Source organism: Monodon monoceros, unplaced genomic scaffold (genome assembly GCF_005190385.1).
Source record: "Monodon monoceros isolate NGI ecotype Baffin Bay Population unplaced genomic scaffold, NGI_Narwhal_1 Super_Scaffold_6, whole genome shotgun sequence".
In the NCBI taxonomy this organism is placed as follows: Eukaryota; Metazoa; Chordata; class Mammalia; order Artiodactyla; family Monodontidae; genus Monodon; species Monodon monoceros.
In genome coordinates, this window is record NW_021703783.1 from 73,896,845 (window position 1) to 74,041,023 (window position 144,179).

A 144,179-nucleotide genomic window follows, 5' to 3' on the forward strand; every position below is an offset into this window, starting at 1 on the left:
GAGTGGTCTGCGACCAGCAGGCCTCTTATTCGCGGCCGCGCCCGCGCCAATGGGCGACGTAACAGAGGCCCGGCCGCAGAGGTAGCCCATTCATTCATTCGTTCGTTCGTTCATTCAACGCTACTGCAGGGTGCGCGGTCGGGGCTGGCGCTGGCCGAACGACTGAGGTCAAGTTGATCCGCGAGCTCCTTCCTCACAAGTAGGGGAAGACCGAAAGTCAGTAGCAAAGCTCCCAACTGTGGGTCTCGAAAGTTATCTAGGAAAAGCCTAGCCAGAATTTTGATGTTTAAATTTCGCATAAATCGGGTGTTTTTGACACACCCCTTAGACCAGGAAAAGCTAAAAGGGTTTGGAGAGAGTTGGGGGGCGGGGAAGAAGAATGGCCTCTGAACGCCTGGCCCTAGTGGTTGACTCGCGGATTGGAGAGCTGGAGGAATGACCCAGGAGAGGATTAGAGATCCCAGCGTAATCCCTAAAAGAGGGATTACCTTTAGAGTGCGGGGCCCTAAAGGAGGATTAGAGTGAGGGTGCCCGGAAATGGGATTGTTGGGGAAGGCATTTCCTAACATCCTGATGATTGATTGCTTGCTCCGTAATGGGCTTTTTGCGAGAATTATTTTACTTTATCGTCATAGCAATCTTAAAGTGCTTCCTCCACTTTACAAATGAGGCTCGGAGACATTCACTCTTTCCAAGGTTATGAGGGAAATGGAGCTGTTTTGTTCCCACGCAGGTCTGCCAAAACGTGGACCCCTTAACTCCTTAGCCACGGTGTTTCCTAGCACAGTAGCACAGACAGTAGATGGTGAATAAAGATGTGCCAGATGCTATGTTAGTGGATGAGAATACAAAGAGGCTGACCCTAGGGAATTCCCTGGCGGTCAAGTGGTTAGGTCTCGGGGCTTTCATTGCTGCGGCCGGGTCCAATCGCTGGTCGGGGCATTAAGATCCCGCAATCCGCGCCAGGTGGCCAAAACTCAAAACAAAAAAGAGGCTGACCCTGCCTTCCAGGAACTTAGAGTCCATCGGAGAAGAGAGACTAGTGAACAATAATTACAATCCAACGTGTTAAGGGCCATAATAGAGATTCCTCCAAGGTGCTATTTGAGCACAAGAGAGGCATTAATTGCTTGAGAAGTCAGAGAAGGCTTCTCAAATGAGAAGTGGCATCCTAAAGGATGAGTAAGAATCTAACTGACCTGGTTGGGGGAGCATGCCAGGCCTAGAAAAAAGACTGTGAAATGGCATTGAGCTATAAGAAAAAAAAAAAAGTGCATTAAAGAAATGGAGAATATGAATGCAAGAAACCTAGTAAAAGTAATAAGAGAAAACATTATCATTAGCATGATGCTAAATAATTACATGGATTATCTCATTTAATGATAAAGTATATAAGGTAGGCTTTCTTATTACTGTTGCTTTTTAGATGAGAAATCAAGACTCAGAGGCAATAATGAGAACTTCAAATAACCAGAAGTCTGAAATGAGTGGTTCTTCTGTATTTAGAAGAATTTGGGAAAGTAAATGACATTGGAGAAAGATACTTCCAGAATATTTTAGAGAGGGTCTGGAACCCGCCCTGATAGGAAGAAAGGCAGAGGGAATATGGGGTTAGAAGGGTACTAGTCCAGTTAGCTCTTGCATAACAATTCAGCTCAAATTTAGTGCTTAAAACAACAATAATCATTTGTTTAGCTCTTGAATCTGCAATTTAGGCAGGGCTTGGCAGGAAAGACACATCTCTGCTCCATGCTGTGTCAGCCTGGGCAGCTTGACTGGGACCAGAACCACTTCTAGGATGGCTCACATAGCAGGCAAGTTGGTACAGACTGTTAGTTCCTCTCCGAGTGGGCCTCTCCCTGGAGCTACTTGGGCTTCCTCACTGCATGGTGGCTGGGTTCCAAGAACGAGTGTTCTAGCAGGCAAAAGTGGAAGCTGTCACCTTTTTCGACCCAACCTTGGAAGTCACGTAGCATCACTCCCACCATAATCTATTGGTTGACTCATCACAAAAGCCCACCCAGTTTGAAAAGTAGGGGACATGGACCCCCTCTCTTGAAAGAAGAGTCCAAGATTCTGGAAACTAGCTGGGTATGTGTGATACAAGATACAGTTGTGACCAACTTCGAAAAACACAAACTGCCGCAGGTATATTTATCACAGTATGCTTACAAGCCACCATGCTTAAAGTCACCTGCAATGCTGGTTAAAATAAGCATTCCTGGAGCCCTTCCCAGAGATTCTAATTTTCTAGTTCATTGCTGAGGCCTGGGACTCTGCATGTAAACATCACGGGTAATTTTGATAGATCCTAAAATTTGAGAACAAAAGATTTTGAATAAACAACAAAAATTGTTGCCATGTGCCTTCTTTTGGCTATTCTCTATTGGAATAGATAGTGAGTATCCTGCAGATTAAGAGTGAGGGCCCCGAAGCCCTGCCTAGATTTGAAAACTTAGAATTTGCTTAACTTGTCTGACCTTCGTTTTTTTCACCTATAAAATGTACTTCATTGTTCTTGTTGTGAAGTTTCAATATATATTAAGTACTTAGAGGGGGTATTATTTTTGTAATCTTGAAAAGAACCAGGTATAGTTTTCTTTAGGAAACCAGATTTTTAAAATTTGACAGTATAACCTTGTTTGGCAGAGATTCATTTGATGGCATGAAATTCTCTTAGATAAATACATAATTTTTAATGTCCTTTCCCATTCTTTTCCCCCTTGAGAACAACTCACACTATACGTATCTGGAAAATAAAATCCGAACTTCTGATTCATGTAAGTCCTGTAGAACAGGATATATTCTAGAAGGACGTGTTGCCACATGGCTGAGATGCTGGGTTTATTCTCAGGTTAGAAAGTTGGTTAAGAATCCTACTTACTATACCCATAAAATATGGTTAAAATAAAGATATCCACAAAACTAATTCCTTCAAGGCAGGGATGTTAGACAGCTGAAGAATAGAGGTAAAACAGACTTTTTACTTTATACTTTTGGATGTTGAGCTGTATTAATGTGTTACCTATTCAAAACATAAAATAATCCAATTCACTGATTTCAAAAGTCTAATCTAAAAGGTGTTCAATGCTCTTTACATGCTGATCAAGAATGATATCATACAACTAAAGGGGAAAAAAAGAAAAAATAATTTAAAAAAAGAAAAAGAAAATAAAGAATTATATCATACACTCAAAATTCAAAAGATTCTGGTCCGTGGTATGGAATAAATAAGAGTGACCAAATAGCTTCACTAAACTGAACAGTGCTAGGCAGAACTCTTAGCTAGTTAATCTTTTTTTTTTTTTTTTTTTTTTTTTTTGCGGTACGCGGGCCTCTCACTGTTGTGGCCTCTCCCGTTGCGGAGCACAGGCTCCGGAGGCACAGGCTCAGTGGCCATGGCTCACGGGCCCAGCCGCTCCGCGGCATGTGGGATCTTCCCAGAGCGAGGCACGAACCCGTGTCCCCTGCATCAGACTCTCAACCACTGCGCCACCAGGGAAGCCCCCTGGCTAATCTTTTTTTGGCTCTTCATCAGGCCTCATTCTTGGCCATGATTTTTTTTCCAGGCTCTGCTTCTTTCAGGACTCAAACTCCAAGTGCCTTTGCATTATAAGAAAGAGGGCCCAAGAACACTGTGTTGAAGAAATTAGAGGAATCCTGATCTATGCAAATCTTACTCCCCAGAATAATATTTAGTGCCTCCTGTTCCTTCCCCACCCCCTACCCACAAATATTTCAGTTTCACTACTTTGGTCCTATAATAGCAGATGTATAAGTACTGTTTACCCTGCAGGTAGTGTCTTAAGACATTTATACCTGAGCTCCTCAGAGCCATGGATCTCTTCCATCTTGGGCACCCCTGGATCCCTGGGGCCTAGCTCAAGGCCTACAACATGAGAGCTCTCAAAAAGTACTGGTCAAGGGAATGAGTGCATGAGTGCAGGATGAAGATAAACACCTGTTTGAGAATGGTTGCCTTAAATTCATGATCCATAAGTGAAACACAGGATGTTTATGTTCATCCCTAAACTTTTCAACTTGACTTCCTGGAAGACAACAGAGCTTTTTTCACAAACTCTCTCATACTTTGCAGAGACAAAATAGAATAGTTTGGAAAATGATAGATCAGTCACCTTTAATAGAGGTCCTGTTTCCATTATGAGCAATAGTCTTCATGGAGATGTATTTGTCTGCAATACCCATATTGTTTCTTGCAGCATAGGAAAACTTCCGTGGGCTATTAAGCAGAAGTATCTGTGAGAAGAGGGTTCCTGAACACTGACTCGAAGTGGGTGGGGAGGATGAAAATGCTGCACACTGATTTTTAAAAAGAAAAAAAAACTGAAAAACACCTGCTGCCTCATATTCATGACTTCAACATAAATAGCTGAGTACTTACAAACGGTTAACCAACACAATGCCAGCCCATGAGAAGGATCTGAGCGGGGTCATCCAGGGTCATAGGAGCACTGTCTCAAAGTGGAAGGACTCTGGAAAGAAGACACCCAAGAGAACTGGAGTAATAAGGCTGACCTTTGTTTAGCGCTTCATGCTGTACAAAGCATTTTTGAATGTTATCTCATCCACAGAGAGCTTTAAGTATATGCACCACTGGAGGCATTCTGCAAAGCCCATCACTGATTCTGCGATGTTTCTATAAAGGTAGAGGAAGGGGGGTATTCCTCTCTTTGTGCCAGTTCCCAGTGGAAACAGGATTCCAGAGGATGGTGACTCAAGGCTTGGCCAGAAGCCTGGATGGAACAGGAACTCTGAAAGCAACGCTCTTTCCCATGCCTCTGTGTGTCACCCATTCAGGTTCCCAAGAGAATTCTTTACATTCCATGTCCTTGGGCTCCAGTCGCTCTGTGACTCCACCTGTGAAGTGCTTACTCAGCCTATCCAGCCTAAACTGTTCCCCAACTTCTTCCCACCCGGTGTCCCCGCCCAAGCTTCTTGTCAGTACACTCCCATCACCTTTCTTCCTCCCCACCATCACCAGTCTCTCTCCAGTCCTACTGATTTCTCATATGCTTCTCACTTGTGTCTCTTGCTTTCTGCAGAAAACTGCCCACCTGCTTCCAATGTGATTAGAAATGTTTTGAAAACTTTGTTTTGCTTCTGAGTACAATGATTTGGGATCTGATATACTCTGAAGCAGAGGTTTTCAAACTTTGGAGTGCTAACCACCTCCTAGGCTGGTTAAACATACAGCTGCAGGAGCCCCACCCAAGATCTTCCATTTGCAAGTCCCCGGCCCTATGCATCTGTGATTTTAACAAGCTCCCCCCGCACCACTGAAGGGTTCAAAGCTTGAGAGTCACTGTCCCATATTATCTGATCTGATCAAGAAAACAAAACGGTTCCAAGAGCAACCTCGACTTATACATTTCTTTTATATTTTTTTGAATTTTTTTTATTTTTTTATTTTTTAAATTTTATTTTATTTTATTTTTTTGCGGTACGCAGGCCTCTCACTGTTGTGGCCTCTCCCGTTGCGGAGCACAGGCTCCGGACGCGCAGGCCCAGCGGCCATGGCTCACGGGCCCAGCTGCTCTGCGGCATGTGGGATCCTCCCGGACCGGGGCACGAACCCATGTCCCCTGCATCAGCAGGCGGACTCTCAACCACTGCGCCACCAGGGAAGCCCTATTTTATTTATTTTTTATACAGCAGGTTCTTATTAGTTATCTATTTTATACATATTTGTGGACTTATATTTCTTGTTCCTGTTTTTCTAATTCCTTTTGGCCCAATACCCATATCTTTCCTCCTGTCTGTTCTAATTCTCTTGATCCAAGTGTTAGATATTCCAGATAGTTGGAGTTTAAGTTGGCCCACGTGTTCAGTATTCCAGATTGCTGGGTTTTGAGGAGGCCAATAAATAACACCCAATTTCCACTCCTGAAATTATAACCAGTTGAAAGAGATGGAGACCAAAATGTTGCCTTCATTACCAATAAAGCTGACTGGAGAAAACAGTTCTAAGTGGGCAGTCATTTGGGCTTATTAATAGTCCTCCCACCAGCTCCCCAGTTGCAAGCACAGCCACCCAGTCACTTAGCACAGCCAGACAACTGCAGGCCCCTTAAGCCAAGACAGAGCAGATGCGCATGCATGAGAGCAGAAGACAGACTGCTTTAAAAAAAAAAAAAAAAAAAAAAAAGGGAAGGAAGGAAGAAGGAGAGAAAGAAATAGAAAGGAGAAAGGAAAAGAGAGGGAAAAGGGAGGGAGGGGAGAAAAAGAAAGGAGGGAAGGAGACAAGGCTGAGAAGACCCAGCTCATTATTTTAAATTCACCAGTTAGAAAACTTACTCCTCTCACCTTCTAATCACTAAACCACCTGACATTTTCTTAAACTACTGCTTCCTTTCTATCCCAGTTCCCCAAAGGCAACCTCAGCCTGCAGTATGGACAATCTCATCGTTGCTTTGAATATCCCGTGATCCATCATACATATGCTCTCTCTAACATCATCATTTTCACATCTTGTTGCCTTGTCACTGATGTCATGTTGCCTTTTTATCCACCCATATTCTTATTTGCTGTGTGTCCAGCGGTAACATAATGCTTAGCACATATCCCCTCCTTCCTGCCTTCCTTCATTCTCTACCTATTATGTACTAGACCTTCCCTAGGAGATGTTTTTTTTAAATGAGCAAGATAGGATCTTTGATCTTGAACTTATGTTCTTATAGGGGAGACAGACATTTAAACAAATTAATATATTTGATGTGATAAGTTCTGTAATTGAGATACTACATAAGATACAGTGAAGAGTATATGTAAGACACAGGGAAGGTTTTATTCACTCAGTTATTCAATAAACATTTAGTAAGAGCCTGCTAAGTGCTAGGCACAATATTAGTTTCTGCAGGGAAAATGATGAGCCAAACCAGACAAGGAATTACCCTGGGAGAGAATGGATGCAAATATATATTAATGACATTAATACAAGGTAAGTGTGAAATGTTATTTTAGTCAGGGTTCCTGGGTGCAGGCATAGAAGCTGATTCAGACTAACAGATACAGAATTTATTGGGAGGACATCAGGTGTTTCATATGGTCACAGGGAAGGCTGCAGACCAGAGGATGCTGGCATTCTGGAGGTGGGCAAGGAAGGGAGCCCAGGGACTTGCCTGGTCAGTTTCCTGTTGGACGCTTCTCCCTTGCCCTCCTCCAGGTATGTGTTCCTGAGTCTAGAGCTTCTCAGATTCAGATTCCCATTTCTGACCAGGATGGGCTGGCGTGTATGGGAGTCTTGGGTCTAACTGCACCTTATACTGACCTTCAAATATTCCATCAGTTTTCAGCCCCTTCCTCACTCCCTCTTCCTGAATATATGGTGCTACCAATTACTTGAGCCTTGGTACAACCTGCATGCTTAACTTTCCTCTGCTCTGCTAAGTCAGGAGCCATTCCTGCATCTCTTGACTTTCCCAATGTTGTTTGAGTATAATTTTTGAGAGAGGAGGGCAAAAACATCTTTATGCTGACAAGAGTATTTTTGGTGTCTTTGAGGCAGTTTTCCTGCACAAGGAGATATTTCACAGATTAGTTTTTAATTAACATTCAATTTACTGTAGTGACAGTAAAGTCTAGTTTTTCCTTAAGCTTTCAAATTCAGTTTACAAATCTTATTATTCTGTTTATAAGACTAGCAACTAAAATAAAACTCTTTTAAGGGAATTTTTCATAAAATACTTACATTTAAACATTTTAAATTGCACTTGTAAATTTAACATATTCAATTTTACTTTCCAGCCCTTCAATTTTGACAGATAAACATTCCCAAGCACCTAAATAATTCTTATAAATGAAAAAAAATTTTAATACAGTGAGTCTTCTATTAAGTATTGTAATACTGTTTCCAAACAATATAATTCTTTCACACCCTTCAACATAGAATCATAAGCCTAAATCAGTCACCTAATGACAAGTTCAAATTGGAATCACAATTTACAGAAAACACAAGGGACTTAGGAACATGTTAAAGTTTGCTCCAGAATGTACTCAGCAAAGCCCAGATTGTCGGAATCTCTACAGGAAAAACACCTGGTTTCTTTAACAAATAAGTACAAGGAAAAAAGAGAAAGACAAATGGAGAAGGAACTTATAAGTTAAAGAGACTTAAAAATGATATTAAGCAAACGAAAGGTGTGGATCTAATTTGGATCTGATTCAAACAAGCAAACTAAATAGAAAATATGACATTCATGAGCCATTTGGAAAGTTGCATGTTGACTGGATATTTAATGATGTTAAATAATCATCGTCTTTTTTTTTAGTTGTGTAATATTGTGGTTATGTTTGAAGAAAGGAGGCCTTATCTTTTAGCATTTCTTACTGGGATATTTATAGATGAAATAATAGGCTACTTGAAATTTGCTTCAAAATGATATAGGAGAAGGAACATGGTGGGAGTATAAATTCACTTATTTATTTATTTATTTTTGGCTGTGTTGGGTCTTTGTTGCTGCACGCGGGCTTTCTCTACTTGTGGCTAGCGGAGTCTACTCTTGGTTGCGGCGCGCGTGCCTCTCACTGCGGTGGCTTCTCTTGTTGTGGAGCACAGGCTATAGGTGCACGGGCTTCAGTAGTTGTGGCACACGGGCTCAGTAGTTGTGGCTCGCGGGCTCTAGAGCATAGCCTTCGTAGTTGTGGCACACGGGCTTAGTTGCTCTACGGCATGTGGGATCTTCCCGGACCAGGGCTCAACCCCATGTCCCCTGCATTGGCAGGCGGATTCTTAGCCACTGCACCACCAGGGAAGTCCCCAATGGTGGGAGTATAGATGAAACAAAATTGCCCATAAGCTGATAATTGTTGAAGCTGAATGAGGGGTACATGGTGGTTTATTATACTTTTCTTTCTAATTTGTATGTGTTTGAAATTTTCTGTAATAAAACGTTTTTAAAAATTACAATCAAAAAGCTATCTAACAGCAAATTTAACAGTCTAAATTCTCTTATATATTCTAAATACTTAAATATAAATATAGAATACACATGTTTGTGTGTTATATTCTCAATGCTAACTGGAAAATAATACTACTAGGTGGGTTTGATTTACATCATCATTTCTACATTTAATTCAAAATCTTTATGGAGCTAAAAGTCACTTACACCCAAGGAAACAAGTAACCCCCAAGTAACCTGGGGTGACCTACGCAAGCAGTTTGGGGTGCCTTCCAGGTTGGTTGTGAGGGTGAGGTCTGGAAGTGCAGTCTTCCAGGACCTTCTTCTATATAACCTGAAAGGAGAAGCAGAGCCCTCTTTTATGGTTGCTGTGCCAATAGGAATTCCAGTCCATACTCTCCAAATGGAGTGGTCTCACCACCCAAGTCACCTAAATTCACGTTATACATTTTACCAAATCTTCAGTATGATTTGAGTTTCTAACCTCCTACCCAAGCTGTTTCACTTATTTGATTTATCAACATATTCAATAGAGGTATTTACTGCCGGAAGCTATTCAGAATTCTTTTCACTTTCTATCAGTATGGGAGGGTCACCCTGTTTATATTTAAATAACATCTAATTGGATTACTAAACCAATCTCTGGCTTTACAGTCAGAATACCAAAGGCGTCCTAAGGACACTTATTCTGACATGGTGCCAGGAACCTCCCTTTTGTTCCTCCAAATCCACTCTTCATCTTGTCCACTCTGCTCTCTGCCCAGGAAGCAGACTCGAATAGACTACACTATATGGAGGGGGTTTCTGTTTGGTTTGGGCCAATGAGAAGCCCTTGCAGGAGATTAGAGAGGGAAAGGATAGGGAAGTCAGAGTAATTATTACCCTGGGTTGCTCCTGGCAAGGTCACCTCAGGCTGGCTACGCCCTTCAACAGATGACTGCTCTCCTCCAGGTAGCCAACTACAGGGTTCTCTCCTTCTGGGATCCAGTTACTGCTCCCTCTCTTTGTCCCTTCTGGCCTGGAAGGAACAGCCAGTGGTACTAAGCCCAGGTTATACCACTGCTGATCCTGGAATGATACCAGTTTGAGTATGTCATTTGCTTTCCTCTGAGACTAAGTGATATGCCAACTTAAAGCTAGAAATAATTATTGTCCATTTTAGACTAAGTCCATTTATTCATTTTTAATTACATTCAGTAGATTATTCCTGACAGTCAAAATATATATTTTAATGTCAAAGAAATAAGTAATCTCTTTGGGTCAGATGTTCATAAAAATTTATTATACAAATATTTATTAAGCACCTACAAGATACAATTATTGCTAGTATTGATTGAGTGCTTACTACCTGTCAGGTACTTTGCAAAGCATTTTACTTACCTTCTGTTATTTACCCAATAATTCTATAAAGTAGGGAATATAATTATTATTCCCCCTTTTATGAAGAATAAACTGAGACTAAAAAATATTAAGAAAATAAATTTCTCCAAATATCATAGCTAGGAAGTCATGGAATCAAGATTCAAATTTAGGCAGAGATTCTCAGAATCTACTTGTTAATCTCTGCGCTCTACTGCCTCCTTAACATTATGCTATACATGTGAGCTATATAGCTGGAAAATAAGGTCCACCTACATGCAGGAAGCCCAAGATCTTATGGGTAGAGAAGACATAAATGTAAAAACCACTTGGAGCATTCATAAGAGAGCTTTTGAAGGAAAAGCCGTTTATAACTTGTGCTCCGTATTATGTTCAGTGTTATGGAGGACCTTACATTTTATTTTATTTTATTTATTTTTTTAAGAAGAAATTTCCATCTTCAGGAAACAACTTTTTTTAAAATAAATTTATTTATTTATTCATTTATTTTTGGCTATGTTGTGTCTTTGCTGCTGCCCAGGGGCGACTCTTGGTTGCGGTGTGCAGGCTTCTCATTGCAGTGGCTTCTCTTGTTGCGGAGCACAGGCTATAGGCACTCGGGCTTCAGTAGTTGTGGCACACGAGTTCAGTAGTTGTGGCTCACGGGCTCTAGAGCACAGGCTCAGTAGTTGTGGTGCATGGGCTTAGTTACTCCGCAGCATGTGGGATCTTCCCAGACCAGGGCTGGAACCCGTGTCCCCTGCATTGGCAGGCAGATTCTTAACCACTGTGCAACTAGGGAAGTCCAAGGCCCTTACATTTTAATCAGTACTAATCCTTTAGATATATTTTTCTTGAATCATTCATTTGTGATTTGAACTATTTTCATTCTGTCATTTCAGTGAGGATTAGGTTCCACTAGGTTCCACTATTAGAAAAGAGGCTCAAAGTAACGCTGAGTTAAACAAGATAAAAGTTTACTTCTCTCTTGTAAAAATCCCTAAGTAGGAAGTGCAGGGACTAGGAGCTCTGGTCCACAAAGTTATCAAAAACCCAGACTCCTTCCAGCTGACTACTCCATCATTCCTAAGTCTAGGCCCTCTAAATGCTAGTGTTCTAAGATAGTGACCATAACATCCACTCTCCTGGAGTAAGGATGGAGTAAGGGGCAAAGAGTGCCCACCAGCTATCTTTAAGGAAGAGAGCAAAGCTGCTGCAAGACACATTTGCTTACATTTCATTGGCCAGCACTTAGTCACATGACTACATCTATGCTTGCAAGGGAGGCTGGGAAATGTAGATTTTTTAATTCAGAGTAGACATACACTCAGGAGAAGATTAGGTGTTCTATTAACATGGAAGAAAGGGAGAAATAGCTATAGGGGAATAACAGTTTCTGCTGTAAATTTCTCACAGTTCCTGGTGAGATTATTTATCAATGTGATTAAAGGTGTGCAATTTATCTTCACAAGGCAAAACAAACACTTCTTAAGGACAATACTCAATGCATACTAGAAAAACGGGGTCTTATTATTTTGGATAAGTTTCAAATATATGTGGTCTCCCAGAAAGCCCTTTATAAGCATTACTTGCCAAGTGTGAAATAGTTCTTAAAAATATAAAATAGATCTGCCTTTGTCACCAGCCTCATTGTTTTTGCTAGCACTCTGTATTCTAGTCACATTGACCTTATTTTTGTTTCTTGTAAGAATCATACTACTTCCTACCTTAGGGCCCTCACTCAGGCTGTTCTCTCTTGTACTCTTCATCTTTACAACTTCTACCCTTCCTTCAGATTTCTGCTTAAATTCATATCCTCAGGGGAGCCTTTCCTAACCCTAATAGACTAGTCAGACACCAACAGACTAGTTATATGCTCCGTGGCATTTTTTTCCCTCTGAGCACTCAGGACAATGATAATAAAATAATTAATTACACAATTATACATTAACTATCTGTCATCCCCACTTGATGTATAATCTCTGAAGACATAAACTGTTGCTCTGGTGTTTGGTACATCTAATAAGTGCTCAATAAATAGTTGTTGAATGAATGAACAAAGTAGAAGAAAGTTAAAATTTAGGAGTCGCAGGAAAGCATCTAATAATGAAATAACTTTAGACTATAGTGTGAGGATCTTTAATAATCTAAAGTAAGTCCTGATGATCTCTAGGAGCCTTGCAGTTTGAAACTGACAATATTTAAGCTATTCAGAGGAAAGATGTTCATGATACACGGTTAAGTGGGAAAAAAGATATATTAAGAAAGAAAATCTATTGTGCATGCATGTTTATCTGTACATGTATATTAACAGTAATAAAAGAAAACCTAAATATAATGTGTTTGTGTGAAAGAAAGGGAGGCTGAAGGAGAATCAGGCTGGCTGGTTCACATCTCAGCTCCATCACTGGCCAAGGGCTTTAAAATAGTACACAGCATGTGTCCAATAAATGTTATATTATCATAATATAGATATACGAAGAGACAAAAGTGAAAGGTTTTACATCAAAATATTAGCAGTGATTATCTCTTGGGTTTTGTTTTTAAAATCTGTGTTAGCACTTTTTTTTTTTGGCCACACTGTGCAGCTTGTTGGATCTTCGTCCCCCGCCCCACCCCACCCCCGCCAAGGACTGAACCCGGGGCCACAGCAGTGAAAGTGCAGAGTCCTAATCACTGGACCACCAGGGAATTCCCTGTGTTAGTGCTTTTTTTTTTTTTTTTTTTTGGTGGTACGCGGGCCTCTCACTGTTGTGGCCTCTCTCGTTGTGGAGCACAGGCTCCAGACGGGCAGGCCCAGTAGCCATGGCTCACGGGCCCAGCCGCTCCGCGGCATGTGGGACCTTCCCGGACAAGGGCATGAACCCGTGTCCCTGCATCGGCAGGCGGACTCTCAACCACTGCGCCACCAGGGAAGCCCTGCCCTACTGTATTAAAATAACATTTACACAAATGAATCTGTGTCCTAATTCCATGTTATTACCACCAAGGCCTATAAAGCCCAACATGACCTGCCTCTTACCCCATCTCCTGCTGCTCTCCTCCACACCATACTCCAGCATATGATAAGCTGTTTCCACCCCCTTTTAGACTTCTAAATTGTTCCCTCAGCCTAGAGCTGTCTCGGCTCTCTTTCACATGCACATGGCTGGTTTCTTTCCTGGTCTCAGCTTTGTGAACATTTCCTGGCTGCACTGAGTCTCCCTGTTGGTCAGTGGTCCCCACTCTACTCACAGCCATCAAGACATGTCCTGTGGAATCATCTTTGATCCGTCCCTCTTCTGCTTTGCTCAGTGAATGTTTGACAAGTCCAGTTGATAGTTCATTCAAATATGTTTCTTCTCTCTGTCTCTCCCTACAGCATAGTCCAGAAAGACTACGGGGTGTCTTTGAAGGATGGACAAGATTCGAAAGGACAGAGATGGGTCCTCAATGTGAGCTTCCATAGGAGCAAAGATAAGCAGCAGAACCAGCCTGATATGCTGTGGGAAGTGAAGAGAGACATCACAGCAGTCCACATTTATGTTGTGAATGTAAGTGAACTTACATTCACTTATTTTCGATATTAAGGGCTACTTCAGGACTATGGCCCTTAAATTTTTGAGAGGTTGATTAACCCCCTTGATTACATGTTAAAAGCTATGAATCCTTTTCAGAAAAATGTACATAAATCCGAAATTTTGCAGATCACGGAGGAAAGGAATTCCCAGGTGAAACTAGGCTTTATCAGTCAATCACCTACTATCTTGAATACATGCAGTGTTATTTGTTTTATTCATTCAACAAACATTGGAGGCCTACGATGAGGCCAAGCACAGTTCTAGATATTAGATTTGTATACCGTATAGAACATACCTGTCCCTCTTGGCCTTCATGGATCTTGAATTCTGGCATAAGAGACAGACATTAAACAAGGAAACAAATGAAAATATAATGTCATATAATGGTAAATGTTATGAAAAAAATAAAGGAGGGCAATGGGACAAGGGCGGGTGAAGCTGTTTTAATGATGTGGTCCTCTCTGAAATGATATTTGAGCAAGAGCTGCATAAACTAAGTCAGTGGTCATGAGAAGCAGTGAGAGAAGACCATTGCTGGCAACGAGAACAGAAAGTGCACAGGCCCAGGGGCCTTTTCTTCCCTCTAAGATACACGGCGAGGTCCAGGATCCTGCAGGTCCTCCTCCCATAATGAATAACTGTGCTGGTTAGCACAGTTTTCAGAACATAGGTTGAAGCCTGTCCCATGCTTCCCCATTTCAAACGTCAAATCCAACCCCACCCCGCTTTCAGTACTTCTCTGAAATGCCTCTTCCCCTGGGAAACCTAACTCATCCAAGGAGGGATCTCAAGTTGCTCTAATTATTAGTATAAACGTTAAAAAATAGTGTTCGTTACTTTCTAAAGATATATGTGGGGCCAGTGAATTTGTTTTTTTGGGTAGCGCCGGTAAAGTTGCAGGCAAACTGCTGGAACTAAACGCGGGCGCTGTTGGGTGGATCCCCGCCTTACCCACGGCACCCGGGGCTCTTTCCCGCGGAGACTACATTTCCCAGAGTGCCCCGCGAGCCAGGAAGGCGCGTGGAGCGGTGTCTCTTAGGACCCGGGTTGAGGTAAGATGGCGGGCTCGCGGTGAGTTGCGGTCAAGTAACCATTTCCCTCTCCTTCTCCCGTTTAGGAGTCCCTAAGAGCTGGGCAAGCCCAGAAAGTTTATAGGCAGCTGTCGAGGTCTCCTACCTGTCGTTTGCGGCAAGATAAAGCCTCTGGCATTACTAGACTCGGTCCGTCCTGCAGAAGGGCCGGCGTGTGGCCGCGCGCTTACCGTGGGGTCTGGTTCTGGTAGCCTGTTCCTCAAGCCTCAGTCCCTCCCAGACTCTCCGCAGTCCTCTATTGTTCCAGCGTTGAATTCCGGGCCAAGGGGTTTACCCTCTGAATTCTCTCTCTGGGGTGAATAATGTGACCTCTGGGTTTCGGACAGAGGGGACCTAACGTCCCCTCAAGTGTTTTGTTTCTCATTTCGTGGTCAGAAGCTGTGGGCTTGCGTTACACCCATAGTACCTATTAAGCAGCAGTAAAGTGGCAGGTAAACCGTTTGAGCTTTCGGAGCCTCGCTTCTTAGTGTTTTAAATGGAGACGCCTACTTCACAGACTTGTGAAGGAGCATATAATGTATAGGAAAATGGGTCGTAAAGTGTAGGAGGCACACTGTAGGTACTCAGGGATGGCACTGCTAATGTACCGACACTGCAAGGAATCAGTCTGCGTAGTTCAACGACTAAGACTGATGAAATAAGCTTTTATCACTGTGCGGGGGTGGTGGGAGGGGAATAGTCATCGAGGCCAGTTGAAAACAAGTGATGTATGTCATTTATTCACAACAGACCTGGAGCTTGTGGTTGTTTCCCCCCATTTTACCGTGGAAGGAACTGAGGGTTGCTTCGTTAATGACTTGCCCAAACTTTTCCAGTTTGTAAGGGATTGACTCTGAAGTTCTTGGAAGCAATTTATTTAAATTTTGTACCTTAGTTTCTTCATGAATCAAAATAAAGATGCCTCTTATGATTAGGATGAGAGTAAAATGAATGGTAGTGGAAGCACCTTGGAAAGTTAAAAAGCTTATATAAGAGGGTGAAATTTTATTTGGGATTTTGGGTGTTTATATGTGTTTTTCCAAGTCAGTATTTAATAAGCCAAGGCTAGGCCTTCTTGTTTAATATTTGATTTAATCAGAAACAGAATACCCCTTTAAGAGATGTAATAAAATCTTGTGTGTGGTACCTGGGAGGTTGTACACCGACACATTTGCTTTATGAAAGGAGAATGCTCTGTGTAGCATGTGTGAGTGACTGTTTCTAAGAGTAATTACACATTGGCTGAGCACTCATTGAATGGAAAGAACTACGCTAGGTGTTGAGAAGTTTGCATTTAAGATAAATAGTAGTGGACATAGTTCTTGGGTTTCTGATCTTACTATACATTTTGATGATGTTGCTTTTTGTACTGTATTGCCTGGAAATGGAAAGTTGTTTAAAAGTTTTGTGTTACGCAACTGTAGTTCTCGGCAGTGATCCTATTTTGTAGTGTTCAGTGTATTGTGTCACTTTAATTTATCATAGGTAGCACTGATTTTTCTTTATCTCTTATGCAGGGGTGAAAATAGTATACCTAGAAGCAATTTTTTTTTTTTTTTTAGAAGCAGATTTTAAAAGCAGTTTCTCTTCAAATCATCTTTCATACCACCTGATAAGCATCTTGATTCACCATGGCGTTGGCAGCAGTAAAATGGGCTATATCAAGCAGAACTATCTTGAAACATTTATTTCCAATTCAAAGTAAGTGAGTTTTTTAATGTTTAAAAAGTGTTTTTTTTTTAATATTTATTAATTTATTTTGGCTGTGCCAGATCTTCGTTTTGGCATGCATGCGGGATCAAGTTCCCTGACCAGGGATTGAACTCTGGCCTCCTGCATTGGGAGCGCGGAGTCTTATCCACTGGACCACCAGAGAAGTCCAATGTTTAAAAAGTTTTAAACTTTTTCAAATATTATAGTAATACATGTTCACTGAAGAACATTTAATGTAGTTATTGTATGTGCCTGCTATTGTATAGGAGTGTAACGTGGAAAGATCTCAGTATAGAAGGGGGAAAAAGTATGTCATAGAAGAGTATATATCGTATGATCTCATTGTGCATTTAAAAGATGATCGACCATATATGTGTGTGTGTATATATGTATAAATGCAGAGTAAAAGACATGAACCAAATAAGTTATCTCTGTAGACCACAAGTGGGATTTAACCGAGGGCAAGGGAGGGATTGATAAAGAGGAACTTTTTCTAGTTTGAATCACTTTTATTTATATTTTCACATACTGCTTTTTTTAGTAGTTCCTAAAATTAGCAAAGGGCAAATTTACAATTCCATCTTACAGGGTGATTATTGTTACTATTTTGGTGTGTTCTTTTGTGTTTTTTCTGTGTAATTTAAAAAAAATTTCTTCCTTTTCTGAAGAAACATAGTCACATATTTTCTTCAAAGCCTATTAATACATGTTTGATAGTCAAAAATTGATCTATATAAATAGTCTATTAAAATCTTATTTCCTGACCAACCTTCTTTTCACTTTACTTTTCCTCTGTCTGTGAACTGCATTCTCCCATTTGTAAAGAAGACACGGTTAGAGGCTACAATAGGTTTGCTTTTTCATGTTTAGTGAGCCAACTTTTTTACACATCTCTGCCTGACCTTAATTGCTTCCTTCATGTTTCCTATTGAATACCATTTGTAATTGAACATTTTTATTGAATTAAGAGGAAAAGAGTTGTTTGAAGACTAGGGTAAAAAGCTGTATAAATGAAAGTATAATTAAGTAAACAGAGGAGGAGATTGCCAAGAGACTGTAGGTATACACTAAAATCATAGTGAAAACAAAACTGTAGTCAGCTCTTGATTACCTAGGAGCATTTTGTTGTTGTTGTTGAGAATTGGGAGAGAGACCTCTGCTGCTTAGTTTCCCTTTTGCCCTGATAGGAACTCAGCCCCAAGGCTGATGGGAACTCAGACATAATCAGTTTTTACCTAGCTCATGTCCTGAAACAGCAATTTGTCCTCACTCAGGTTAATCTGCAAACCAGTTCATCTGCCCCTGGGTAAGTTAAAATTGTCTGTGTATACTTTACCAACTAGATTGTAAATTTGTACAGTGTCTATTTTAGTGTCCTCAGTGCCTCTCATACATGATAAGTGATAAATAAATGTTTGTTGAATGGATCTCAGTTGTCAAAATATCTGATTAGTGAAGAATGAATTTGGGTTACCCCAGAAAATTATTCCATTATCACTCAGTCATCCTAGTAATTAATGACTACCTAACTTCTTGCATCCTTAACCCTCTTGTTTTACACAATTTCTGTTATTACTATTGAAGGTAAAGTATTATTACCGTTACTGTTGATATTTTATATGAAAAGGAAGGACATTAAGATTAGAGGCAAAGCAAAACTGTGATTGGAAAGTTCAGTGAGCACAAATAAAAAGGCCTCCCTGTATTCCAGAAGGAACATTTAAAACCTTCCAAAATATACAGTCAATGTGGGAATTTTACAGCTTTTAAGCATATTAAGTCATTTGGTCTTTACAACTTTGAATTTTACAATAACTTACCTATCACGTGGCATTATTCTCTTTCTGAAGATGAAGGAACTTGAGTTCTCTTGCCCTCAGAAGCTCAACCAAAGTTGCATATCTGGTAAATTAGACCTATGATCAAAACCTATGTCTTCCCAATATACTTTCTGCTATACCTCCTTTGTTGTTGTAATTTAAAATATTCAACATTTGAAAATGAAGTGGGACTATCAGCTTTTATAGATCATGTCAAAATGCAATTAAATGTGTGTGTGTATAAATATATATATGTAAAACAAGAAAAGCCTGTGAGTTGTGGAGAGCTGACTCTCATTGAAATTCTTTTCGGCACATTGAGTTGATTTGGATTGATTGATGTTAACTTTGGCATCAGTTATAATTATGCATTTAGAACCTCTGATACTTAACCATATCTAGAATTTTTCTCTTGATAAAATGTCAAATGCATTTTTCAAGTATTAATTATGCAGAAATTAACATTTTAGAGGCAGTTTGACAATCTCTTCTTTATTAGTAGGAACTATAGGGGACACAGTAATGAAAAAGGTGGGATTCCTGGCCTTAAGGAACTTATTTAGACTTGTAGTTGAAACAGACACCTATGGAAACAATACCTGGAATATGATGTGGTAGAATGTGATGTATGTCATGAGGGTACAAACAAATGTCTAAGTTAGTGCAGAGTACAAATTTTGCAGTTTCCTGTTGAACTAAATACTGTTGTCTTGAGTTTTCCCTCCTGCCTAGTTAAGAGTGGTAGATTCTGTCTGTCCTGCCTCTGCCACCCAACCCTGTTTCTTTCAGCAAACATGTACATCACTTAGCTGGTGTATTCAGAGAATACAAACTGCTTTTAATATTAATCCATACATAATTAAGAAGATCCCCAACAGTGTCAGACAAGAAAATAAAATATGTGTAAATGATTTTTACATTACCCTCTGATTTATCTTAATAAATGCTCTTCTGTACTAGCACAGATATTTGAAAATTAATAAATCTTTTGAAAGATGAGGTTATATTTCTAATTCTTTGTATTTTGTTATCTTTATATCAATAGAATTTTGGGGTTGACATTTTGCTAAGTAATCTTTTATGATACTAATGAATTTTGTTAAGGTACTTTTAATGCATTGGAGTAAGAATTTATATTTAGACCTCTAAGTATATGCAATCCTTTGGGAAAGGAGAGTTTACAGATCTTTGTTTAGACATCTTTGATACATATAAATAACTGATGCATTAAAAAAAAGGACACAATGATGGTATAGCAATGTCATATGGAGTGTTGGTTGTGGGACATGTAAAATAGACAACTCTTTCTGTGATGGGGATGTAGGGCAGGAAGGGGGAAAAGGATTTCATGGAAGGGTAGCATTTGACTCTTGAAAGATGAGTGGTATTTGAACAAAGTGGGGATGGCATTCCATACTCAGGAGCAAGTGGCTCAGTTGAGAGAAGTTGATCCTTGGTTTTAGCCAAGATATATTCAGAATTTTTTTTTAACCATACTGAGCTACATTTACATTTTTTCTTTATATTTAAAAGAACATAATTTCTCTGAACATAGAGGGACCTTTCACAAACTTTAAAAAAAGTAGTTATGGCTCTTGAATTTGCAGGTATTCTAAAAACGGAAAATATGCTTTGAAGTGTTGCATTTTGATTAAGAAAAGTTGATTTTGAACAGTTCATTTTGTATTTCATTACTTAAACACTTGCCCTTTATGAGCTATGCACTCCAGTCACACTAAAGTTTTTATTTTATTATATTATTTATTTATTTATTTGGCTGAGCCGTGCAGCTTGCGGGATCTTAGTTCCCCAAGCAGGGATTGAACCCAGACCCCAGCAGTGAAAGTGCTGAGTCCTAACCACTGGACCACCAGGGAATTCCCAACACTAAAGTTTTTAGAATACTCAGAAACTTTATGTTCTTTCTTTCCTCTGGTCCTGGCACTTTTTTTTCCCTCTGCAAGGAACACTGTACTCATCCCCTAACAACTCCAGCTTACTCCATCATCCTTCAGAACACCTTAAACATCATCTCCACTGGAAAAGCATTCTTGAACCTGTACACTCCTGTTTTGTAATCTGTCCATGTGTCCCTTTCACTTCCAATGCTTACCCTTCCTAACAGGGCTTATCTTTATATTGGAATTTTGTTTACTTGTCTCTCTCTCACCAGACTTGCACCCTTTTTGAGGTCAGGGACTGGATGTTAACTTGTTGAATCCCTAGCTCCATGTACAGCCCTGTTTCATAGTGAATACAGTAAATAGTGGTTGAATGAGTAAAACTAGCTTTACATTGGTGTGAGGACATATGCTCAAATTAACTAAATCCATCTTACTGTTTGGGGTTTTTGCAGATGGAGCCTTATATTGTGTTTGTCATAAAACTACGTATTCTTCTCTTCCAGATGACTATAATTGGTATGTATTGAAATCCAATTGAAAGAAAAAAGTTCGTTAGCTCTATCTGAAATGATTTAATTTTATTTCTTGTTTTGGTATTTTCTGCTTTCTTTTCTGATTATTCTTTCTTTAATTTTGTTTTTAAAAATTATTTCAGTGATCTTATTTACCCAGTGTCTGGGCTTATAAATGGTTTAAATAAAAATCATTATCATTGTGTTTCACTGAATACTTCATTTGTTGTAAGACAGACTTGCTGATAGAAATGCTGTCTTTTCTTCCTGAAGTATTCTTTAGCTTTTTGGAAAAACAATACTTTTTATGGTTTTCTCTTAGGGTTCATATGTATTAGCTTAAGCAGTTACTTATCTTTTGTTAACATTGAATAATCCTAAATTACAAATATTTAATTCAACCACAATTTATTTGGTACTTATTCTAGTCAGTACGCTAAGAACTAGGAATAACATATGAATGAAATATTGTCCTTTATCTCTATAGCAGCGTTTTATGTGCAGAAACTACAACATGTTTTCTTAAGTTACATTGTTTTCATTGTGAATTTTAGTAAAAATGTATTTTCTTCCCTCTTGACACCAGTTTTAATTGTAAATTTAGTAAGTATTAGGATAGTGATGAAATAAGACTAGGAAATAGGTAGCACTTTTGAACCTGAAAAGATTGAGTCTTATGTGACGTGTTTTGCATTATGCCAAAGGCACTTGGAGAAATGCTGATCTAGAAAAAGTGCTCAGCTACAATCTTTATGACTGGAAATTCAGGTGATCCTTTACCTGGAAGATTATGTATTTTGCTGATCTTCGGCTTTAATAATTTAAGTAATCTCCTTACAGCTTTTTGAAGGTAGCTTTTAGATAAGGAAAAGAAGTTCTATTAATAGTGATGAATGAACATGAAGATCTCTTCCAAAGGTTAAGAAAACAAGTAACTTTAACAAAACAAATAATTTGAAGAATAATTTAGATAAAATAGCGTGTAATGCAGTAAAGGTTTGTTGTGGTAGTTAAGCTGACACATTTTGTGGGATGGTATGAGTTGTCCCCTGTAATATGGGTACCTGGTTTGCCAGTCCAGTGACATGATGGCATTTATTCTTCAGGGATTGGTGATTAACAAATTATGGCTCTAATAATCATTTTGCCTTGAATACAGTATAACTCTGTTTCTAAAACATTCTTTTTTTTAGCAAAGTAGAGCTTGCTTTGACATCTGATGGCAGGACAATAGTATGCTATCACCCTTCTGTGGACATTCCGTATGAACACACAAAAGTATGTATAAGAAAATCTCTTGTAATTTTTAATTTGTTGTTGGACTATTCACCCTTCTTTACAGTATCTGAAGAGAAGGGAATTGTTTGATTTTCTTTATTTGGTTTAGATCTTTTGGCTTTTTTATTTTACTGTTTTGATTTTTCTCTTATTTCTTTTCATCATTTTTCTCTAAAGGTTTTTTTCAGTACACAAAGTGAAACATTTAACACAATTACGACATTAGTTTTCTGGTCTAAAATTTGGTAGATTTCTGACTAGGGATCAAACACACCTAGTATAAATTTTAAAAACACATTGTCCCGGGCTTCCCTGGTGGCGCAGTGGTTGAGAGTCCGCCTGCCGACGCAGGGGACACGGGTTCGTGCCCCGGTCCGGGAAGATCCCGCATGCCCCGGAGCGGCTAGGCCCATGAGCCGTGGCCACTGAGCCTGCGTGTCTGGAGCCTGTGCTCCGCAATGGGAGAGGCCACAACAGTGAGAGGCCTGCGTACCGCCAAAAAAAAAAAAAAACACATTGTCCCATACTACTTACTATATATTGCAATCTAATAAATTATGAAAAGTTTGTATTTTAGTGTACTGTTTCATAACTTTTATATTGTGTTGGTTTTGATAATCCTTTTCATGTTTGGTGAATCTCTTCTTTTTTCGGTTAGTTTTTTCTTTTGCTTTTTTTTAAAAAAATAAATTTATTTATTTTTGGCTGCGTTGGGTCTTCGTTGCTGCGCACGGGCTTTTCTCTAGTTGTGGTGAGCGGAGGCCACTCTTCGTTGTGGTGTGCAGGCTTCTCATGGTGGTGGCTTCTCTTGTTGCGGAGCATGGGCTCTAGGCGTGTGGGCTTCAGTAGTTGTGGCTCGTGGGCTCAGTAGTTGTGGCTCATGGGCTCAGTAGTTGTGGCTCACGGGCTCTAGAGTACAGACTCAGTAGTTGTGGTGCACGGGCTTAGTTGCTCTGCGGCATGTGGGATCTTACCGGACCAGAGCTCGAACCCGCGTCTCCTGCATTGGCAGGTGGACTCTCAATCACTGCACCACCAGGGAAGCCCCTGGTTTTTTTTTTCTAATGGGCCAACATGGGCATATATTTTAACTGGCCTAGTTTAATTTTTTCCATATATCTTCAAAAGCCAGGCACTAAATAAAGGAGGTTTTGTTTTTATTTTTAATATAATTTAACTTGACCCAAGTCTTTTTATTATTTTATATATGAATAGCTTCCTCATTTCTTTAAGCCCTCTTCTACTATATTTCGTAATGTTTGATTTGCTTTTTGAGGAGAAAATAATTCGTCACATGATGCATCTAGTGATACCTATTTTTAAAAATCATCATTAGGGCCAGAGTACCGGTTGGACAAAACAAATTAATGTTATTTTTACTAGTTTGTATTCCATTTTTAAAACCTCACCATTTTGTCTGCCTGCTTTGTATTCTAGCTAGATACCGTAGGCAGTATTCCAGTATTCCTTTTTTGTTTCATTTCTTTGGACAGTATGTAGAAAATAGGAGTAAGTCACTGACTTTTGGCATGTAAACCTCTAGCTCATACTATATTGTGCCTTCTTACATTGTTATTTTTTGTTATATTTCTGGTCACGTGCTTTATCCTTGTTTTAGCAGTTTATACTAAGAAGCCCAGGACTGTGTGATCATTTCTCAGTATCCAAACTCTCATCCCCATATGGCTCTTTGCATCCCTGAATCATAATTTTCCTATCTTGCCCAACTCTCAAAACTTTTCCACTGTACTTTTAGAACTTACTATCATCATTAAAATCTCTCATAACCTTAACTTCTTCCAGAATGTTGCCTTCACCTTCTGACTCTAACAGAAACTTGGCTGTACCCTGGTGTCTTTGCTTCCCTAGCACTCTTAAGTAGTTGTGCTTTTCTCTCCTAAACCCTTTTACTACTGAGCATAGAGATGGAATAGGTGTCCCTGTGGCTCTTCACTGTCATATCCAGATCATCTTTCCTCCTCCATAACAATTTCTAGCTTTGTAGTTTGTATCATTAAACCATACCATCTACTTATCTTTTTTCTTTTGCTGTTATCTGTCATCATGCATTTCACTTCTCCTCACCCTCATGTGACCCCATCCCTCCACTCTTCTTTGAAGATTTTAGATGTACTCTCACACCCTCCAACACTGTGTCCTAATTCTTTGTTATTTCAGTGTCCATGTAGATGATCTGTCTACTACCCCAGCCTCTTAACTTTTTGATCTTTTTTCCGCATGGGAGTGGAGCCCCCCACTCCTGTGGTTGTACCCTAGAGATGTTTTAATCACAAATAACTCCTCTTCCTTCCTCCCAATCTAGATTTTTAAGAATTCCACTAGCTTACTACCAACTCCCCCTAGTTTCCCAGCTTCAGGAATTATTCATCCCCTCATTAAGATCTGCATTAGTTGATCGAACCACTTGTTCACAGTCCTTCATGTATCTTGTACATTCTCACTTCTTTCCTTACCCAGCATAGATTCCATGGTCATCATCATAATCACTCCCTTGCATACATACCCATCTCCCTGCCTCTTTTTTTGTTGAACTCCCTTTGTTGTATCCGTTGTCTTCTCTCCCATGTCCTCAGTATTCCTCTCTCTAGTCTAGGAGATCACTCCTGTCAGTTCACACTAATCACTCTACTGCTACCACACTGGCCTCCATGCTGTTCTTTAAGGTAAGTACTTAGGAAGCTCCTGCCTCAGGGCCTTTGTAGTTACTGCTTCCTCTGCCTGGAATGCTTTTCCCCCAGAAATCCTCATAGTTTATTCCCTTTCCTTTAGATCTTTCCATATTTGTTACCTAGAGACCCTCCTTGCCACTACATTTAAAATAGTACCCCTGCCCCTGGAATCCCTATTGTCCTTCACTTTGCTTTGCTTTTCTTAATAGCATTTATCATTTCTGGCGCACTGGATATTTTCTTGCTTTTCTGTCTGTCTCCCTCCATTAAAATGTAAGCTCCATGAGGACAGGGCCTTGTCTGTTTTGTTCCCTGCTATATCCTTAGCACCTGGAATAATACCTGTACCTGGTAGGTGCACAATAAATATTGTTGATTAAATAAATAAATTTGGCCCTCTCTCTTCATGCTTAAGGGTTTTCTGTTTTAAGGCTAAGAGATATTTACATGGAGAAGCATGGAAATTTTTTGCTTCTAAAGTAATAAATTATAGATTGGACTTTATTTACAATAAGAAACATTCTCGAAAACATGTTACTGTAAAAATATGTTCCTTTTGAATCCAGATTTACAAATTTCATGAAGTTAGTATATAACATTAAATAACTATATTTAAAGGTGACTTAAAATTTAGATTTGATTTTCTTCTTTTCTCAAGGAAGTAGCTGCAACTCTAGTGGACCATTTCATTCTCTAGGCCCTGGAAAGCATATTGCATACAGAGATCCTGGTCATAAGTAGAAATACCTACTGACACTGGCTTTAGGAAAGTTAAGATGATTTGTATCTTTGGTTTTCTGGTAATTTACATTTGAATCTAAAAGATGTTGATTATTTTCCATGGATCCAGCTAAAAAGATTCTTCTTTCTGTTTCAGCCAAGTATGTGTTTTATTAAAACTAAAAATATTTTTCTAGAATTTAGGATTTCGAGTTTAGGAAGATAAAGATTTTAAACCAGGGGCAAAAAATAATGATTTGGAAAAATAAAGTAAAAATGTAAGTGCTCGAAATTCTTTTTAGTGGTTGATTTAGTCGAAATTTTCAAAAGTCAAATTTGAAAATTCTTAAGAAAAACAAGGGAAATTCAGGATGACAGTTCTGAATGTTTTTTTTTAAAGTTGACATTCAGTTTTATTTTACTTTTTACTTTTTACTGAAATATTCATGTACCCTTTCTTTGAAGTTTGATCAAGGAGATCAAATACAACCTAAAAATCAGTTCTGAGTCTGCAGAGGCTTTTGGTTTAGACTTCTAAGAAGCCATTAATTCCAATGTCTTTTATCTGTGTGCCTGGAAAAGAAATACAAAGCAGAGAGAATTTGTGATATATTAGAATTGAGCCTGTTGGGAATAGGAAGAGAGACAGTGAACTTTTATTAACACTTGAAAATAACTGTTTGATAATAGTTAAAACATTTGATCTTTAGCAACGAGTGTAGTAACCTAAAAGAGAAAACTATAGGCTCTAATCTAGCATTTGCTAGTATACCTCAGGGTCTGATAGTAACTTGCAAAGACACAAATATTAATATTTCACTCTACATGTAAGAGATGATCATATAAAATTACTTAAAATGTCTAAGGAGCTCTTTTTCTTTAAATAAATTTATATCACTGTTTTCCTGTTTGAGGCCTTAAAATAAATGTTAACAGCTACCTACCATTATTGAACTCAGAGAGTACAAGGGACAGCTCAGCATGTTATTATTTCACTTAATCCTCATCAAACCCTTATTAGGTAGATAATTACTCCTTAGATTTTATGAAAGGGAGATTAAGAGCTTAAATAACTATTCCAAGGTCACAGAGATAGTAGTTATTGACCAAAGCCCAATTCTTAACCTCTTCATTATACTTTCTCCTTATTCCCTCCCACACTAAGGAAGTGGTTCCTTATTCCTGCTTAAAGCAAATTGTTACACTTAAATCTAACTTTGAAAGCTTTTCATAATCTGATTTCTCAAGATCCGTTTTTTAAGATCACCTGCTTATTGTATGTTTTTACCTACTTTGCTTTATTTATAATGTTTGTTATTCCTTCTAGAATTCATTCTGCACTCTGTGACAAGGTTCTGACTTGGCTCCTGTTCTATTTCTCACTAATATCTTTGTTAATTTGCATCTCTATAGTACTTAGTCAGTTGTGCCACCATGTACTTATATATTGCCTTTTAAAGAGGTTTCATTTTTTCATGTACATAAACTAAATAAATATGAGTCTATGCTGTAACATTCAGTACAGTGGTAGAATGTAGCAGTTGTCGTTAATAGTGTGTGAATGTAAAGAAGACATCTGTGTTTGAATTGTTTCCTTTTTGATGGTAAATTCAGGTTTTCATTGTGTTGTAATACATATCTATGGTATTTGTAAAGCAAGGCAATGTTACAGTCTTGTGTTACATATGTTATCACTTAATATTTAAAAAATAGATAGCTTGACTTTCCAAGATACTGATTTTTAAGGGCTTTAATCAGCCAGCGTTGCTGATGGGCATATGTTATATCACTCATGTGTTGGGAGGAGATGAGATTTTTTTTAGTAATTAATGTCTTTGGGGGAAAAAAACTACTCGAATTACCATAAAGCATCATTTGATGGCATTTCAGGTACCTAAAATGAAAACATTGAGAAATTTCCTGCTTCTTTTGGATATAAGAAATGTCATTTTCTATTAAAGGTTTTTCATTGTATCTCACTTTAATGGTATGCAAGGTAGAGACTAAACTTTTAAGTTAAAAAATAATAATGGGCACAATTTATAGTTTTGAGAAATAGAAACTAAAATATGTTTTATTATTGGGGGAAAATAACTTTAAGAACTTTATTATTGGAAAGGGAACCCAAAACTTGATATGAGAAGAAAAATATTTCTGGGGAATTCGCTGACAATACAGTGGTTAGGACTCTGTTCTTCCACTGCAGGGGGCACGGGTTTGATCCCTGGTCAGGGAACTAAGATCCTGCCTGGTGTGGCCAAAAAAAAATTCTGATTCTTTAATGAATAGTGCAGCTAAGTGAAACTGTTCTGCTGACTTATTTACCCACCTTTAGGTACGAAAATGAAGTACTCAGTGTGGTAATTATTTTACTGTAAACTCAATCAGATGCTGGCTAACATTCCTACGTTTTGATTTGTTCATTGCTGATTATTTTGCAGCCTATCCCTCGGCCAGATCCTGTGCAGAATAATGAAGAAACACATGATCTAGTGCTGAAAACCAGATTAGAAGAAAAAGGTGAATACTTAGAGCAAGGACCCATGATAGAACAACTTAGCAAAATGTTCTTTACTACTAAGCACCGTTGGTATCCTCGTGGACAGTAAGTTCTATTTTCTTTTCTTCTTCAACTCTCACTGAACCCTACAGAAATACATAACTTTACTTCTATTAACAAACTTCTGAGGTTGTACTTTGCATGAAGGAATTAACACCCAGTATGATCACCTATTAAATTGTATTTTTAAATCTACATATATATAGCTAAAATGAAATAGTACTTCTTTTCCTTTATTTTAGTGGGGGAGTTTAACCAAAGCTTTCAGGGAATTTTGCAAGAGTTCTTGAAAATTTTTCCATTCCGTGATGTAGTCATTTTATGTATTGTTTTGATTCATCTTCTTGATGAATACTTGATCTTGTCCTCAGCCCTCTATCCATTTATTTAACAGATTTTGAGTTATTGCAGAAAAAATTGGGGTACAGCAAATGATTGGGAAGTATATATATTTCTCAGTTCCTTTAGGAGCTACAGTTGCCCCTCTGTTTCCCAGTACTCACATTTTATTACATTGATTCTTACCTCGTATCTAATTCTGGCTTTAATTTGTTTACTTCTTTTGATTCTTATTTCTTTCATATCTATCTTATTCCCTACTAAACTAAGAAACTAAAACGTGGCTTTTTAAAATTGTTTGAGCAAACTTTGTTTTTATTCACTTGTTTTATTCACTTTGCTTTTACTCACCCAGTAACTAGCACTGGGCTGGCACATTTATGGCAGGACATGCTTATGGAATTAATGAATATTTAATCATTGAGCTGCTTGAAGTGATGGGTGATCAGAAACACAATCGTTGTTTGTAAGTTGTTAATAGTCAAGGAAGGAAGATAGTAGAGTAAATAAACAAATCAAGAGATTGACATTTGAAGGATGGTTAGGAGTTAGCCATGCAGAATGGGGAAAAGGCTTCACAGGCTGAGAACAGTATGTCATAGAGTAAGCTGGGGAAACTGCAAGTAGTTCAGCTTGGATGGGACCCAGAATATGAGGAGGGAATGTAAGAAGGGTCTCATGAAGGATTTTGTGTCGTGCTGAGGAGTTTAGGTTTTATTTTCATTGCCAAATTCTAAGAATCAAACTGACATCCCCAAAGTTTATGCATTAGGAAATCCTTAAGTAGGTTCTGTATTTGGGATAAGGTGATACGTGGAAAGATTGGAGTCAGAGGGACTTGCTATGAAACTGTTAAAATAGTCCAGGTGAAATTTGAAGATCTACATGAAAGGACCAGCAACGGGAACAGAAAGGGGGAAAGTTAAAGAGAGAGATAGGAGACCTCTCAAGTTTCTGACAGAGGTGTTCAGGGGGATGGTGGTGCCACTCATACAAGTGGGGAAACAGTAGAGAGTGAGGAAGATGAACCTATTGTTGGTTATGTTGAGTCTGAAGACTCTGGATCATCTGGTGGGGAGCAGTTCTGAAAGCAGGTGCATGTATGGACCTGGAGCTTGGTTTACTTTTTTAGTTTCTCTTTAGAAGGTACTTTCTCCCTTATCTGTAGTTACAGTAGAGATTCCTCAGGGCTCTGCCTTATACTCCATGTCTTGCTAAAATTTGTTCTGAGAGCTTCAATTACATTCATTATATAGATGACATGCAACCTGCTCCATTATACATTTTTTAATTTCCTCAGCCTTATTCCCAATGTCATTGTTCTTAGAATATTACTAACTAGATAACTGTCCGAAGTTTTAAATTCATTATAACAAAACACAACTCTTCTTTTCCTGTCTTAAAAAAGCCCCTCCCTTAATAATCTTCCTGTAATAGAAGTGATATTTCTGTATCAATTTCCCAAGGAAAAAATCTGTGATTTTTTTTTTTGACCACTGTAGTGCCTTTTTTTTTTAAAATAAATTTATTTATTTTATGTATTTATTTTTGTCTGTGTTGGGTCTTCGTTGCTGCATGTGGGCTTTCTCTAGTTGTGGCAAGCGGGAGCGGGCTTCTCATTGTGGTGGTTTCTCTTGTTGTGGAGCACGGGCTCTAGGCACACAGGCTCAGTAGTTGTGGCACATGGGTTCTAGAGCACAGACTCAGTAGTTGTGGCCCACGGGCTTAGTTGCTCCATGGCATGTGAGATCTTCCCAGACCAGGGCTCGAACCCGTGTCCCCTGCATTGGCAGGCAGATTCTTAACCAGTGTGCCACCAGGGAACTCTCCTGTAGAGCCTTTTTTTTTTTTAAGGTAAAACAATATTTGTTTTTATTTATTTGTCAAAGTACAGTCAACCTACAATGTTACATTATTAGTGTACAACATAGTGATTGAATATTTTTATAGATTATACTCCATTTAAAGTTAATAGAAAATAATGGCTATATTTTGCTGTGTTGTGCAATATATCCTTTTTGTTTATTTATTTTATACGTAGCAGTTTGTGTTTCTTAATCCCATACCTGTATCTTGCCCCTTCCCCTTTTCTCTCCCCACTGGAGTTTGTTTGCTATATATGTGAGTCTTCTGTTTCTGTTTTGTTATATACATTTGTTTGTTTTACTTTTTAGATTTCACATGTAAGTGATAACATAGAGTATTTGTCTTTCTCTGACTTGTTTCACTAAGCTTAATACTGGGAATCCCCTGGTGGTCCAGTGGTTAGGACTTCACGCTTTCACTGCCGAGGGCATAAGTTCAATCCCTGGTCAGGAACTAGGATCCCGCAAGCCACACTGCGTGGCCAAAAATAAATAGATAAATAAAACTAAAGTTTTAAAAAAATATATAATATTATCTAGGTCCATCTATGTCACTGCAAATGGCAGAATTTCGTTCTTTTTTATGGCTGAGTAATATTCCATTGTATGTATTTATCACATCTTCTTTATCCATTCATCTCTTGACCACCATAATGTCTTTCAATTTCTGCATCTGTTTTATGTCCCCTTCCTTGATTTTTCTTTCTTATTTTGTATCCACTTTGTTTATGCATTCCCTCTTTGTAGTTGTAAGTTAGGTTATGGGAAAACAAATTAGCAAGCCATTATATAGCCCCGTATCTAAATCACTGCTGTATTCTAGGATTTCTTTCCATGATTCATAACATTGTTCATTATTTCTGTCCCATTAGGTAGATACTTTAGTTCAAGCCCCACCTTGAAATTTTTCTATAATGGCTTTCAGTACCTGTTTTTTTCCTGCATGTTTCATGTTGCTGCAGTTTTTTTGCCATCTTTTGTTTATAACCAAATCGCTGAAGTTATGAAAATCCTCTGTAGATGTGTAACATAAAGGGGGCAAGACTGAAGGCAAGAAGACCATTGGGGAGTCTTAAAACCAAACATGTTATCTCCAGACATTTTTGTCTAGTACCCCACCTATGTTTAATCTTATTACTTATTTAATCTTATCACTGCTAATTAGCTTTGACTGCTAATTAATTTAATCTCTATGGTATGTCTTGTTGCATCAGGATTTCTAGGCACTTTCAGTTATAAGCAGACTTTAATTAGACACAATTGATTATCCCAATGTCTCTCCTAATAAAGAGTTCAACAGGAAAACTCTAGATGCTAGCTTATGTATATAAAGAAAATTTTAACCTGTAGGCATTATACTTGTGATGCATCATCTTTCAAAATTTTAAATAAGCTAATGTGTGATTACTGATACTCAACAAGTATTTATTTGGTATCTACATATATATTTTGGATTAATGTAAGCCATTTCAAATGGTTTCTAGATGTTAGCACCTCTTAAACATCAGGCAGTATATAGAAGGATGTTTTACTAAATATTTCACAATTTTAGATTTATAACAGAAGAATGGGACCCATTATGAATTTAATAATTAGAGATATATAACATCTTTTTAAACATTTTTTAAAATTTATTTTTGGTTGCATTGGGTCTTTGTTGCTGTACGCGGACCTTCTCTAGTTGCAGCAAGCAGGGGCTACTCTTTGTTCCGGTGCTCGGTCTTCTTATTGCGGCGGCTTCTCTTGTGGAGCACGGGCTGTAGGTGCATGGGCTTCAGTAGTTGTGGCACATGGGCTCAGTAGTTGTGGCTTGCGGGCTCCAGAGCGCAGGCTCAGTAGTTGTGGCTCACGGGCTTAGTTGCTCCGTGGCATGTGGGATCTTCCCAGACCAGGGACAGAACCCGTGTCCCCTGCATTGGCAGGCAGATTCTTAACCACTGTGCCACGAGGGAAGCCCCCTATAACATCTTTTTAAATATGTCACTGAAAGGTATAAAATGCTTGTTTAAGAAATATTTTTAAACAATTCAGAAGTATTTAAAGTATAAAATAAAAATCTTTTTTATACCTACTAATGCCCTATTTCCCATAGATGAACACTGTTAAACTCTACCTATGTGAATAGCCCAACCTCATATTGTACTCAATTTTGTGCTTTTTGAACTCCAATAAAGTAGAACACTTTTCTGAGAGTACAAGTTTTTGTTAAAGAGGCCAGACTGACTCAAATCATCTTGTCTCTGCTACTTACTAGCTAGTTATTCAATCTTATTATCTATTAAAGAAAGTAGAAATAATAATGCCTAATTCACTTGGTGGTTTTGAGATAAAATATAATCATTTAAGTTAAGCACCTGGCATACAGTATATGTACAGTAATAATGTGGTAATGATAATTATTAACATTGTCTCCTACTCATAGTTTTTCTCTTATTCTTTTAGAAGCATCTTTTTTTTTTTGACTGTGCCACTTGGCCTGTGGCATCTCAGTTCCCCGACCAGGGACTGAACCTGGGCCATGGCAGTGAAAGTGCCAAATCCTAACCACTAGACCACCAGGGAACTCCCTGAAGCATCTTTTCTTAACTAGGCTCTTTTGAGGTATAATTTACATACTTCAAATTTACCAGTTTTAAGTATACAACTTCATGAGTTTTGACAAATGTTTTAAGTAAAGCACTCACCAGTTTAAGTACACAGTTCTTTTTTAACGTGCGTTAAAATGTATACAGTTGTATAATTGTTACTGAAAATGGGGGTCGAGCTACTTGCCACTCAAAAGCCAATAAAGAGGCAAGGTTGGTGGAAAGGAAACTTTGCTTTATTTTGGAGGCTGGCACACAAGGTGGGGGTGGTTTACTGCTGCCTGTCCAAAGGCTGAGCCCCCCACTGACTATCAGTGGGCAAAAGCTTTTATAGACAGAGGGAGGGAGCTACATGCAGAAACAGCACAGTCAGCTCTGACAGTCATCTTGAAATTGGTTATCAGTGGTCTGGCCAGCATCATCTTGATTGTTTTAAGTACAGTTAATCTTCAGTTCCAGGGTTGGTTTGTTCCCATTTCTTTGAGCCCAGCTCTCGGAATTGTGGCAGCTTATGTCATGGCTGCAGTCTGGTCATCATGTAATTAACTTCTTCCTCCTGGTGGGGGTTTCAGTATCTATAAGACAGCTCACAGGATACGGCTCAGAATATTATCTACAGCCCTTGAAGAGGAACTAAAGGTCCTTGACTATGCTTAATGACTAAACTTGTCTTGTTGGGCTGTTAGTCTTGTTGGGCTGTTTTCCTTTGTTTATGCATTTTCTCACTTCTCTGAGTAAACTTATTCATTGGCTAAAGTTTTTCCACAGACATAAGGCAGGCTGAGGACATGGGGGGCAAGGACCATAGCATCCTGCTACATTTCATAATCACTACTACAATCATAATATAGACTATTCTCATAACACCAGAAAGTTCTTCCATGCCCTTTTGCAGTCAGTTCCCTTCCTATAACCCTCACCCTGGGCAATTACTTCTCTGCTTTCTATCACTTTCTAGAATTTCATGAATTTCTAGAATTTCATGTTTTACCCTTTCTAGAATTTCATGTTTTACCCTTTCTAGAATTTCATGTAAATGGAATTATACCGTACATAACCTTTTGTGTCTGACTTATTTCACTATGTACAATGCTTTCAAGATTCATCCATGTTGTTGTGTATACCAGTAGTTTGTCCCTTTTTACTCTGAGTAGTATTCCCTTGTATGGATAGACCACAGTTTGTTTATCTATTAACCAGTTGGACATTTTGGGTTCTTTCCAGTTTGTTGGCTGTAAATAAAGCTGCATAAACATTCAAGTACAAGTCATTGTATCAACATGTTTTTATTTCTCTTCAGTAAATATCTAGGGGTAGGATTACTTGGTCATGTGATAAGGACATGTTTAAATTCATGAGCCACAGTGAAAGTGGCTGAACCATTTTACATTCCCACTTAGCAGTGTGAGAGTTCTAGTTGCTCTACATCCTTCCCAGAACTTGATATTATCAGTTTTTAAAATGTCAATCATTCTGTTGGGTGAGTAGTAGTATTTCATTGTGGTTTTAATTTATGTTGCCCTAATGAATTACTAATCATTTTGAGCATCTTTTCATGTGCTTATTGGCAGTGCATACATTTGTTTTTTTGTTTTTCTTGTTACTTGGTTAAGTATCTGTACAAATCTTTTGCCTATTTTTTAAAAAGCAGATTGGTTTTCTTATTAAGGTGTAAAACTTGTGGATCAAAGTCCTTTATGGGACAAATGTTTTGCAAGTATTTTCTCCCTGTCTGTGGCTTGCTTTTTTATGTCCTTAATAGTGTATTTTGAAGATCAGAAGTTTTTAATTTTGGTGAAGTTCAGTTTACAAATTTTCAGGCTTTTTGCATCCTACTTAAAAAATCTTTGCCTAACCTAAGGTCACTAAGACTTTCTACTATGTTTTCTTCCCAGAGTTTTAATTTTTATGTATGGTGTGAGGCATAGGTTGGGGATCTTTTTTTTTTTTGCTTATGTATATCCAGTTGTCCCAACACCACTAGTTGAAAGTATTATCTTTCCCCATTAAATTGCCTTAACACCCTTATTGAAACCATATATGTGGGTCCTGGACTCTATTTTGTTCCATTAATATATGTTCGTCTTTGGAATACCACACAGTTTGGGCTATTGTAACTAAAGTCTTGAAACCAGGTAGAGTAAGTCTTCTAATTTTGTTCTTTTTTAAAAAGTTGTCTTAGCAGTCATAGGTCTTTTGCATTTTCTTACAACTTTTAGAATCAGCTTATCCGTTTCTACAAAAAGCTTGCAGGGATTTTGAAGGAGATTGCGTTCAGTCTCTAGATCAATTTCAGGAGAATTGATGTCTTAACAGTATTGAATCGTCCCATCGATTAAAACAGTATATTTCTCCATTATTTAGGTCTTTTAAAAAATATCACTTAGCAGTGTTTTATAGTTTGCAGTGTATGAATATTGTACATTTTTTGTTAAATTTATCCCAAACATTTTGTATTCTTTATGCTATTGTAAATAGTATTTTTAATTTAAATTTTCAGTGGATTATTATTCATATGTAGAAATACAGTGGATTCTTGTATATTGACATTGTATCCTGTGATCTTGAGATAATTCTAGTAGCTTTTTTTTTCAATTTTATTTTATTTTTTTTACACAGCAGGTTCTTATTAGTTACCTATTTTGTACATATTAGTGTATATATGTCAATCCCAATCTCCCAATTCATCCCACCCCCCCCACCCGCCCCCGCTTTCCCCCCTTGGTGTCCATACTTTTGTTCTCCACATCTGTGTCTCTATTTTTGCCTTGCAGACCGGCTCATCGGTACCATTTTTCTAGATTCCACATATATGCATTAATATACAATTTTTGTTTTTCTCTTTCTGACTCACTTCACTCTGTATGACAGTCTCTAGATCCATCCACGTCTCTACAAACGACCCAGTTTCGTTCCTTTTTATGGCTGATTAATATTCCATAGTATATATGTACCACATTTTCTTTATCCATTCGTCTGTTGATGGGCATTTACGTTGCTTCCATGCCCTGGCTATTGCAAATAGTGCTGCAGTGAACGCTGGGGTGCATGTGTCTTTTTGAATTATGGTTTTCCTCTGGGCATATGCCCAGTAGTGGGATTGCTGGGTCATATGATAATTCTATTTTTAGTTTCTGAAGGAACCTCCATACTATTCTCCATAGTGGCTGTATCAATTTACATTCCCACCAACAGTGCAAGAGGGTTCCCTTTTCTCCGCACCCTCTCCAGCATTTGTTGTTTGTAGATTTTCTGATGATGCCCATTGTAACTGGTGTGAGGTGATACCTCATTGTAGTTTTGATTTGCATTTCTCTAGCAATTAGTGATGTTGAGTAACTTTTCATGTGCCTCTTGGCCATCTGTATGTCTTCCCTGGAGAAATGTCTATTTAGGTCTTTTGCCCATTTTTTTTTTTTTTAAATTTATTTAGTTTGGCTGTGTTGGGTCTTTGTTGCTGCACGCAGGCTTTCTTTAGTTGCGGTGAGCGGGGACTACTCTTTGTTGCGGTGGGCGGGTTTCTCACTGTAGTGGCTTCTCTTGTTGCAGAGCATGGGCTCTAGCCGTGAGAGCTGCAGTAGTTTTGGCACTTGGTCTCAGTAGTTGTGGCTTGTGGACTTTAGAACACAGGCTCAGTAGTTGTGGCGCACAGGCTTAGTTGCTCCGCGGCATGTGGGATCTTCCTGGACCAGGGCTCGAACCTGTGTCCCCTGCATTGGCAGGCAGATTCTTAACCACTCGCCACCAGGGAAGCCCCTTCTGCCCATTGTTTGATTGGGTTTTTTGGTTTTTTAATATTGAGCTGCATGAGCTGTTTATGTATTTTGGAGATTAAGCCTTTGTCCGTTGATTTGTTTGTAAATATTTTCTCCCATTCTGAGGGTTGTCTTTTCATCTTGTTTATAGTTTCCTTTGCTGTGCAAAAGTTTTTAAGTTTCATTAGGTCCCATTTGTTTATTTTTCTTTTTATTTCCATTAATCTAGGAGGTGGGTCAGAAAAGATCTTGCTGTGATTTATGTCAAAGAGTGTTCTTCCTGTGTTTTCCTCTAAGAGTTTTATAGTGTCTGGCCTTACATTTAGGTCTTTAATCCATTTTGAGTTTATTTTTGTGTATGGTGTTAGGGAGTGTTCTAATTTCATTCTTTTACATGTAGCTGTCCAGTTTCCCCAGCACCACTTATTGAAGAGACTGTCTTTTCTCCATTGTATATCCTTACCTCCTTTGTCATAGATTAGTTGACCTAGGTGTGTGGGTTTATCTCTGGGCTTTCTATCCTGTTCCATTGATCTATATTTCTTTTTTTGTGCCAGTACCATATTGTCTTGATTACTGTAGCTTTGTAGTATAAAGTCCGGGAGCCTGATTCCTCCAGCTCCGTTTTTTTCCCTCAAGATTGCTTTGGCTTCTTGGACTAGGGCTCAAACCCATGTCCCCTGCATTGGCAGGTGGATTCTTAGCCACTGTGCCAGCAGGGAAGCCCATACTTAATGTTTAAAGACCCACTAAAACTGGGAAAAGGGCAATGATGTCCACACTCAACACTTATACTCAACAGTGTACTAAAGGTCCTAAGCAGTGCAATAGGACAAGAGAAAGAAATAAAAAGCATACAGATTGTAAAAGGAGAAGTAAAATTGTCTTTATTCAATGATGGCATGATCATCTATGCAGAAAACTCCTAGGAACATATTAAAAAGCAGCCAAAAGTAAATTAATTAATTTTAAAAAATCATCTAAACATTAACCATGATGTTCAGTATGGGTCTTTTTTTTTTTAAATAAATTTTATTTATTTATTTATTTTTGGCTGAGTTAGGTCTTCGTTGCTGCGTGTGGGCTTTCTCTAGTTGCGGTGAGCCGGGACTAGCTACTCTTTGTTGTGTGCGGGCTTCTCATTGCGGTAGCTTCTCTTGCAGGGCACAGGCTCTAGGCACGCGGGCTTCAGTAGTTGCGGCATGTAAGCTCAGTAGTTGTGGTGCATGGGCTTAGTTGCTCTGCAGCATGTGGCATCTTCCTGGACCAGGGATCAAACCCGTGTCCCAGGCATTGGCAGGCGGATTCTCAACCACTGCACCACCAGGGAAGCCAGTATGGGTCCTTTTGTAGATGCCCTTTATCAGGTTGAGAAGGTCCCTCCTATTCCTAGTATGGAGAGTTTTTATCATGAATGGGTGTTGAATTTTGTTTGATGCTTTTCCTGTATTTTTTAAGATGATCATGTAATTTTTGTTGTTTAGTCTTTAATATGATGGATTAAATTGAATGATTTTAAATGTGAACCAATCTTTCATTCCTTGGCTAAACCCCAGTTGATCATGATATATTATTTTTTTAATGTATTGTTGGTTGTGATTTGTTAAAATTTTGGGTAGAAGTTTTACATCTTTGTTTTTAGGGATATTGGTCCGTATTTTATAATATTTTTCCCTGGTTTTGGTATCAAGTAATGCTTGTATCTTAGAATGAGTTTAGAAGTATTCCCTCCCCTTCAGTTTTTTTGCAAGAGTATTTGTAGGATGGTTATTATTTCTTTCTTAATGTTAGAATTCACCAGTGAGGCTGTCTGGGTCTGGAGTTTTCTTTGTGGGAGGATTTTTAACTACAAATCCAATTACTGTAGTCAATAGCTAGGGCTATTCAGTTTATTTGTTTCGTCTTGAGGGAACTTTGGTAGTTTATATCAAGGTGTTTGCTCATTTCATCTAAATTGTGTATTTGTTCATATTTTGTCATTCTTTTAATATTTTTATGATCTGTAGTGAACTCACCTTCCTTATTCCGTTGTTTTGGTCTTTTTGAGAACCAGCTATTGGTTTAATTGATTCTATTGTTTTTCTGTTTTTTATTTCATAAAATTTTGCTCTCTGTTGTTTTATTCCTTCTGCTTATTCTGGGTTTAATTTGTTCTTTTTCTGGTTTCTTAAAGCTTATTGTTTGGAAGTCTGTCTTCCTTAAGCATTTAATGCTATAAATTTCCCTTTCAGCCCTCTTTTAGCTACATCCCAGAAATTTTGATACGTTTTGTTTTTTATTCAGTTCAAACTGTTTTCTGATTTCCCTGTGATTTCTTCTTTGACCCAAGAGTTATTTAGAAGTGAGTTAATTTCCAGATGTTTTGAATTTTTCCAATATCTTTTTTTAAAAAATTTGTTTATTTATTTATTTTGGCTACACTGGGTCTTAGTTGTGGCATGCGGGATCTTTAGCTGCGGTATCGCGGTGTGTGGACTCCTAGTTGTGACGTGCGGGCTACTTATTTGCGACACGTGTGTGGTATCTAGTTCCCCGAGCAGGAATCGTACCTGGGTCCCCTGCATTGGAAGTGCAGGGTCTTACCCACTGGACCACCAGGGAAGTCCCTCCAATATCTTTCTGTTCCTGGTTTCTACTTTAATTCTGTTGTGATCATGAAACATAGTTTGTATGGTTTCAGTCTTTAAGTTAATTGAGATTTGTTTAATGTCCGAGATTATTGTCTGCCTTAGTGAATGTGTATTTGAAAAGAAAGTGTATATTGTGCCATGGTTGTGGGTAGTTTTCTAAAAATATCAATTAGGTCTACTTGGCTGTTGGTAGTGTACAAGTTTTCTACAGCCTTACTAATTTTCTGTTTATTTAATCAGTTATTATGAGAGGAATGTTGAAATCTGCAACTGTAATCACAGATTTTTCTGTTTCTCCTCCCAGTTCTGTTTTGTCTTCATATGTTTTGAAGCTCTGTTATTAGGTGTATATTCATTTATTATTGTTATATTCTCTTGATAAGTCGACACCTTATCTTTATGAAGTGTTCTTTTTTATTTCCACTGATATTTCTTATTATGAAATCTAATTTGTCTAGTATTAATATAGCCTGTTCAGCCTTCTTTTGATTAGGGTTTGCATGATATATCTGTTTCTATTCTTTTACTTTTAACCTACATGTGTCTTTATATTTAGAGTGTTGTGTTTTTTTAACATGGTATAATATTTATTTATTTATTTATTTTTAAATTTTTAAAGTTTTTATTGGAATATAGTTGACTTACAATATTGTGTTCGTTTCAGGTGTACAGCAGAGTGAATCAGTTATATATATGTGTGTGTGTGTGCAGATTTTTCAGATTCTTTTCCCATATAGGTTATTACAGAATATTGAGTAGAGTTCCCTGTGCCATACAGTAGGTCCTTGTCAATCTATTTTATATGTAGTAGTGTGTATATATTAATCCCAGTCTCCTGATTTATCACTCTCCCCCATGTTTCCCCTTTGATAACCATAAGTTTGATTTCGAGATCTGTGAGTCTGTTTCTCTTTTGTAAATAAGTTCATTTGTATCATTTTAAAAATTAGATTCTACATATAGATGTGCTATTATATGATATTCTTTCTCTGTCTGACTTACTTCACTTAGCATGGTAATCTCTAGGTCCATCCATGTTGCTGCAAATGGCATTATTTCATTCTTTTTTATGGCTGAGTAAAATTCCATTGTATGTATGTACCACATCTTCTTTATCCATTCCTCTTGTTGATGGACACTTAGGTGGCTCCCATGTCTTGGCTATTGTAAATAGTGCTGCAGTGAACATTGGGGTGCATGTATCTTTTCGAATTATGTTTTTCCCCAGATATATGCCCAGGAGTGGGATTGCTAGAGGATATGGTAGTTCTATTTTTAGTTTTTTAAGGAACCTCTGTCTGTTCTCCATAATGGTTGTACCAGTTTACATTCCAAGAACAGTGGAGGAGGGTTCCCTTTTCTCCACACCCTCTCCAACATTTATTGTTTGTAGATTTTTTGATGATGGCCATTCTGACCAGTGTGAGATGATACCTTAGTGAAGTTTTGATTTACATTTCTCTCATAATTAGTAATGTTGAGCATCTTTTCATGTGCTTTTTGGCCAACTGTTTGTCTGTATTTGGAGAAATGTCTATTTAGATCTTCTGTCCAATTTTTGATTGGGTTTTTTGTTTTTTGATATTGAGCAGCATGAGCTGTTTGTATATTTTGGAGATTAGTCCCTTGTTGGTTGCATCGTTTGCAAATATTTTCTCCCATTCTGTGGGTTGTCTTTTCATTTTGTTTATGGTATTTTTTTTTTTTTTTTTGCGGTACGCGGGCCTCTCACTGTTGTGGCCTCTCCTGTTGCGGAGCACAGGCTCCGGACATGCAGGCTCAGCAGCCAGGGCTCACGGGCCTAGCCGCTTCGGGGCATGTGGGATCTTCCCGGACCGGGGCATGAACCCGTGTCCCCTGCATCGGCAGGCGGACTCTCAACCACTGCGCCACCAGGGAAGCCCTATGGTTTCCTTTGTTGTGTAAAAATTTTTAAGTTTAAAGTGGGTCTTTTTTAGTGAATAGAATATAGTTGGATTTTGCTTTTTTATCCAATGTGACTTCTCATTTCAGTGTCAAGTCATCTTCAGTGCATTCTGTTTTGATTTTCAGGACTTTCACTCTTCCTCTGCCATTTGCCCTTAGCTCACTTTTTTCATGAAATTTAATTTGATTATAGTCACTTTGAATAGCTACCACCCCATTAGCGTAACTATGCAACTATATTAGATATTAGATATCTGTTATTAGAGATCTGTTAATGTTATATTTGTGGGTAATTTTTTGTTTTCATCGTTTGCTCTCAATTATTCTGTCTTTATCAGGAATGCAACTTCTGTTTTGTAGTTTACCAGAAGACCTCTAATAAAATATCTTTAATACAATGTATGTGTGTTAAGTTACTGTCTGATGGAATATTATCTTACCTAATTATCTTCACAGCTTCTTGAAGGTGTTCAGTTTTTCTTTGAGACCATACTTTATGCTAGTCTTTGGGTTGGTCTGCTGGTAAATTTCCCAGTGATTCTTGGAAGTTTTATTCCCAGAGTTCAGCTTTCAAGTCATGTGGATTTATCTAATTTCCATTTTATCTAGGTAGGTCACCTGTGGATTAAGATGTTCTTCATTATCTAATTCTGAATCAAGGTCAGCAGAGGCTTTATGATCCCAGGGTGTTGCCCACCTCATCCAATCCCAAACCTACCTGCATTTAATTATTGGCCTCACCCAGGGTGGGGTGGACTGAGAGTATATGTAGTATGACTATACAGAATTGATGCTGAAATAGTCTAGTAGGCAATAAGCACTGGAGATTAGATTATCTCAAGTCTGGAGATCGAAGGTTAAAATTGTTACCACTAAATTTATGATTTGGATATTACTGTTTCCTAATCCTGGTGATCCTGTTTGCTTTAGGATGGCAATTCAAAGAGTCTTCTTAGATTTAGGCTTTATACTGAAACTGGATACTAGAACTGTTTGAATTTTTAGTGTGAGAGATTAGTGGTGAGGAAATCCAGGACATTGGGCTTGAGGTTAAATTGAACTTTTAGTTCCCTGCTCTCTGCCTTTGCCTGAATGACTATTTTTATATTCAGTTGTGCAAAGGTTGGTTTAAAAAAATAGCATATGTAACCATGAGGCTCCTGCTACTTCCTGTTTGATGATATTACAGGTGATGAAAACAAGTTAAACTAACTTAGCCACTACATTATAATTTACCTGAAGTAATGGGGCTTCGAACATATTCTTTGAAAGGTGCTCCTTATGCAAATCAATTTTTTTGTATTCCTGTAGCAATTTGCATTAGGTAGCTCCTCTGTAAATAGTTGCTGGGGACATGATTCTGAGTTGTTTTGCCCTTCTCTGCAACCCCTGGGGTATCTCCTGTTGGCCTCTAGTGTTGCCAGTACTCAGGAAGCAGGACATATCAGTGCCCTCACTTGCCAGCATCTGTGTACAAGCTCTTTTTCCTTTTTTCAGTCTTCCTCAATTGGCATGAAAAAAATAAGTCAGTGAAACATTCCTTCCATTATAATTCTTTGCAAAATACACCATTTTAGCAATATGGCAGAGTTCCTAATGGTTTTGTTTCAGTTTTCCATTGTTTTTCTCATTAATTCAACCATAATAAGTTTGTTGAAACTCTGTTTATGTACCCAAAGTTCATATACCATCTTGGTTTCTCTTGCTGATTCCATTTCATTTCCCTTATCTCTAAATTTTGGAGTTTCCCAAGGATCAGTCCTTGGTTCTCTTCTCTTTTCTGTCCCATTCCCTAAGACAGTGATCTCATCCAGTCTCATGGCTTTAAATACCATCTACATTGGCTCCCAAATCTATCTCTTCCTGTCCCTTCACCTCCAGACCTGTATATCCACGGGCCTACTTGTCTAATGGACATCCCTAACTTATTGTGTCTCTAACTGAGCTTTTCGTGGTCCCTCACAAACCAGCTTCTTTTGTAGCCTTCCCTGTCTCAGTTAATGCGAGTTCCATTGTTCTAGCTGCTTGGGCCAGAAATCTTGGTGCCATTTTTGACTTTTCTCTTTGTCTCATACCCAACATCTGGTCTATAAGCAAACCCTGTTGGCTCTATCTCCAAAATGTATCCGGATTTGACCATTTATCACCATTCCCTCTGCCATCATCCTGGTACACGCCACCATCTATTGCCTGGTTCATAGAAGTGGCTTTCTAACTGGTCTCCCTACTTCTGCCTTTGCTTCCCTGTGGTCTGTTCTTAGCACACAGCCAGAGTAATCCTGTTAAAAATTCCACTAGTTCTTATAATTTTTCTGTTGAAAACCTTCCAACAGCTTTCCATCTCACTTAGAGAAAAGCTATAGGCCTTAACTATTATCTACTAGAACCTATGTGATCTGACCCTCTTTTACCTTTCCACTCTCATTTCCTACTATTCTCTTCTTTCTTCACTCTGTTCCAGCCACATGACCTCTTTTCTGTTCCTTGAACATGCCCTTCCTTCTACCTCAGAGCCCTTATACCTGCTGTTTACTCTATATAGAATACTTTTTCCTGCTGATATCAGCAAAGATAGCTGTCTTACTTATTTTGTGTTTTTACTCACTGAAGCCTTCCCTGGTCAACTTGTTTATCTTGTTTTTCTGTCTAATACACTGAAATGTAATCTCCATGAGGGTGGGGATTTTGTCATGTTTTGTGTACCACAGAAACCTTAGCACCTAAAAATGGTGCCTGGCACGTGGTAGATGCTCCACACATTTAAAATGAATGAATAAATGAATGAGCGAATGATTCTGATTTTCATAATATCTCTTAAAAAAGAAAATAGCTAACATAACTCCACTAACTGTAAAGTTATGTTGAAAGAAAGAAGGATGGAAGGATTGAAAGAAGTCTGGATAGAAAGTAAGAAGGATCTGGAAAGTAATTCTAAATTTCTGAAATATAAAGCAATTCTATAAATGTATGAATAGCTGCACGACTTTATTTAAAGGACTACTTTAATATTTTTCCATGGAGGCAACAAAAATTAGCTACCACCATGAGTAGGAGACATTTGAACATCTAGCTGCATTGTGAACCAGGAGGTGAAGTTCTGTCTTGGACTAAGAACTGTAGACAAATCTTTCAGATATCACTGAGTCATTGTGTAATTTAAGAAGGGTAACAATATGTTTTGGTTTCCCAGGGACAGTCTCAGTTTAACTCATTTGTTAATTATTAATAGAGTGAGTTTTTATTCTTTAAAGGATCCCAGTTTGGATGATAAGTTATAAGGGCACCCTAAAATTCAGGTGCTTGCTTCTGAGTGATTATAGCATATATTGACATTCATGCATGATAAGAAATCTGTAAATGCTATTTAACATTTATTGAGCATATTTCAGAGCTCGACTTTGTTAGGTTTAGGGCTATCAGGGTCTCAAGCATTTTCAGTCAGTCTTGGGTAGTGAAAATGGTTGAGCATTGTAAGCTGAATCGCATTTTTATAGGATAATGCTTAGATTTTTAGGGCCACAGACTTCATTGAGAATCTGATGAAACCTATGAATCCACTTCCCAGAAAAACACATATACAAAATTTTTATAAATAATTTCAGTAAGTTTGTGACTTCCCAAACCCCCCTATTCTGGTATCTAACTGCTTTGAGAGAACACCTTTCAGGGATACTATTGCACTAGTAAAACCTTGATTATCTGGCACATAACTGGAACCCTTAAGAAAACCGTTATTTTCTCAATGCCAATATAAGTACATGTAGAAATGTTTATTTAGATAATTGATATTATGCTATATGTATTATTCTACAACTTAGGGTTCCATGTTAGTATATATAGATGTGCTTCATTTTTTTAAGTTAATTTCTGTATTTTGCAATTTGTCAAAAAATCAATATCAAAAAACAGTGTATAGGAAAGTTGCCTTATGAAACCTTAAGATAAGCAAAAAATACTGAAGATCATCTTTTTTTTTTAAATTCATTTATTTAATTGGTTGCACCAGGTCTTAGTTGCTGCAGGTGTGCTCCTTAGTTGCGGCACGTGGGCTCCTTAGTTGTGGCACGTGGGCTTCTTAGTTGTGGCATGTGAATCTTAGTTGCAGCATGCATGTGGGATCTAGTTCCCCGACCAGGGATCGAACCCAGGCCCCCTGCATTGGGGGCACAGAGTCTTCTCCACTGCAGCACCAGGGAAGTCCCCCCAGATCATCTTAATCACAACAACTAAAGAGCATAAGAACATGTCTTATCATTTATGGTGTAGAAATCTTTACAGTGAATGTCCACACTAGCAAAAAAAGTTAAAAATTAGCTCAGACCAACTTGCAAGATTCTGGCCTTAAGGGAATTTTTGAAGAGAATTCATCACCGAAATCAAATGTACTCTGTGCAGACATTTTCTTAACTCAATAAAGAAAATAAGGAAATGTTGCGAAGAAGAAAGAATTCTTCATGGCGAAATCACTTAGTCACTGCTAACAATGCATTTTATTTCTCTTTTTCTTTCTATACATAAATTTTATTAGTTTGCATAAATTTTTACATGGTTTTAATCTTTATTCACATAAATTTTTACATGGTTTTTATCACACTGTATATATAAATTTGCATCCTGTATCATCCCTTTCCCCATTAATATTTTAATATTAAAGTAGTTAATATTTTAACTGCTTACTTACTGCTTTAGGATAGATTTCCAGAAGAGGAATTACTAGGTCAAAAATTATGATTATTAAAAAAAATTTTTTTAAGTATTAACCACACTGTTTTTCAAAAGTGTTATACTGATTAATACTTTAAGCAGTTGGATCTGATATTGCTTGCTTCACCATACTCATACTTGGATTGTGCATTATAATTTTTAAAATATTTGTGATTGCAAAAAAAAGTAAAAACGTTTTTCACTGTTTTAATTTGCATTTCTTCCATTTTTGTGATATTACACATTTTTCCATATACATATTACTAATCGTATTTTATTATAAAAACATGATCTTGCAGCTTTAGAGGCCTCCATTTAGAGCTGATCATCCCCTTTTGAATAAAACTTTAATAGAGCACGTTCTGCATGTTCACAGTGTTTAAGGAACAGTCATCCAGATTGCCATATTGAAACTACCTCAAGATCTGAAAAAAGACTTTCCAAATGCTTAATTAATAGAAGACAATTTTCACAGCAGGAAAATGTGACTTATTATTAAGAAGTATCTTCTACCTGAGGTGTGTCTAACTGTGTGTGTGTGTGTATTAGGTTTCACTGATTTTTTTGAATACCAGTAAACAGCAGGGTAATAGAAATTTGATATTTCTATCAGGAACAGTTAACTTGTATTAAAATAATCTTATCTTAAATATTTTCTTCTTTTCAAGGTATCATAGACGTCGTAGAAAACTGAATCCTCCAAAAGACAGATGATATTGAGGTTTTCAGGAATCAAAGAGAAATGTTATCCTGCGTCTCATTTGCCATTTGAGAAAATACAAATTGCGTATATTCATTAATACGTTATATAGTAAAATAATAAAATGTCTTCTCATATATTAGAATGTGTATTTCTTTATATATATTAAGTAGTTCTGGATTTCACATTCTTATTTACGGAAGCCTATTTTTATTTTCCTTTTGAGTTATTAAAGTCTACTATTTATTTTTATGTGCCTGGTATGGTTAAGTACTTTTACATTATCAGCCAAATAGTAGTATAAATATGATTAATAAAAACGTGCATGATTCTCCTGAAGATTTTTAAACTGCCTTTGAAAAGAAACTCATGAGATCCACACAGAAAATAGATGTTACAATGTTTCCGTTTTTGTGGCTCTAGGAAATAGTTACATTTTAATCAGTTTCTACTACCTGCTAGGTCTTTAGTTTACATTATTATTAAATTCTCACAATAATCCTTTGAAGAAGGTGCATCATCCCCATTTTACAGATAAGGCTAAGTGACTTGAAGCCTACCTGCCTAGCAAATGGGAGAGCCAGGATCCAAACTGTCCAGAGCCTTTTTTACAAGGCATCACTATGACAAGAGGTGTTTTCTTTCACCCAAGAATGTGCTTTCCTAGAAAGAATATTATATTATTCATTTTGAGATTTTTTTTCTGGCTGTCTTAAAAGTTATGCTTGCTTCAGAGCACATACAACTCTGTGATTAAAATGTTAATATTACTAAACTAGTCTTACAAAAATGTTAATAGTCTATTCTGTTGATTATCCAATCCCTACCGGCTTATATATGATCCTTAATAGCATTGATGCCCCTGTGATTTCTATTTAGGAGGTGAGGAGTCTTTATTAAGAAGGTGAAAAGGTGCTTTATTCAAACTTGTGCAATATTTGTGATATTTTAAAATTTGGTGTGAAAAATGATTTCACATTCAAAGTCTATTGCTTAATCTAGTTCTTTGAATAGAGGAAGGTGAAGGGTCAAGTGTTGAGTAAAATGTAAGGAATAGTGAATAGGAAAGAGTAAAGAAAATAATAATGGCCACCCTCTATTACAGAAAGGAAGTGTTTTTAAGTGGTTTATGCTCTTTTCATTAATATTCATTTGGGGGAAAGATCAAAGGAAAAACAAGTCAATAGAGTTGGATAATCAGAAATATTAACTGTGTTTGGTGACATAGCTTCGAAAATAGTTTTTTTCTGGTTGATTTATATCCAGATTTTTACAAAGATTGAGATATGCCATGTTATAAAAGTAGGAAGCATAAAAACTAAATTAATTAACAAATTTTCTTCTAAGTACAAGGATCTACTAAATAGAGATTGTTCAATTGTAAGACGCCCAAACCACACATTCGCATGTCAGTGCTTTGGAGAATTAACTTAGTTCTTGTTGTACTGGAAATATAGTACATTGTAGTTGACATTGTAGTTCCTGGAATTTTGGTCTTCATGAGTTGCTGAATAAGTACGTATTTCATCACCACTATCACTTCCCCTCTGCTTCTCCACCTCAGAGGAGTAACCTATTATACACTATCACTAACACTTTGTGAGAGGTCAGTTTGTTTTTTTCAGAAATTTAAAAAGTACATAAAGTCTGATGCTTCTTTAAATGGAATAAATTTAGCTTCATGAAAATCTTACTACCCTGTTCTTACTCTCATATTTCTTTCCATTGGTGAGGTGGATTAACACACTTCAAATTGATAAAAAGCATTGTCAGTGAAACCACCAGAGGGCAATCTCACATAGGGTTTAATTTGAACATTCCTCAACCAAAGGATAGTGACTTAACGTTCAACAGACAATATGTGGACTTCTTTAGGTAAGAATGACTAGTAGAGTAAATGACCTAGTGAAATTAAGTGAGGCCATTATTATATTCATTCTATCGATCAGTCATTAAGCATTTATTGAACCCCTACTACATATGGAGAGGCATTATACTTTTTGGCAGGCCAATAACAAAAAATGGGCCCTTCTTAAGGAGCATAGTATCTACTTAACTAGTATCTATTGAGCTACTTAACTTTTCTAATGACGTTGCTTTTTCTTTTTTTTTTAATTAATTAATCTTTGGCTGCGTTGGGTCTTTGTTGCTGTGCACGGGCTTTCTCTAGTTGCAGCGATGGGGGCTACATTTTGTAGCGTTGCACGGTCTTCTCGCGGTGGCTTCTCTTGTTGCAGAGCACGGGCTCTAGGCACACGGGCTTCAGTAGCTCTGGCACACGGGCTCAGTAGTTGTGGCTCGTGGGCTCTAGAGCACAGGCTTAATAGTTGTGGCACACGGGCCCAGCCACTCCTCAGCATGTGGAATCTTCCCGGACCAGGGATCGAACCCGCGTCCCTGCACTGGCAGGTGGATTCCTAACCACTGCACCACCAGGGAAGTCCAACGTTGCTTTTTAAACATGAGTATAATGCATCATTATTTTTTTAAATTAGAGACTAAATAAATAGAAAAATTACCCATAATTGCCCCAGCTAAAGATAACACTAACATTTTTGCTACCTTTCTTGTTATTTTGCTGCATAAATATATTTCAAAAAAATTGTATTTATTATGCATGTTGTTTTATAACTTGCTTTTTCACTTAATATCATAATTTTTTTTGCCATATCAGTAAATACTCTCATTTAATGGATTCATATTATTTTATAATCTAGATTGTCATAATTTAATTAACTCCGTACTGTTAGACATAATCGTTTCTGTTTGTTCCCTGTTAGGAAGAATGCTGTTATTAACATCCTGGTAGATACTTTTTATTGAAAGCCGTTTTAATTTTTTAAAATTTTATTCTAATATAGTTGATTTACAATGTTGTGTTAGTTTCAGGTGTACAGCAAAGTGAATCAGTTATACATACATATATATATATATATCCATTCTTTTTCAGATTCTTTTCCTATATAGGTTATTACAGAATATTGAGAAGAGTTCCCTGTGCTATACAGTAGGTCCTTGTTAGTTATCTATTTCATATATAGTAGTGTGTATATGTTAATCCCAATCTCCTGATTTATCACCTCCCCCCATGTTTCCCCTTTGGTAACCCTAAGTTTGATTTCAAGATCTGTGAGTCTGTTTCTGTTTTGTAAATAAGTTCATTTGTATCATTTTTAAAATTAGATTCTACATATAGATGTGCTATTATATGATATTCTTCTTTCTCTGTCTGACTTCACTTAGCATGGTAATCTCTAGGTCCATCCATGTTGCTGCAAATGGCATTATTTCATTCTTTTTTATGGCTGAGTAAAATTCCATTGTATATATGTACCACATCTTCTTTATCTGTTCCTCTGTCAGTGGACATTTAGGTTGCTCCCATGTCTTGGCTATTGTAAATAGTGCTGCAGTGAACATTGGGGTGCATGTATCTTTTTGAATTATGTTTTTCCCCAGATACATGACCAGGAGTGGGATTGCTAGATGATATGGTAGTTCTATTTTTAGGGTTTTTTTGTTTGTTTTGTTTTGTTTGCAGTACGCGGGCCTCTCACTGTTGTGGCCTCTCCCATTGCAGAGCACAGGCTCTGGACGCGCAGGCTCAGTGGCTATGGCTCACGGGCCTAGCCACTGTGTGGCACGTGGGATCTTCCCGGACCGGGGCATGAACCTATGTCCCCTGCATCGGCAGGTGGACTCTCAACCACTGCGCCACCAGGGCAGCCCCTATTTTTAGTTTTTTAAGGAACCTCTGTACTGTTCTCCATAATGGTTGCACAAATTTACATTCCAAGAACAGTGGAGGAGGGTTCCCTTTTCTCCACACCCTCTCCAGCATTTATTGTTTGTAGAGTTTTTGATGATGGCCATTCTGACCAGTGTGAGGTGGTACTTCATTGTACTTTTGATTTGCGTTTCTCTAATAATTAGAGACGTTGAGCTCTTTTCATGTGCCTGTTGGCCATCTGTATTTCTTCTTTGGAGAAATGTCTGTTTAGGTCTTCTGCCCATTTTTCGATTGGGTTGTTTGTTTTTTTTGTTGTTGTCATGTCTATCCCTTTATTTTTAACCTATATGTGTCTGTATGTTTAAAATAGGTTTCTTGCAGACAGCATATAGTTGGTCTTGTTTTCTGATCCACTCTGACAATGTCTGTCTTTTAATCGGTGCATTTAGACCATTGACATTCAAAGTGATTATTGATACAGTTGGAATACTATCTGCCATATTTGTTACTGTTCTCTATTTGTTGCCCTTGTTCTTATTTTTGTCTTCTACTCTTTTTTGCCTTTGGTTTTTTTTTTGTTTTTTTTTGTTTGTTTGTTTTTTTGTGGTACGCGGGCCTCTCACTGTTGTGGCCTCTCTCGTTGCGGAGCACAGGCTCTGGACGTGCAGGCTCAGCGGCCATGGCTCACAGGCCCAGCTGCTCTGCGGCATGTGGGATCCTCCCGGACTGGGGCATGAACCCACGTCCCCTGCATCGGCAGGCAGACTCTCAACCACTGCGCCACCAGGGAAGCCCTTGCCTTTGGTTTTAAATAATAATTTTATATGATTCTGTTTTCTCTTTCTTAGCATATTTCTCATACTTCTTTTTTTTTAGATCTTTTATAGTGATTGCCATAGAGCTTGCAATACATATTTGCAACTAAGCCAAGTCCACCCCATACTGCTGGATTATTTTGTTATTATAAGGTTCTTGCACTACCCCATAACCCTATACTGCTTCATGGGTAGTGCAAGAACCTTATAATAACAAAATAACCCCAATTCCTCCCTTCTATCCCTTATATCATTGCTGTCATTCATTTCTCATACACAAGCATATATATGCATAATCAAATACATTGTTATTATTTTTATTTATTTATTTGGTTGCACCGGGGCTTAGTTGCTCCCTGGTGGGCTGCTTAGTTGCGGCTCTCCGGCTCCTTAGTTGTGGCATGCAAACTCTTAGTTGCAGCATGCATGTGGAATCTAGTTCCTTGACTGGGGTTTGAACCTGGGCCCCCTGTATTGGGAGCGTGGAGTCTTAACCACTGAACTGTCAGGGAAGTTCCAAAAAAAGTTTTTATTTCACCTTCACTCATTCCTTCTCCACTGCTCTTCCTTTCTTTATGTAGATCTGCATTTCTGACCTATATCATTTTACTTTTCTCTAAAGAACTTCTTTTAGCATTTTTCACAAGGCAGATCTACTGGCAGAAAATTCCCTCAACTTTTGTTTGAGAAAGTATTTATCCTTTACTTTTGAAGGATAATATTGCAGGGTACAGAATTCTAGGTTGGTGGATTTTTTAATCTCAGCATTTTAAATATTTCACTTCATTCTCTTCTTTCTTGCATGGTGTCTGAAGAGAGGTCAGATGTAATTCTTTTCTCCATTATACTTGATAAAAGTTTTTAATTAGGCATTTTTGCGTGTGTGTGATTATTTGATAAATGTCCATCTTCCCTAGTAGACTGTAAACTCCATGACTTGCAAAGACCCTCAGTGGCTATGTGTACCACCATGTCCCTAGAGCCTAATATGGCCTGGTACAGTCATTGTACCACAAGCATCTTAATATGATTTGTAAAAGAAATTGCTCTAGTGCAGAGATTTTAACCTAAGGATTCTGTAAATGGGATTTGGGGTTGGGATTATCTATGAAACTCCTGAAATTGTGTAGAATTTTGTATCTGTGGTTTTTCCTAGGAATAGTTTTTCAGCAGTTCCTTAAAGACTATGTCACATTATGCTCTAGTTCTTATTTGCCTGCAGCTAAGCACATAGTAACATTAGTACTGGAATGATACTGATATGCCTGAAAGAAAGTGTGGTTTCCACATATTCTCAGAAGCAACCTTAATTAGATTCCAGCATTTTTAAGAAAAGAGGGAAACAAGACATCATGTGCCTTCATTTTGGATGGGATAATTCCATCAAGGAATATTTTTCCAGTTTCAGATGTGTATTCGGAAATGAGTCAGCTTGGATATCAGTGCATAAACACAAGAAGTTAGCAAACCATTTCTTTTGCTGAAGGCATAAATAAATGTCTCCATTGCTTATAGTCAAAGGGAATGATTTCTTAGATTTTTTTTCCACGGAAGTTCAAAATTACTTGCTAATATTTTTACCAAAATAATTTGCAAATATTCCAATGCTAAAGACATTTTTCCCTATTACAGCTCAGCTATTAGCCCCTTACTATTTTCTCATGTGCTGTTTAACCTTTGAAAGTTAAACAGTTAAATGCACTGGGAAGAAATGCTCAGAAAGAGTATGTACTGTGTTTTCTAATTCTGCAGAAAGGCATCTACTTAGATTTAGTAACATCACCTCATATTTATATAACATTTTCCTGCAGGAAGCCTAAAATACTTCACAGTCATGATTGCTTGAATTTTTGCTTAAAAAATGAGTGCCTGTTTTTAGATGGAGAAACTGAGGCAAAATCTCACTGTTACACCTGGTAATCTCAAGTAGAACTTCATTTCAGCAGGATAGTATCTTCTTTTCTAAAGTTTTATTCAGGGGCTAATCGTTTCAGCAAATTTTATTAAGCACCTACAGAGTTCAAGCCACTGTGGATTCAAAGATGAGATCTCATTCCTGATTGATAAAATATCTTGCCCAGACCTTCTCTTCTTTCCCCTCTACTCAGAATTCACCTCTTCCTCCTCCATAACCCAAAACACATTTAATTACTACTATACCACCACTTTAGTTTGTATTGAATTAGAGCAAAGTTTGTGGTTAGTAGCATGGTCAGTGTGATCATTTGAATTGCTCCCATTGACCTTTTCCGTCATTGCCATCCAGGTATACTTACCATCATTAGGATCATAGAAGATAGAATAGTAGACCTGAAAGAAACCTTTAAAGATGATTTTTAGGCATAGACTGATTTTACAGATATGGGAACAGATTCAGTAAGACTAACTGACTTGCCCAAGATCGTATATCATGGCAGAACCAGTCAATGTCATCGTCTTTTTTTTTTTTTAGATTAATTAATTTATATATATTTTTTATTTTTGGCTGCGTTGGGTCTTCGTTGCTTCACGCAGACTTTCTCTAGTTGTGGCAAACAGGCTTCTCATTGTGGTGGCCTCTTTTGTTGCGGAGCATGGGCTTTAGGTGCGTGGGCTTCAGTAGTTGTGGGCTCGACAGCTCCAGAGCGCAGGCTCAGTAGTTGTGGTGCATGGGCTTAGTTGCTCCGCGACACGTGGGATCTTCCCGGAGCAGGGATCACACTCTTGTCCGCTGCGTTGGCAGGCGGATTCTTAACCACTACGCCACCAGGGAAACCCTAAGGATGTTTTAATGTATATATGTATGTATACACCTACTGATGAAATTTGCCTCCAATAGCAGATGTGCCCAGTGGTATACTAGTAAAGGTTTAACAACTGGCTCTGATTGGGAGTGCTTGCCAATTTCCATGGTGTAAGTACACTCATGGCTGATTTAATCTACCAGTGGTTTAGCAACTGGCTCACAAAATTTCTGAAAATTTAATAATTGGATCTCACAGGTTGGTGTGAACTAGCTCTAGCATTCCTCTGGCTGTACCCCTGAAATCATACACTTACTATTAAAGCATTAGATTATTTCCTCACTCATTCTAGTTATCTATTCAGAGACACTTTACCTTATTTTCTGATTAATATTTCCAGGGAGAAAAACTATTCCTTACGTGGCAGCTTCAACCTTCACTTTCAGTTTCTTTTAAGGATTTAATGACTTGTTGATAAGTGTCTAAAATTACTTGGTCTGTCTTTTAAGAGAACTTTGTATGAATCCTTGAGTATTTGTTATCTATTGCTAAGTTACAAATTACCCCAAAACTCATTGGCTTAAAACGACAACTTAGTTCACAGTTCTTTTGGGTACTCTTCTGGTGTAGGCTGGGCTTATACATCTGGTTATTAATTGGGTTGATGAGACTGGCTAGTCTTGGATGGAATCATCCATATGTCAACAGCAATTGAATGGCTGTCAGCTGGGGCAATAAGAGGACCTTTGTGTTTCTCATTATCCAGCAAGCCAGCCCTGGTTTGTTCACATGGCTTCAGGGTCTCAAGGGTACAAGACTGGAAGCTGTAAAGTCTCTTAAGGCCAATTCTTTGAACCGGCTCAGCATCATTTCCACAAGGCCATGCCAGGTTCAGGGAGTGGGGAAAGAGACTCTGCCTTTTGAAAAGAGAAGCAGCAAATGATGGCCGTTCCATCACAATAGGAATCACTAAACTGATTTACTTTTGCGTTTAGATCATGTGTCTGTAGGACAGAGCTGAATGCACATGGTATGGTTGGCTTTTAGTGAGAAATTGAAGTTTTCTTTCCCAATGTCCAAAAGAAATTCGGACAATTTCTTTTACTTATAACCCAGCTCTCCTTGAATGATCACTCACTGATATGCTCAATAACTGATAATTTCCTTCAATTAAGCCATATATTTTAATACTGTCTCTTTTACACACACACTGGTTCGCTAAGGGTGTGGTGGGGGTGGGAGAGAGCTAAACAATAAAGCAGCATGGTCTGCTTAACAATTGGAGGCCAGAATAAGATGTTAAGTAATCAACTGATGAATTGAGTACCATCATTCAAGTTCAGGAAAAGAAGCAGTCACTGAGGATTAGATTAGTTGGGGAAGATTGCTTCTTGGAGAACCATTTTTTAAATCCACCTTATTGAGGTATTATTTACATACAATAAAATGCACATATTTAAACATAGGGTTTAATGACCTTTGATAAATGTATACACTGAGGTAACTGCCACCACAATCAAGATAGAGAACTTTTTTTTTTTTTTTTTTTTTTGCGGTACGCGGGCCTCTCCCTATTGTGGCCTCTCCCGTTGCGGAGCACAGGCTCCGGACGCGCAGGCTCAGCGGGCATGGCTCATGGGCCTAGCCGCTCCATGGCATGTGGGATCCTCCCGGACCAGGGCACGAACCCGTGTCCCCTGCATCGGCAGGCGGACTCTCAACCACTGTGCCACCAGGGAAGCCCAAGATAGAGAACATTTTTTAAAACTGAAGTATAGTTGATTTGCAATATTAGTTTCAAGTATACAACACAGTGATTCAAATTTTTTATAGATTATAGTCCATTTAAAGTTATTATAAAATATTGGCTATATTCCCTGTCCTATACTATATATCCTTGTAGCATATTTATAGTAGTTTTTACCTCTTAATCTCCTACCCTTGTCTTGCCACTCCCCTCTCCCCACTGGTAACCACTAGTTTGTCCTCTGCATCTGTGCGTCTGTTTATGTTTTGTTATATTCATTCATTTCTTTTACTTTTTTAGATTCCACATATAAGTCATAATCTGCAGTATTTGTCTTTCTTTGTCTGACTTATTTCACTAAGCATATTACCCTCCAGGTCCATCCGTGTTGTTGCAAATGGCAAAATTTTATTCTTTTTATGGCTGAGTAATATTTCATTGTGTATATATATATATATATATATGTATATGCCACATCTTCTTTTTCCATTTACCTGTTGATGAACACTTAAGTTGCTTCCATATTTTGGCTATTGTAAATAATGCTGCTATGAACATTGGGTGCGTGTATCTTCTCCATGGAGTGTTTTTGTTTTCTTCGGATATATACCCAGGAGTGGAATTGCTGGATCATACGGTAGTTCTAATTTTTAGTTTTTTGAGGAATCTCCGTACTGTACCGTTTTCCATAGTGGCTGTACCAATTTACATTCCACCAACAGTGCACTAGAGTTTCCTTTTCTCCACAATCTCGCCAACATTTGTTATTGGTGGTCTTGATGATGGCCATTCTGACAGGTGTGAGGTGGTTTCTTATTGTGGTTTTGATTTGCATTTCTCTGATGATTAGCAGTGTTGAGCATCTTTACATGTGCCTGTCAAAGAGTGTTCTGCCTATGTTTTCTTCTAGGAGTTTTATGATTTCTGGTTTTACGTTTAAGTCTTTAATCTGTTTTGAGTTTATTTTTGTATATGGTGTGAGAAAACATTCTAACTTCATTCTTTTACATGTAGCTGTCCAGTTTTCCCAGCACCACTTGTTAAAGAGACTGTCTTTTCCCCATTGTATATTCTCACCTCCTTTGTTATAGATTAATTGTCCATAAACGTGTGGGTTTATTTCTGGGCTCTGTTCTGTTTCATGTGTCGGTTTTTATGCCAGTACCATACTCTTTTGATGACGGTAGCTTTGTAGTATAGTCTAAAGTCAGGGCGCATGATTTCTCTAGCTCTTTTCTTCTTAAGATTGCTTTGGCAAGATAGAGAACATTTCCATCATCCCTCAGATTGACCTCTTGCTCCTTTTGCTGCCTCTCCTCCCCAACTCCCAGCCTTAGACGATCAGAGGCAAGTCCAAAGAATTCTCTTTTTCAGCTTCATTGCTGACAAACATAACTAACTGTAAACAACAGAAAGCTGTGAAAGATTACATTGTTAATGAATGTGGTTTGAAATTTTGAGTAGGAATACAATTAGATGAATAGCTGCAATGATAAGAAAACATTCTGGAGTAGTTGCTTAAATTAAGGACCTTGACCCAGAATATAAGTTAACATACCACTTCTTTCTTTCAGAAAGTCTTTGTATAAAAAGCTCATCAGCTGAATTAAAGTGTGCTAGTGACTTAGTAAATATTATAAATTATGTAAAGGCTAATCCAATAAATTTGAAATCACTCTTTATTATGTGATAATTGGGAAACATCATAAAGAACTATGATTTCATGCTGAGATATGATGGTTATCTGGGAGAAAATTCTATTGAGTATATTTGAATATTTAGCATCATTGCAAGAAACCAGCTTGGTCCCAACTTTTTTTGCGCTACGCGGGCCTCTCACCACTGCGGCCTCTCCTGCCACGGAGCACAGACTTCGGACGCGCAGGCGCAGCGGCCACGGCTCACGGGCCCAGCCGCTCTGTGGCACGTGGGATCCTCCTGGACCAGGGCATGAACCTGCGTCCCCTGCAACGGCCCAACTTTTTAGATATAAATTGGCCAGCTAGAGTTATTAATTTGTTTGATATCTCCAGAATTTGAATCTTCAGAATTTGCCCACTCAAAGGAGGAATGCAAGGTGTTTTTCAGTGGAAGATAAAGTCAAAGGGCAAAAACAAAATGTAGAAGCCTGGAAGAACAGGGTTTCTACAGATCGTGATTACATGTTCCATAATTTAACAATTGTCAGTGAAAGAGGTGATTATCTTGATGTTGCACATCTGCAAAACGTTATCATCAAACTATTATTAATTTGATAGAATGCTTAGAATTTTATTTTCCATTAAAAGAATGTCCAGACAGTAAATTCATAGATGTGGTATCCATTTATTTCATCAAAAGATGATTTAAGTTTAATTATAGACTTACAGGATACATTGTTCTAACTGGCAACTAATGAAGAATTAAAAATAAAATTTGAAATTACAGGATCACTCCCTTCATTTTGGACAAAAGTTAAAAATGAATAGTGTGAGCATGCTGAAATTATTTTAAAACCTCTTTTTTCCATTCCCATCATCATGCCTTTATAAACTCAGTTCTCTTTTTTTTTTTATGGTATGAGCCATAGGTTTTGTTTTTTATTTTTAAACTCACTTCTTTCTTATGAATGATATTAAAACATCTCATAGAAGTAGTTTAGATGTACATCATTCCCTGAAAGTACCATTGTCGTCAATCCAACCTGGATTAAATTTTTTTTAAATAACTTTATTTAGGTCTGCATTGGGTCTTTGTTGCTGCGCGCGGACTTTTCACTAGTTGCGGCGAGCGGGGGCTACTCTTCATTGTGGTGCGTGGACTTCTCATTGCGGTGGCTTCTCTTGTTGTGGAGCACGGGCTCTAGGCATGTGGGCTTCAGTAGTTGTGGCTCACGGGCTCTAGAGCACAGGCTCAGTAGTTGTGGCTTCCGGGCTTAGTTGCTCTACGGCATGTGGGATCTCCCGGATCAGGGCTTGAACCCATGTCTCCTGCATTGGCAGGCAGATTCTTAACCACTGTGCCACCAGGGAAGCCCTGTTGTAGATATTTTAACAAGAAAGAAACAAGCTCATTTGTCACATGGTGTTTTAAAATATTAAAACTTTACAATATTAATATGCAAGGTATTTATTCAAAGTATGCCTATATTGGGCTAATCTAGAAAACTGCTAATTCACTCATAATTTTTTTCAGTTACAATTGAAGAACAACAAAATGTTAATAGTTATAGAAATTTTCTATATTAATCCTAAATGTACATGTTCAATGAACAAGTTTTATCATTCTTTTTTATTTCCTTTATGTTTGTTCTAATTCTATTTATTAAAATTTAAGTTTATATTCATTGAATTAGGTAATAAAACTTTTGAGCTTGTACTTTTAATTTTTTTCTTTTCATTCTACTAATTTAGTTTTATTATAATTTATAAAGGTATTGGACCACAATGGATTAAAAAAACTGTACCTTTATCACAGATGGTTTGACATCTCCTGTTTTATAGCATTCTTTCCAGACAGTTATTCAGCTTTGGCTTGAACCCTTCTAGTAACCAGGAGTTCATTACCTTTTTAGGCAGCTAACTCATTATTGGACAGTTCAAATTATTAGAAAGTGTTTCCTTATACTGAGTAGAAATCAATCTTCCTATGATTTGTAATTCTCAGAATTGATCCTGTCCTCAGAACTATACAAAATATATTTAGTCCCTCCTACATATGACAGCTCTTTGGATATTAGAAAATACTTGTCATATCCCTATTTTTCTTTGAGCTCCACTTTTTCTGATTATCCATATGACATGGTTTCCCTGTCCTGGTTGCCCTCTTCTGGACATATTTTAAAAATAATGTCTTAAAATGTATTACCTAGAACTGAACTGAACATCATTTTCTTGTTCTGGACAGTATACTTCTGCTAATGGTGTCAATAATGCATTGTTTTTTAGCAGTCATGTCACTCTGTTGATTTGTATTGAGTCATAAGGCGTATCAAAATAGTGTCCAAATTCAGCAATTCCTTGTGTAAAAGTAAATTCTTCCACCCTTCTTAATTCCTTTTAGGGAGAAAAGAATAGTTTTATTTCAGTGCTAACCTCAGTGATTTTTAATTTTACCATTTAAATGTTAGCAACATGACTGATAATGTAACCAAAGAAGATTTTAAGCAGGGGTGATATTTTTAGAAACTTCATTCTGGCTAACTGGGGGAGGGTAGAGGATGGACTAGAACAGGAGCAAGATGAAATGTGGGGTGACTGATGTAGTAATTCAGATGACAAATGATAATGGCCTGGATTAGAGAAGCAGAAAAGAAGATGGAGAGAAGGGGACAGATTCTAGAGATATGTAGGAAGTAAAATTAATAGGACTTGGTAAGAAATTTATATGTGAATGACAGAGAGTAATGAATGAGAAAGGGGAAAAAAGCAGCTGTTGACATGCAGAATCTGACCTGGCATTCAGAGTTAGGCCATGTTATTTTCTGTTGGCATAAGAATCTCACAGAATACCAGCATCAGATAAGATTATTCTGAGACCATCACAACATGAGACAAAACAAGTCCAGTTGATAATTTTGTTGAAGCACAGACAAAAACAGGGTCACTGTGCCATCCACAAAACACAAAACACCCCGCCCCTCTCTCGGCTGAAATGAGTGACCGCTACTTCTTTACCAATATATAGTGCTATCCTTGCTCTGGGGCGTCCTTCCTGTAGATAAGATGTATTGAGATGCCAATCGTAAAATTTAGCCTCTTCTTTCCAACAGTGGCCGATCTAGAGCAGACTCCTGCTTCCTCAGCCCTCTCTCAGATCACTCAACCAAATCTCAAATTCTCTAATAGGTTCCTTCAAACACTCTCTTTCTGAGTCCTGGGGTTCCCTAGGCTGTGTATCCTCCTTCACTACAATGAGTAATAAATTCAGTTTGTTCAACTAGAGATGTGTTTCTGGTGATCTCTGGCTGAAGTGCACTGACATTAAGAATAAACCCAGAGTTTCTTGCTTAGACAGTCAGATGTTGGTAGTATCGGTAATAGAAATAAAGAATACTAGACGAGATGACAAAAATGTCTTCAGTTTTTAACAGGTTATCTTAGAGATATCAGTGAGTTAACTAAGTGGAGATATCCAGGAGGCAATTGGATGGACTTATGGTTCTGGAGCTTTAAGAGAGTTGTCTGTGCTAAATCTATCTCTCCTCTGCTACCTACATATAAATATACTTGCAAGTATATATTTGAGAGCCATTGTTTATATAATAATTGAAGCTGTGGGATTAGCTAAGATCACTCAGAGAGGGAATAGAATGAGAAAAGTGCTGAGGACAGAACCCCAAGGAACACCTGTATTTATGAGGTGGGCAGAAAATGAGATACCCAGAAAAGACTCTTAGAAGGAGCTGTTTTTGAGAAAATGACCAGAAGTTAGAGGACATGAGAGTTTCAAGGAGGATGAGATTAATAGTTTTATATACTGCTAAGAATTCAGTTAAGATAAGGAGCCCTACAAGCTCTTTGACATTCCCCATCAGTTTTGAGTGCCTCTTTATTTGCTGGTACAATAAGGTGTTTCAGGCTCCTCTTGTACGTATCCTTCCTCTAGCTTTGGAATCAGCCATTTCTAAGGACTCCTGTTTCCTTTGAGTGGAAAATGGTACTTAGAAACCAAGATCTTGCGTACTACTCCTTTTAAGAAGCATGTCTGTGAAGGGCTGTGGCTCTGCAGTGTCACATAAGAGAATGGAAGGACGGAGAGAGGGGGAAACTTGGCTTAGGTAAAGATGAGCAAAGCAGAGGTCTGATTATTAGAATTGAAACTTAAGGTCAAAAGCAGGTGAAAGATGATTTGATCTTGAGTCCCAGAGTGGCACATAGAACTCCAAGGTTAAGGTTAGGATTCATTTTAGGAAATCTGGGCAGAGCTCTGACTTTCAACAGACACTACATGATCTCAGCAGGGTAGGGAGGCCATCTGACAAGGGTGGACAGTGAGCAAAGCCTGACACCACCTGTGAAATGTTTGGTTATCTACCTGTGCCAAGCATTTCATCTTGGTTTGTGGTCTTTAGCATTGAAATTGTAACTCTCTACTTGTTAAAGTGATAATTATGTTTATTGGCATTAATATTCCTTATTATTAAGGAAAAAATTGGATGTTTGATGTGAACATCTCTGGTTTTGTTGACCTAGCATTTCAACCCTCTTTCTTCTGGAAAATGTTTATTTTTCTAACACAAACATCTTGTAGGGAGTCCCAACTCCTGGCCTTAGCAAATTGGACTAGAGATGAGTAACCATATCAAGTAGGGCTGATCAAAATACGGTGTTTTGGTCCTGAGTTTGCAGATAACCTAAACCAGGCCAATGAGAGTCCTTCTTCAGGATTTGAAAAACTGGCCCTGGGCAAAGAGGCTTACTCTCTCCCTAAGACAAATTGAGAAGTGGAACATTCGATTTGTTTTTGGCATAATTCCTAGGAATAAAGCCAGCATAAGAGAAACAGAGATAAGGGATTAAAGGAGAAGACTCTGGGTGGTGTTTGAATCTCTGATTCCTTGTCTGTGAGGCCCAGGTGTGCCCTTGCCATCTCAGGACTATCTGAGCCTTCCAACATAGATTCTTTTTTGCCTAAGCTAGTTTGATGTGGGTTTCAGTCACTTTTTACCCAAAGAGAGAGACCTCACTCATATGGCTTCAAGTAAATCTGTGTTTAACTGACATTGTCAAAGCTAACTTCACTTATATTGTCAAAATTTAACTTCAGGGCTTCCTTGGTGGCGCAGTGGTTGAGAGTCCACCTGCTGATGACGGGGACACGGGTTCATGCCCTGGTCTGGGAAGATCCCACATGGGCCCGTGAGCCATGGCCACTGAGCCTGCGCGTCCAGAGCCTGTGCTCCGCAATGGGAGAGGCCACAGCAGTGAGAGGCCCACGTACCGCAAAAAAAAAAAAAAAAGAAAGTAACTTCATTTTGATAAGCATCTCAAACATCCCACCCAAAATGGTAAGAAATAAAGTGACCATAAATGGCTGTTGTATTTTTCCTAATAAGAGTTGCAGTTGTCCAAAATGATTTTTTTCTATCTATGCCTAATATTAGAACACCTATCCATGCAGTGTCCCAAGGATCTCTTTCTTGTTAGCAACCTTAGTTTAAATTGTATTTCCATTCCTACCTCCCCCATCACACTATTGCACTGAATGTGTATTATCTTGTTACTTTATCAAATACTTCCTTTCCTAAAGCAACAAGAAATAAATCAGTTTTGTAAGAGAAAATAATCTTTCCTTTAGTTACAAACAACTTCCCAAGTGCCTACTCAAGCTTACACTTTCTCTAATGAAGAGTTACTTTAACAGGTTTTACTGTCTCTATTAGCTTTTCTAGTCCTTAAGGCTAAGTAGAAACCCTAATCCTTGTGTTTACCCAGACAATTGCTGAGTTCAAGGACAGCTATCCAAGCTGGTTAATGGCTGTATTCTTTAAAAAGAATCTGGGTTTGGTTCAATGCTTATAATCATCCAGTGCTGTCAATGGTAGTGTTAATCATTGCATTCCATCATTTTTCTTTGCCTACCTCTCCTTGCAGAATCAGCCTCCAATTTTCTTCTGGGGATTTACCCTTTCCCCACTCTCAGTCTGTGAGGTCTCAGTGGCATTCTGATCCTTACATCGAGTGGAGCCATGACCCAGGCCCGAGACAGCCTGCACATGTGTTCCTGAGTGGGTACCTGACCTAAACCAGTGCAATTCAAGGACATGTCAAGACTTTTATGAATGCCACCAGCAGATATATTTTTTCTCTCCACTGGATATGAACTTAAGGGTCTGTGAGGCTGGCATTCCTGCAGCCATCTTATGACCATGTGGAGATTGTCTGTCTGAGAATGGAGCCAACCCAAAAGTCAGGAAGCTGAGAGATGGAGAAAGAAAAACTAGGTTCTAGTTAGTTACACTGAAACTTACCTTTTGCTTAATCACAATTGAATGGATCTTTCTTTTACTTCCAACCAAGAGTCTTAACTGATGTAACAATGATCACGTAAAATTCACTTGAATAAGAGTCAAAGTTGGATAAATACATATAAATCTGAATTTTTTAGGAGCAAGATCTGAAAACAAATGAAAACTCAGAATATATTGGCCATGACAGCTCCTCCTATAGGCTTGCCAAAATTAATTGTCTAGAAAAGAGAGTAAAACATAAGAAAGCAGGCTTTGAATATTCTGAAAAATCCAACCAATTGCTTGGCATAACTGAGAGGCTGAGATTTAATCTACTCTCTTAACAATGCATTACAATGAGAACAGTTGTTCTGAGTTGTGACCATGAGGCACTAGAAAGGCACCGTTATCAGAGAGTAAGATTCATAGGGTCATAGAATTTTAGGTTACTACTTAGTAATGCGGGGAAATGAACTCATGCCATTTTCAACAATATATGGATGAGCCTTGAACAACATGGGTTTGAACTGTGTGAGTCCACTTATACGCAGATTTTTTTCAAGAGTAAATACTTCAGTACTACACCATCCCCGGTTGGTTGAATCCAGTGATGCAGAACCGCTGATATGGAGGAACTGCATATATAGAGGAACAGGGTATATGGAGGGCCAACTATACATCTTATGTGGATTTTAAACTGTGTGGAGGGTCAGAGTCGGCACCTCTAAGCCCTGTGTTGTTCAAGAGTCAACTGTACATTCTTAAATAACTGAAAACTTAAATATATAAAAACAATGGTTTTCCAATCCCTTCTACTGACTAAGGCTCTATGATACAAGGGGATTTTACCGTGGCTGGGCTGTCTTAGGTCTTGGGCAACATAGAAGCTTAAAAATCAACCCCTACCTCTTTTCTCCATCCTATAATTCATATGTGGGATAAATGGTCTACTTTTTAAAGTAACCTTTGAGGAATGTCACACATTTTGATTCAAATTATTTGGGAGGAAGCATGTGAAATACAAAATGGAAGAAATTTAGAGTTAGCAGATTTTCATTTGGGTCTTATCCCTGTCCATAACTGTGTCAGCTAGCTACTAGATGTAAGCCCATGAGGGCACGGTCCAGATCTATCTTAATTCACTGATGAACACACCATGCCAAGCACATATATTAGATGTTCAATACATTTTTTTAACATCTTTATTGGCGTATAATTGCCTTACAGTGTTGTGTTAGTTTCTGCTGTATAACAAAGTGAATCAGCTATATGCATATGTATATGCCCATATCCCCTCCCTCTTGCATCTCCCTCCCACCCTCCTTATCCCACCCCTCTAGGTGGTCACAAAGCACCAAGCGGAACTCCCTGTGCTATGCAGCTGCTTCCCACTAGCTATTTTACATTTGGTAGTGTATATATGGCATTGCCACTCTCTCACTTCATCCCAGCTTACACTTCCCCTTCCTGTGTCCTCAAGTCCATTCTCTACGTCTGCATCTTTATTCCTGTCCTGCCCCTACGTTCTTCAGAACCTTTTTTTTTTTTTTTAGATTCCATATATATGTGTTAGCATACGGTACTTGTTTTTCTCTTTCTGACTTCACTCTGTATGACAGATTCTAGGTCCATCCACCACACTACAAATGACTCAATTTTGTTTCTTTTTATGGCTGATTAATATGCCATTGTATATATGTGCCACATCTTCTTTATCCATTCATCTGCCGATGGACACTTAGGTTGCTTCCATGTTCTGGCTATTGTAAATAGTGCTACAATGAACATTGTGGTACATGACTCTTTGAATTATGGTTTTCTCAGGGTATGTGCCCAGTAGTGGGATTGCTGGTTCTTATGGTAGTTCTATTTTTAGTTTTTTAAGGAAGCTCCGTACTCTTCTCCATAGTGGCTGTATCAACTTACATTCCCACCAACAGTGCAAGAGTGTTCCCTTTTCTCCACACCCTCTCCAGCATTTATTGTTTGTAGATTTTTTGATGATGGCCATTCTGACTGGTCTGAGGTGATACCTCATTGTAGTTTTGATTTGCATTTCTCTAATGATTAGTGATTGTCAGCATCTTTTCATGTGTTTGTTGGCAATCTGTATATCTTCTTTGGAGAAATGTCTGTTTAGGTCTTCTGCCCATTTTTTGATTGGGTTGTTTGTTTTTTTGATATTGAGCTGCATGAGCTCCTTGTAAATTTTGGAGATTAATCCTTTGTCAGTTGCTTTGTTTGTAAATATTGTCTCTCATTCTGAGGGTTGTCTTTTTGTCTTGTTTATGGTTTCCTTTGCTGTGCAAAAGCTTTTAAGTTTCATTAGGTCCCATTTGTTTATTTTTGTTTTTATTTCCATTTCTCTAGGAGGTGAGTCAAAAAGGATCTTGCTGTGATTTATGTCATAGAGTGTTCTGCCTATTTTTCCTCTAAGAGTTTTATAGTGTCTGGCCTTACACTTAGGTCTTTAATCCATTTTGAGTTTATTTTTGTGTATGGTGTTAGGGAGTGTTCTAATTTCATTCTTTGACATGTAGCTGTCCAGTTTTCCCAGCACCACTTATTGAAGAGGCTGTCTTTTCTCCATTGTATACTCTTACTTCCTTTATCAAAGGTAAGGTGACCATATGTGCATGGGTTTATCTCTGGGCTTTCTATCCTGTTCCATTGATCTGTATTTCTTTTTGTGTGCCAGTACCATACTGTCTTGATTACTGTAGCTTTGTAGTATGTCTGAAGTCAGGGAGCCTGATGCCTCCAGCTCCGTTTTTCTTTCTCAAGATTGCTTTGTTTATTTGAGGTCTTTTGTGTTTACATACAAATTGTGAAATTTTTTGTTCTAGTTCTGTGAAAAATGCCAGTGGTAGTTTGATAGGGACTGCATTGAATCTGTAGATTGCTTTGGGTAGTATAGTCATTTTCACAATGTTGATTCTTCCAATCCAAGAACATGATATATCTCTCCATCTGTTTGTATCATCTTTAATTTCTTTCATCAGTGTCTTATAGTTTTCTGCATACAGGTCTTTGGTCTCCTTAGGTAGGTTTATTCCTAGGTATTTTATTCTTTTTGTTGCAGTGGTAAATGGGAGTGTTTCCTTAATTTCTCTTTCAGATTTTTCAGCAGTAGTGTATAGGAATGCAAGAGATTTCTGTGCATTAATTTTGTATCCTGCAACTTTACCAAATTCATTGATTAGCTCTAGTAGTTTTCTGGTAGCATCTTTAGGATTCTGTATGTATAGTATCATGTCATCTGCAAACAGTGACAGTTTTACTTCTTCTTTTCTGATTTGGATTCCTTTTATTTCTTTTTGCTTCTCTGATTGCTGTGACTAAAACTTCCAAAACTATGTTGTATAATAGTGGTTAGAGTGGGCAACCTTGTCTTGTTCCTGATCTTAGAGGAAATGGTTTCAGTTTTTCACCATTGAGAACAATGTTGGCTGTGGGTTTGTCATATATGGCCTTTATTATGTTGAGGTAGGTTCCCTCTATGCCTACTTTCTGGAGTGTTTTTATCATAAATTTGTGTTGAATTTTGTTGAAGGCTTTTTCTGCATCTATTAAGATTATCATATGGTCTTTATCCTTCAGTTTGTTAATATGGTGTATCACATTGATTGATTTGTGTGTATTGAAGAATCCTTGCATTCCTGGGGTAAACCCCACTTGATCATGGTGTATGATCCTTTTAATGTGTTGTTGGATTCTGTTTGCTAGTATTTTGTTGAGGAGTTTTGCATCTGTGTTCATCAGTGATATTGGCCTGTAGTGTTCTTTCTTTGTGACATCTTTGTCTGGTTTTGGTATCAGGGTGATGGTGGCCTCATAGAATGAGTTTGGGAGTGTTCCTCTCTCTGCTATATTTTGGAAGAGTTTGAGAAGGATAGGTGTTAGCTCTTCTCTAAATGTTTGATAGAATTCACCTGTGAAGCCTCTGGTCCTGGGCTTTTGTTTTTTGGAAGATTTTTAATCACAGTTTCAATTTCAGTGCTTGTGTTTGGTGTTTATATTTTCTATTTCTTCCTGGTTCAGTGTGGGAAGGTTGTGCTTTTCTACAAATTTGTCCATTTATTCCTGGTTGTCCATTTTATAGGCATATAGTTGCTTTTAGTAATCTTTCATGATCCTTTGTGTTTCTGCGGTGTCAGTTGTTACTTCTCCTTTTTCATTTCTAATTCTGTTGATTTGAGTCTTCTCCCTTTTTTTCTTGATGAGTCTGGCTAATGGTTTATCAATTTTGTTTATCTTCTCAAAGAACCAGCTTTTAGTTTTATTGATCTTTGCTATTGTTTCCTTCATTTCCTTTTCATTTATTTCTGATCTGATCTTTATGATTTCTTTCCTTCTGCTAACTTTGGCTTTTTTTATTCTTCTTTCTCTAATTGCTTTAGGTGTAAGGTTAGGTTGTTTATTTGAGATTTTTCTTGTTTATTGAGGTAGGATTTTACTGCTATAAACTTCCCTCTTAGAACTGCTTTTGCTGCATCCCATAGGTTTTGAGTCATTGTGTTTTCATTGTCATTTGTTTCTAGGTATTTTTTGATTTCCTCTTTGATTTCTTCAGTGATCTCTTGGTTATTTTGTAGTATATTGTTTAGCCTCCATGTGTTTGTATTTTTTACAGTTTTTTTCCTGTAATTGGTATCTAGTCTCATAGCGTTGTGGTTGGAAGAGATACTTGATACAATTTCTGTTTTTTAAAATTTACCAAGGCTTGATTTGTGATCCAAGATATGGTCTATCCTGGAGAATGTTCCATGATCACTTGAGAGGAAAGTGTATTCTGTTGTTTTTGGATGAAATGTCCTATAAATATCTATTGAGTCCATCTTGTTTAATGTGTCATTTAAAGCTTGTGTTTCCTTATTTATTTTTATTTTGGATGATCTGTCCATTGGTGAAAGTGGGGTGTTAAAGTCCCTTACTATGATTATGTTACTGTCGATTTCCCCTTTTATGGCTGTTAGCACTTGCCGTATGTATTGAGGTGCTCCTATGTTGGGTGCATAAATATTTACAATTGTTATATCTTCTTCTTGGATTGATCCCTTGCTCATTATGTAGTGTCCTTCTTTGTCTCTTGTAATAGTCTTTATTTTAAAGTCTATTTTGTCTGATATGAGAATTGCTACTCCAGCTTTCTTTTGATTTCCATTGGCATGGAATATCTTTTTCCATCCCCTCACCTTCAGTCTGTATGGGTCCCTAGGTCTGAAGTGGGCCTCTTGTAGACAGCATATGTATGGGTCTTGTTTTTGTATCCATTCACTAGTCTGTGTCTTTTGGCTGGAGCATTTAATCCATTTACATTTAAGGTAATTATCGATATGTATTTTCCTATTACCATTTTCTTAATTGTTTTCGGTTTGTTTTTGTAGGTCTTTTCCTGTTCCTGTGTTTCCTACCTAGAGAAGTTCCTTTAGCATTTGTTGTAAAGCTCGTTTGGTGGTGCTGAATTCTCTTAACTTTTGCTTGTTTGTAAAGATTTTGATTATTCCATCGAATCTGAATGAGATCCTTGCTGGGTAGAGTAATCTTGATTGTATGTTTTTCCCTTTCATCACTTTAAATATGTCCTGCCACTCCCTTCTGGCTTGCAGAGTTTCTGCTGAAAAATCAGCTGTTAACCTTATGGGGATTCCCTTGTATGTTATTTGTTGCTTTTCCCTTGCTGCTTTTAATTTCTTTTCTTTGTATTTCATTTTTGATAGTTTGATTAATATGTGTCTCAGCGTGTTTCTTGTTGGGTTTATCCTGCCTGGGACTGTTGGTGCTTCTTGGACTCGGGTGGCTATTTCATTTCCCATGCTAGGGAAGGTTTTGACTGTAATCTCTTCAGATATTTTCTCAGACCCTTTCTTTTTCTCTTCTTCTTCTGGGACCCCTATAATTCCAACGTTGGTGTGTTTAATGTTGTCCCAGAGGTCTCTTAGGTTGTCTTCATTTCTTTTCATTCTTTTTTCTTTATTCTGCTCCCTGGCAGTTATTTCCACCATTTTATCTTCCAGCTGACTTATCTGTTCTTCTGCCTCAGTTATTCTGTTATTGATTCCTTCTAGAGTATTTTTAGTTTCAATAATTGTGTTGTTCATCACTGTTTGTTTGCTCTTTAGTTCTTCTAGATCCTTGTTAAATGTTTCTTGTATTTTCTCCATTCTGTTTCCGAGATTTTGGATCATCTTTACTGTCATTACTCTGAATTCTTTTTCAGAGAGGTTGCCTGTTTTATCTTCATTTATTTGGTCTTGTAGGCTTTTACCTTGCTCCTTCATCTGTAACATATTTTTTGTCATTTTATTTATTTATTTTTTTGACGGGTCCTGTTGTATTCCTGTCTTACTGGTTGTTTGATCTGAGACTTCCAGCACTGGAGTCTGCAGGCAGTTGGTTAGAGCTGGGTCTTGGTGCTGAGGTGAGGACCTCCGGGAGGCCTCACTCCAATTGATAGTCCCTGGGGTCTGAGGTTCTCTGTTAGTCCAGTGGCTTGGACTCAGAGCTCCCAGTGCAGGAGTTTGGGCCTGACCTCTGGCCTGGGAACCAAGATCCCGCAAGCTTTGTGGTGTGGTTAAAAAAAAAAAAAAAAAAAAGGAAGAAATAAGGAAAAGAAGGAGCAGTATAGTATAAAAGAATAAAAAGCAAAATAAAATTAGAAAGATAAAAAATATATTAGGAAAAATAAAACTATAATTGAAACAACTGCAAAAAGGTCAAATAAAACCACAACAGAAAAAAGAAAAAAGTAAAAGAGGTATGTGGGGGGAAATAAGGCAAAAGGAGAGAACAATAACAAAGTATAAAGAATAAAATAAAATTAGAAAAATAAAAGATTTATTAGGAGAAATAAAAAAAAAGAATCAACAACAATGAATCAACAAGATAAAACAGAACCCCAGTCTAAAAGAGAAAAAAAAAAAAAAAAAAAGCCTTGGCTATGGGGGCGGAGTTTTGGCAGGGGTGGAACTTAGGCAGGATCCGGGGGACTAGGTGAGGCGACGTTCAAGCGTGGGGTGGGGCCTCTGCTTCGTACCTGCACGGAAGGGGAGAGGCAGCCGTGGAAAGGAGGGCCTCTGGAATGTGGAGTTCCGGAGTTTGGAGGTAGGGCCCTGTGTGAGGGTGTGTGGGTGGGGTTTGGGCCCAGCGTGTTGGAGGGGGTCTCCGAGTGTAGAGGTGGGGCCCTGCGTGGGGCTGTAGGGGCGGGGCTCAGGTTCTGTGCAGCAGGAGGGAGGCTCCAAGGGCAGAGCATTAGGCCCAGGAGTCCAACAGGCTCCCCGGTGCCTAAGTGGACAGGGAAAGCACTGGCCCTGTTCCCTTACGTTCCTTCGTGCCCCTCCCCCACCGTCTCCCCCAGGGTCTCTGTCGCCACTGGACCCCTAACCATGGGTGGGTCCCACTGGGTGTAGGAACTCCTCCCGTCCCCCAGCCACCCTTAAGGAGTGCCAATCCCTGAGGTCCGGCCTTTACTTTTGCTCCCCCTTCCCTTCCTCCCTGACCCTCAGGCAGGACCCGCGCAGCCTGGAGGGGGCCTAGGTGGGCAGAGGATCAGGCCCGAGATCTCAGCAGGTTCCTAGAGACCCGAGTGGGCAGGGGAAACCTGGCCACGCTCCCTTTTGATCCTCTGCCCTCCCAATGGTTCTGCAGTTTCCCCCTTTGGGTGTGGGATACCTTCCCCTCCCCCAGCTGCCCCTCAGGGGTGCCAGTCCTGTCCCACCTCCACTTCTCCTCCCCCTTCACTCCCCCCACACCCCACATCCTACCCAGTTGCTGGGGGTTCCTCCCATCCCCTTAGGTGTGTGTGGTCCTCCACCAGTGCCTGGTAGGTGCCCTTACATTATTTTGTTAAATAAATTAATATATGGATTTTGCATGAGTCCCTTAGTTTTTCTTATGTTATTTAGGCTAACTGGTGCAACAACGTCAAAACATCAGTGCCTGGACAGAGGAAGGGCTTATTTCTCATTACTGCTATACTCTCACTTGGGTCCATGAATGGGAAAAACATCTCTGCTCCACAGAGTCATTCAGAGACCCAGGCTCCTTCCAGTGGGTGGCTTCACCATCCCTTGAAGCTGCGAACTTCCTCTACTGGATCCCATGCATCTGGATGCCAGGCAAAGGAGAAGAGAAAATGTGAAGAGAGGATTGTATGGTGGGTCAGCCCTAAAGGAGGGGGCTTCTGCCATATTTCATTGGGCAGAAACTTAATTCTCTGCTGCTCTATCCCTCCAACTGCAAGAGAGCTAGGAACAGTGATCTAGTGACGCACCCTAGAAGAAGAAGAGAAGCTCATACGTCAGTAAGAATTCACTTTCTCTGCTTCACTCTCTGAGCCCCAACTTCGGAAAAGAATTAACAATTACTATTTGTCAACACTTTATGGGGATTTAATTAGGCAATAAATGTGGAAGTACTTAGTAAAGTGCTAATCAAATGTTAGTTATGAATATTCCTGGGTAATTTAGTCCCTTTACTCCTGCTTTCATGGGTGAAATGTATAGGCTGAAATGCCCTCTAAGAATCCTTTCCAGCTCTAAAATGCTTAGCTTCTGTGGTTCTTTTAAACCTTCAGCAAGCCAGGTGCCTTTCTGACTTTGTGGTGGTGCCTGGGATAAGCCCTTTAGGATCCTACAACCCAACCCGCCTGTCCCCAAACCCTCTTTGATTGCTATAATATTGCCTGTGTTCTTTCTGAGACATAAGCTGACCCAGTCTTATCTCATTTTAATTCTGTTCATTCCAACTATAGGTAAAAGATAACTTTTGCTTCCTGTTGCATCAGCAAGTTGTAGCCCATTAGATTCTTAATTTCAGAAGAAAATTGTAGATGAGGGAATAGAACCCAAGAATTTGAAATACTAAAAACAAACAGGATTACTTTAATCCTGCCTTGAAAGATTCAGTGTAATAGAATTGATTCAATCTACTGCCTTTGTGGTTTCTTCAGTCTCTTACCTCATCTTCCCAACCTTTTTCTCCAGCTAAATTCCCTTTGTGGTTCATTGACAACTGTTTTGCACAACTCGTAGAGGAGGTGAGCAAGGAGAAGTCTGAATTCTCCTCTGTTAAGGACGGAATATGCATTGATGATATGCATTGATGCTCGGGGGTATTCCAGCTTCTAGGTAATTTGAATAAAGCAGAGGAAATGATCTACCCACTTCCATTCAGGCCCCTTCTTATCTTTCTCCAGACCACAGCCAGGGGGCTTTTTTCACATTGCAAATCTGATGTCATTCCTGTGGTTAAACAGTTTAATGTGTATTGTACTTTAAAAAAAAAACTTTGATATATATTATACAAATAATACAATGCACAGATCTTCAATACAGTTTCAGGAGTTTTGATAATTGGATATGCTTGTGAAATCACCATCCCAAACAAAATATAGAACATTTTTATCACCTCAGAAAGTTCTCTTGCTCCCCTTTTCCAGTGATTTCACTCCCTGCCCAGCCCATTTTCGGATCCATACAAATATAAATACACAGTATGGACTTTTTTTGTGCCTGGCTATTTTTACTCAAAATAGTCTTCTGGACAGCATTCTGTGTTGTTGTGTGTTCATTCCTTTCAGTTGAGTATGAATATACTGCAATTTATTTATCCATTCTCTTGTTGATGGACATTTGGATTGTTTCCAGTTTTAGGCTATTTTAAGGCAGCTGTGAATATTCATGTTAAGTCTTTTGGGGATATAAGTTTTCATTTCTCTTGGGTAAATACCTAAGAGTGGAATTGTTAAGTAATAGGGGCTTTAACAGCCTAAAGACCCATTTAGGATGAAGACCAAAACCCTGCATGACCTTGATCATGGGGTCATCCCACAAACTCCCCCCTTCTCTTCACTCTCTGACTGCAGCCCCTCTGTTCATGCTCTTCCCTCTGCCCATCTTCCCTCTGGAAAAGAGGCCTTTCTTGCCTCTTTTCCAGTTTATCCTTCAGATCTAAACTCCAGCAACAGCTGCCCACCTTCCCCATTAAGGTAAATCCTTTATCACAGGCATCCACACCTCTGTGTTCTTGATGCCCTGCACACACCAAGACTGTGGTTTTATATTCATGGGCATGAGTACAGCTGACCCTCGAACAACTCGGGGGTTAGGGGTGCTGACCCTCTGCACAGTGGAAAATCCACATATAACTTATAGTCGGCCCTCCCTACGCACAGTTCAGCATCCACAGATTCAACCAGCCCTGGTGATGTAGTACTGTAGTATTTGAAAAAAACTAAAAAAAAAAATCTGCATATAAGTGGACCTGCGTAGTTCAAGCCCATGTTGTTCAAGGGTCAACTGTATTTGTTTAGTGTTTGCTTCTCACTCAGCTCAGGCTCCATGAGAGCAGGCTATCTGTCTGTTTCACTCACACAGTGCCTGGTCTAGTTTCTGGCACATACTAGGCATTCAATAAGTCACTGTTGGATGAATGAATGATGGTGCTGTCCCTTACCACACCACAGATTCTGTCCTCCACTTTGGTAAAACCCCTTTTGTTTATCCAGAGAAGAAACTCTTTGTCCCCTCATGGATTTCTCCATAGCTGGGACTCAGCTGGAGAAAAAAAAAAGCCCAGGCAATCAGTTATGTTTAGGCTGCCTGGCTTCCAGGAAAGAGAAGTGCTTGAATTTCAATCTTAATCATCTTTGTCTTAAGCAGACCATTATATAAATGAACTCCCTGCTAAAGGAGCTTCTGATCCAAATGAGACTACAAGGCAATGCAGTTAGCAAGTATTCCACCTTGAACTACATCGACGGGGACTTGCTCCTAGTTTTCTTTGTTTCCCCTAGTTTTTCTTCTTGAGGACAAAATACTGGGAGCATTCTCAAGACAGCACTGGTTTTCTTGGAAAGCAGAAATTCTTCTTAGTAGAGAGTCAGGGAATGAAGCGGTTCCAGAATAAAAATGAGAGGATAAAATGCTATGCAATGAAATTTGCTTATATATTGAAAAGCGCCTCCGTGAGGCATTTTTACCAGTTGACTTGCCAGAGCAGAGGTGCTGATGAGGTGGGAAGGCTCCTTTACTCCATGTGCTGTTATTGTGAGCAAGGCTAATCAGGGAGATGCTTAACTATACATCCTCTCTCCTCCTCAAACCCTCCCAATACGTAGAGGAATGGAGATGATTACTCGAATCTTACATACCTTTGCATGATTCCATATTTCTCATGAGTGATTTCCTTTCTGAGTTGAGTCCTTGTTTGCGGAGAGTGATAACAATGAGCAGATGAGTGTGTGGCTACTCTTTCTTCTCTAAGTATTTTGCCTTTAGGAATCAGCAAATCTCTGCAGAAGGAATGGAACATACTCTCCTGTCTTTAAATAGGGGTGGGTGATTCTCCCTTTGATGAAGATTTCAGGAAGTCAAAGGTGGTAATATGCATCAGAAACTCTGCCAGGATGTTTATTAAGAAACTTTAGAGTGTTCATACCCTTTGATCTAGTAATTCCACTCCTAGATATCTGTTCTGAAGAATTAATCATAGATATAGACAAGAGACTATTGCAAGTAAGGTCATTGCTGCATAATTTACAATAGGGAGACATTGGAAATGGTCTAAGTGTTTAACAAAAAGAGAATGGTTAAATAAATTCTGGGGTCTGCTTGTCATAAATATTATGATATTAAAGTGTTTGCAAAGTCTAGTTAATATGATAGGGAAAATTCTCCTAGTGAAAGAAGTACCTAGAATAGGGCCTGAGATATTGTAGGTACTCTGTAAATATTTTTTCAAGTAATAGATGGATAGATTATTTTTATAACCAGAAAAAGTGATTTGAAAGTCTGCCAGAGAAATGGAGGTTAACGTTTAAAAAATATATAGCTAGGGTTAACACTTCTGGAAAGGCATTTTGCAGAGGGAAAGAAGATGAAAGCAATTCTCCCCTCTCCTCCCTAAAAACCAACAAAAAACTTGACCTTGAATGTAGGCCAATGGAAAGACCTCTCTCCCAGGACATTTTAGATGGAAACAGAGTCCATTTGCAATGATGGCCAGGGTTGGGGGGGGGGTGCTTTGCTCTAAAAGGAGAATTTGTTAACTTAATAGTTCTTGAGCACTTTTTTTGGTGTATGTGCTAAAAATTTTGCTGAGATATTGGTTTGAGAGATTTTTCTAATTTAAAAGAGTTTTGTTCCTTCACTGTTTTGTTAGGTGAAGAGTTGGAAATATTTCTGCCTCATCAAACAGCCTCAATTCCAGAGAGACACCCAGACAGAACATCTGCCATGTAAGCCTTTTTCCTCCTCTTGCCCTCTAAAGTTGAGACTGGCAGCTGTGGGCATTCTTGGAAGTGTTTGCCTTGTACATTTGAGCTAAAACAACTGGCTCATTGCCAATCTGCACTCCAGATACTTAAATCTTAAATACTTAGTATTCTTCTGAAACTTAAATAGAAGATGCAACTTCACCAGATATAGACGAGTGCGCGCACGCGTGCGTGTGTGTGCGTGTGTGTGTGTGTAGGGGGGCAGCGGGGAGAGGCACAAAAAGAAAATTGACAAAAAGGTGTAGATTGGAAGCTATACTCTGAGCCAAGCGCTGCGCTTCAGTGGAATTAGGGGTCCACCTACAACAGGAATGTTTCAAAACAAAGATCAGGACAGAGCCAGCAAGGTCCATGGTCACCCCTAGGGATACATGGATTCTGAAGCAAATTTCTCTGGGCTTCACTGACTGGGAAGACCCAGCTTTGGGAGGTGAAGGGAGGCATTATAATTTTGGAAACCCTCTTTAAGAAAAGAATACAATTTTAGGATGCAAATACTATAACAAGAAGACATGACAGTGCTTACATCTACTAAGCCCCACTATGTGTATCCGCAAGCCAACTTTCCTTTAGCCAGATCCCAACATGTCCAAGGACTCTCCAAAGCTCCCTGACACGTGGGAAATTGTGATGGGAGAAATGTCAGAGAACAAGGATGGAGGTCTTAACTGACTGCGGTTACAATGTCTTAATTTTGCAAATTTAACAAAAACACGTGCCCTTGTGAGCATTGTTGGACTTTTCCTAGGGCCTTTACAAGGTGGGGGCTTTGAAACTCAAACTTCATTAACTTTGAGATGAATCCCCTCTGACCCATGCCCCACCCTTAGCATTTTTCTGCAGATTACATCAGACTGAAGTTAAAGGCAGCCATAAGTGGAACGCAGCAATTATAGAAAGGGAACTCATCACATACGTTCTTATAAGTCCTGTGATCTGATGAAGGACATGTTAGGTCTTCTGGAAGATTCAGTAAAGGAATCTTGGGGCTGAAGATCCAGCCTCCTGAGATAAGCATTAGCACGAGTTGGGAAACAAGGCTGCTTCCACCTGGTGGAGAAGGGAAAGTGACCTAGAAGGGCAGAGGAGTTACTTGGAGGTGAGAGAGGTAGCAGATAGTGCCTTGTCCAGGGACCTTACTTTGCTACTTGGCTTGGCAGTCATTGCTAGCTTTGCAGTTCCCTCCAGGAGGGCGAATGAAGAACCTGGAGCAAGTTTCTCAGGGAAGAGGGCTACACAAATGAAAAAAAACAAGGTTGACTTTTGGGTGGTCTAATGAGCCTTAAGTTCTGGGGATTGGGAGTGAGCGGTGGGCAGAGGGATGATGGAGAGCACTCTTCCAACTCTAGGAATCCCTGAGGCAGCAACGGCAGAAACAGTGAGAGCATTAAGTGGGTGCAGGCACTGGATGGGTGGTTGTGGGGGGCGTGTGGCAGAGAGAACTCTTGAATGAGATGTGAAGTCAAACCATTTAGGTCAATTAAAAATACGAGCTTACCAAACAGCACATATTTTATAAGAACACAGAAACAAAAGAATGCAAACTAAATACATTAGAAGGGGTGTCTGTGGGAGAGGGTTAACAGTACGACTGGGGTTAAAAGGGAACATATTACTCACTTACCCAGTTCTTAATAAACAAGAGAGGAGCCATGAAAACAATCAAATAAAACAAAACACTCCAGCAGCAATGGGAGAGCATCAGTTTTTTGTGAAACGGCAAGATTTCCAGTAATAACTCTGGGTGGGATCTGCATACAACTGTTTCAGACTCTCAGTAGTCCCAAGGTTGTGTAGCTTTGGGAAACAAGGGCTGCCCATGTATGAGAATAGAAGGGATATTTTAAAAAACTGCTTCATAGTTTTTTGGGGAAAATGATACATGATTTTGGTTTTCTTAAAAATGCAAACCATACAGATTATTGAATGAATTTAATCCATGTAAAATACTTGAAAGAATGCCTGACACATAGTGTGCCCCCAATAAATGTTACAAAACTAACCTGAAATTCCACCACTCGTAGATAACTAGAATTAAGATTCTGGTAAACATCCTTTCCAGGAAATATAGCAGTTTACTTCTTCAATTGTATATAAATGAGATAAAACTCTACGTGATGTTCTGTAATAAAATGAAACTCAGTCTCTATATACACACATCCTGTCGGTTCTGCTTCTCTGGAGAACCCTGACTAATACAGTTTGTTAGGTTGCCCAGCTCAAATGTTTATTGACTTTCTGTATTTATTTCTTTTCTTTTAACCTTTCCTTTCTTTCTCCCTCTTTCTTTCCTTCTTTCTTTCTTTCCTTCTTTCCTTTTCTTTCCCCTCCCTCCCTCCCTCCTTTCCTTCCTTCCTTCCTTCCTTCATTCTAAAAATTATATCCTAGCCCTGTGTCTGGATCTTTTTCAGCCCCTCTGCTTATGCCTGACAGGAGGCAACGTGACCTCGGAATCCCCCAAAGTGAGGGGCTCTAACCTATAATCCCTGGGTTTTTTGGGGAGTGAGGAGCCTTTTTGACTAGGGACTTGTACTTCAAGTGAGATTATAGAAATAAATAGGTCGAATAAATAAAGCCAAGTAATTGAGAATTACTGGCTTTAGTTAAGGGAACTTACTTTAACAACCAGTTCCTCCTTCATTTATCAGTTTACAGCTGAATGTAGAATTTCCTGTTGTTTCTTTTTCTCCCCCCCGGTAGTGGTTGATGTCATCACTGCCACCTAAAAGAACAATTTTTTACAGTGATGGAGGTTCTGTGATGTCATTGGGATTACAAAAGCTGGCAAGGAAATCTGCTATCAGCACTTATCACCGGAAATTACAAAGGAAATTAATTGTAAGCTTTCTAAGAAAGGACTGTTCAGTGAAACTAAACTTTTTTTTTTTTTCTTAATTTATTATACAACGAGTCTTTCCTCTCTCTACAGAGAGAATGCCCTACAACTTCAGGAGACTAAATAAACAGGGTTTGTGTAAGAGATAGATTGTCCTACTTTGTGAGTGCTTGATTGGCTAAGTATCTGTGCCAAAATGGTAACTATCTTCTTACCGGGTGGTTTGGTGATGGACCGTTTTTCAAGCAATCAGAGCTTGCCTGAGGAAGCTTTGAAATTTCCCCCTTTCTGTATTTTAGGTCAGATCTCCTAAGCAGGGGTCCCCTGCCCCCGCCCCTCCCACCCCACCCCCCACCCCAATGGTGGAATGGAATTAGCATGTGTTTGTTTCCTGTGGCTGCTGTAACCAATTACCACAAACCGGGTGGCTTAAAACAACAAGAAATTTATTTTCTTACAGTTCTGGGGGCCAGAAGTTCAAAATCAAGGTGTCAGGAGGGTTGGACTGGATCACACCTAACAACACTGAGCAGGGAGAAGCAGTTGCTGCAAGTAAGGGCAATACTGTCACCAGAAGGAAGGGAACACATGCAGCTGGGCAGCTTCAAACACCAGGCCAAGAGTGCAGGGAGTTCAGTTCAGACATGCTGAGTTGTGGCGTGGCTGGTGAGGCACCCAAGTGGTGATGCCCGTCTATTGGATTTGGTAGCAGGCGCACCGTGTTTACCTTCAGGGAGAATGCTTTCAGTGGCATGTAAGGCAGGGGGACTATCGAAGGGAGGTGAAGAATGAATGGGATTGAGGAAAGCTGAGATGGGGGTGGTCAGAAGCCAAAGAGAATGAGGATCTTTTGCACTGAGGACAGGCTTTCAGGGCCCAAGGCAATGCCCTAGAGCAGTAGTTGTCGAAGGCTGGTACCCAAACCTGCAGCAGCAGGCACCCGGTAACTTACCAGGAAAGCAAGGGACCTACCCAAGACTTAACTGAATCAAAAACCATAGGCTAGAGCCCAGAAATCAGTGTTTAACAAGCTCCCAGGTGATTCTGATGTAGGCTAAAGTCTGAGAACTAGGCCCTAGGAGGCAGGAGAAACAAGCTTTGATAGAGCTGGTGGTGCCATCTGTTATCAGGGAGGCATCTGTGCGGGTTGTGAACATGTTGAGTCCGGCTGGGATGGCTGGAACCAGAAAGTCTGGTCTGGGGTGGGGGGTGGTGGTATCGGACCTAAGGGCATGAATTTCTGTAAAGCAAGGAAATGAGGAAAGGGACTGACTGGTTCCTTCCCAGGGCAGGATCCCTGCTGCTTGAGTATGAAATACACCTGTTTTGATCTTTCGAGCAGACCATCAATTCTACATCTTTCCACTCCTCTGAGCAACATAGTAGTGAGCGGATCTCTTGAAGCAGGAGCCTGGTGTTTGGCTGAAGCTGTCACAAAGTGGCATTTCTCACAGTATTTGCAGAGCCCCTGGGAAATGTTAACCAGAAACTCCGCCTGCTCTTTCACTTCAGTCTTTATGGTTGAAAACCTTTCTAAAATGGATATTTTTGTCACTTCAGAGACTAGGATAATATCCAGAGTAGCAAAGTTGTGAAAGATTTATTATCTTTCACAGATAAAGATAAAGCAGAGTGGCTTTAAGATGAGCTCTCAAATAGTGGCACTCTTACTCACTTGTGTTCTGATTTGCCTTCTTGAGAGGAAAGGATTGGGATGGAAGGAGTTCCTGCTGGGTGCTGGGACTTGCTTGTGACCTTCGGCATACATGATCTATGACACACTCTGTTATGAATGTCTCTATCGGATTTCCCTTTAATGGCTATCATGAAAGTCATCTGTCCAGTGGCAGATAGCAGGAAGGATGGCACAGTGTAAACCTAATGAGAGCAGGGCTGGTTAGTTCTTGGTTTTCTCTCTAAAACTTAGAATTATAACAGCACCCAGTAAACATGTTGAATGAATAAAAATACATGGTAATTATGGGGCTTCCCTGGTGGCACAGTGGTTGGGAGTCCGCCTGCCGATGCAGGGGACGCGGGTTCATGCCCCAGTCCGGGAGGATCCCACGTGCCGCGGAGCGGCTGGGCCCGTGAGCCATGGCCGCTGAGCCTGCGCGTCCGGAGCCTGTGCTCCACAACGGGAGAGGCCACAGCGGTGAGAGGCCCGCGTACTGCAAAAAAAAAAGCGGGATGTGGGCGTAGGGGCTGTTTGCCAGGAAATCCAGTAGAAGTCCCAAGCCTGCGCTGTGAGCCAGAGTTGTTGGGTTGGATAAACCCAGAATATATGACCCAGGAGTGAAAAGGAGAGTTTCCACTGTGCCACGTAGAGTAATGCTCTCAAGCCCACTCCAAAGAGGTCTATATCCCAATCTGGAAGGAACTGTGAATAGGTTACACGGCAAAGAGGAATTAAGGTTGCCAATCAGCTGACCTTAAACTAGTGAGATTATCCAGGTAAACCCAATATAATCACCAGCATTCTTAAAAGTGGAAGAAGGGGGCAGAAGAGGGACAACCAGAGAGATGGTAGCATGAGAAGGACTTGGCCTGATGTTGCCGGCTTTGAAGATGGAGGAATGAGGCCATGAGCCATGGTATGTGGGCAGTCTCTAGAAACTGGAAAACGCAGAGGAACAGATTCTTCCCAAGGGCTTCCAGGAAGACCCAGCCCCGCTGATACCTTGACTTTAGCTCAGCGAGACCTATTTTTGATTTCCAACCTCCAGAAGTAAGTAAATAAGATGATAATTTTGTATTATTTTCAGCCACTAAATCTATGGTGGTTTGTTACAGCAATGATAGAAAACTAGTACATTCTCCAACAGGAAAATTTTAGAGCACTCCTACTAAAACAAGGGGGAAATACTGGGCAAGCAAACAGACCAGACAGATGGGTGCTGTAGACTAGATCTCTGGGATCTCTTGTTCTATGGCTCCCTGGATATTTTCCTAGGGGAGACAGAATATACTATACAAAGTGTTGTCAATAGTAGCATGCACATGTTCCAGAAAACCAAAGCTCACGGCACCTGCCAGCAAGAGCAGAAAAGCCTGAGAGTGTTGCTCTGAAGGCACTCCACCTAGCCTGGAAACCTGGTTCCTTCACCCATCAGCTGAGTTACTGTAGGCAAGTTAACCTCTATGTGCCTTAGTAAAAGAGGATGATAAATATGTATCTGATGGAGTTTTTATGAGATTTAACCATGTTAATACATAAAATTAATTATCATGACTGGCATGTGGTTAAGGCTCAGTAAATGTTAATGGTTGCTGTTATGACTAGGCAGTATGTATAGAGGTTAGTAACCCTGGATCTGGAGCCAAACTCCCTGGGGTCAAAGCCAGCTCTGTCACTTACATCATCTATGCTGGGGCAAGTTATTTAACATCTACGAGGCCTAGTTTTTTCATGTGTAAAATGGGGATATTAAAGGTACTCACAGTTGTGATGGGGATTAATCAATTAATACACGTAGAGTCCTAGAACAATGTCTGATACATCCAGTAAAGGTCATCTGTCGTCGTCATCATCATCGTCATCAGTATTATGGGACCACTGTCACTCTAGATGATTAACAACTAAACAACCCCCATCATGAATTCAGTAGCATCTCATGTGATCATCCAGACCTTTTAGGTTAAGGAGAACCATGGTTCCCAGACTGTGGGAGTTACAGGGAGCAACACCATCTTTCTTATCAGGAAATCAAATCATAGTAGCACCTAGGTAAGATGCATGTGAAAGGAAAGTGAAAAAATTAGTCATCAGAAACACCAGTAAGGAAAGACTCTTAGATAAGAGAGAGCCTACCTACTTCTCTTTTTTCCTCTACTCTGCAATTATGCAGGGCTGTACTTCCCTGTTGCTTTTGATTCAATGTTTTTACACTTTGTAACATAGTAAGAACATTAGGTTAAGGAACCTTGCCACTTTCTTATTCAGAGCAGTCCTCTCCACAATGCCAAGAATTCTCACTTCCGTAGATAATGACAAGAAATACGACACCCCATTAGTAAACAGGCAAATCATTTCGTGGCAACAGCCGATTTAATCAAAACATTCTGGTTTTTCCCTCATCTGAACCCACACAAGGAATGAACCAATCCAATGGGAAAAAATATTTGTTTTATCTTTACCACATTTATTTACTCTTAGGGACTGTTTAACTTCATCGGGCAGAGAAGTTGGAAAGAACAAAAATACTCGAGGCACTGAACAGCCTTCTCTATCTCCGGCACCAGACGGGAATGGCCTGGAGGTATTTCCACAGGGACGTGTTCTTGAGCTTTTTCTTGAAATCCTTTGCCCTCTTCTTCACAGGGGAGAACTAAACTATTTGTGCACCACGTTTTGGGGGGTAGGGTGCAGAATGGGAATTGAAGGATAAGTCAGTCGTTTAACAATCCTGCCTATCCATGCAAATGATTTCAAAATATGAAATACTCATTCCAGAAAATTTATTGACAATTTATTGTCAAGGTATTGTGTAGGTGTTACAGAAAGACAAAGGTAAATTACACATGGATCAAATCTCAAGGAACTCCCTGTCAAAGAAGTCATGTAAAAGACACACAGATACCTGTGGGGAGTAGAAAGCTATGGGTGTGTTTTAGGTTGGATTCCTGGAAGTACAGCTAGAGCAGGGCTTGTGGGCTTTATTGAGGGAGGGATCTGGGGTGAAAACTTTGAGGCTGTGAGCGGAGAAGGACAGAGCAGGAGAGAAGCTAGGCAAAGAGGTGGGTGTAGCTGGAGCCTGATCCCATGAGGAGCTCTAAAGGATGATTTGTGCCTGTGGTATAATAAAAAATATATATCTGGTCTTTGTCCCTGATTTTGGAGTACAGAGCTCCTAAAACCCTTACAAGTTATCTTCTGTATGCTAATGAGGTGAGTCCCCAGATCGTCTCAGGATGGGAGCTGGTCACAAGAAAAGCCAGCTATATGATTAGAGGGTTGGAACTCTCAGCCCCATTTCCCAACTTCTGGGGAGGGCAGAGGGGCTGGAGATTGAGATCAGTTCCCCAATGACCAATGACTTAATCAATCATGCCTGCATAATGAAACCTCCATAAAACCCCTAAACAATGGGATTCAGAGAGTTGCTTTTTTTTTTAATTGAAGTATAGTTGATTTACAATGTTAATTTCTGCTGTAGAGCAAAGTGATTCAGAAATATATATCTATATACGTAGATATATATACATAGATATACATATATATATATATATATTCTTTTTTTAAAATATTCTTTTCCATTATGGTTTATGACAGGATATTGACTATAGTTCCCTGTGCTATACGTTAGGACCTTGTTGTTTATCCATTCTATATATTAAAAGCTTACATCTGCTGACCCCAAACTCCCACTCCATCTCTCCCCCAACCCCCTCTCCTTTGGCAACCACATGTCTGTTCTCTGTGTGAGTCTGTTTCTGTTTCATAGATAAGTTCATTTGTGTCACAGTTTAGATTCCACATATAAGTGATACCATATGGTATTTGTCTTTCTCTTTCTGACTTACTTTACTTAGTATGATAATCTCTAGTTCCATCCATGTTGCTGCAAATGGTATTATTTTGTTCTTTTTTATGGCTGAGTGGTATTCCATTGTATATATTATTACATCTTCTTTATCCATTCATCTGTCGATGGACATTTAGTTTGCTTCCATGTCTTGGGTATTGTGAATAGTGCTGCTGTGAACATTGGGGTGCATGTATCTTTTCAAGTTATAGTTTTGTCTGGATATATACCCAGGAGTGGGATTGCTGGATCATATGGTAATTCTAGTTTCTGTGTTGGTGAACACATCCATGTGCTGGGGCGGTGGCTCACCCCAACTGCATAGTGCAGAAGCGCCTGTGCTTGGGACCCTTCTGGAACTTGCCCTATGTACTTCTTCATCTGGCTGTTCATCTGTATTCTTTGTAGTAAATTACAACATAAGTGGAGCACTTTCCGGAGTTCTCTGAGTCATTCCAGTGAATTATCAAACTTGAGGGGGCATCACAGGAACCCCTGAATTTGTAATCAGTTGGGCAGAAGTGTGGGTCTCCTGGGGATCCCACTTCTGACTGGCATCTGAAGTGGGGGGCCGTCTGGCGGGACTGAGCCTTTTAAGTTGTGGGATCCAATGCCAGCTAACTCCAAGTAAATAGTGTTAGAATTTAACTGAGCGGTTGGATACCCAGTTGGTGTTGGAGAATTGGTTGGTGTCAGGAAGAACCATACATTTTGTGTTAGAAGTGGTGTCAGAAAACAACATGTAGTACCACAAAGGGGAAAAGCTGTTGTACACTGTGTCAGCTAGCCATTGGCTGTGGGCTGCCCCTGGGGATAGAATAACCTCCCAAACATTTCTGGGCAAGGTGGCTCCCATGAGTCAAGGGCAAACTCTCCAGAGAAGGAGGCAGCTGTAAGCCTGTAGCAGCTGACACAGCAGCTGTGGGATGCCCACATCTGCCTGGCAAAAGCATCTGGACAGGACACAACAGCACTGATTACAAGGTCGCATTCAGAGGAGCATAGGAAAGTGTTGGGGGGAGTTCCAGTGAGAAGTGAACTGAGCCATTGAAATCAGCAGGAGAGAGGTCATTCAAATGGAGGTTCTTCCAAAGGAAGTAAAACAAATACCTCAGAACAGTCATCGAGGAAGCTCCTGCCTGAAGATTCCAGTAAGACATAGGTGATTGTATCAGCCAGGGTTCTCCAGAGAAACAGTACCAATAAGGGCAAGTAACTTGCTAAGGGTCACTCAGCAAAGGAGTGGGGTTCCTGCCCAATCCGTGACTCCCACTAACGCTGCTCCCCACACCATGCCACCGCCTCCTCCTTCACGCTTTCTCCTTAGCTTCCCTATGACTCAGTGGTTCTCAAACTTCAGTGTGCATCAGAATCACCTGGGGTGCTTCTTCATCCAGACTGCTGGGCCTGGCCATAAGAGTTTTGTTTCAGGTGGTCTGGACCCAGGCAGAGAGACAGCTGCAAAATTCACTGCGTCCAGTGCAAAAAGAAAATGCAGGGCCCTGTCCTGGGGGGGAGTCCATCTCCCCTTCCCACAGGCCCACGGCCCTGGTGCACCCTTATCAGATACCCTCGCCTATTCCCAAGGAAATGCAACCTCCACACCAGGATACACTCAGTACCTGGATCAGGGCCGGCGAGAGGCCCCTGAAAAGTCACTGTGGTACTGCCCACCTGGGATGGGGACAGCGCCACCTTGCCCTGACCTGAGCACCGAGGGGGCGAGGGGTGCGTGTCCCACCCCTCCTCTCCCTGTGTCTGTGACCAGGGCCCAGCCTGGGGCAGAGGACAATGGCAAATGCAAGCCTCCCCTCATCACTGCCACTTGGCTACCCACCCCCCTTCCCTGAGTGGAGGGAGGCAGGGTCCTGGGGCAGGGAGGGTGGAGGCAGAGGGCCTAGAACCCGGGCAGGGAAGCGCTGGGAGGCTCCAAGGTCCTGAACCATTGTCCGAGCTGACTTCACTTAGGAAACACTCAAAGATAAAATTAAACTTCAACTGCCGGGCTCTTCTGAACCCGTGGCTGTGTGTAGCTACACTGGTTGCACGCCATGAATCCCGCTCTGGCCACAGGGGATATTTGCATTTCTAGCAAGTTCCTAGGTGTTTCTGAGAACCGTGTAATCATTCTTTTTTTTTTTTTAAGTGAGGCAAAACATTGCTGCATGCTGTGGCTTTCCTTCCCTTCTCTGTAAAATGGTGACACTTCTGCCTCACTGGATTAGGGGAGAGGACACAGGGGAGCAGGCTTAGCACAGAGCTGAGAACACAGCCCACACTCTAGCATAATGATGTCAGCAACAACGACACTAGTAGTAATGATCATTACTGTCATCACTACCTCTACTTTTGTGCAGGCTATTGTGTCTAATGCTTTTATCTGTCGTTTCCTGCTTATTTCCTCTCCGCTGTCTGTCACCTCAATTTTGAGAAGGAACTGAAAAGTACAGGGGAGGGCTTGGGGTGGGAGTGGGGAGGGACACCTCTGACCAAAGCCAGCTATGGCAGGAAGCCACATCGAGAGGAAATGTGTAAGGATGCTGCCATTTGCCTTAACAAATATCAACCTTGGATCCTCTGAAATTGGCACTAGAGGGAGAAGATAAGTGTGAGGAGGCGTGGGTGGACCGCTGCACCCCATGTTCCCCTGGGGACTGAGCTTCTGTTCTGTAAAGGACATATGAATATCTTTAGGGAGGAGACAGCTCCAGGTGGTATTCAGAAAAGGACAAGATACAGTCCTGGGGATGGAGATGCAGTTCTCACTGCCACCCCTCCTGTCCCTTCAGGTGTGAGTGGAGAGGGGCCACTTTCCCATCAGCACCTAGACCAAGTTAAGACGTCCAGAAGCACAAGACTGCAGCAAGGCTGGTTCATTTCCACAAGGCTTTATTAAAGTCAGGCTTACGGGGCCTTGCTTGCTCTCCAAGGCTTGCCCCATCCCATCCCCTGTTGAAAGAATACACTGTTCTCAAATTCTAGTGCGGGGAGACTAAGGCCCAGAGAGAGAATGAGACTGAGTGCCTCTGCAATGGGTCTCAACCTTGGAATCTTCCTAGGAACTAAAAAACACCAGTGCTTAGGGCCTACCCCAGGGGTTCTGATTTAATTCATTTGGGGGGCATTCTAGGCACTGGTGGTTAAAAAAACCTCCACTGGTGTAACGACTGTGTATGGAGGTTGAAAACCACTGCTGTACAGCTCACTCAGCTCTGGGTGGCTCTGGGGACCCTTCCATGCAGAATGAGCCACCCAATCAGGGGCACATCCATTATTCACAATGGTGTGTCCTTGCCTGAGTGGCTATCCAGGAAGTCCTCAGGACACACAACATGCACACAAGACAGTGCCACTATAAGGCCAGATGAGGATGGGGTGTGGAATTATTTTAAGGGAAAGTGGGAGGGTCACTGGGTCACAAGTCACCATAGGGTGAAAAATCAAGAGGAGGGATTCTAGGGTTGTGTCTAGAGTATGTCCCCTGGAAATAAAATGAATGATATAGAAAATCTTCCTCTTGCTGTTCTGATTGGCAGGAACCCCTTCCTCACGGCCTTAAAGCAGCTGTGCCGGAGGGTGTTTTCACCACTGTGCCCTGAGACCTAAGCCTGGGGTAGGTGCCGGATGTTTATGAGAATTTTGCCTGGTCTGCCCTCTCCTCTTTGCCAGATACAAGCTGCCAACTTGAGTACAATCTCCTCACCTGAAATCAATTCTACAAACATTTATGGAACATCTTTTCTCTGACGGCAGCACACGAGGAACTAGGGAGCACACGATAAATAGCTGTTGTCATTGTTGATTAATACTCTTTTTAGAATGTTGACCTCAAGCAAGTTAACTTGCCTCGCAATATTTTAGTTTCCTAACCTGAAAACGTGATAATAATAGGGCTTACCTTGAAAGGTTGTCTGAGGTCTAAATGAGTTAACACATCAGAACACTTAGAAGGGTGCCTGGCGTATATTAAGTACTTAACAAGCATTAGCTAGTGTCATTATGATGATTAATATTAATGTTACTAACTGGGGCTACCACAGTGAATAAGACAGGCATAGTCTTTGGTCTTATGAAACTTACAGGCAAATGGAGAAAACAAGCAATTATAATAGAGTGGTGGGTGTTAACATAGCCAGAAGTAGAGGTGCTATAGGAACATTCAGGAGGGGCCCCATACCAGGCTTGGGGGAATATTGAAGTTTTCTTAAGGGAAGCAATGGCTTGGCTGAGACCTGAAGAATGATTAAGAGATTTGCAGGTACGGGAAGGACTGTGATGAGGGGAGAGGCAGAATGATCTTCCAGGCAGAGGGAGTAGCAATGTCAGCAGGTGAGAGAGGACTGGCTCAGCAGAGAAGAGGAGGACACAGGAGCAGGTCCTTCAGGCCTGGGAAGCACGCTAAGGAATTTGGACTTGATCAAAAATGGATGGGGCTTCCCTGGTGGCGCAGTGGCTGAGAGTCCGCCTGCCGATGCAGGGGAAGCGAGTTCGTGCCCCGGTCCGGGAGGATCCCACATGCCGCGAAGCGGCTGGGCCCGTGAGCCACGACCACTGAGCCTGCGCGTCCGGAGCCTGTGCTCCACAACGGGAGGGGCTACAACAGTGAGAGGCCCGCGTACCGCAAAAAAAATGGAGAAGACACAGGTCCTGCCCTTGAGTAGCTGCCAGTTACGCAGGACAGATGGACATAAAATAGATACTTTATTATTTTTATTCATTATTTAATATAATGTGAGACTAGAGAGGAAGGGCCTGTGGCAGAGAAGGAAGGGTTTATAGAAAAAACAAAGATGAAACGCCCAGATCGACATGGACAAGTGCTACATGGGAACACTTCCTCTATCTAAGCATGTCCTCTTGCCTCTCTTCCCAGGTTCTTTTGCTGTAACAACATCCTCTACCAAGTCAGAACCTTACTGTGATCCCCAGTGCCATTTTCTCACTCACTCCTCACATTCAACCAATGGCCAAGTCCCACTGAGTTGCCACTTCTCATTGCCCTGAGTGAGGGCTTTATCATCCCTTAAGGGATGCTTTCAACAACCATGTCTATCGATCTTGAGTTGCCCTGATCAAATTCAGTTTCATACCACGACTGCCAGAGTGATCTCTGCAACATAGAAATCCAGCCATATCCCCTCCCTGGGGCAAAACTATTCAGTTTTACAGCATCTTGCTTTCCCTGCATTTCTACCCATGCACAGAGCTATTGTGAGCTAAGGATGCACATGTGTAAAATACCTTCAGTCCCTCTGGGGAAATGTAAGAGTGCTATTTTTATCATTTATATTTTTAATTTTAAAAATTGAGATATAACTTACATAACACTGTTTAAGTTTAAGGTGTACAACATGATTTGATACATTTACAATTTACATGATTATCACCCCATCACAAAATTATCATTTCTTTTTTATGGTAAGAACATTTAAGATCAAGTTAAGAGTGCTATTTTTAAACCTGTTTTTAGTACTGAAGTTAAAACAGTATCTTCTCCTATCTGTAATTTCACTGAACCTGAACTATTCTCTTTCTTGAGTAACCTGAATTAAAATGGGGAGGGGTACCTAGACCTTTTAGTTGCAGAGATAAAACTCATCCTTACCTCCCTTATTTGTCTTCCCAGAGTGAGAACCATACAAATGCCAAAACACAGGTTAGAGGGAAGGTTATTTAGTGATGGAGTCTTGCATGTACACTGACCTAGCCTGAATAACATAAGATTTCAGCCTTTTCCTGCTTTTTGTCCTTCTCCAAGGTAGGTCTTTTCCAGTTTTACCTTTTTAAGAGTCAGGTTTATTGGGGAATAATTCACATAAAATAAAATTTACCCCTTTACAATGTATCGTTCAGTGAGTTTTGTTGATTGTATACAGTCATGTAACTACTGCCTTAGTCAAGATATAGAACATTTCTATCAAGTCCGAATGTCCCCTCATGCCCTCATTTCCTGGCAACATATGACCTGTTTTCCAGAATGCCATGCAGATGGAATCCTGTAATGTATAGCCCTTTGTGTCTGGCTTCTTATGCTTAGCATATTGCTTTTGAGATGAATTCATATTGTTGCATGTGTCTGTAGTTTGTTCTTTTTTTATTGCTGACTATTATTCTATGGTCTGGATGTAGACAATTTGTTTATTCACCTGTTGGCAAACATTTGGGCTGTCTTCAGTCTTTAGCTATTATGAATAAAATTGTTTGAAATATGAGAGTTTCTGTTGCTTTGTATGCTCACCAATGTTTGGTCATGTCAATTTTTAAAATTTTAAACATTCTAGTGGGTGTACAATGGTATCTTCTCGTGTTTTAAGTTACATTTACCTAAACTCAAATTAGCATCTTTTAATGAACTAATTTGCCATTCAGTTGTATTCTTTGGTGAAAGTGTCTGTTTAAATATTTTGACCACTTTTTAGTTGGATTTTTAAATATTATTCTTATTGAGCTGTAGAAGTTTTTGTAAGTATTCTAGATATAAGTCTCTTATCAGATATAGAATTTTCTAATAATTTTCCAAGTCTGTGGCTTTTTTTCATTTTCTTAACATTATTTTTATAACAACCTTATTGAGATATATTCATTTAACATTATCTCTTGAAGAGCAGAAATTTTTAATTTTGATGAAGTCCAATGTATTATTTTTTTCTTTTATGGATTCTGATGTTTGTTGCCTATCTAAGAAACCTTTGCTTAACCCAAGGCAACAAGATTTTCTATGTTTTCTCAGAAGTTTTATAGTTTTGTTTCTTAACATTTAGGTCTATGATCTACTTCAAGTTAATTTTTGAGTGTGGTATGAAGTAAGAATCAAGGTTAATTTTTTTTTGGATATCCAATTGTTCCAGCACCATTTTTTAAAAAAAATTATTTATTTTACATTTGGGTGTGTTGGGTCTTCGTGGCTGTGCGGGCCTTCTCCGGTTGTGGCGAGAGGGGGCCACCCTTCTCTGCGGTGCCTGGGCTTCTCATTGCGGTGGCCTCTCTTGTTGCGGAGCATGGGCTTTAGGCACGTGGGCTTCATTAGTTGTGGAGTGTGAGCTCAGCAGATGTGGTTTGCGGGCTCTAGAGCACAGGCACAGTAGTTGTGGCACACGGGCTCAGCTGTTCCCTGGCACGTGGGATCTTCTTGGACCAGGGATTGAACTCGTGTCCCCTGCATTGGCAAGCAGATTCTTAACTACTGCACCACCAGGGAAGCCTGCACCATTTGTTTTTGTTTTTGTTTTTTATAAATTTATTTATTTGGGGCTGCGTTGGGTCTTCGTTGCTGTGCACAGACTTTCTCTAGTTGCGGCGAGTGGGGGCTACTCTTCGTTGTGGTGTGCGGGCTTCTCATTGCAGTGGCTTCTCTTGTTGTGGAGCACAGGATCTAGGTGCGCAGGCTTCAGTAGTTGTGGCACGCGGGCTCAGTAGTTGTAGCTTGTGGGCTCTAGAGTGTAGGCTCAGTAGTTGTGGCACACAGGCTTTGTTGTTCCACGGCATGTGGGATCTTCCCAGACCAGAGATAAAACCTGTGTCCCCTGCATTGACAGGTGGATTCTTAACCACTGCACCACCAGGGAAGTCCCCAGCACCATTTGTTGAAAAACTGTTGTTTCTCCATTGAATTACCTGGACACTTCTGTTGAAAATCAGTTGACTGTATTTTGGTAGATCTATTTCTGGACTCTGTGGTCTGTCCCTTTGATCTGTATTTCTATCTTTAGACATATGCACTGTCTTGATTACTGTAGCTTTAGAATAAATCTTGAAATCAGAGTGATTTCGACTCCAACTCAACTCCTCCAACTTTGTTATTCTTTTTTCAAAAATCATTTCTAGGTCCTTTGCACTTCCAAAAACTTTTTAGATTCAGTTTGTTAATTTCTACACCACCACCACCAACAAAAGCTGATCAATAGTTCAATTTGGGAAGAATTGACATCTTAACAATACTGACTCTTCCCATTCATGAGCATGATTTGTCTCTTGGTTTGTTTAGTTCTTCCTTGATTTCTCTCAGCAATAAATCTACTTTTCGAGGTACAGCTCTTTCACATAGTTGATTATATTTGTCTCTAAGTATTTCATGTATTTAATCTTTTGTGAGTGATATTTTTAATATTTTCGATTTCCAATAGTTTGTTGCTAGTAAATAGAAAAACATCGTATTTTTTATATTGACATTGTGTCCTAAAACCTAGCTAGACTCATGTTTTTGTTGTCGTAACTATTTGTATTTTTGATTTCTTAGAATTTTCTATGCAGATGATTATGCTATTTACAATTAAAGACATTTTAACTTTTTTCTTTTACAATCTATATACTTTTATTTATTTTCTTGTCTTATTGGACTAGCTAGGACCTCCAATATAATGGTGAAAAGAAGTTGTAAACGTGGGCATTCTTGCTTTGATCCCAATCTTAGGGGCAAAGCACTCAATATTTTACTGTTAAAAATGATGTTACAAATTTATTTTTTATAGATAAGGTTTGCCATATTGAGAAAATTTCCTTCTATTCCAAGTTTGCTGAAATTTTTTATAATGGATGGATGTTGAATTTTATAAATGCTTTTTTTACATGTATTGAGATAATTATATGATTTTAATATTTTTGTCTGTTGAGATTGTGAATTTTACTGGTTGATTTTGAATGTTGAACCAACTTTGCTTTTCTGGAACATACCCAAGTGGGTCATGACATATTACCCTTTTTATAGATTTCTGGATTCAGTTTGCTAATATTTTGTTACTATGCTCATGAGAAATATTGGTCTATAGTTTTCGGTCTTATCTATCTTTGGTATATAGATAATGCTGGCCTCCTAAAATGAGTTGTGAAATCTTCCCACTTCTATTTTTCTGGAAAAGTTTATGTAGAATAGGTGTTATTTCTTCATTAAGTGTTTGGTAAAATTCACCAGTAAAGCCTCCTGAATCTGGAGTCTATTTCTTTAACAGGGCTACACAGGTTATCCATTTCTTTCTTTCTTTCTTTCTTTTTTTAAAATATTTATTTATTTGGCTGCTCCAGGTCTTAGTTGCAGCATGAGGGATCTTAGTTGTGGCATGCATGCGGGATCTAGTTCCCTGACCAGGGATTGAACCTGGGTCCCCTGCATTGGGAGCATGGTGTCTTAGCCACTGGACCAGCAGGGAAGTCCCTATCCATTTCTTTTTCAGTGGGCTTTGGTAACTGGTGTCTTATTCTCTTGTGGTGGTCTTTGTGTGAGATGTTGGCATATTATAACAGCCTTCTGATTTCCCAGTTGCTATCAGTGATATTTGTTTATTCATACCATCTTTATTTATTGTGCCTCTTTATTTTTGTTCATTTAATGGCTGCAATAAACAGATCACAATAAAATGAATCTGGTTGACAGTGAACACATGGCAGGGGAAGTTTGGTGGTTGTGGCAGAGTAGAAGGCATTGTAGACTTTGGCTAAAAATTTTTATGTCATGAAAGAGAAGGATTTGCCTGATGACTTTGTCAGACAAATTTATCTCTTTTAAGTATTGCCTTTAAAAACAGGAGAAAAAAAGGGAAGTTGCAATAAAAATCTCCTTCCCAGCAAGCAATGGAAAAACCAAAGGGAAAAATAGCAGGACTTACAACATGATGTGCACAGAGTTACTTCTAAACAGGTTTTTTGTTTTTGTTTTTGTTTTTTTGGGCATTTTATAAGAAATAAGACTTTACCTTAGTGTTTATTTTGGAGTTAATGGCACATACTGAAATGTGATAATTTATTGATTGGGAGTATTTTAAAACAAAACAGAAAGAACCCAACTGTCCCTTCAATTCCTTATCCCTAGCCTATGTTTAAATATTGTAAATAACCTTTGAAAATGTAACAGCCATATTCGTTGGAATAGCACTCAGTGATTTGAATGACCTATTTTACAAGCAACTTACCCTACAAGTTACTTTTCCATTTAAAATGTTTTCTTTGTTCATACTAAACCCCATTCTGTTTTCCCAAGGACAATTTGGTTACAAGTACAGAATAACCTACTTAATCTACTTTGGTTTAATTTACTTACAGGTAAAGTAGATATTTCTTTTCCTACCACCGTCAAAGGGTTTTTATAAGAGTAAAGTCAGATATATGCTATAATATATTGGTGAAAAAAGAGTAAAGCCATCATATAAAGACAAACTGATGATATTATATTGCTTTCCTGTGTGGCAGGGCATGATCATTATAATTTAATGTGCTAGGAACAGAAAAGGCCTGTATGTGTGATCAGCTGGCCTTTTCACGTGGGATGTATATGGAGGTTGTCCTGTGGCTTGAGGAGGTGGCTACTGTTTGCATGGTTTAGAGCTTGCCTTTTGTAGCTCTGGTTGTAACATGCCTTTGGTTAAAGTTAGTCTCACCCATGATTGCCAATCTCCAGGTTGGTTCACTGGGTGCTGCTACTTCTCAGAATTCCATGACTAAGCCAGGAGTGGTGTTTGTTATTTACTAATAGGTATTTCTTCTGCCTGTTCTGCTTACCACATCATCATACCAGGCCTTGACCTTTGTGAACTCCTCTGGAAAATCAAACATACCTAGAAGCTGCCCCAGCTTAGGTCTAATAACACCATCAATTGCTCTTTGGGAGGTTGTGGAACAGAGCTTGGAAGGTGATTTGAATGAGAAGGAAACATAACAGCTCATCAAATCCAGATTTTCCATGAGAAGACAAGAATCCAGAGAAGTTAAGCGTCTTGATTAAGGTCCCTTCTTCCAGGAAGCCTTTCTGGACTTCCCAAGGTGGTTGTACTTGTGCTTCCCAGCTGTTTGCAAAGCCACTCTTAATTCCTCCACAACTTTTCACTCTTTGCTAAAATGATTTCCTGGTGGTGTCTCTCACTAAGAGAGGACTGAGTTACATTTGTTCACAAGGCCTAGAACATTTTAAGCCCTCATGAACATTTGTTGAGTGGCTGAGTCTCTCACTTACTAGCTACTAGGTACTACAGATGTGAAGTCAGGCTCATGGAAATTAAGGAGAAACTCCAGGAAAGCCCAAGCTCTTCTTGGTAGCAGATCAGTCTGTAGGCTAAGCCAAAGACTGAGCTGAGAAGCACATGTAAGCAAGGGAAGATGAAAAAATTAAAGGGAGCCAGTCCAGAAAGGAGCTAGTGAAAGTGTTTCAATTTCCCTACTTGTAGATGCATTTGTTTAATTGATTCATTCGGCAACTTTATATTGGGCATCTACTATGGACCAGGAGCTATTTCAGGCATTGGAGATACAGTAGTGAATAAAACAAAGTTCCTCTTATATTTCCAGTGGGAGAGAAACATTAAACAAATACCAAGTGAAAAATACTGATAACGTCAGGTAGTGATAAATGCTGGGATGGTAAATAAAGCAGGGGAAAGAAATAATCACTGATAAAAAAAAAAAGGAAGGTCTCTCTGAGCAAAGACCTGAACAAAGTGAGGGAGCGATGCCATGAGAATATTGGAGAAAGAGCATTTCAGAGAGAATAAGTACAAAGATCCTGAGGCAGGCTTGGTGTGTTTGAGAAACAAGGTGACCAGAAGTTTAGAGCAGCGTGGGGAAGGAGAAAGGAGATGAAGAAAATTCTTCTGCACTAGTGAAACTGTCCTTTCCAGCACCAGAGTGTTATGATTGGTGATCTCTGACTATATAGAGCAGTTCCAATAAAGAACGCCCCATACAGTGCTGAAGCCAGACCTTTATCTCTCAGGAGTGCTCTATTGAAGACTATCCACCCTCTAGGACGAGGGTTCTCACCTGAGGTCAACAGGCCCCTGGGGGCTCACAGTCAGGCTTCATATGTTCAGTTAACCCCCTCCCCAATCTGTGCCTCCCTCCTGAACATTTTTCTGCAGATAAAGTCTTAGATGGAACCTGTCTGCAAATGCCTGCAGGACCAGGTAGGAATATAGAAGAATGAAATAGGCCAATGTGAGAACCCAGCCACACTTTGTTTGCCTATTAAACAGAGGAATATCCTTCACTTCCACAGAGAAATAAGCTCTCTCCCATTTGTCTTGAAATAGTCAATCTTTTGGTTCTATTTTTAATTTCCTCACTCTGGTAGAGACTTAGGGCCAGAGAAATACTTCTTCACCATAAGAAAACCAGCAATGTAAGGGTGATGACAGATGGCAAGTAATGTTCAGTGCTGGGGATCCATAGAGGATGCCGAGGATTGTGGAGAATGGGAGGGGATGTACCTTCCAAAGGCGGCAGCCGCCACTATGCTTCTGCTGCTCACTGCCTTGAGGGAATGGGGCCCAGTGTGGACAGATCTTAGGACTGGTTAAGAGAAAGCAAAAATCTGGATCTCTTTGGGGGTGAAATCTCCAGAGATTTTATTTGGTTCACATTTTTTTTTAGAACCCTGGTAGACCACCCATAACACTCAGGGTCAAATATGGCCCATATGCAGGTGGTTTGTTGAACTCTGATCTATAGATTTTACCAGAATTTCTGAGAGATCTGTGACTTAACATTGACAACTACTGTCCTAGAACATGATTCCCTTCCACTTCTGTGGGTAGAAAGACCAAGGACACAGCCATCAACCATGTCCCAGGGTCCCAGAAGTCTAGGGGACAGCCATCTGCCTGGCTTCTCCCTCCCCCCATCCCTGACCCAGAGCACAGAAGCCAGCAGGATCTGCTCCTTTTCCTCTGTCCCCCAGTGAGTGTCCTCCACTATAGGGGTGGAGCAAGCAGGACATTGTAAAGGGAATTGGTACTGAGAAGCACCAGATGAAGTTTAAGAGATGCTCATTACTGTGAAAGGCAGCTCTCTTCTTTGTCTTCTCAGTTCTCCACTCCACTCCCTCCCATACATCCCTCCACACCCAAACCACTACACCCCATGAGAGTATCTTTGATTACAAGTTATGGAAACCCAAATCAAACCCTGTGGGGAAAAACTAAACTCTTTCATTCCTGTATCTGAGAAGCCGAAGGGCAGTGCAGCTTCGGGCATGTTGGATTCAAGTGCTCAGGAATCTCTCCCTGTCACTCAAACCTGAGCTCTGCTTTCTTCTCTGTTGCCTTTGTTCTTTGACAGACTCTCTCGAAGTGGTGGAAAAGTTGGCTTGCATGGTCATTACTGCTCATCATCTCAGAAGGGGAGGCACTTACATCAAGTCCTAAAAAAAATAATCTGCTTGGGCTGTGATACTGGACAAACCCCTGTGTCCAGGGGCATGGGGTACTCTTATTGGCTAGCCTGGGTCATATGCTCTCCAGAAGAGTGGGTTCCAGAATCACAAGGAGCTTTGAAGGTGCTGAGTGTGAGTGTGTGTGTGTCTGTGTGTGGTGGTTGTGAGATGGCAAACTCTAAAAGGAAGGGATGGTGGCCACTTAAAAGGGTACCTTCGACCCACAGGCACTTCAGACACAACAGCCAACGGTCATTCCCTCAGCCCCCAAACAAAACCCAAAAAGCTCTCTCTGCAACTCAGCAGAAGCTCAGTGCAGATTGCTCATCAATTCCAGTATCAGAACATCTGCACTGCAAAACCAAGAAGGTGCAGTTCGGGTTTGGTACACAGAGATTTTCAAGCCTTGGCGATTCCTCCACGCGGGCAACAGAAGACACTCTCCAGCTTTGTGAAAATCACTCTCCCTTCCCTCCCCAATTAGAATGAAAGTTCACTACTGCAGCCATGCACCTGCCCTGCTGAACAGAACAGATGTACTCCTGAAAAGCTAGGAACAAACAGAATCACTATTTTACCCTATACATTTAAAGCTGAAGGTGAACTCCAGGGAATCAACTAACGGGAAGTTCTTGGGCAGTGACCAGAGAGTGACTGTTGGGTTTCATATAGGCAAAAATAAGATAATCTTACCCCTAGGGAGAAAAATCCAAACTCACTGAGAGTAAAAGAATGAGAGTTGAAATAATAGCTAATCTTTATTATTTGCTAAGTGCCAAAGCACTTTTTATAGATTATCTCATGTAATTCTCACAATATCTCTATATGTTTAATTATTATCTCCATAAGAGGCTAAATCATTTGCCAAAGATTACATATGCAGCCAGCAGTGGCAGAGTGAGGATTCATGCCTGGGCAGTTTAACTTTAAAGCCATTCTGATGGAGCATCAATTCATTCATTCTACAGTCATGTGGAGTGCCTACTACATGTTGGGAACTATTCAAGGTGCTGAGATATATAGCTGTAAACAATGTAGATACAAATACAGATATATGTCCTCATGAAACTTACATTCTTGTGGGGGAGAAAGATAGGAAACTGGACCAATGGATAAAACATAAACTAGGTTAGATAGTCATCAGTGTAAGGGAAAAAACTATGGCATGGAGGCAAGAGAAGTGGGGGGGAGGGGTGGATTCTGAACAGTCAAGTCTCACTAAGAAGGTGACACTGAATAAAGATCTGAGGAAGTGAGGGAGTGAACCATGCAGATTATCTGGAGGAAGAGCATAATAGGTAGAGGAAACAGCAAAGACAAAGGCCCTGAGGAAAGAGCAAGGGCAGCATGCGCTACCAATAGCAAGAAGTCCAGTGTGACTTGAGCATTGTGATCAAGGAACAGAACAGGAGGGGATGAGATCAGAGGTACCAGATCTTCTAGGGTCTTGCAAGTGGCTGTTAGTGTTTTGTCTTTTACTCTGGTGCAATGTAGCCACTTGGGTTAGAGCAGAGGAGGGACGTGAAATGACTTAGTTTAAACAGGATCTCTCTCACTGCTCTGTCAGAAATAGCCTATTGGGGAGCAAGGAGGCCAAGAGGGAGGCTGCAGCAGTAAGCTGGGTAGAAATGGAGGTGGCCTGGACTAGTGTGCAGTGGAGATGCGGCAAGTGCTTCCATTCTGGGTTTATTGTGAAATCAGAGTCAGAGGATTAGCTGACAGGTGAGATGTGGGTGTGTGTGAGAAAGGGCAGTCAAAGATGGCTCTAAGGCTGTTGGCTGGCCTGAGCAACTGAAGAATGGAATTGACATTTTCAGAGATGGGGAAGGGTGCAGGAGGGATGGCTTTGTTTTTATTTTCTTTTTAAGGGTGTGGGGGGAAGGGTTATCTAGGCCCCATTTTGGGACCTATTAAATGGGAGATACCGATTAGACATCTAAAGGGTAATGCCGGGTGGCAGGTCTGGGGTTCAGGAGGGCAGTCCATCAGCTCTACAAACTATACTCTACCCTTTGAGAGTAAGTGAAGACTCCTGCATGCAATTTTGGGAAACTGATGGCTGTATCAGAAATACTAGAACAGTATTAAGGAAAGTCAAATTTAAAAATTCACCCACATCCTGCCACCCTAAAAACAGCTGCTTTTATTTCTTCACGTTCTGTTTTTGCCCACATGCATACATACTTCTCTAATGTCAAAATCATAGCATGGATACAATTTCATATTGTACTTTTTTTCACTTAACATGATCTCATAAATATTTTCCTAAGTGGCTCCCATATGTGCTTCCTGGGGCCAATAAAATGCAGGGCATTGCTGAGACCTTTCAGAAACAAAAGTTAAAAATCCTACTTTGGTACAAAGCTTGGTGCCCCTACAGCTGGCATTGTGTTTATTGAAATCTTTGTGGACAGTGACTCTCTGTGGATGTGACTTTCAGCTGGGCCCTGAATGATGAGAGTCTGCCATGCACCCAGTCTGGGGAGGGGCATTCCAGGAAGTGAGGAGGGTGTGTGCAAAGGTCCTTAGGAAGCCACAGGAAAGCACGTTAAGAAGTGCTGCTGGCAGATCCATTTCAATTGACAATTAAATAGAAATTATTTTATCTTTGTAAAATTTTAAAAATATCTTTAAACTACAGAAAAGTGGGTACACCCTTCCTCTGGGATGCTCTACCAAGGAAGGAGAGGTCAAATGGAATAATTTAGAGCATAATGAACCCTAGTAGATGTAGTGGCCCCTAAACGTTCTGGGCCTCAGACTAGACACAAACTCCACATGGAATCTTATTTTTTCATTCATACCAGTCCGTCACCCAGAACCAGAGTCCAGTCCCTTAATTTTATAGAAAAGGTCTAGGGTCCAAGGACGATAAGCGACTTGTGCAAAATTATTCATCTCCATTATAGAGGGTTTTAACTAGGATTCAATTAGCTCTGCCCTCCAGATCAGACTCTAAGAAACAAAACATGATTCAGTGCACGCGACTCCATCGTTGACAAAACCCTTTGTTAGCTGGGAAATGCAACCCCCACTTCCTCTCCAGCTAATCTGCCTATCATTTGCATAATTATTTACTCAAAAGCAGGAAAATTATTGAGAAAAACCGTTTGTCCAGGACTCCCGGCCTGAAGGCAGGAGCTGGTTTATGCTTCCTCGCAGAGCCAGCAGGGGGGTGCACCAGGCAAGGTTTGTGAGCCGCGCCTTCCCCTACGCCCCCTCCCCTTTCCTCGCCCAACTTCCCTATGGCCAACGCTTCAACTAAAAGTGGCCATTGACCTTTCAAGCTTTTGAATAGTGATGCAATAGAATAGTATTTCAAAGAAAAATGGTTATCGAAATTTTGGATCCGGTTTTCCCATGAGTGTTAATGGTTTTTAAAAAGTAGGTCACATTTAAAGTAGGTCACATTTCGGAGGCGGACGTGCAGGGAAGGAGATGAGTTTCAGCTGAGGCCAGGTGGCCTTCAACCAGGTGGGAGGAGGTGAGGGTCCCTGGGCAGGGAAGAAGAGCTGGGATCTTTCCGCATTTCCGGGCCCCGGGTGCAAGCTCTGCGGGAAATCTCAGAGTCGAGCGCTCTCGGCCTGCGGACACCGAGACGGGCTGGCCAGGACCACCAGGGCGCGCGGGTCTGGGCGCCCCCTCCGCGATCGGCGCAGGTGAGCCGGAGGGCCGCCGGGTGGCCGGAAGGAGACAACGGAGCGGCGAGGAGGAGGAAGGGACGGAGGAGCCGGGCTGGGCCGGTGAGGGAGACAGCGAGCAAGACCGCCACGGGGAGGAGACAGAGCGGCCGGCGCCGTTTAACGAGGCGCCGCTCTACGCCCGCTGGCAGCCTTCTAGGACCGGACCCGAGAGGACCGCCATCAGCCCGCTCCCTCCGGGTCCCGGGCGTGGGCGAGGGGGTGCTGAAGAGGGAGCTCTCCCACTCCATTAATGTGTCTTAGAGCGGGAGGGGCCCTTTCCGAGGATCTCTAGTCTCTCCAGCCACCACCACCCCGAAAATGGTGCGGCCTGGAAAGTCGCCTAGAGAAGGCGCGGAGGGGATGGAAAAGACAACCAGCCGCGGCGGGCCGAGGGGCGAGAACGTCTGCTAACCGCTCGACTCCGGCGCACAGCTTGCATGGGTTGGGCGCAAGCTCCAGCCGCCGAAACCGGGACAGTGATGGCCTGGTTCTTCTCCTGCGCGTCTCCGAGAACTCCGGGGCGTGGGGTCAGAGGAGGGCGGATTCCCAGGCATCCACCCCGCCCTGGCCGGCACCCGAACGCTCTGAGCCCGTCTCTCCTGAAGCCTGCGCATTAGCACCAGAGTCTCTTTAAAGCAGTAGCGGGGGCCGCGGTCACGTGAGGTGGATTCCTGGAAAGTTCCTGGAAAGCGGCCTCCGCAGCCGCGGGGCGGGGCGCGCGGGGAGCGCGGACTAGGGAGAGAGGCGGGGAGCGAGGGAGGCGCGTAGGTCTGGGAAGTCGCGCGCACACAGCGCTCCGGGGACAGACATTTAACTCTTGTCTAGTCTCGCCGCCGCCGCGGCTTGCGGGCCTTGGGCTTCCCTTGAAGCATGAGCCTTCTCGCCCGCCGCCACTGGCACTGCGCGGGCCGCGGACAGTGCGCGCCGGGGCCCCGGGCGCACAGCCTCAGGATCCCCGTCGCCTACAGCTGGGGCGCCGGAGGAGCTCGGGCAGGGGCCCGCGGCAGGTATCGGGCCGGGGAGCTCAAGGGCTCCGCCCCTAGGAGGGCTGGGGAGGGCACTGGGGCGCGGCCGAGAGAGCGGGGCAGCCTTGGCTTCCGCAGTTTCGAGCCTCTGGGCTAGAGAGCCCGAGCTGCAGCTCTGCCCCGAGGCTGGGAGCTACTGCCTGCTTTCTCCAGTTATTTCCCGGCGTCTGGAAGTCTCCAGAGTTTTTGTTTTTGTTTTTCCTCCCCTAAACTGCCATCCAGATTAATAATCCTCCTAATAAGCTGATCTCCCGCTCCTCCCCACCCGCCTACCTCCCGCCCTCTTTCCTCCCTCCCTCTCTCCTTCTCATCTCCTTGGTTGCAGCCGGAGGGAACCCAGCAGCTGCCCCGGGTCGGGGGTGTCCGAGCCCGGAGGGGGTGTTAGAGCCCGGCGAATCGAGGCGATGGTCCCCGGGGCTCACGTTTGCCCTCTGTGCAGAGAACTCCGACCGCCCCCGCCGTTGAGCACAGGGCTCGTCACATCCCCAGGCATCTCATTCCCAAATTAAAAGTCAACAGGGGAAACTCGGGCAGACACCCCTCCTCCCGGGCCCCTCCCGTCTCCCCCGCCCCATGCCTGCTGGGGAGGCTGCCTGGTGCGGAGGCGGCAGCGGCGGCCGAGGCCGAGGTAAGGGCTCAGCGTTGGTTGTCTAGCACGTCCCGCAGCGCTCTCTGCCGCCTGCTCGGCCCCCGGCTCGGGTCAGGGCTCGGAGCCCCCGCGCGGGCTGCGCGCTCGGGCAGATTCCTCGACAGCGCTCGCGGCGGCAACAGCAGCCTCAGCCGCCCGGCCTCGGGAGCGGCAGCCACGGCGCCCCCAACCCCTGCCCCAAGCGAGCTCCGGGAAGCGGGGGGAGGGGAGCGAGGCAGCCTCTCCTGCTGTGTTGCGGCAGCTCCCGCACCTCCGCGTCCCGGGCTGCCGGCTCTGCCCGGGAAGCCCCGCGGCGCTGTAGGGCCGGGAACTAGGTTTGTGCGGGGTGCTTCCTCCTGGGGCTCCCCGGGCTGTGCGGAGTGTGAGATAGGAATGCCAAGTGGGGACCTCTCCTGTTCTTTCCTTTTTACATTTTTCTACTTGTCCTTGACTGAGGCCTGTTTACCACCGTACCCGCAGGTGACTCTTTGCTCTTCTCATCTCCTAGTCTGCGATTTCAGCGAGCAGCCCTGGGCGGGAAATAAGCCGGTTCGCCGCCCTCATCCTGTCCCCCGCCCCAACTCTTGCGTCTTGGATCCCTGCTCTCTCTTTATCCTTCTTTCTCTAGAACGGGCCAGGGCAGTAACTGGATGCTCGGGGTTAAATGGTGCAGGAGCGCAGACGCGGAGGATTCCCGGGATTTTCCATGTCTCTGTCCCTCCACCCACGCCCCGGCCGCAGGGGTCCAGTTCCGACTGACCCAACCCTCCACTTTCTCTTTGCAGGCAAACTGTGCGTGACCGCGCCTGCGGGGGATTTTGCTATCCGTGCACCGGGACCGGGGGAGGAAGAACCAGCGGCTCCCCATTACCTCCCCCTCCATTTCCATTTCGCGGACCCCTCAGGGACTCGTTTTGGGGTTTCCACTGACTTCTAAGAAGGACGCGTGCCCCTCTCTGACCCCAGCTCGGGCGGCCACCTGTCTTTGCCGCGGTGACCCTTCTCCCATGACCCTGCGGTGCCTCGAGCCCTCCGGGAATGGCGCGGAAGGGACGCAGAGCCATTGGGGGACCTCGGGGTCGGCGGAGGAGCCGTCCCCGGAGGCGGCGCGTCTGGCGAAGGCCCTGCGGGAACTTAGTCACACAGGTAGGGAGCGGACCGGCCGCAATGCGTGCGAGAAGGGGGCGCCTCCCCAAAGACAAGGATGCAGTTGTGCTAGCGAGGCTGGGAAGCAGTCGCTACCCTCCCCGCCCCAGATCAGGGAACCGCGGGGAGAATGCCCCTACGGACCTGGATCCATGGAATGCGAAAGAAAAAGTGGTTCTCGGGGGACTCAGAGGCCTAGGGTAGGTTAGAGCGCTAGAAGGGCTCTTTGGAAATAGACTCTTAGGGCGCTGGAATTTTTGCTATTTTCCGCGGCCGTTTGGGGGTCGGCACTCGGGCTCGGACCTTAGCCGGAGAAAGTGCCCGGCTCCTTTCCTGTCCGCGGGGTGAGAGGGCGGCGAGTGGGCGCTGCGCTGCCCGCAGCTTCAGCTGCATCTGGCTCCCGGGCCGGGCAGCCGCTGCAGCCTGGAACCTTGGCGGCCAAGTTCGGGGACCGACTGATTGCCGCTCAGGACTGCCGCAAAGCCGGGAGGAGGGCGGGCTGCGAAGCCCCAGCCGAGCTTGGCCTCGCTTGTTTCAAGTGCAGTCTTGCGCTTTGCGCGGCTCGCTGTCGTCTCTCGGCATCTGAAAGAAGAAAAGATGGAAAAAAAGATTCTGGCAAACCTGCAGGCTTTCAAAATCAGGATCCTCAAAGCTTACGTTTGGGGCAAAGTTGAAGTTTTGGTAGCAGTAGGGAGAAGGAAAAATTCCTTCACTTGCGGTTCCGGTCTTTCCGTGCAGGCCACGGGCTTTCCCTCAGCGGGAGGAACCGGCAGATTGCAGGTACCCGAGAAAGTTTTTTTTTTTTTTTGAGGGGGGGGAGCATTGTTCAAACTTTTAAACTGTAAGATGTTGCTAAGTCACTTTTGAAAACGGGATGGGAGATGGAACTGGCAGGTAGACTCGAGAATGCTGGGGAGACCGACGGTTGTGATTGGATTTGAATTAGGGCAAAGTCCAAAAGAGTTTATGGAAGACTGTAAACTGGAAGTACTAACTATCAATTGGGCTTTCTCTCATTTCTCAATGGCTGATAAGGTAGTTGTAATCAAAGCAGCGAACAGAAGCTATTGTATCATACTAGAACTGCCCTCTTAAAACAAGTAAATAGCGGTGCTTTATGGGACTTTGAAAAGAGATATGGACGCAGCCGCTAACAGATTTGGGGAGGGTGGGAGTGGACACCAACCATTCAGAAAGTTGCTTCTTTTTATCTTGTTGGTATTAACTGGAGTTGGGTTTTCCACTTTTTTAAGGGCATGGCTTTTATTTCTAACTTCTGACTTAATTTACATTAAATCTTTGATTTCACTTGACTAGTGGAGAAGCATCATGCCCGGTCAGCCAGTGTGTCATACTGCAAACATTCTTTTGTTTCGTTAGGAGAAAGTCTTAAGAGAGTTTAAAGAACAGCTACAGAAAGTTACTTTTAAAAAAGAAAACTGGCTTGCAGTTTGTTCAGAAAATAAAATGGACCTATGTTTTCATCAAATTTCTATAGAAAGTATTTATGGTAGCCTCTGGTAAACTTTCACACACTTCTTTTTAGAGCTAGAAAAATTGTTGCCAAGTATTTACCCTATTTTAAAAATTCTCTATAATAACTATTTTACTCTCTTTTCTTTTTCTTTTGAACAAAAACCCCAGGTTGGTACTGGGGAAGTATGACTGTTAATGAAGCCAAAGAGAAATTAAAAGAGGCACCAGAAGGAACTTTCTTGATTAGAGATAGTTCGCATTCAGACTACCTACTAACAATATCTGTTAAAACATCAGCTGGACCAACTAATCTTCGCATCGAATACCAAGATGGGAAATTTAGATTGGACTCTATCATATGTGTCAAGTCCAAGCTTAAACAATTTGACAGTGTGGTTCATCTGATCGACTACTATGTTCAGATGTGCAAGGATAAGCGGACGGGCCCAGAAGCCCCCCGGAACGGCACTGTTCACCTTTATCTGACCAAACCGCTCTACACATCAGCACCACCTCTGCAGCATCTCTGTAGACTCACCATTAACAAATGTACCGGTACCATCTGGGGACTGCCTTTACCAACAAGACTAAAAGATTACTTGGAAGAATATAAATTCCAGGTATAAGTGTTTCTCTTTTTCTAAACATGCCTCCTATAGAGTATCTCCGAAAGCAGCTATGTAAAAAGAGAACCAAAACTTGAGTGACGGCTCTGGATAACTACGCAGAATTCTAAGAACAGCTGAAGTCAATCTAATTTAAATGTGTGGAGGGGTAGCTAGGTATTTAAAGTTCCCCCAGATATTTTCACCTGAGTGATGCTTCCCTTCCTAAGGCTGACCAAGACCAGTTTATCCTTTTAAGTTAAAAATAAAACGTCCCAAGTAAAGGCTGAAGGAACAATTTATCAGAACTCTTTGCCTTTCTGAGGTTCCTGTTAGGTGGAAGGTGCCAGCACCGGCAGTAGAGAAGGAGCTCCACTTAGGAGTGCTGAAGAAGTGGAAGGAACCAAACTGACACAGGCTTAACTTCAATTTTGTATGCCTGGTGATCAGAGTCTATTTTAGGACATTTGATACTTTGCATTCTGATGTACTTAGGAGATTTGTTAAACAGATATGCTTGTGAGTATTTATCCTTCATTTTATGCAATTAACCAAATCAACCAAAAAAAGTGACCATGAAATCCTGTATTTGTCTTTTTACTACATGTATGAACTCTCTCATGTGAATGAGTACTGTAGTAATCCATTTCAAGGGAGCCTTATTTCAGAAATATTTCAAACTGGTGCAAATGGAAAAGACTTCTTTTCCTTTAAGGCTAAAGACAAGAATGTCATGCTATACAGGTGCAACTCAATCCCTGTTAATAAAACCATGTAGATAGAGACATTTTACCCTTTGAAGTAGCTGTGTCCCACAACCTGTTGCCATTGATTTTTCAGAAATGGCTTTAGAAATTTCCAAGTGGTCTAACCAAGGACATTAGCAATTGTCTCCCTTCTACCATGTAGAATACTCTGACTTAATTTTCTTCCAGATATAGGGGGATACCTGCCTGTTTTTCAAAGTGTTTATTTACTGCTGTTACTATTTGATTAGAATGTATTAAATAAAAAAACCTGACTTTCACAAGTTGCACTTAATTACTTTGAATCGGAGAGGACATACACTTTCATGGTAATAGAGGGTTGCCATAAAAACTTACTGTCAAGTGAAATAACTAAGTATTCAGCCAGAGGTAGAACGTTACTTGCCCTTCTCTAAAGTTACAGGTCACACTTGCCCTTTGCATTTTGGAAAGCATGGTTTAGAAACTACAAGAATTGCCAAGTGGCCTGGTCTTTTACAACTTGAAAAGGCATAATACTAACGCCCATTGTGTTTCCGAAAAACCTGGTTTAGAAACTACAAAAATTTTTACAGGTTGAATAGGCACAATACAAAATACAAAGTAAGAGTTTTATGGCCTTTTTTTTTTTTTTTTTGCCACACGGTCTCACGACTGTTGCAAATGCACCATCTTTTCTGGAGTTCAGACATTATTCATTTTGCTGCCTTTAAAACAAAATGTGCTGCATAGCTGCATACTATGGTGTGTCACTGGGAAGGGGAGCCTAGTATATGATGTGTGTGCCCCAAGTGAACAAGAAAATTCAGTTATAAATTATAGTAAAACCTGCTAATCGCATATCGTGAAATTATGAATATTTTCATGAAGCTCTTAAAAACCGGTTTTGTGCCTGGAAGGAAAACATAACTGTGCGTGTCCAAACAGCAGAGCCAAACACAAAAGATTGCTAGGTGTGCCTTAGGAAGAATTTATTTGTAACCTAAAATTTACAGAAGAGCTAGACTTTTAAGGTCTGGTCTCTGATGGGGAGGTAACCTTCTCATTAGGATTCTCAGAGTCTGTGCTTTATTTACCCTCTTTTTCCACCAAGAACCATTGTGTGGTGTGGGACGTTTGGCTTTTCTGGCAAAACTTGCACATGATCGGTGCCAAGGGGCTTTGTGGAATTTCTTTAAGGTCTTTTGCATTTCTGTCCTCATTGTTTCAAACACTCTGCTACCTCTCAGTTATTGAGAGTTGGATGTATAGTGGGGTGTGAGTACCCGTGGCATTGTGGAAAGTTCTTCTTAATGGCTATCAAGTGACTGATTACAAGAAAACCAGAGGACAGCAAAAACATCTCTGGATTGTGCTGTGGAACTATTGTTGCCTTATGTTTCAATCTTCCCTATTCCAAGTAAGTCGATAAGCATCAGGAAACAGCCCTCCTCCCGTTTTTTTGGTTTTGTTTTGTTGTTTGTGTGTTGTTGTTTTTACAGTTAGTAACATCATTGATTTATTGAGTTTATTGTGTCCCAGATGCTCGCTCAGCACGTTCCATGCATTATCTCATTTAATCTTCACACTGAGCACAGTACAGTGATTACAGGAGGCATACCTTCTAATTTGTGAGTGAGGAGGCATTCCAGGAATATCCTAGTCCTTTTTATTCCTGGAGAGGAATTACGAAGAGCAATTTACTGCTATTTCTACATTGATCCAGATGAACAAGTTAGAGCAGGCTGTAAGAGGAACCCTCAGCCTTTTTACTGGTGCCTCAACGGGAAAAGTATAGGTATCTTAATTAGCGTTGTGCTCTGTGGGATTGGAGCTAGCTTGGCCTAGTGGTTTTTTCCTAGTGTCGGGGTGGGTCAGGAGGGGGTTAACTGTTTTACCTGGTGTCTGGTAAGTGATGCCAGTTACCAATTATCGGTCACCCCATTTTACAGACTGGCCAACAGAAGAGTTAAGATTGTACACTTGTCTAAATTATTCTCAACAGAATCAGAAAAAATATCAGTGTTCTCCTTTTATGAAGGGCAGTTTGGGGCATCAGTAAAGGTTTGTTACTGTCGTTATTGTTGAGGAATATAGTATACAGGGCTTACATCTCCACAGATTTAAAATATTTTGATCTGAGTTTCCATTCTGAGCAGAGTTGAGGCGGTGGAGTTTTTCATTCCATCTCAGTGGGCACTGGGGACTGCTTTTTAGGGCCTTGGAGGTTTTTTAGGGCTTTGGACAGTGGAGAAAAGGCGGTTCAGCTTATGAGCTGAGAGGTCTTTTCTGGCGTGTCAATAAGAAAGTCTTGACTTCATAGCAATTATGTAATCCAAATAGGTAACAGAATGGGACAGTTGTTTGGGAGTGTTTATTTTCTTGGGAAGGATTTTTCTCTGCTTTTAGAAAATTGTACTCTGGGAGGAGGGTAGGAGAGAGACACGTCATCAAATAATCCATGGGATGGAATGTCCCAGGACCAGGCCATGCCCTTCTCAGCTGAGGGTTTAGGCACAAGGAATGGGGGTGGAGTGGCAGTGGTGACATCTAACAGCTAGGCAGAGGCCCTCCTGTGTCCGAGGTTTCTAGCCTTTGGAGCAAAAAAGTGTTGTCATTCATTCTAGGCCTTTTGTTTACTAAGTGGCCTGCATTCTCCTCTCCCAATTTTTTCACTTCCTAGAATAAAGCTTGAAACCACTTTTCAGATGACATAATTTAGTTCCATCATTTTACTGAGGAAGACACCCAGCCCCGGGGAGATCAGGAGAATCGCGTGCACATGTACACAGAGACACACACACCATCAACCCAGCAAGTCAAGGGCGGAGTCCATATTGGAACACAGATATTTTAAACTCAGGTTTAGTATTTGTAAAAGCTGCACCCTCCTACCCTTTGTTTCAATCATCAGTACTTTTCTTTGGCGACCCTGTACACCCTACAGTTCTTTGAACATTGGGTTTTCCTTCCTTTGGAATTTAGACAGTGGGCCTTGGGAATACTCTGCAGGCTAATTCCCTGTTCTTGGCTCCTTCCACCGAACTCTGGAAGAATCAGCTTCTGCTGGTTTTCATGATATTTTGATTCACATCAGAGTTTTGCATTAATTTTTAACTCCTCAACGTTTCTAATCTACTTGCTGTTTTAAAATCGAAACCCTGCCATCCATGCTGTTTTGTGATCTCATTTTTGCCTCTGCCAGATGTGACTCACGCCCAGCTGGTGACGCCTGTTGGCCCAGTCAATGCCTACCCTCCTGTCCTCACCAGGGGAGCCATTCTTTCTTTCGCCCACTCTTGGTCCTAATGGCTCAGTTCATTCCTGCCTTACTTTTCCCCTTTTGTAGCATGAGGTTGCTCTGTTTGCATGTCTGACCCAGCCCTGCTGGCCAGATCATACTCCAGTGAAAGGGGGTAGTTAATTACCTTCTCCCAGAGTTGGGTAACTGAGTGATTTAGGATCGGTAAGATTAAATCTGACTCTTTGTCTCATTCTTTGATTCCTTTCAGGTTTTGAAACAAGTAGCCAGCCCCAAATGCCACGCTTTTGTCATGTGCATTTTTTAACTCTTTTTATGTAAAGTATCAGAAGCTGCTTCTTCACTAAGTTGCCCTTCATTTGAATGGAATGGAAATACCCTCTGTTCCTTCCCTTCTGGATATCTATTTGTAAAAATGAATCTGTGATAGTTTCGTTTCACTCTCCTATGTAGGCATGGTTTTCTTGTATTCTCATCTTCACATATTTTTGATGTTTCTAATTTTTTCCTCTATGTGGCTTGAGTTCAGGTTACTTTATTACTAAAGTAAAGTAACAGCTGTTGCCACAGAAGCTTCTTAAAAGCCCCGGAGTACCAAATGCCTAGATAGTAAGTCAGCTGAAATCATGGAGCAAAACCTGGGTATTCCTTCGGGAGCTTTGTCAACGAGAGAGGCTGGATCACACGAGTGTTGTCACAGAGAATGGGGTTGCATCAATAAACATCTACTGAGCCATAAAACTGCTTTCATAGACAATTCTCACTCTGAACTGCATCCTTAACTTATAGGAACTCTGACTTGCCCTAGAGATCAGGAGCATATTTCGTGAAGTATTATTACTCATGTAGTACTGCCTCTGTTAAAAACAGAGGGAAGGGGAAGGCAAGCCAGAGTCCTAGTGAGAAGGAAGGAAATATTGCCAGCTGCCTTCCTCTTCTGTCTAAGCATAATTACCACCCAAGGAGCCCCTTTCCTATGGCAGAGAGAGTGAGGCTTCATCACAGAACTTTATAAAATTTATATCTCTCCAGTTTCCAACCACATTAAGATAAAAACTTACATTTTGCTAAACGGTTTTCCCTTCTGTTAGTTTGGTGTGCTTTTTCCTGTTTAGATTTTGGTCCAGAGAGCTGCTGTGATCTTTAACATTCAGAAAAATATTTTCCCTGTTTATTTCTATCCAGGGGAGTTGTCTGATTTCCCATTTTAACATGCCCTCTGCCATCTTTTTAAAAGTTGAACTATCGTTGATGTACAATATTATGTTAGTTTCAGGTGTACGACATAGTGATTTGACATTTAAATACATTTTGAAGTGATCACCACAAGTCTAGTAAACATTTGTCCCCATACGAAATCATTACAGTATTATTGACCATGTTCCTTATGCCGCATTTTACATCCCCTTGACTTATTTTATAACTTGAAGTTTGTACCTCTTAATTCCCTTCACCTGTCCTGCCCATCCCCCTCCACCCGTTTGTTCTATCTATGGATAGTTTGTTCTATCTATGTTTCATTTTGTTTTGTTTGTTTTGTTTTTAGATTCCACATATAAGTGAGATCATATGGTATTTTTCTCTGACTTATTTCACTCAGCATAATACCCCCAAGGTCCATCCATGTTGTCACAAAAGGCAAGATTTCATTCTTTTTTGTTTTAAAGGCTGAGTAGTATTCCATTGTGTATATATATATATATCTCGCATCTTTATCTATTCATCTATGGCTGCACACTTTGGTTCTTTCCATATGTTTGCTATTGTAAGTATACTGCAATGAACATGGGGATGCACATATCTTTTCAGTTTAGTGTTTTTGTTTTCTTCGGGTAAATACCCAGGAGCGGAATTGCTGAATTGTATGGTAGTTCTAGTTTTAATTTTTTCAGGAATCTCCATACTGTTTTCCAAAGTGGCTGCACCAGTTTATATTCCCACCAGCAATGCATGACGGTTCTTTGCTCCACATCTTCGCTAACATTTGTTATTTGTTGTATTTTTTGATGATGGCCATTCTGACAGGTGTGAGGTGGTATCTCATTGTGGTTTTGATTTGCATTTCCCTGATGATTAATGACATTGAACATCTTCTCATGTGACTGTTGGCCATCTGTATGTCTTCTTTGGAAAAATGTCTATTGAGGTCCTCTATCCATTTTCCCTTCTGGCATTTGATGAACTTGACCCTTCTTAGGTTTCTAGCATAGCTTTTTTTGGCCTCATTTCTATTACCAGGTTGTGGCCATTAATTCTATATTTGATCAGAAAGTATGTTTATATTTTGCACATTTGATTAGGGCATCTGCTCAGTTATCTGCAGTAATAAGGGGCAGAGAGCATAGGGATAATTGAAACCCATAGACACATGGCAGTTTCAGCTTCCTCCCTCTTCAATCTCCTTTGCTAGAACCACTGACAGAAAAATCATCTGCTCTCTCTTTTATTTTCCTTGTCCATCAGGCAATAAGGATGTTAAAAAAACAACAGAGTGACTAAAAAGATGGCAAAAATGAGAAAATTAAGAGGAATGGAGAATCAGTGGTGTGCTGAGGGCTCCTGAGAGCCAGTTGTTAAATGCTTAGGGATTTGGGGAGCTAAATTATTATAAGTGTGTCATTAGTAGATTGAAATCACCTGTGGTGGGAGTATTTACACCACAGAAACTGGCAGGCACTACAAATTAAGGCTTCTTTCCCCCCTCTCTGGTTTAATAACATACCACTGATCTATGTGTGTTAATTGAGACCTCACTAGAGTAAGATCAGTTTATTTGTATTCTCATTTGTGTTAAGCCCAGCATTTAGAGTGGAATAGGAATGAACAATTTGGGGAATGAAAATTTTTTAAAATATATGTGCCAATCCTATAATGGACTACAATGCCTTCTGCTGGTAGACCTGCCAGTCTCTGGATTCAGGGTCTTTTCTTAGTGACAGTAGTATCTGCAGATATCCTTTCAGAGTTTATTAGTAGAGAAGGCTACAACATTCTCACAGTCATATGACCAATGTGTATAGTAACTTTGTTAGCTCTAACAGATCAGGGTCTCCTTTTGCTTCTAGCTTCATTCATTCATTCATTCATTCATTCCATTATTTAATTTCCTTCTTCCTTTCCTCCCTTCCTGCCTCCTCTGCATTCCTCCCTCCCTCTTCTGTTTTTTTCCTGCCAACATTTATTAAGTGCCTACTGTATTATTCACCAGGAATACAAAAGAGTAAAAAGAAAGTTCTAGCATTAAGGGAGCTCTTATAGCCAATGGGAAATGGGAAGGGATGGAGAGGAGAGGAACTAACATTTATTAAACCATCGAATGTGTTTTCTACCTCATACTGTCATTCCATTTAACCCTCCCAGCAAACTGTTAAGGTATGAATTTCTTCATTTACTGAAAATGAAACTGAGGTTTGACTTCCCCAGTAAGTGGGGAAGTCATGGTTCAAACCCAGGTTTTTGTTGGGCTCTGAAGCCCGGTTCTGCCTCTCAGGATACCATGTTGTTTAGGCTCTTTAACCACATGAACAATTTATTGTGAAACGCCAATATAAAGGCAGTAATAATTACCTGTGGAGAAGGTGCCATCAACCTGCTTTGAGGGGTTAGGGAAGACCTTGGAGGAAGGTGCCTTTTGTCTGAGTATTAAAAGGCGGAAAGGAGTCGTTAGACCCTCGGTGAGGAAGGTCTTTCTCCCACAAGGCTGAAGAGGAGGCAGAGGTAAGTCGGGGCAGATCTTATAGGCCTTGCTGAAGCGCTTGAATTTTATCTGGAGGGCAGTGGATAAAAGCTTTTTAAATGGGGCAATAACTGAACTCGGTTTGTGTTTTATATGATCCCTCTGGAAGGACCCTTTGGAAAATAGCCTTGGAACAAAGCTAGAGTGGAGTTAAGGAGACAAGTTAGGTGTGAGGGGATGGGAAGGAGGGGGTGGCTTGGGAGAAGATCAGTGGGAGGGTGCAGACATCGACTCCTTTTCCTTGTCTGCAGGCTCACATTTGCCCTGGAGTTTGGGGCTTTGGGTCCCCCAGATGCATGCTTCCCTTTGAAGGCTGGCTTCCATGCCAGGCAGGCTGAGGTAAGTGGCAGATTCCATTCTCAGGAAAGGAGGAAGTTGTGTTACAGTGGGCAGAACCTTGAACTAGCAACTGGAAAATGTGGAGTCCACTTCTGGTTCTTTGACCTTGGGTCAAACACTGAATCTCTTAGGGCCTCTTGGTGGCTTCATGCTTTTTGTTCCCTTCCAGCGAGGTACCCCAAGTGCCAAAATATAGGAGCAACCTCTCTGCCATTGGGGTGGGAGTGGCCTGAGAAGGGGCAATCTCCATGTTCCTGTGGAGTCTCAGTTTCGACTTAAGTTGTAATGTAGATTTTGCCTCTGCGCCATAATATATTCTCATTTATTTTGAAAAAATAGTAACACCCTCTTAACTCTGTACTTTTTCACAGCTGGAGCCAGTTGACTCCATTTTCATCCTGGTCAGAAGAATTTGTGTTTTCTCCTGGCTATGGATCTTTGTGCACTACCCTATAATCATAGAGTTTGGACTTGGGTTTTTAAATCTTGGTTGTGATGAAGAAACAGGAATCTGATGTGTGTCCATTATCACAATAACCCTCTGGATGAATTTTCATTGTTTAGGGACCTGGAGGTCTGTCTGTGCTCTGCTTCCTGGCCAACACAATAGATGTGCTCCCAGAAAATTGTGGGCAGAAGATACGCTTTTGGAAGTCATTTTTCCCACTTACATAGATTTTTCTCATTTTTGATCAATCATTAATGGATAAAGAAGTCATTGAGTTTTATTTTTCCTTTTCTCTGTCAAACAATTTATTAAAAGGAAAGAAAGAAACCTGCAAAGGACTAAGGAAATTTCTGGACTCTTTGGCATAATGACAAGAATCTTGGAGCATGAATAATCCTGCCCCAATCTATCATCTTGCATATTTGGATTTTCCTGGATATCTTTTAAAGTGGGGCACTGGTCTTGATAACCTAGGAGGGTGGGAGTGTGCAGAAGTCATAGGCAGAGATACAGCACTGAGCCTGGTAATGGCTGAAAGCTCCCATGAGATCCAGTTTGAAGCTGCATTGGGTAGGCATGGGATTCGCTATGTTCAACACAGGACAGTAAGGCAGTCATTCTATAACCAGCCAACCCTTGGGCTTCCAGGGGACTGGAAAAAGCTAGAACATTTAGTAATACCAGGCAGTACACTTGACACTTTACAGATATGACCTCAATTAGTGCTCCCATCAAACCTTTGAAGTAGGTTCTGTTTTTATCTCCACTTTAGAGATAAGAAGACTGACACTTAGGCTGATTTAAGAAGTAGAACTGAGATTTGAATTCAGGCCCATCTAATTCCAAAATCCATGCTTTTATTCACTCTTCTATCCTTTTTCTGAGTAAGCTTACAAGTGCTTTTAAGCTCTGAGGCCTGCAGCCAGCATATACCTCAATGGTGTTTGCTAGGCCATGTACCTTTAAGTCGTATGTAGTTAATATCAAGAGTGCTATGACTTTGCCCAATTTGTAATTATAGTATTATTAGGACTTTGATTTCAGAAGTAATACAAGATCTCCCCAAGCCCTGGGCACCCAGCTTGGAAGGATCCTTTACATCTGAATTTACACCTTTCCTCTCTTCCACTAATCTCCTTTAGAGCTCTATCCAGGGCAACCATAACACACCATCTCTTCCCTATCACGCTTTTCCTTTCTCTGGAGGTAAATTATTTGAATAATATGTCAGTCATAATAAGCTAGGTTATGCTGCAAAACAAACAACCGCAAATTCTCAGAGGTTTAAAACAACAAAGGTTTGCTTCTTAAAGTAACACAGATTTCTCTACCCATACATGTGTCACCAGGGAAACTCTTCTCTTAGTCATTCTGGAACCAAGGCTGGCAAAGCAGCTGCCTCCTCAAACGTGATGGGAGCCAGTGGGAAAGGAGAAATCCAAGGATGTCTTGTTGACATTTAAATGCTGTCACTTCTATTCCCAACTCATTGGCCAGAACTCTGCAAAATGGTGCCACCCAACCACCAGGGCCAGGCAGTCCAGTCCTCCATGTGCCCAGGAGGAGGAGAAAAACAGACAAATTAGGTGAGCACCAGTAATAATCACCACATATTTCATGCCATGTATACCTTGCTTCCTTCTTTTTTTTTTTTTCCTCCCCAGCTTGACCAATTTGACCTCAGGTAAACTTTACAGAACACACATAGCCGCCCCCCCCACTTTTTTTTAACATCTTTATTGGAGTATAATTGCTTTACAATGGTCTGTTAGTTTCTGCTTTATAACAAAGTGAATCAGCTATATGTATACATATATCCCCATATCTCCTCCCTCTTGCGTCTCCCTCCCACCCTCCCTATCCCACCCCTCTAAGTCTTCACAATGCACCAAGCTGATCTCCCTGTGCTATGCGGCTGCTTCGCACTAACTATCTATTTTACATTTGGTCGTGTATATAAGTCCATGCCACTCTCTCACTTCGTCCCAGCTTCCCCTTCCCCTTCCCCATGTTCTCAAGTCCATTCTCTATGTCTGCGTTGTTATTCCTGTCCTGCCCCTAGGTTCTTCAGAACCATGGTTTTCTGTTTTTTTTTTTTTTAGATTCCATATATATGTGTTAGCATACAGTAGTTATTTTTCTCTTTCTGACTTACTTCACTCTGTATGACAGATTCTAGGTCCATCCACCTCGCTACAAATAACTCAATTTCATTTCTTTTTATGGCTGAGTAATATTCCATTGTATATATGTGTCACATCTTCTTTATCCATTCATCTGTTGATGGACACTTAGGTTGCTTCCATGTCCTGGCTATTGTAAATAGAGCTGCAATGAACATTGTGGTACATGACTCTTTTTGAATTATGGTTTTCTCAGGGTATATACCCAGTAGTGGGATCGCTGGGTCATATGGTAGTTCTTTTTTTAGTTTTTTAAGGAACTTCCATACTGTTCTCCATAGTGGTTGTATCAATTTACATTCCCACCAACAGTGCCAGAGGGTTCCCTTTTCTCCACACCCTCTCCAGCATTTATTGTTTTGTATATTTTTTGATGATGGCCATTCTGACTGGTGTGAGGTGAAACCTCATTGTAGTTTAGATTTGCATTTCTCTTATGATTAGTGATGTTGAGCATCCTTTCAGGTGTTTGTTGGCAATCTACATATCTTCTTTGGAGAAATGTCTATTTAGGTCTTCTGCCCAGTTTTTGATTGGGTTGTTTGTTTTTTTGATATTGAGCTGCATGAGCTCCTTGTAAATTTTGGAGATTAATCCTTTGTCAGTTGCTTTGTTTGTAAATATTGTCTCTCATTCTGAGGGTTGTCTTTTTGTCTTGTTTATGGTTTCCTTTGCTGTGCAAAAGCTTTTAAGTTTCATTAGGTCCCATTTGTTTATTTTTGTTTTTATTTCCATTTCTCTAGGAGGTGAGTCAAAAAGGATCTTGCTGTGATTTATGTCATAGAGTGTTCTGCCTATTTTTCCTCTAAGAGTTTTATAGTGTCTGGCCTTACACTTAGGTCTTTAATCCATTTTGAGTTTATTTTTGTGTATGGTGTTAGGGAGTGTTCTAATTTCATTCTTTGACATGTAGCTGTCCAGTTTTCCCAGCACCACTTATTGAAGAGGCTGTCTTTTCTCCATTGTATATTCCTTTGTATATTTTCTCCATTGTATATTCCTTTGTATATCTCCATTGTATATTTTTGATAAAGCCTCCTTTATCAAAAATAAGGTGACCATATGTGCGTGGGTTTATCTCTGGGCTCTCTATCCTGTTCCATTGATTTATATTTCTGTTTTTGTGCCAGTACCATACTGTCTTGATTACTGTAGCTTTGTAGTGTAGTCTGAAGTCCAGGAGCCTGATTCCTCCAGCTCTGTTTTCCTTTCTCAAGATTGCTTTGTTTATTTGGGGTCTTTTGTGTTTACATACAAATAGTGCAATTTTTTGTTCTAGTTCTGTGAAAAATGCCAGTGGTAGTTTGATAGGGATTGCATTGAATCTGTAGATTGCTTTGGGTAGTATAGTCATTTTCACAATGTTGATTCTTCCAGTCCAAGAACATAGTGTATCTCTCCATCTGTTTGTATCATCTTTAATTTCTTTCATCAGTGTCTTATAGTTTTCTGCATACAGGTCTTTTGTCTCCTTAGGTAGATTTATTCCTAGGTGTTTTATTCTTTTTGTTGCAATGGTAAATGGGAGTGTTTCCTTAATTTCTCTTTCAGATTTTTCATCATTAGTGTATAGGAATGCAAGAGATTTCTGTGCATTAATTTTGTATCCTGCAACTTTACCAAATTCATTGATTAGCTCTAGTAGTTTTCTGGTAGCATCTTTAGGATTCTCTACGTATAGTATCATGTCATCTGCACACAGTGACAGCTTTACTTCTTCTTTTCCAATTTGGATTCCTTTTTTTTTTTTTTTCTTCTCTGATTGCTGTGGCTAAACTTCCAAAACTATGCTGAATAATAGTGGTGAGAGAGGACAACCTTGTCTTGTTCCTGATCTTAGAGGAAATGGTTTCAGTTTTTCACCATTGAGAATGATGTTGGCTGTGGGTTTGTCATATATGGCCTTTATTATGATGAGGTAAGTTCCCTCTCTGCCTACTTTCTGGAGGGTTTTTATCATAAATGGGTGTTGAATTTTGTCAAAAGCTTTTTCTGCATCTATTGAGATGATCATATGGTTTTCTCCTTCAATCTGTTAATGTGGTGTATCACATTGATTGATTTGTGTATATTGAAGAATCTTTGCATTCCTGGAAAAAAAACCCACTTGATCATGGTTTATGATCCTTTTAATGCTCTGTTGGATTCTGTTTGCTTTTTTTTTGTTGAGGACTTTTACACATAGACTTTTTAACTCCATTCCTCCTTCCTCTTTGTCTTCCAAAACTTTTTCAAGTATTGCAAAAATAATTTCTCTTTTTCCTTTGTGTGAGTCATTTGTGGGCCAAAAGGAAAGGTCTTAAGTCTTGAAATGAAATTATACATATTACAGAGCTAGGTACAAACTACTACACATATAATAGGTAGGCAACAAGGATTTACTGTATAGCACAAAGAATTACAGTCAATATCTTGTAACAACTTATAAAGCAATACAGCCTGCAAAAAAAAAAAACCCCAACACCCAAATCACTATGCTGTACACCTGAAATTAATGCAATGCAATATTTTAAATCAACTATACTTCAATTGAAAAAAAAAAAGATCTAGGGCTACTATCTTTTGCTGCTGAAATAACCAGAAGTTTCTTCTGATCTTCACAAATACCTCCCTGGGCTTCCTTACCCTGCTAAAATTAAACCTGTCTTTCTTCTAATTGTTAATATTCAAGATAAATGATGTTCACATTCACTTTTGCTTACTCTTTTGCTTAACTGGCTATTGCAATAGTATTGAATAGTATTATTTTCTACCACTTTTCAATTAAACATGGAGCCACAGGCACATTACAAATCAAATGGGCTTTTGTATGATCACCGGTTTTAACTGGCTTCTGAGGGAAATTGTATTCTAAATTCTAGACAACTGGTTTGCAAACCTTATTTTGGAATGCAACCTATTTTTAGGTTGAGGTCTTTTTATATAGCATATTTATGTATAATCAGAATACCAGAACAACTGCTGTGTTTTAATGGACAATTATCTTCTACTGCATTCATGGATGATCTTTGAAAACTTTAGAATATGTGAAATGTCCTTAACGTAAAATTTTATGAACACAGTATTTTCTTTTATACTCCATTTCACTTTTTCTCCATTAACCCAGATTAGACACTGTAATCTTTGCCTTTTCCCTCTTCATATTTAGCTCTTTGATTTATTTAGGCATTCATTCACTGCATCATTCAACTGATATTTTCGGAGCATCTACATGTGCCAGGCAGGAGGCAAAGTCCTGGAGAAAGTTAAAACACAGTCACCACCGTCAGGGAGATTGTGAGTAGTAGGGAGACACACATGCCAGCAATTATAATGCAATACAATAATCAATAGAAGAAGGTATGTACAAAGAGCAGTGGAAGCTGAGATGAAACACCTGGGTCTGCTTGAAGGCATCAGAGAGGAGGTGGCTTTTGACCTGGCACTTAAGAAAGAGTTGGCCTGACAAGGAGGGTGAAGGAGTCCCAAGGGGAGAACATACCGTTGTGGGTGGAGCTTCAAATGCAAAAGACGAAACCCAAGTGTGGATAAGCCTCAGTTGGTAAGCAGAGAACAGGGCAAGGGCTTTACCTACCTTTCAGAAGAGTTTGTATTTTACCTGTGAAGCAAGGGAGCTATTGAAGAGTTTTGAGCAGGAGAATGACAGCATAAGATTTGTAGCATTGTGGAGGGTGGTTTGGTCGGCCATGACCCTGGATCAGGGCTTCTTATCCCAGTTCTTTGACTTGCAAGGGACCCATGGATAGAAAGCTTGGGATCTATGAACTTGGACAGGGAAAAAATTAACATTGTCACTAACCTCTAACTGAAATTGAACATTTTTTTCAAATATGAATCTGGGCAACAGATCACAGTAGAATTAGCAGAAGATGTGAGTTTATCACCAACAGAAATCAGGAATTTTGATATAATAATACAGGTGTTGCAGATATCTCAAAATATCCTTTACACTTTTCACTAAACCAAAATTACTGTAGCCAGGGCTTCCCTGGTGGTGCAGTGGTTGAGAGTCCGCCTGCCGATGCAGGGGAAACGGGTTCGTGCCCCGGTCCGGGAAGATCCCACGTGCCGCGGAGTGGCTGGGCCCGTGAGCCATGGCCGCTGAGCCTGCGCGTCCGGAGCCTGTGCTCCGCAACGGGAGAGGCCACAACAGTGAGAGGCCCGCGTACCAAAAAAAATATATATATATATTACTGTAGCCATTAGACCCACAGCTACATCTTGTACATCTTGTCATTTAATGAATTAATAAAGAAGTATGCATGAACTTATGTCAGAACTTAAAAATAATTTGACATATGCATTTTTTAATAGAATTCATCTTTTGTGATTTGTGTATTTAATTTTATGATGTAAACACTGTATTCTGAGATGGGGTCCACAGTCTTTTCTGGACTGCGGAAGGGGTCAGAAAATGTCAGAACTCATGCATCAGAGGAAGGTGATTGTGGGGAGGTCATTGCAGCCCAAGGCAGTGGTGGGGAGGAGGGCGAAGGGGAAGAATTTGTGGGAGATTCTGGAGACAGAGTGAACTTGATCTGGGACATAAAGCAGAGGGAAGGATCTACATGTACCCTATTTCCCCCATCAAGTTTCTGGCTAAAGCAGAATTCTTCGTATTGCTTGTTACCTGCTCCTTCCTTCCCTGTGCTATTGTTATGTAGCTCTTACACTTTTATCAAAGTCATACATGCAACGTGGTTCAAAAAAACCAAGGAGTATGGAAAGACATAAGGAAAAACAATCATCCCTTGCTCCCCTCCTCTCCACCTCCAGTCTTACAACTTTTTGAATTCTTAAAGTGGTATCTTCTCTAGCTAGATGGCAAATTCTGTACAGGAAGTGCCTTTTAATCCCCACTATGTTTTTCATTTTAGGTGTTGAACAAATGACTGATAGATTCCAAAGTCACTTTCTGTTGCAAGGTCACTATGTACATCAAGTATACCATACTCTAGTTACAGAAGTTATACCAATGGTGACATTGTAGGAAATGGTTCTTTTCCCTAAATTCCCATGTTTTGTGTCACTTGTCTTCACATGAAATAACACAGAATGTGCACATAAAAATTCCATTTACTTAGGCTTTCTGGTTGTCTTTGTGAAAGTGAGATTAGTGTGCTGGTGGGTTAAATAATCCTATGGAATCACAAACCAGAAATTGAGAAGGTGGATTTGAAATTTCCACCCATTACTTTTCTTGGTGGGTTGGGGGGCGGGGGTATTACTGTCTTGGTAGCAGTGGTTAATTTCAGCGTTGTTACCCAAGTTGTACACTACAGATGGAGTTGCCCCTGAACCCTTTGGTTGGCTCGCTGAAATTCCTTGCCATGCTTCTTGTGAGGTCCAGGAATGTATAGTTTTGTGGTCTGATATACTTTGATGGTTGCCAGATAAAATTGATGTCTGGCACTTTTTCTAGGAAAAACACATTTAGATGTTTCCAAATTGATTCGTAGGAACTTAGTGTTATTAGAATTTTGTGGCAGAATTTTTTCTCAAGTGCCAGAAGAAATAAAGGAACTTCAGTTTTGAGGGCTGTTAACAGCACCTTCCATTAGTGCCAAAGCTGAGAAGACTGACAAACAAATCCATTGTTACTATGGATTTATGATAAAAATAAGCAAGTATCTAGACTTTTAAGAGTTACCGATATAGTACAGTTTTAGCTACTGACACTAGACTAGCCCCCAAACTTTTAGAAAAAGGCACCTTTTCCCCTTATTTTCTGATAACATTTCTCAATCTAGTAACCAGAGAGACTACTCTGGGGTTAAACCTTGAGATTTGATTGCCATTTACTGTTCTTACTGTTTTATTGGAGGGAGGGAAAGCAAGGCTTGGGAGAAATAGACTGCAGAAAAATTAGCTTCCCAAGTTACACGTGAGAATCACAATCCTTTCCTTCATTTATGTTATAAATATTTGAAGAGCAAGTTAGAGATTGTTTGTGAAGAAATGAGAGAGATTACTAAGTAATATGATGAGTTAATTCTTTAAACGTACTGGCTTCCCCCTTAACACTAACTGGCCAGATAACAAGTTTCTACTTGTGACACTGCAGTTAAGCCTCAGAATACTAGCAGCAAAATGACTGTTTTTCAAAAGCTGCTTCATTGAAATATAATTTTAGTGGAGGAATATTTTAGATTTAGAAGAACTATTTAGGCTCCAGAACGTCAAACCCAACATTTCTAAAAGACTTTAATGAGCAGGTTAATGAAGCCCCAGAGGAGAGAAGTTTTATGGTTAATCAAGGAGGTAAAAACCAAGGCTCAGTAGGAGAGACTGGAAACAGTTGACTTTGATTTATAGACATAAGACTAGAAACGAAATAGCCCGGGTGGATATTTCTAGGAACTAGTTAAGGGAGAATGAAAAAGACAGGAGTGAGGACAAAGTGTGTCTGTTTGCCGGAGGAGGAATCTTACTTATGAGAATTCCTGCCCTTTCTACATGAGAATTTTCAAACGGAGTTGCTACAGGGGCTGGCTCTAAAGTCTGCGACGTGCACACAGGCTGTTGACAGGGAAGTGATCCTGGCGCCACTGGGTGATGTAGAAAAAGTTCTTTGGGTGTAGCCGGCTTGAGTGCGGAGATCAATCGCGCAATCGCGGCTGTGGCGAGGCAGCTCCTCCCAGGCGCGTCCCGGCGGCGCTGCTCCGGGCTCCTGGATCTCATGGAACTTAGCGCCGGAAGAAAGATGTTTAGAAACTGACCGACGTCAACGTGTTTAATAGTGGAAACACCCCAGGTGACTGTGGTATGCAGAGTAAACGGCTGTGTTGAACATTCTGCTGTGTAGCTAATGGGTTAACGTCCGTTCGCGTAGGCTTAGTTATCCTGGTAGAGATGAGAACGTGATTAGGCAAAGTGGCTTCCGAGGACTGTCCCATAAAAGAGCATCGCTCTGTTTCTGTTAATGTAGGTTTAGTATAAGCTCTTATTATTAGCTAGTTTTTCAGTTATTCTAAAAGTAATAACGTGGTTATTACCATGATTAAAAATCGAATCCGTTCAGAAAGGTATGAAGTGAAAAATAAAATTGCAAAAACGCCTAGTCCCACTCTCCAGAGGTCACTATCATTAAAAGTTTCTTTTATTTCTTCCAGAATTTTTTTTAATGCAAGATACGCATATATTTAAATCGTTTTTAAAAAGCATAAACAAATAGTATCATACTATGCATTCTGTTCTGCAGTTTGCTTTTTTAATTTAAAATTTGGGACCTCGCTATAGCTGGATAGCTTTATATATCTTTTATGGTAACAAAAAACTTTACATCATTCTTTTGACATCTGTACAGTATTTCATGGTATGAATGCACCATCGCCGACTGAATCAACCCCCACTACCAGTGGGCATTTAGGTTGTTTCCAGCTTTCTGGTATTATGAACAATGATGCAGTAAACATCACAGAGTAAATCTCTGTGCTAATGTTGCTGTGTATCTGTGGGAATATATATGTTGAGTAAATTTCTAGCAATGAAATTTTAGGGTCAAAGGTTATAGACATTAACATTTTAATGGATATTTCCAAATCATATTCCAAAAAGGTTGCACCAATTAATATTTCAGGTTTAAATAAGTTACTGTCTTTTAAATTGTTAAGTATAAATTGACGGTTTTCCTTAAAAAGCTGTTAAATTTTAAACAGTATATTTAGTATTCAGACCAAATAAAGTTGTTCATTTGCTAATTAAATGACCTGGAAGTTAAGTCTCTGTTCCACAGAGGATGTCTCTGGAGTGTTAAGTGTCTGCCCCAGGCCTTTAGAACCAGCAAAAGGCCTGGCCCAGCAGCCTGAGAACCTCAGACCCCGCATGACCAGAGACATCCAGAGCTATGAGATATGCACATGGCTTCATGCTTTGCCTGTGGCTCCAGTTAAAACAACTGACTGTCTTGAGAAATCCTAGGGCAGAATCTGAAAACACATTTTTTAAAATGTGCAATAATACCATCTTCCATTAGTTATGATCAAAAGACATTGATTAAGCACAACTATGGAATAAAGTTCCTTCTTTAACAACTGTCTGTCATCCCCACTCTCTATCTCCTTATCCTAGTTCTCTCTCTTCTGTCTCTCCTTTTGTGTGTGTTTCTTTGCATACCAACCACTTATCCTTTGCACCTACTCATGATACCAGAGGAGTGGCCAGTTCAAGGGACAGCTAAATTGATTTCCTGCAAGTGAAAGGTGGTTCTGGAGAGGGGATTAACTTTGCCTGTGGTTATTACCACAGTGATCAGACTCTGTATCTCGATTCTACCCCTCCATGGGATATTTGATCGGCTTATGATGCCAAATGCTTAAAGCATTCCACCTACACAAAAACACTTCATTTCTTATTTTTAAGTTTTTAAATAGTTAACACTTATTACAGATGAAACAAAGATATAAATCAAGTTTCAAAAAAGTTGTAACTCAAGTTGTTTGTAAATTTTTTCATAAATGATTATAGTAGCTCCCCCAAATACCTTTTAGATTATAGCCAACTCTTTGGGAATTACAGAATTTTGACAAGTATTTTATTTCACAAATTACCTGCTTTTTTGGAAAACAGCTCTTTCAAAACCCAGCTCTTTCACCACCCTCAAAACATCTTAAACAAGGACACAGTCACTTCAGAATAGGATTTGGCTCTCAGCAAAAAGGGGGAAACAACTAAACTAAACTAAATTTCCCATTTAATGTCTGAATCTCAGTGGCTTTATAAGCTACTTCATTATCATACAGAGACTTAATGCCTTAAAGGAAATAAACCAACAGGCACAGAAAGCCTGTCTAATCAAAACTCTTAATTTCAAACTCTCAGTTTCCCAGTGACACATTAGAAGCCAGCAGGAAGAGAGAGGAGGTGAAATGTGTTGTTTCATGTTGTCCCTAAATAGAATGTTCTTCCCAACTGGCAGGAAGCACCTGGGGGATTACTTGGTTTAGAAATCTGTAAATAAATTGTTTTTGAAATAAGAAGGGAAAAATAAATTGGTTTCTAAGTTCAGGTGCTCTTAACATTTTCACATACATGCATTTTTATAATCTGAATTCTCATGAGAATGAATTCAAGTTAAAAATGGTTTTAAATTTAGGGAAGAATGTAGATAACATCAAGATAGGGAATTGAGATAGGAAATTTTAGCTTAACTTTGAATCTCCTTTTCTTACTTTGACTAAAATTGACCTTCATTATTACAGTACTTTCATTTTTACAGCTCTTTACATATTCTGTAAGAAAGCTTAAAAGTGAAAGAAAGATGCTTCTTGACTATTATAATCTCTACTGTCCAACTTTTCTAATTTTTAAAATCCATTAAGACTTTAGAAGATACTCTTTCCCAAATCCATCTTTTAATTAACAATTTACTAATGGAATTGACATGATTTTTTCCATTTTTATTGTCTATGAGAAGAAATATTCTGGTTCCTTTTATTATTCTTATCTTATTTCTTTAGATGTAATTCTTTTTTTCTTTTAGAGTTAATATGAAATTAATTCATTGCAGAGAATTCTGTTGTTCTGACTGACAATATGAATACATATTTACCCACATTGCTAGTAAGAATGTTGTATAAGAGAGTTAGTGGGAAGTATCAGCTCTCGGACACTGGAAATTAAGGGAGAAATTTGTACTTGTAGACCATTGATCTTTGTATTTTAAATAAAAATTTTAAAAGAATTTCACCATTATATAACCAGTACCTTAAGAAAATTTTACTACATTCTGTTAACATTGAATTAACAATGGACAATTAACAGAATTAGCAAATTGAATAATCCAACCAGAAACACAAGGTACTGATTCTTTTGGTCAGCAATACTTTAAAAGTAGGGATTTACTGAGAGTTCTTTTATTACCTCGACTTTATTTCTTTTGCAAAATATGTGATGGATGTTAAACTTAGATTTACTAGTGTTCTTAAAATCCTGTAACAATTTTTGTTATAAGTGTTGCTGATTTAAAAGCGTTTGTGAGGGGGGATGGTCCTGCTTTTGGAGTCTCACTCATTACTGAGAATAAAATATTATTGACTTTTGTTTCTTTTTATAGTAGACATGTATTTGACTGATTCCAAGTTGATACTTCAGGAATCCTTCACATATTTTAAGTAATTTTTGTGATTTAGTTTTAAAAATGAGTTGCATTTTAGATTGTTCCTTCTTTTAGATACCTGATTTATGTATTTCTAAAGACATGTTGCAGACCCTGTCATTACAAATTCAGTTGACAAACCAGTTCTTTTTACCATCCTTTGTTGTTCTGATTTCAGAAATTCAAGTGGGATTGTTGTCAACTTTAATGTACCTTTTGAGAATAAATGCAGTCTCCAATTTCTTGTGTGTGTGAACGCTCCTGGAGCTGGAATGCTTTTCTTCGGCCAACTGAAAGTGGAGCCTGGTCCGTCTCCTCTCACAGATTAAATCTAGTTTCAGTAGTTTTAAATTTAGTTGGTTCATGACCAAAAGAAAAGAAATGCCCTCATTTTTCTTTTTAATTTTGAACAACCGTAATCTATAGTCTTGCAGTAGTCTTTGGGAACTTTAAGTATACAGCTATTTTTGGCTTTACGTCTGGTTAATCTAATAGAGTCTATATATTCTCTTGGCATTGAATTTGTGATTATACCTTATTGTCGTCTATAGGGTTACACAAACACAGTGAGCCATTTTGGTTTATATTCTTTTCTTTTTCTGGTGGGGATATGGTTCTCCCAGCTATTTTCTAATAGGCAATTGTGGTAATTTTATTGAGTTTGCCTCACCCCTGTCCTTATCCCTACCTCCACTTACCCACAATTTAATACTTCGCAATAAGACCCTTCACATTTCACCTAGCACAAAAACCGGATTATGTGTTAGTTTCATGCATAGGCCAGTCCTTGGGACAAATAGTAGATGTATTTGGGTTTATTTCACAGGTAATAGGCTGTGTTTCTTGACTTTTAATTGCACGCTTACTATGTGGCAAGTTTTATGCCAAGCACTTTACATGTATTATTTGATTTAAACACCATGAGTGGCATATAATCACATGCAGATGAAGAAGATGAGGCTCAAAGAGGTTGAAATAGAAGGCCATCCCTTTACCAAGTGGCAGAGCTGGGATTTGAAGCCAGGTTATCCGATTTTAACATCTGATCTATGATCTAATATCTGGGATCTCCAGCCTTGCTATGCAGCCTGAGTCAGTCCCTGGGAGTCACTGTTATATCAAAGGAAGGGCTACCAAGGGATCTAGACCCACGCATTTGCTGACTTGATTGTTCAAAGAAAACTATAGGTGCTGCAGGCCTCCCTGCCCTGCCCCATACGCCACCTACTACAAATCACTTTTGTTCTTAGGGGCCTCACTTCTCTCATCTGTTAACTAGAAACAATGTTATTTTGGGTAAACTACATATTTTTCTATTTGTAAAATTTTTGAAATAGTTATAAATTTATATTATATAAAAATTATAAAGATAGTTGCAAAGATAGTACAGAGAGGGACAGAGAGGAACTGTGTACCCTTCATCAAGTTTCCCCCAGTGGTTACATCGTATATAACTGTAGCACAAGCCGAACCTGAAAACTGACATTGGTATAAAGTGTATGCATAGTGCTATGCCATTTTATCACCAGCAGATTAGTGTAGCCACCCCGAAATCAGGATGCAAACTTCTTAATCACTGTTAAGATCTCCCTCATGCTACCCATTTAGAGTCACCATCCTCCCATCCCTAACCCTTGGCAACTATTGATTTGTTCTCCGTCTCTATAATTTTATTTCAAATCAATCTTTAAAAAAAAACAACACCCATTTTCATTATGAAATACCTTGATCAGAAAAGTACAGAGAATACTGTAACAATACTTCATAACCACCACTCAGATAAACAGATTTCATACATGTTGTTGTATTGCCTTCAAAATTAAAAAAAAAAAAAAAATCGCAGATTGAGTTTAAGGTCTCTTTGTCTTACTCTCTGAGCCTGTTGACCGCCTACCCTCCCCCGAGATAAACTCTACCCTAAAGGTATTGTGTATCCTTCCTGTCCATGTTTTTAATCTTTTACAACATAACTAGGAGCCTGTAAATACCATGTAGCATAGTTTTGTATGTATTTAAATTTTACATAAAGAAGTCAACAAATATTTATCGAGTACCTACTATGTGCTAGGTGCTGCTCCAGACCCTGGGAATATGGTGGTAAATAAAGCAAAACCCTTGTCCTAAATATATAAATATATGAATAAATGAGAGAATTGTACATATCTGTAACTGTGTGAAAATGATAAAATAGGATACTGTGGTTCGGATTATCAGAGGTGGGGGAGTGAGGGAGCTGGCAGGGCCCTGAGGAATGGCCTTGCTGAGGTATTGCTCTTCTAAGTTATCTTCGTTATTTTTTTTGTTCTGATATTAACTTATGGATCAACTTATCAAGTGCCATGGGAAAAAATTATGGATTTTAATTGTAATTGCAATGAACTTATAGATTAATTTGGAGAGAATTGCCATCTTTGAGTCTTCCCATCCCACCCATGAGCATGGCATATCCTTTAATTTATTTAGATCTTTTACATGCCTCAATCAAGCTTTATCCATAAAGATCTTGTATTTCCTTTGTTACATTTGTTTATAAGTTCCCCAAGTTTTTGTTGCTGCTGTTAATGGAATCTTGTTTTTTTGTTGTTGTTTTTTTTTGTTTTTTTCTTTTGTGGTACGCAGGCCTCTCACTGTTGTGGCCTCTCCCGTTGCGGAGCACAGGCTCCGGACGCACAGGCTCAGCGGCCATGGCTCACGGGCCCAGCCACTCCGCGGCACGTGGGATCTTCCCGGACCGGGGCACGAACCCGTGTCCCCTGCATCGGCAGGCGGACTCTCAACCACTGCACCACCAGGGAAGCCCTGGAATGTTGTTTTTAAATTATACCTTCTATTAGTTTTCTGTTGGGATATGGGATAACTTTTTTTTTTTGAATGTTCATTTGTATCCAACAACCTTTTTAATTCTAGTGGTTTGTCAAAGAGTCTTTTAGATTTTTTAATGTAGACAGTCATATTGTCTGCAGATTATTGCGTTAGTGTTTTTCAGCTAACCAATGTGTGGATAATCTTAAATCCCTTTCAAACCCTAGGATCCATGATTCTATCAATACTTTTGTATCTATGTGTGGGTAAAAAGTAAGCATGGGTACTCACTCTTGATGCATCATATAATATCTTGATACACTGTACAACAATCTTTTTTTATTCTTGCCTCCTATTCCCTTCTCTATTGACTTTACTGGGAAATTTTCACCAAAATTTTGATAACAAAAATAAAACAGTTATAATAAAAAAGTCTTTAAGAGATTAGACATCATTCATCACTTGCTGGTGACTGTGATACCACTATAGGCTTAGATGTACATGGCACATATTATAGATTGCAAGATGTGGGTCAAGACGAAGTGAGAAAAAGAAAATTGTCAATCCTCCGTATTTGTAGAACAGACACACGTACACACATACATAACACACATACATACCATATGTGTGTGTGTATGAAGTCAGGTGAGCTACACAATATATTGGCATTTAGATCATATTTTCTATAGTTGGAAACATCAAATTCAGGAAATATATACAGTTTCCAATTAAGGTTCAAAGGCATATGGCAGGTCTCTAAGAGACTTTGGGAGGTATTGTTTCTGGAGGTGAGTCTCTACTCTTTGATGGGTCCCTTGGACCAGGAGTGGATCAAGTTTGGGTGGTTCTCAACTCCTAGGATTATGGTCAGGACGGTCCACAGGGTGGGCTGTAGCATAAGTCCCCTTCGCTGCTCAGCTCCTGGGAAGTAAGGAGGCATGTTCTGCCTCAGAGCCCTGTGTTCTGTGATTCCCTAAGACATTGGACCTAGCACTACATGGGGTGCCAGGTGGTGGTGGTGAGAGGAACACAGGAAAATGCCCTTTTGGCATTTTCCTAGGTAAAAAAGGAAAGACCATAGGCCCACTCCTCTTGGGAAGCCTTCCGAAGGGTCTGGCCTATCGAACTTTGCTTGGGCTGCTTTTCTAGGTTGTCCAAACCTCCCTGGAGTGAGGTCCAGTCAGGATGTGGTCTGAGCTGAGAGGCAGTTGGAAGGCCATTTATTCCACCGCTGAATCTACTTGGTCAGAGACCAAGTCATAGCTGTTCCCCGAAGCTATGAGAGTAAACACTGCCTCCTATTTTTAGTAGTTCGTTGCTTGCAAAAATAGCTCAAAATCCAGACCTTTGAGTCTAAGCCGCCTTCAGCTTAACAGGCTACCCTGTGATAACAACCGCCTCAGCAATGACCGTGACAGTCACCACTACCAGTTACCCGGGGTTACTGTGTGCAGGTGTTGTGCTAAGTGCCCTATATGCATTATCTTGTTTCATCCTCACACGGGGTAGTCATTGTTATTATCCCTGTTTTCCAAACGGGAAAACCAAGATTCAGTAAGATAAGGCCACCTGTCCCAAGTCGCACAGCCCTTCAGAAGCAGAGCCTAGTCCTGAACCCAAGTCAGCCCAGCTAGACGCCATAGTTCACATTTAAAAAAATATTTATTCATTTATTTATTTTTGGCTGCATTGGGTCTTCGTTGCTGCGCACGGGCTTTTCTCTAGTTGTGGTGAGCAGGGGCTACTCTTCGTTGCGGTGCGCGGGCTTCTCATTGCGGTGGCTTCTCTTGTTGTGGAGCATGGGCTCTAGGCATGCGGGCTTCAGTAGTTGTGGCACGTGGGCTCAGTAGTTGTGGCTCACGGGCTCTAGAGCGCAGGCTCAGTAGTTGTGGCACACGGGCTTAGTTGCTCCGCGGCATGTGGGATCTTCCTGGACCAGGGCTCGAACCCGTGTCCCCTGAATTGGCAGGTGGATTCTTAACCACTGCACCACCAGGGAAGTCCCATAGTTCACATTTTTGACTACTTGTTATTCCTGCCTTTCCATGTTCCATAATGGCATCTGTGTGGTATGTTTATTACATGGGATCTGGTCCAGGTTCCTCAATGAACTTTGGTTGATAATTGGATTCAGGTTAAAAAATCAAGAGATTTATGTCAATCTCTATGGGAGATATTAAATGTCATTTTTCTTATCGTTTTCTTATTTTTTAAAAGCCATTGGATTTACAAGTTACCTTGTTCTTCTCACCATGTTCTCTTTTTACAGAGAAACCCAAGATATTTTTCCAACACAGTGTTATTTGGGGTAATTGCTTGACAATTTGAAGGGCGTACAGCAGTTGTGTAGAACGTAGTCTTAAAATGGCCAATAATACCATCAGAATATGAGCAAGCTCCAGGGGTGGAACCAGAAATGTGGCTGCGTGCTCCTCCTTGATCGCTTTAGCAGAAAAATCAAGCTCAGGATCTTGTGTTTACTGAGATGACTGGCGCACATTATCAGAGTAGCTGTACCTGGAAATTTTCTGACTTAAGTCTACTGATGTCATGTAAATAGCATTTGGGAAACAATAAGTGATGGTTTGGTTGCCAAATAAAAATCCAGGGAACACCCACATGGAGACAATATACTTGTTTCTAATTTGACAGCTCTCAAGAGGGCAAACATGGTGGTGCCGGCCATTTCCTGATGAGTCCTCATTGTGTAGATGAGTAGATAAAAGCTTCACTATTTATGCGGTGAGGTGAGGTGGTGGGTGGCAGCCTCACAGAATGCCTGCACTGGGAGTTGTCAGAGTCAAGGCTCTTTTGCTTGCAAGTAACAGAAATCTACTTCAAAGTAGCCTAAACAAAAATAAATGAAGGATAGTATTTATACATGTACATACATACATGAGATAACATAAATAGGACAGGGGCTTTACTCGAAGGATACAGGGTTATCTCATGGAAGCCAAGGATGACCAGTGTTGGGGGCTTCGGTAGAGACCAGAATGCCTGTGCTCTATGGTGGCTGTCCTCTCGGGCACCTCCTCTCTGGGATCCATGGGCCCTTGTCCCTGCTTCTCCATCCTTCCTCCTCTTTTCTCTTCTCATTGTCTGTGGACCAGCTCTATCTGCTTCTCTGTGCACGGCTGCCGCACAACTCACAACGTCACCCTTCCTTCCTTAGCTTATGAGACTAAAAGACCCTGACTCTGTACCTCAAGTCCAGATTCTGGGTCAGAGGATGGAACTGACCCAGCCCAGCTCAGATCAGCAAGCCCGGTTGTCAGCTCTGGCTTGCAGGGGACGGGCACAAATGGGCAAGAAGGCTCAGTGTCCAAACACATTCTTTTCTTTCTACTCTTCTGAACACATGTATTCTTAAAAAAAAAAAAAAAAAGGCTGAATTTTTGTCACTGTTACTCCTCTCATGGTGGGAGAAAATGTGAGAAGTAGTTGTTATCTTTGAATGAATAGGCCATGCATAAACAATGTATGAGGGGAGATACCTGTTTTATAAAATTGATACTCCAATAATCTGCATTTTTATTCCTCAGACCAAGAAGAAATGATTCATTTTATCCAAATCTAATATTTTATATTTGAAAGAGTTTCACTGATCGCCTATCAAAATTAATTACAATAACTATAATAAAGAAGTAGTTTTGTCAGACATTATTTCATAGGTACAGTTATGTCTATCCAAACATACCTGAATTGTGTGTTTTAAGAAAAAAAAAACTGTGGTGGGTATTTTAGAAAGTTAGGCTACATTTGTAAAGTCATCTATTCATATCTGCTGGGTAAGTTCAGAATTTTTACATGTTGGGTTTAAAAGCAAAAAATATATTTGCTCACATATGTAGGGTAAAATATTTAGGAAACAACAAACTATGCCCTCCTACCTACTCCCATCCCCAGCCTGAGTGGTCTTGGTGATTTTGTAAGTCAGTACAGCTTCTGAGTAGTTCTTTTAAATTCCCTTACTTTTTATTTAAAAATTGTGCTTGTGATGTATTTTAAATACAGATAAAGCATAGAGAAGAATATGACACCCCTCTCCCCACATTTAACAAGGATGATTGTTGTGGCATTGTTTGTGGTGGTATAGCTTTTCATAGTCTCCTAAATGAGCAAGTTGCCAAGCGTTACACCCAGTGTATAACCAATATATGTAAGATTAAAAATTTTCCAAAGCTATACTACATATTTCTTGGGATACATATACTTGTTAAGACATATATACACAATGGGGAGGTACTCAGCCACTTCCGAAGGGTTGTTACCTGTCAGAAATTTGATGGGTGACATCAGAGGCTTCAACCACATCTGGATGCTTTATTAAAAAAAATCATCTGAAGCAAATATGGAAAATGTTAACAATTGTTGATTCTTGGAGGTTTTCAGTATAAAGCATATGGTGAGACAATTTGACTTTTCGAGTGGAAGCTTAGAAATGTTTTTCCTTCCCCTCAGCCATGTTTGTAATTAATAAAAAGGAACCACATGAAAAAATCATGGGTGGATGTCTATTGTAAGAATGTCACTTGAGTCAGAGAATGGAGTAAAGGGGGGAAAAGGAAATGTCCTTCAAATTGTGTAGCTCTTCATTTTATTCTCATCGATGCTCTTCTGAGGGGTAGTAGAGGTAGAATTCATAACTATCACCATCATCTTCCTAGCTGGCATTTACTGCATGCTTTATAATGTGTCCATCACTTGCCAAACACTTTACATGGGATATTAGTTAGGATACAGGTTCATTTGCCATAACAGAGACCCAAAGTAACAGTGTCTTAAATAAGACAGAATTTTATTTGTCACTCACAGAACAGTCTGGACATATGAGTCCACAGACTGATACGATGGCTCCATGAGAGCCAAGGCTCTGAGCTCCTCCTTTCTTGTTGCTCTGCCATTCCTAGGGTGTTGCCCTTATACTCATAGTCCAGGATGGCACTTGGCTCTCCATTACTAGTTGTTGCTCATATTTCCTTGACCAGAATTGAGTCAGATGAGCACATCTGGCCATAAAGGAAGCTGGGAAATGTAGTCTTTATTCTGCACAGCCATGTATGGCAGCTACAAAAACCGGGGTTTCTATTCCTATAGAGTAAGAGGAGATGGGTATAGGAGGCCACAAGAAGTCCGTGCCACAAGCAAAGAGTTTCTTTTCTTTTTTTTTAAATTTTAATTTAATTGGAGTATAGTTGATTTACAATGTTGTGTTAGTTTCAGGTGCACAGCAAAGTGATTCAGTTTTATATATATATATATATATATATATATATATATATATATTCATTCTTTTTTAGATTCTTTTCTCATATAGGTTAACACAGAATATTGAGTGGTGTTCCCTGTGCTATACAGTATGTCCTTGTTGGTTGTCTATGTTATATATAGTAGTGTGTGTATATTCATCCCAAGCTCCTGATTTATCTCTCCCCCCACGCTTCCCCTTTGGTAACCGTAAGTTTGTGTTCGAAATCTGTATCCAGCCATTGGCTTTTATTTTCCCATAGCTCTTGGATGCTCTGTTCTGTTTTTGTTTAATTTGTTGTGTTTTCTACTCTTTTTTGCCTTTGTGTTTCAGTTTGTTTAATTTGCATTGACCTATCTTCAAGTTCACCAATTCTTTTTTCTTATTTTAAAATTTTTTATTGAAGTATAGTTGAATTACAATGTTATGTTAATTACTGCTATACAGCGAAGTGACTCAGTTGTACATATATATACATTCTTTTTCATATTCTTTTCCATTATGGTTTATTACAGGATATTGAATATAGTTCCCTATGCTATACAGTGGGACCTTGTTGTTTATCGATTCTAAATATACCAGTTTGCATCTGCTAGCCCCAAACTCCCAATCCAGCCCTCTCCCACCCACCTCCCCCTTGGCAACCACCAGTCTATTCTCTATGTCCCTGATTCTGTTTCATAGATAGGTTCATTTGTGCCATATTTTAGATTCCACATATAAGTGATATCATATGGTATTTGCCTTTCTCTTTCTGACGTACTTCACTGAGTATGATAATCTCTAGTTGCATCCATGTTGCTGCAAATGGCATTATTTTGTTATTTTTTATGGCTGAGTAGTATTCCATTGTATGTATGTACTGCATCTTCTTTATCCATTCATCTTTCAATGGACATTTAGGTTGTTTCCATGTCTTGGCTATCGTGAATAGTGCTGCTATTTACATAGGGGTGCATGTATCTTTTTGAATTATAGTTTTGTCTGGATATATGCCCAGGAGTGGGATTGCTGGATCATATGGTAATTCTATTTTTAGTTTTCTGAGGAACCTCCATACTGTTTTCCATGGTGGCTGCACCAACTTACATTCCCACTAAACATGTAAGAGGGTTGCCTTTTCTCCACGCCATCTCCAGCATTTGTTATTCGTAGACTTTTTAACGATGGCCGTTCTGACCGATGTGAGGTGGTACCTCACTGAAGTCTGATTTGCATTTCTCTAATAATTAGTGATGTTGAGCATCTTTTCATGTGCCTGTTGGCCATCTGTATATCTTCTTTGGAGAAATGTCTCTTTAGGTCTTCTGCCCATTTTTGGATTGAGTTGTCTGTTTTTTTGTTGTCAAGTTGTATGAGCTGTTTGTATATTTTGGAAATTAAGCCCTTGTCAGTTGCATCGTTTACAAATACTTTCTCCCATTCTGTAGGTTGTCTTTTCGTTTTTCTTTACAGTTTCCTTTGCTGTGCAAAACTTGTAAGTTTGATTAGGTCCCATTTTTTTATTTTCGTTTTTATTTCTATTGCCTTGGGAGACTGACCTAAGAAAACAGTGGTACAATTTCTGTCAGGGAATGTTTTGCCTATGTTCTCTTCTAGGAGTTTTATGGTATCATGTCTTGTGTTTAAGTCTTTAAGCCATTTTGAGTTTATTTTTGTGTATGGTGAGAGGGTGTGTTCTAACTTCATTGATTTACATGTGACTGTCCAATTTTCCCAGCACCACTTGCTGAAGAGACTGCCTTTTTCCCATTGTATATTCTTGCCTCCTTTGTCGAAGATTAATTGACCATAGGTGTGTGGGTTTATTTCTGGGCTCTCTATTCTGTTCCATTGATCCATATATCTGTTTTTGTGCTGATACCACACTGTTTTGATTACTGTAGCTTTGTAACATTGTCTGAAGTCTGCCTCCTGCTTTGTTCCTTTTCCTCAGGATTGCTTTGGAAATTCTGGGTCTTTTATGTTTCCATATGAATTTTAGGATAACTTGTTTTAGTTCTGTGAAAAAGGTCATAGGTAATTTGATAGGGCTTGCATTAAATCTGTAGATTGCTTTAGTAGTATGGCCATTTTAACAATATTAATTCTTCCAGTCCAAGAGGATGGGATATCTTTCCATTTCTTTGAATCATCTTCAGTTTCCTTTATTAATGTTTTATAGTTCTCAGCATATAAATCTTTCAGCTCCTTGGTGAGGTTTATTCCTAAGTATTTTATTTTTTGTGCTGCAATTTTAAAAGGTATTGGTTTTTTTTACATTCCCTTTCTGATATTTCATTGTTGGTGGAAAGAAATGCAACTGATTTCTGTGTGTTAATCTTGTATCCTGCTACCATGCTGAATTCATTTATCAGTTCTAGTAGTTTTTGTGTGGTGTCTTTAGGGTTTTCTATATATAGTATCATATCATCTGCATATAATAACTTTACCTCTTCATTTCCAATTTGGATACCTTTTATTTCTTTTTCTTGTCCGATTGCTATGGCTTGGACTTCCAATGCTATGTTGAAGAGAAGTGGTGAGAGTGGGCATTCTTGTTTTGGTTCAGATTTTAGCAGGAAGGCTTTCAACTTTTCACCATTGAGTATTATATTGGCTATGGGTTTGTGATAAATAGCTTCTATTATTTTGAGATATGTTCCCTCTGTGCCCACTTTGGTAAGAGTTTTTATCATGAATGGATGTTGAATTTTGTCAAATACTTTTTCTGTATCTATTGAGATGATCATTTGGTTTTTGTCCTTTCTTTTGCTTATGTGGTGTACCACATTGATTGATTTGTGTATGTTGAACCATCCTTGTGAACTTGGGATGAATCCCACTTGGTCGTGGTATATGATCCTTTTTATGTGTTGTTGGATTCAGTTTGCCAATATTTTGTTGAGAAGAGAGTTTCTATTTAACCTCATAACAAAACTAAGAGTCAAGCCTTAATTGATCTGTTGAACACAAGAGAAAAAGAGAGATTAAGTTACTTGCTGAAGGTCACACAGCTAGTACTTTGTGGAGCTGGATGAGGCTTTATTTTGATTACTTTTTGCATTTGCATCCATTTTTCTAAGAAGTTCTAACACTGGGATCTGGGCTGGGAGTGCTCAGCCTTCTTAGGACTGCCACACCTCATCAGTGCATACTTGATTTCATCACACCTTTTAAAACAATCAGCTGGGAAGGAGCTGTGTGCCCTGTCCTTTAGACTTGAAAGCAAACACACGTTTAATTGTGTTCAAGGAATTCTGTGACATTTCTTGAGCAATGGGTAGCACATTTGGATGTTGTCCAATCAGAACTGGGAACCTAGACCAGGGATATGTCATTCTTTAGTTCAGATTGTACCTGGCTTCTGGTTAGTGTAGAAAATGTGCCTCCAAAATCTTCTTAATAAGAAAGAAATGCTTTAATTAAATATGTGTTCTAACATCTTGTACTGAGCCCAATATTAAGGCCATGGACTATCTCCTGAGCTTTAAATAAAAAGTGGCAAATTTTCTAGAGATGATTTTAAGGAGAAAAAAGTAGCATCAAAACCAGATGTTGCTTTTTGACACCATCCAACCACCAGCATCTTCCACGCAACAAAACTTGGCAGAAGAGTGACCCCTTTCTCCCACTAGATCACAATTTTCAAGAGATGCCATGTGCTGAAAACAAAATTTCAAAAGGGAAACCTGTTTTCCTGAAGGTCTACATCTGACATTATTCAAGCTCATGCTAGATCAAAATGATACACCCTAGGAAAAGGCACGCAATTATACCTGTTATATATCTCTGCCTTTGGAAATGCTAGAAATTGAAGCCTTTACATGAGGAACTCAGAACCAAGGTCAGGATTAGGGAAAGGCAAGTGAGGCACTCACTTCTGGCAGCAAAATTCACAGGGGTACCGAAAAACTTATTAATCAAGTAAAATAGTATTTTAATGCAAAAATTTAAAAATAAAACTAAATATGAAATAAATTCATGGTGAAAAAGTAACAAAATTTTAAGTGAAGACTGGCTGTTGTTGCTTGTGTTACTAGCCTGTATTGTTGTGTGATGGGAACAGCCATGTCGAGTCAGCCCCTAGGTTCCTGGCTCCAGGGTCCTCAGATTACCCACCAGGAAGGTTTATAAGGTTTGACAATGTGTGCAAAAAGATTGGGCAATGCAAGGCTTTATGTACTGTCATGACTTTTGATCACAGAGCTTTTATTAATTTTTCTCACTTGGTTCAAAATATTCTGGAGGATATTTTGATGAGTGTATATAGGAGTGCATATTTCTCCATTGTCTCAGGCTCCAGTATGGCTCCAGAGGGCACTGCTTAGGACCTCTGGGAAGCCTGCTCTTCATTCTAGATGACGCTTTGCTGAAGGAGTTCCAAGCTCTTGGGAGTTCTAACAGTGTTGGTTCCTTCTCTGAGAACATTTGACTAAACACGTGCCACAAATGCCCTTAGCCTTTTTCATTTACACCAGACCAAGTCTTTGCTTAGTTTGTCTAGAGATGCATTAATACCATCTAAACTAGGCTGGAAGTCCCTTGATACCCATCTCCCCAACCCTTCCCTTCACAGATTAGGTCCCTCTTTTTTCTCTCCCTTTTCAATGCTTATTATAATTTTACCTGTGTGTGTTTATTTCACACCTGTCTCCCCTGCTAGACTGAGGCATTATGAGGGCAGGGAGCATGTCTGGCAGACATCACTGTGCCCCCAGGACCTAGCAGAGACTGCATAATGTAGGGAGTGCATACAGACTTTTTAATAGCACAATGAATTTGTAAGTGACATGGTCCAATTCTAAGTGAAACTTCAGAGGCTTAATAAATATTTTTGGTATTGACGCTACAAGATTTTTCTTTTTTAATCAAGAATGCCTTCAAATGTCAGTGAATTAATTCTCTTTCTTTTTCTCTTTTTTGAGTTAGATCCTGATTAAGCAATATTTCTCCTACCTGACAACCACTTATACTTTACGTGACGCTTTGCAGTATCTGAAAAGGTAACAATGCAAAGGCAGTTTGGCTTAGTGGGAAGAGCGTTGGATTGGAAGTTGGGAGGCCTGGGTAGGAAGGGTGACTCTAACAGAGAATGAGATGCTTTTGGTAGGGTGGGCTGGGTTTCCCCCTACAGTCAAGTAGGCCTCGTTCTCATTCTCTTAGAGGTTGCTGGCCATTAGCAAGTCCCTGATGTCCAAAGACCCTTTGTTTTCTTTAGGTCTGCCCTGCCCACCAGCTAATTCTGACCACAAGGCTTCTTCACACCAGAGCCCATCCATGACCCCATTTTGCTGCCAGTGAAGCTTCCATATCCAAGTTCATTGTCTTCTCTGAGTGTCTTCTCTTTGGAGCTTCTGGATAGTGTCAGGGGAACCTGGGAGCCACATCCTTGAGGAGGCCAGTGGGTCAAAATATTTAGCCAACTGAAGTTATGCTTTTGCACCAGATCAGGCAAGGAGTCCCTGTCTTCTAGGGCTGTCTTATCAGGCCAGGAGAGGCAGGATGGTGAGGGGGAAAGAGCCCTGGCTTTGGAGTCAGACAGACTGGGCTCTAGTCCCAGGATGACACTCATCACCCAGGTAGTCTCAGTTTGACACTGAGAAAGTAGAAAGAGAATAATATAAATACTCTACCAGCCAGAACTCTTGGTTGCACATGACAGACACCTAACTCAAAGTAACTTAAATGGGTATAAATAACTTAAATGGCATAAATGGGAATTAACCAGAGGGGCTTGTCTGGTTTATCTCCTGTAAGCCCAGCAAGGGTGGGATATAGCTGGAGTTTGGTGACAGTTGGAACCAGGATCTGCAATATTGTTAGGGCACCTCTTTCTGTCTCTGTTTTCTGCTTGTTTCTATGTGCAAAGATTTTAGTTCCTAAGGAGGGCTGCTTCTAGTGGAGGGAAAACATGGCCTCGTATTTCACAGTTTCTGCACTAGAGAGAGATTGCTTCTCTTCAAATGACTCTATTTGAAAAATCCTGAGAAGGATCTGATTGGCTTGACTTGGATCCCATGCTGACCCATGGATCAATCAACTTCGGCAAGCATGGGGTGGGTTACCGTGATTGACAACCTGCAGCAGAAGCACGTGTTGGAGTTGGCGGAGGGGCATTCCTCAAAAGAAGGGAGGTTGCTTTTTTCAGAATATGGAGAAGTGCCAGGAAGGTAAACAACTGATGTCCACCACACATATTTACCTTTTAGGCTTGTTTGTGAGGATTAGAAATAACATATGCAAAGCACTAGTGGTGCTCATGATGGGAAAAAGTAGTATCTTTCTATCTCTGGATACCCAGGCTCTACTTATGGTACCAAAATACCTCATAGATAGAAGCACACTCTTTTCTTTGTTATTCTCTTGACCCTGGGACAATCATCATAATAGACTCCTGTGAAGCCCCTTGGTCACAGTTGAAGAAACTAAGACCTAAGAAGAATATGTGATTTGCTCAAGTACGTGAAGCTGGTTAGTGGAACGGTGAGGCCTAGACCCAGCCTTTAAGGCTCCCAATCTCCTTTTATATATCATGTGGTGATTAAGTGCCGGTTTTAAAGCTGGGCTGCCTGGCTTAAAGCTCAGCCCCTTTTACTGTGTGACCCCAGGCAAGTTCCTAACCTCTCTGATTCTCAGAGAGTCCCTTTGCAGGGCTGTTTTGAGGATTAAATGAATTAACATGGGTATATTAGCTATTATGATATTCCCATCCTCAGACATTTGCAGTTAAGCCTCCTGCCCTAGCGCTTCTCCAAGTGTGTCTGGGGACATGCCAGGCACTGCAATCGGGCCACAGTTTGGTTTCACTGGGCACTAGGGTTGCCCTCAAATCACTTAGGGCTCTGAGTGACCAATGAAGTCATCGCCAACTCTCTCTGTCCCAGAAATAGCATATTAAGCAGTTTTAAAAATAAATATGTTCCCAACATAAAAGTTCTTAATGAACTATTGATGCTGCCAGGCCGCTTCACTGATCTCACAGGGGATGTTCAGCAAACAGCCTAACCTCCCTGTGTCCTTTCCTCCTCTGAAAGAGAGCCGCGGCCATGCCTGTGATTTCACGAAGAGCATAGGCTTTGGAGTCAGATAGGCCTGGGTTTGAATCCTGCCTCTGGCACTCGTTAGCTGCGTGACTTATACAAGGTGCTGGACCTTCTTTCATGTCTGAATTGAGAACAATATCAATATGCACCTTGTTGGGAGGAGTCTCCGAAGGGCAGGCATAGTGTTTAGTACAGAGGGTGCTCTTTAGATGGCGGCCATTGTTAGCATTAAGTATCACCTGCTGGGTATCTGTTTGAGAACATGCAAAATCATTGAGCCAATCTGGAGCCTCGTTTTTATAAAATAAAGACATTTGCATGTATAGTTTCTCATAATCATGCTACTTCTTTTAAGAATGCAGAAGGCTCAACTAGATAGAGCCTTGGGTAAGAGTTTTTTACATGATTTTTAAAACGACAACAATAGTAAGAAAATATACTCACACACAGGAGAAGTGTCTTCTTTGGTTCTGTGAAAGGCTGAAGGGTTAATTCTTTTTTTTTTTTTTTTTTTTGCGGTACGCGGGCCTCTCACTGTTGTGGCCTCTCCCGTTGCGGAGCACAGGCTCCGGACGCGCAGGCTCAGGGGCCAGGGCTCACGGGCCCAGCCGCTCCGCGGCATGTGGGATCCTCCTGGACCGGGGCACGAACCCGTGTCCCCTGCATCGGCAGGCGGACTCTCAACCACTGTGCCACCAGGGAAGCCCTGCAGGGTTAATTTTGACAACAGAAGCAAATAGGAACCTTCCCAGAGCAGCAAATGATTTTCACCCTTGGTTTCAGAGGAGGATAACGACTCCCACATTTATCTACCAGCATCATGCTGAGCGCTTCTGTCAACCTCGAAGCTGGAGGCGGACTGGCTCTGGGAAAGACATATTTTTTTAAAAATAGAATTTGCAACATTCTTTCAACTTTCCTTTGTATCCTCCACATCCCTCATCCCCCAATCCTGCCTGGGGTCCCAGTGTGTTGGGACCATTTGTTGAAGGCTCAAGTCCTACAGTTTCAAGTAATCCCTGTTTGCAAAATCCTCTTGAACATTTTAGGAATTTCCTTTGTACTCTAGAGAAAAATACTCTCCCAGTAGTGGAAAGTGCTTTCTAGTGTAATAAATAATATCTTGATGAGATGTGCTTGTATTGGCCAGGAAAGGCTAGGTCAAGTGTGGTAGCAAACCACCCCCTGCTATCTCAGTGGCATCACATATGAAGTTTATTTCTCACCCACCCAAATCTACTGCGGGTCTGTTGAATCTCTGGGGTAGCTTCTTTCCAAGTGGGAGCTCAGGGACCCAGTCAGCTTGCATCTGGTGACTCTACCATGCAGCTCCCAGGCCGCTGCAACAGAGGAAGAGACACTCCCTCTCAAATGTTGCCCATCACTTCTCTTCACAGCTCATTGGCCAGAATCAGGTCTCACAGACACACCTAATTATACGGAGGCCTGGAGGTGTAGTTTTCCAATGTACCCAGGAAAGAGAGAGAACTAAAAATGAACAGCAGAAGACTCTGCTGCTATACTTTTCCAGTGCAGAGATCCTGGTTCCTGCATCAGGGCTCCCTGTGAGAAAAATTTGAAGGAGGCTTGAAAGTCTGAGCGGAAGGGAACAAGGAGAACCAGTAGTGAAATGGGAAAGTATTTTCTAAAGAATGCTGACTACCTTCCTGTCAGCAGTTCATGGTTCTTTAAAATAGCAGGAGAACTCAGAGAACCCAAAAAGCTTGAGAACGGAGACCAGTGGAGCATCGTGCCGAAATGCAGTACCACCCCCAATACGGTCACTCGTTCACCTCCTTCTCATCTTTTCCTTCCATCCTAGTACCACACACACCACTGGGTATCACCTTCACAATTCTCTGTTATTATTATCAACTTAAATTTTTCCTTTCAATAACTCACTTTTCCCTTAAGTAAAAGGAACTTTATGTCTCTGCCTGAGTGGAAGTCCAATATTATTTACCATACATAGATGGTATCCAATAGGAACAAATAAAATGTCAGCCAAACAGAGGGTTCTGAACCTGCAGTTTGCTCTCTAGTTAGAGAGAAACTAGCAAATATTGGAAAGATGAAAAAGACGAGTCAGCTCTAAACCTGAACTTCCTTTGTGGAATGGGATTGAAAGGATTATAAAGGAAGAGGCAAATAGCTCAGTAGTGGACTCCGTGTCAAGATGCCTGGGTTCTAATTCCAGGGCCACATCACCTACTAACTGTATGACCTTGGTGCCTCAGTTTTCTTATCTGTAGAACTGAGGATAGAACTCATAACAGTGCCTGGCACATACATAGTAAGGGTTATATGAGCATCAACAATTTTTAGCATTATTTCTCACAATGTGATGTCTTATTTAATACTGCCCTGTCTACCTTCTACAATCATCTCCCCCAACACATTAAATCATCTCTCCTTCCCTGGTAAGT

The 144,179-nt window shown here is 40.3% G+C and overlaps 2 protein-coding genes across 7 annotated transcripts; both read left to right on the forward strand.

Moving 5' to 3' along the window:
• The first annotated feature begins 14,838 nt into the window (after positions 1-14,838).
• Positions 14,839-83,632, forward strand: MRPL42 (mitochondrial ribosomal protein L42). Of its 5 annotated transcripts, XR_003791241.1 has the most exons (7): positions 14,839-14,889; positions 16,470-16,608; positions 20,797-20,860; positions 22,050-22,134; positions 27,986-28,149; positions 75,716-75,791; positions 82,823-83,632. XR_003791241.1 is itself a non-coding variant. In XM_029206664.1 (6 exons), exons 2-6 carry the CDS (start codon positions 16,539-16,541, stop codon positions 75,717-75,719), a joined length of 387 nt encoding a protein of 128 aa, XP_029062497.1. In that variant the 5' UTR covers positions 14,839-14,889; positions 16,470-16,538; the 3' UTR covers positions 75,720-75,857. The 5 variants fall into 5 exon arrangements, 4 of the variants coding, with proteins under 4 accessions (XP_029062497.1, XP_029062498.1, XP_029062495.1 ...); XM_029206664.1 differs by lacking the exon at positions 82,823-83,632 and having other exon boundaries at positions 75,716-75,857; XM_029206665.1 differs by lacking the exons at positions 75,716-75,791; positions 82,823-83,632 and adding an exon at positions 46,577-46,726 and having other exon boundaries at positions 27,986-28,064.
• Positions 83,633-101,783: 18,151 nt separating this feature from the next.
• Positions 101,784-106,913, forward strand: SOCS2 (suppressor of cytokine signaling 2). Of its 2 annotated transcripts, none has more exons than XM_029204128.1 (3): positions 101,784-102,013; positions 103,445-103,805; positions 105,450-106,913. In XM_029204128.1, the coding sequence occupies exons 2-3, from the start codon at positions 103,667-103,669 to the stop codon at positions 105,905-105,907; spliced, it is 597 nt and encodes a 198-aa protein (XP_029059961.1). In that variant the 5' UTR covers positions 101,784-102,013; positions 103,445-103,666; the 3' UTR covers positions 105,908-106,913. The 2 variants fall into 2 exon arrangements, with proteins under 2 accessions (XP_029059961.1, XP_029059962.1); XM_029204129.1 differs by lacking the exon at positions 101,784-102,013 and adding an exon at positions 102,093-102,659.
• The last annotated feature ends 37,266 nt before the right edge of the window (positions 106,914-144,179 follow it).

What these genes read in the sequence shown, in the direction of transcription:
- MRPL42 (XM_029206662.1), top strand. Translation starts at nt 16,539, where the DNA reads ATGGCGTTGGCAGCAGTAAAATGGGCTATATCAAGCAGAACTATCTTG. An exon ending in ACATTTATTTCCAATTCAAA is followed by an intron (nt 16,609 to 20,796) that starts GTAAGTGAGTTT and finishes GGGTTTTTGCAG; the next exon opens with ATGGAGCCTTATATTGTGTT. An exon ending in CGTTGGTATCCTCGTGGACA is followed by an intron (nt 28,150 to 46,576) that starts GTAAGTTCTATT and finishes CTTCTTTTCAAG; the next exon opens with GTATCATAGACGTCGTAGAA.
- SOCS2 (XM_029204128.1), top strand. Translation starts at nt 103,667, where the DNA reads ATGACCCTGCGGTGCCTCGAGCCCTCCGGGAATGGCGCGGAAGGGACG. An exon ending in GCGGGAACTTAGTCACACAG is followed by an intron (nt 103,806 to 105,449) that starts GTAGGGAGCGGA and finishes CAAAAACCCCAG; the next exon opens with GTTGGTACTGGGGAAGTATG.